The 136851-nt window shown below is 37.6% G+C and overlaps 4 protein-coding genes across 10 annotated transcripts; 1 reads left to right on the top strand and 3 right to left on the bottom strand.

Annotated features, from left to right (window-relative positions):
• Positions 1 to 1289: 1289 nt before the first annotated feature.
• Positions 1290 to 1481, bottom strand: lenep (lens epithelial protein; the record flags this gene model as incomplete). Its single annotated transcript, XM_081389832.1, has 1 exon — positions 1290 to 1481. The coding sequence occupies one exon, from the start codon at positions 1479 to 1481 to the stop codon at positions 1290 to 1292; it is 192 nt and encodes a 63-aa protein (XP_081245958.1).
• A 947-nt stretch (positions 1482 to 2428) lies between these two features.
• On the bottom strand, positions 2429 to 43157 carry shc1 (SHC (Src homology 2 domain containing) transforming protein 1). 4 transcript variants are annotated; one of them, XM_081389829.1, is made up of 14 exons: positions 42653 to 43157; positions 29842 to 29883; positions 20954 to 21118; positions 19223 to 19293; positions 16609 to 16672; positions 15096 to 15215; positions 13422 to 13475; positions 12344 to 12395; positions 11945 to 12071; positions 10943 to 11102; positions 10313 to 10370; positions 9826 to 9948; positions 5372 to 5607; positions 2429 to 5278 (listed from the first exon to the last, which is right to left on the bottom strand). In XM_081389829.1, exons 2-14 carry the CDS (start codon positions 29851 to 29853, stop codon positions 5150 to 5152), a joined length of 1371 nt encoding a protein of 456 aa, XP_081245955.1. In that variant the 5' UTR covers positions 29854 to 29883; positions 42653 to 43157; the 3' UTR covers positions 2429 to 5149. The 4 variants fall into 4 exon arrangements, with proteins under 4 accessions (XP_081245955.1, XP_081245954.1, XP_081245956.1 ...); XM_081389828.1 differs by lacking the exon at positions 29842 to 29883 and having other exon boundaries at positions 20954 to 21713; positions 42653 to 42896; XM_081389830.1 differs by lacking the exon at positions 29842 to 29883 and having other exon boundaries at positions 42653 to 42866.
• An 818-nt stretch (positions 43158 to 43975) lies between these two features.
• flad1 (flavin adenine dinucleotide synthetase 1) lies at positions 43976 to 58233 on the top strand. 4 transcript variants are annotated; one of them, XM_081389247.1, is made up of 8 exons: positions 43976 to 44377; positions 47557 to 47706; positions 50817 to 51576; positions 51732 to 51879; positions 55059 to 55157; positions 55636 to 55825; positions 56593 to 56666; positions 56753 to 58233. In XM_081389247.1, the coding sequence occupies exons 1-8, from the start codon at positions 44075 to 44077 to the stop codon at positions 56886 to 56888; spliced, it is 1860 nt and encodes a 619-aa protein (XP_081245373.1). In that variant the 5' UTR covers positions 43976 to 44074; the 3' UTR covers positions 56889 to 58233. The 4 variants fall into 4 exon arrangements, with proteins under 4 accessions (XP_081245373.1, XP_081245375.1, XP_081245374.1 ...); XM_081389249.1 differs by having other exon boundaries at positions 47483 to 47706; positions 56753 to 58228; XM_081389248.1 differs by lacking the exon at positions 43976 to 44377 and adding an exon at positions 44911 to 45323 and having other exon boundaries at positions 47483 to 47706; positions 56753 to 58226.
• A 14017-nt stretch (positions 58234 to 72250) lies between these two features.
• efna4 (ephrin A4) lies at positions 72251 to 133451 on the bottom strand. Its single transcript, XM_081388343.1, has 5 exons — positions 132839 to 133451; positions 101823 to 102118; positions 89271 to 89339; positions 75203 to 75229; positions 72251 to 74064 (listed from the first exon to the last, which is right to left on the bottom strand). Exons 1-5 carry the CDS (start codon positions 132955 to 132957, stop codon positions 73967 to 73969), a joined length of 609 nt encoding a protein of 202 aa, XP_081244469.1. The 5' UTR covers positions 132958 to 133451; the 3' UTR covers positions 72251 to 73966.
• Between the last annotated feature and the right edge of the window lie 3400 nt (positions 133452 to 136851).

Below are 136851 nucleotides of genomic sequence, written 5' to 3'. Positions count from 1 at the left end.
AAAAAAAAGAGAGACTATAATTAACAAAAAATATATAATAACTTTTTTTTTTTTTTTTTAAGTCTATAGGCCTGGACCTTTGAAAGAGATCTGAGCCATATCTAGGGACCCTAATACCCAGGTTACTTACTTTTTTAAGTTAAACCAACAATATTATTTTACAGTGTACAGACAGATAAGTGACTCTACATTGACCTTGAGTGTAATACCTCAGTTTATTTTATTTATTTTGATAAAGCACTATTCTTTTCACCAACACATTTCATAACCATTTATGTAAAATGTTTAGTATGTATTTTAATGAGCATATTTATGGCATATTGTATTTGTTCAACTTGTATTTGCATATGTATTTTTGTTACATCGGGGACACACACCAGTTTATACACAATCAGTTTTTTATATATTATTTTTATTTATTGCATAATTTAACAATACTGCTTTAAAGCGCATTAATACAGCAGCCTCTGATGCTTGTAAGGCATGTGTGTTTATGCATGTGTGAAGATATCTGGATTCAGGCCAACACATCAACAACACAGCTGTGATGAATCATCCATTGGCTCAAAAACTCTAAAAAAAAAGAAAAAGACATAATAAATAACACTGTAAATCTGCTTTAGATATGATCTGGCAATTAATATACTGGTTTAGTAACATGGTATTTACTAGTATTTAGAATAACACATTCAGTAGATTTTTGGGGTTGCATGGGGCGCCCCCTAACGGTAGCATCAGTAGATTGCACACAATTAAACAAGGCCAAGGCTAAATGTTTGTGAGCCCTCGCTTTGTTTCATTAAATGTTTGAATCATCGATGTAAATGAGCATTAAATATTGCTTAGCATTAATATCTTATAGTTCTTGAAACCTGACATTTAAGTTACTTCCTTTTTTGTAGTCATATTGATATTAAAACAAAAGTTAAAACTATTAAAAACCCCGTTTCCGTAGTTGAAATAAAACAAATGATAAATTTTTGATGAAAAACTTAAACGAAAATTAGAAATGTTGCAACGTGACAACTAACTGAAATGTTAAATTTGATTTGAAGTAGGCCAACTTAAATGACTAAAACTCAAATAAAAAGAAATTAAAGCTAAATAAAAATATACAAAAAACTTCAAACTAAATTGAAATGACTGAAAATATAAAACTGGAAGCCAATTTTAAAATATTTATAAAATTTAATTAGTAGTAGCCTATATAAATACTGAAATACCACTGATTGTATGCTATATGTTGGTAGCCTACATACTCACAATTTTTTTTGTTTTACCTTTCTTTCTCAGTCCAGGATCTCTTTGATGCACCAGCAGCAGAGCAGGAAGTAGAGGCACTCTTTAAGAGACTGGATAGCTCCATACGCCACATTTCCTCCCAGGATGCCTTTGCCACGGCCCATCCCCATGGCTGCATCTCTCAGGTTTCGGCCCAGTGAGGAGGGCATGGCCTGGGGCAGTGGGCGCTCTGGGTGCATCTCTCTCCAACGCTCCACGGCCGACTGGAGTGCGCGAGCAATACTTGAAGGGAGGGACTGGAGGAGAGCGGGCAAGGTCCTTGTTTGCCGCTGCGCGTTGTGGGTCTCCACTTTTTCCTTCAACCGTAACCTCTCTTCTGAAGAAACCCTGAAGTGAACTGCGTTCTGGCTCTATGCTCTGACAGGGATACACGGACCCAGTGCCCCCTGTAAAATGGGTTTTATTCAGCTGTGGAAAATGCCAGCTAACTGTTCACCTGCCATTACACAATGGCCTCACAACATCTCTCATCTACCTATTGTTCATCTCTAATTCCTCTACTGTTCACTGAAAGGCCCTGAATGACTGTCAAAATATTGCTCTAGTGCACACACAAATACAGATAGTCTGTTCTCATGTTATTTATTCAGTAATAATATGATTAATGTCACAAACTATTGGTAACTTTACAATAAGGTCTTATTTGTTAACACGTAAATGCATTAACTAACATAAACTAACAATGAGCGTTATGTTTCAAAGCATTTATTAATCTTTGTTAAAATTACTTGTTCATGTTAATTGCATTAGAAAACCTCATTTTGAAACCTTTATTATTAAGAGTGTAGTAAATGTAGAAGTTACCATTGAATAAGATTAATAAATGTTGTAGAAGTATTGTTCATTGTTAGTTCAAGTTAACTCGCATAGTTAACTCATTTTAACAAATTAAACCTTAATGTAAAGTGTTACTGAATAATGTCATGGCCATTACAGCAATACGAATCTGAGATCTGACACATTTAGGGCCCGTGAACCCCTTGAGCAATAGATTTATGCACATTATTTGAAGCTGTCTGGTATATAAAAGGGATCTAGATTAGAGCCGCTCAAATAAATGTCCGTTTTATCATTTAAAAGGACTTTGTGCAAAACAAGGCAATAGGTAAAAATGAAATGCAGAAAGGTGAATGATATATATGTATTTATACATGTAATCTATCGTTTTATACAGGTGTAAACATTTATGTTTTCCCCAAAGAACAACAACATAAAACGAATTATTAAAATAATCAAAAACATGTATTTTGTTTAAAAAAAAAGAAGCAACAATTATATAGGCAAATAAGAAAAAGATAGCCTTTGGCTTCAAAAATAGCAAACAACCAACCACAACACAAAAGTCACCATTACCACAATAACAGGAAGGGTTTCCATGCAACAAAAGGCCGCTGTGAAATATGAAAATGAGCAAACTGTTGAGTGGTGAGTCAGAGTTGTAATAGCCAGATTATTCCAGACCATTCCAGCCCTATGTATGTACGCATCCACGCACACACAGACTCATAAACACACTTTGTTTAAACTCCATTACCAGAGTGACCAGATCTGTGGTGCCATCAGCACATAAAAACTGACGTCAAATGATTAAAAAAAACATTCAATGCATAAATTTGAATTATAACAGGGTAAAAATCACTTAAGCGTGATGGCTGGTCACATACAGCTGCAGCTGGAATCCATCTGGATTTTATAATGTGGAATGAATGTTGACCAATGACTCAAAATACACAACTTGCATCCACTAAAAAGGCTAAAAATAAAAGTTGCCCATTTCAGATTCATAAAGCATCCAGATAAAGGGCCTTTGTATATCTGACTAAGCAAATCCTTATCATTTACATAGACGTGAGTGATGAACACAATGTGATGGCGTTGTCTTCAGGAGAGCTAGTCAAATCTTACACCTTTGTTTTTTTACCCAGTACAATCCTGCGAGTTTGCAAATTCCCAAGGGATACATTTGACACAGATTCACACAGTAAATTACTGGTTTTAGACATAGCTATTAGCATAAGCAAAGCTTATTTACATGTTGTCTTACAGGGCATCTAATGTTGGTCTCCGAATAAGAGACAGAACAAGGTGTTTATTCACAAACGCAAGTTTAAGCAACATAACGTTATACTAACCGAATGTTCAGCACTAAACTAAGCACAGTAAAAACAGCATAGCAGAATTAACATGCGGAAGAAAATGAAGACTGCTTTCCCAAAATCTGTACTAAGCCTCACTTAACTTGTGTCATTTTTGCAGTTGATTATTTTTTCAGTTGTGTTTTTTCAGAAACGAAAGTGTCATGATTACCCATAGGACCACAAAAGGCGACTGTGTTTTATCGTTGTGTCTGTGTTCGGTGAAAAAGGCACAATCAATTTCAGAGCAAACAAAGATGAAAAAAGTGGTTTCCTGTCTGTGGCTTCAACAAAAAACTGCACTTGTGGCTGCAAAGACACGTTCAGATTTCGTTTGGAGTGCTGTTCCTCTTCCTGGATGGATTGTCCCCTTGCAATATGCATCATTCAAATGCAGAGTAATTATAGTGAACCTTAAAAAAAAGATGCATATTTGACGATACGCATCATATCCTCCCGCTTTCTCTTGTAACAAGGCTCTGAACACACTGAAGCAGCTGAAACTTCCGATACACGTGAAAATTGATAGTCAATGTGTATAGAGGAAAAGACAAAGAAAAATAGAACCTCCATTTCCCAGAATAAAACCAACCGGACGATAATGTCGTCAGCTGATCATTGCAACAAATTCCTGGTTAAAATGACATCATAATTAGGCTTTAAACTGTTTGATATCAAACCGCAGTCCCTCAGTCCTATTCCGGCTTACTCATCCATGTTGACAGATTGCACTTCATTTTTTTTTTCTCTCGTCCCTTTTCTCCCAGGCTGATATATATATGATGTTATGTGGAAAAGGAATGTTCCCTTTTTCCACACACTAGTTCATAATACCTCATAACGAGCAGCGTAAGTTCCTCACAGAGTCTACTTAATTGCATAAGGAAAAATCCACACAGCTTCTTTGCTGCTAAAGCTTTCACATATGTTCAGGGGTGTTCCCAAAAAAGCCAAAATTCCCAATTTTCCTAGGGCATCATGTTCGGATCTGTAAAGGGTTTTGTGAGGGTGAGAATAAGAGGCATTTTGAGTGCTATCCCTTGATGGGAACACTGGAAATTCTGGTAGGAATTGCAAAGGATGTGATTCATTTGATGTGGACGGTGACATCTGTGATTGGAGAATGAGCGCTGTATTCTCTTTAAAGTTTTGCATATTCATCAAACAGTCTTGAGACCACGGCAATGCGAGGATTTACAAATCGACCACAACAAAACGGCTCTCTGAAAATGAACGACCAATATGAAGCTTGAGTCTTTGGATTTCGCTCAATGCCATAGATGTGAATCTTTAGAGTGCTACAAAGGTTCTGTAGTTTTAGTACATTCACATCAACTCTTGACTCTAAAAATGCCTGGGCCTGTTGCCATGGTTACAGGTGCACCCCAGTCTTATTTCAAGACACGATATTGTGTTGGGGAAGTGATGTCATATCCATTACGCTTCAGCTTCTCTTTCAGACGGCTTATCGTTTGGCTTTTTGTAATCGCTTATTTCAAGTAGAATGATTGCATTGCTTCTTAATTTCATGGCCGGTGGTTGATGCGGTACAAAATTCTGTGTTTCTGTGAAGATATGATTAGCTTACACTCCCATTTTGGAAAAAAAGTCTCTCTAAAAGAGTCTGGCAAAAAAAAAAAAAAAAAGGGAGAGGGAAAGGGAGGAGTTTTTTTCCTCTAAAAAGGGTGGTGGAGAAAAATCAACCTTTTTACTCAAGCTCGGCGATCGACTGGCTGCTGCAGACACACCTCGCTTCCTGCTGAGATGATTGGCAGGCGGTTGTCCATGTGATAGCTAATCAAGTGACTGACACTCTCGAAGCGGTGGTCTTTAGTGCGCACCTACAAATTGTGAAAGGAAAGATACAGAAGTTAAATAGTCATTAATGTTATAGAATTATAGAACGTTTTAATAAGGACCACCATCTTACTCACCACTCCCTCTGGATCCACCAGAAGCAAGTGTTTGGGTTGGCTGCCCTGCTGTCCAGTGAGGACGTACTGGCCTGGTGTGGTGCCTGACTCCCGCACCAGGAAGTCTCCATCCTTGGTCAGGAGTCTTTCGGCCTGTCTGCGGCTTAGAGGTCCGTGGAACCAGGGCTCGTTCTGCAGCTGCTCTGCCAGAGGGGGCGCCACTGCTCCCGACACCCCTAAAGCAGCATCAAATGGCTCTAAAAGACCGAAATCTTTGGTGAATTTACTTTCAGTTTTTCTATCTAGCATCTACAACTGTACTACTAAAAAGGTCTTTTACACTTGAAATAGTAACCCTGGGTCATTCTAAACCCCGGGTCAACGGAATCCTGGGTTATCCTGCTTCTTAATTTACCCAGGGTTAACAATTAATTCTGTGTATTCATAAGCTGATGTTTCACATTGCACATTCCTAAACCCTGGGTCTTATTTGCATATTTGCGATGTCAGAGTCATTAATTGGATGAACGCAGCACGCAACCTGTTTACATAAAAGCTCTAGCATTATTGCCGACTGTACTATTGAGTTTATATTGAATGGACATTTCGGAAGTGTCTTCACTCAAAAGGGCTTTTCACACTGTTCTTAACCCCGGGTTATCGTCATTCTAAAACAGCTTTTAACCGAAGGTAAAGGAGAGTTTCACACTTTTAATTTAGAAGCAGGGTCAGCACCGTTTTTATTAACTCCGCATTGTGGTCCCAAACTTTTACAGTGTGAAATGATGCGGTGTTAAAATGTTACAAGAGATGCTTAGCAACCGATAACCAATCGCGTGCCTTATGTTCACACGCTTTGGACAGTCACGGAAACACGATGTATACATACATACATATACATATATATATATATATATATATATATATATATATATATATATATATATATATATATATATATATATTAGGGTGCATCAAAAAACACAATTCTTGAATTTTGATATGGCTGGGTGCTAAAAATGTTCCAATATATGTAGAAACAACACATGCAAAATATTTGTCCAGTACATGATGATTTAGGGGTGCCACCGCACATCTGGTTTCGTTGGATAAAGTGCTTAACAGTGCTCAATGGTCACAATGGAGATCTGAGGTAAACAATACTACAGCTCAAGAAAACTGAGATGATCTTTCTGTTTGAGGTGATCTTTCTGTGTTGGGTATGTATTATTACATAATAACTATCATATCAGTAATTGTGTCTTTGTATACTTATTTATTATAAGTCATTTAAGTCATATTTATAGGTATTTGGTGCTCATTACATCTAGCTAACGTTAGCTAGCAACAGTTTGTTAACCAGTTAGCTATCTATGTTAGCTAAGCTATTAAACTTAACATCAACAGCATTCTAGAGTGGGCACTGTCATATTCAGAGTATACAGTGGGGAGAACAAGTATTTGATACACTGCCGATTTTGCAGGTTTTCCCACTTACAAAGCATGTAGAGGTCTGTAATTTTTATCATAGGTACATTTTAACTGTGAGAGACGGAATCTAAAACAAAAATTCAGAACCTGTATAAAAGACACCCGTCCACACGCTCAATCAAACAGACTCCAACCTCTCCACAATGGCCAAGACCAGAGAGCTGTGTAAGGACATAAGGGATAAAATTGTAGACCTGCACAAGGCTGGATGGGCTACAGGACAATAGGCAAGCAGCTTGGTGAGAAGGCAACAACTGTTGGCGCAATTATTAGAAAATGGAAGAAGTTCAAGATGACGGTCAATCTCCCTCGGTCTGGGGCACCATGCAAGATCTCACCTTGTGGGGCATCAATGATCATGAGGAAGGTGAGGGATCAGCCCAGAACTACACGGCATGACCTGGTCAATGACCTGAAGAGAGCTGGGACCACAGTCTCAAAGAAAACCATTAGTAACACACTACGCCGTCATGGATTAAAATCCTGCAGCGCACGCAAGGTCCTCCTGCTCAAGCCAGCTCATGTCCAGGGCCGTCTGAAGTTTGCCAATGACCATCTGGATGATCCAGAAGAGGAATGGGAGAAGGTCATGTGGTCTGATGAAACAAAAATAGAGCTTTTTGCTCTAAACTTTTTGCTCTAAACTTTTGGAGTACAACTCCAAAAACACCATCCCAACCGTGAAGCATGGAGGTGGAAACATCATTTTTTGGGGATGCTTTTCTGCAAAGGGGACAGGACGACTGCACCGTATTGAGGGAGAATGGATGGGGCCATGTATCGCAAGATCTTGGCCAACAACCTCCTTCCCTCAGTAAGAGCATTGAAGATGGGTCGTGGCTGGGTCTTCCAGCATGACAACGACCCGAAACACACAGCCAGGGCAACTAATGAGTAGCTCCGTAAGAAGCATCTTAAGTTCCTGGAGTGGCCTAGCCAGCCTCCAGACCTGAACCCAATAGAAAATCTTCTGAGGGAGCTGAAAGTCCGTATTGCCCAGCGACAGCCCCGAAACCTGAATGATCTGGAGAAAGGTCTGTATGGAGGAGAGGGCCAGAATTCCTGCAGTGTGTGCAAACCTGGTCAAGAACTACAGGAAACGTATGATCTCTGTAATTGCAAACAAAGGTTTCTGTACCAAAGTTCTGCTTTTCTGATGTATCAAATACTTATGTCATGCAATAAAATGCAAATTAATTACTTAAAAATCATACAATGTGATTTTTTGGATTTCTGCTTTAGATTCTGTCACTCACAGTTTGTAGAGTCAACTTTAGAGATCAAAATTACAGACTTCTACATGCTTTGTAAGTGGGAAAACCTGAAAAATCTGCAGTGTATCAAATACTTGTTCTCCCCACTGTAGATGTCTCATGTGTATTGAGAGTAGCATTGTAGTTGTTACAGTAAATTAACAGGGTAAGGCCACATGAACATGTCCAATTGACCTCCATTCATTTTGTCTATAGGACAAATGAATGGACAATCTTGAAAGTTGAATTCTGAGAAATGCCCAAGTTGCCCAAAGGGTTCAAACAAACAACTTTTACTTTGATAACCCTATAGAACATGTTACTGTATAAAAGTTCACTGTACTCAACATTTCCAGGTCAACCTTTTGGCAATTAGACTAAAAATTGCACATTTTTTGAAATTTCGCCAAAGTTCATGTGTTAGGTGGCACCCCTAAATCTCAAGAATCCCTCAAAACTTTGCAAAAGTCATTTTTATGTTAATTGGAACAAAATGCAATGCCAGCCAAATTGATATTTTGAAATTAAAATTTCCCATTCAAATTTGATGCACCCTAATATATATACATATATATATATATATATATATATATATATATATATATATATATATATATATATATATATATATATATATATATATATATATATATATATATATATATATATATATATATATATATATATAAAAACCAGTCATGATAGGAAAAATGTCAAATGGCGATGTAAAACACGAGAGTAGGAGTGCAGAAGAGACAGTTTCATTCTTACCTTTATAGTTTGAAAAGTTCACTCAGAAAAAACTTGATATTAAAGTCTACAGCGTGTAATATGAGGACGCGCAATGCTTGAGCCTTTATGTAAACAGGTCATGTGCTACGTTTGTCCAGACAGTAACACTGACACTGCAAATAAGGACTTTAACCCAGGGTTTAGGAATGTGCAGTGTGAAACGGCAGTTTATGAATACCCAGGATTAACTTTTAACCTTGGGTATAGTATGAGCAGTGTGATACCTGAAATAAGCAAACAAAAATAACCCAGGATTCTGTTTAGCCGGGGTTTAAAATGATCCACGGTTAACTATTTCAAGTGTTTGACTGTTTACTGAGTTTACTGTTTATATGCAATGCGCTGTGTTTCTATGACTGTCAAAGCACACAAATATGAGTCTCAAATGGTTGTCGGTTGCTAAGCATCTAGCTGTAACATTCTACATCACGTTGTTTTTACACTGTACAAGTTTGGCACTGCAATGTGCGGTTAACAACTGATTTATTTTTGACAAATCAGACTGTACGAAATAATTGAAAACAATGATTCAAGCATTTGTTTGCGTCATCATTTCAAAATAAAAGAGCCTGAGTGGAAGTTGTGATGTATTAAAATGTTTTTATGTACTGCTGTTTATTGCTATGCTTATATTCTTATATTGATGCACACACAAAATAAATAAATAACACATTCTTCCTTGTGTTCAATTAATGAAATAAAATGAAATTGTGGAAAAATTCTTAATATATTTTGCTGTATTTTATTGTTATAGTGATGCATACAAAAAATTGATAAAAAAAAATATATTGTGTTCATTTACTGAAAAGTATGGAGAACATGTTTTGAATGTTTAAAAATTTGCTACGTTTTCTTAAGGCATTCCAGAGCAAATACATACATATCAAACATCATCAAAACGTCTTTTTGATACACTATCATCCAGCAAGTGTTACTCACTCATGTCAAACGCATCTCTGTGAGCATTTCCATTGGCTGCTGCTGCCGCCCCCGCTGGGAGGCGGGGTTTATCCACATTGACGTATGAGGGGTCATCAAACAAGCCTCCCTCCTTAACACCCACTGAAAAGGAGAGAGAAAGAGAGGCTAACAGTGAGGTTAAACTGAGTTAACCTTCAGGTGAGTGTGCTTAAGCGGTGCCATTCTGAGTCCTATTGTCAGCAAGGCCGGCGATCCAGAAGCCACCTCTCAAAGGAGCTGTGTAATAGGTTTGGGCAGCGTCCAACAGAGAGCAATGGACAGTGACAGAAAAAACGCTGACTCACTCTGCACAATGACAGTCTCAGCTGAGAGGAAATTGAAATGTAGGGAAGTGTGACAATATAAGACTGACAAATACTATGTGGCACTATGAAGAAACAGGGCAGGGATTATTAGTGTGAAGCGCGTGTGTGTGTGTGTGTGTGTGTCTGTGTGTAAACCTGACCTGGTAGAGGAGGTAGAGGCTGCTTGTGAATTTCGTTCTGGCTGGGCTGTCCATAGGGCTGTGGAGACATATCGCATTAGAGTGTTGACACACATTTATTCACTAGTCGTGTTTCGGTAATGAATGAGTCTGTGTTTTTGAATAAATATTTAAGTTAATGAAAATCCCTTTTTATACACTAAATCATGTTTATACACTTAATTATAGTTCTTGTTCACTGAAGTCTCTCTCTTTTGAAGACGATGAGCTCTAGTTTGAAATGTGTGACGGCTTTGGTGGCTTTTCAGCCTGTGAAGACTTACTGTACCATCATCTAATAACATTCATTATATTATATTAAATTAATTAAAATTAAATATTAATAATTAATAATTGTATTTTTGTATACGTCATTTGTAATGAAAATGCTTACATGCTGTCATCATTGATTTTTAAATTCACAAAATTTAGATTTGTTTCGAAGAACTTTCTATTCAATGACTCAATGATTCACTCATATAACACATAAAAGACACTCATTTGTTGCAATTTAATGGTCACTGAACAACGCTTTATTTGTGCACAGGTTCAAAAGACCCGAGATCAAATCAAACTAACTGACTAACACATGCTCGTAGAAATGTGTCTCACCAGCGTGGCTCCTGTACTGTGTCCAGGACGGTTTCTCATATCAACCAGGCCTCCAGGGGGAGGCTGTTTACCCGGGAAGTTATTGTAATACGGAACCTCTGGGGGTGGAGCCAAGTCCTCTTCCTCCTCCTCCCAGGCTGACCCATCGAAAGGAGCCATCCTAAGAGAGAGTTACAGTAGTATTATATTATTATATTTACATTGGCATGCTGTTTGAGTGATGTTAAATGATGTATTGCTTTGTTATGAAACCAGCAGCGAACAACAAAAAACACTTTTTTGACATTTCTAGTCAAAATTTCTACAAATCCTTAAAACAACACACATCATTTATTGAGCAGTGTTATTTTAGTATTATATATACCATTACAGTATTCATAATATTTTGAAAGCTTTTTCAATTTTTAGTTCGTTTAAATTTTAGTTTAGGTTTTAGTCATTTTGTTACGTGCTTTTGTCATTTTTGTTTTTTTAATATTTCTATTAAGCATTCATTTAATTGTTTCAGTTTTAGTTTTTAAGTTGAATTTTAGTTCCTCAACTTAAACTTATTTCAGATAGTTGTTAATGCAACATATCATTTTCATTTAAGCTTAAATATTGCACCTAATACTTATAGGCCTGGTTTCACAGACATGGCTTAGATTAAGCCAGGCTTAGGTCATAGTTAAATTAGGACATTTAAGTAGCTTTTATAAACTTGCCTTGAATATAAAGTACATTTGGTATATCTGGCAGATTTTTAGTAGTTTTAACTGGACATAAACTCATTTGTTAGGATGTTTCACAGTGTATGATGTGGGTAAGCAGTGCAAATAGACACAATGGCATAGAGTTTCAGCATACATAGTCAACATGTCTATACCAACATATTTTTCAGGCTCTTAAATGTATTTAAGACTCTTGTTTACATACAGAATTACACACAAAAACATGTAAATACACTGACATAAATATAAATGTTTGCACTATGTGTTTGATCAGGCGCACACACACACTTACCGATCATGAGGGGTAACCAGTTTGGGGGGGTTCTTCAGGTACTGTTTAAAGCGCAGTTCAAAAGCCTGACCTATGGTGCTGATGACCTCCTGAGCCAAGCCCTCTGAGCATTCCAGGATATGACATGCTACAAGGCAGGAAGTGATCATCAAACATCAGATATTGTAAATCAAGACATCATTTAGTCATTCCTTAAAGGTAGAGTTCACCCAAAATTAAACATCATGTCATTCCAAATCTTTTGGGTAAACGATTTCTTTAAGTAAAGCCCTAATAAATACTGCCACATAAAACGTATTAATTCAGTATTTAACATCACTTCAAATAAATTGTACATGAAAGCAGTAATTTACATTTCACTGAAGGATATGACAGAATTCAATGTGAAAGTGTTTTTACCTCTTTGATTGACAGGGTCTTTGGCGACGTAGGCAACATACTCTGCTGTGTCCTGGGGAGAAATGAAAAAAAAAGGGATGGAGAAGAAGAAAAGAATGAACAGGAGGACATTAAGAGAAATTAGAGAATAGACACACAGAACAAAGGGATAAGCAGAAGAAAGTAACCCTTAGTTGAGGCAGTCTATTCACTAAAGGGCAGGAAGAAGAAGAGGAAAAAGAACAGACAGCAAGACAGATGAATAAGACAAATGAGCGAGGGATGACAGAATGAGACTGAAGCTGATAGATCCTTGAACGAGATGAAAATGAGGAAATTAAATGTAGGGATGTATCAGATAACCGACTAAATGATTAGATGTAAATAATTTAAATTAACCATTAAATAATAATTATAATAAAACTACTACTACTATTTAAAATACTAATTAATTTTATTTAATATTAATTTAAATTAAACATTTTATTTAAATCGATAATTAACTTAATTTAAAAAATAATTTTAAATATTTCGATTTTCATTTTATTATTTCGAATTAAATTATAAATTTTCATATAACATTTAATTTCACACACACACATACATACATATATATATATATATATATATATATATATATATATATATATATATATATATATATATATATATATATATATATATTCAAATAACTAAATGTATTCTAAAAAACATATAATACTTTATTATTTCATAAATAAACCAATTGAAAATAATTATAATTACTTATTACTTGTAAAACACACATCCTTCATGCTGTCCTACAATATACATTCAAGGTCTCCGCAGTGAATGCAAGTGTTATTTAAAGAGAAATGCTCGAACAATGACTGCATTGAGACATTTTATTTTTAAAAGCGTGTGTGTGTTGTGGACTCTGGCTTTTCATGGCCATCAGCTCGGCTAATTACTAAACGGATTTGTGCTGCAGTTGATTAAATCAACAGCTGATGAGTTTAATCAATGAAATTAACAACGACGGTCATCGACTACTGATGAACATCCCTAGTAAAGACAGAAAGACAAGTGGAAAGATATCGAGAGACGGGGTCTGACTCACTGGATCTCCTCCTGATGCAAAAGAGATGGACTGCATGTGATGGTTGGCGATAATCTGTAGGGAGAGAGGGACGGAGAAGAGGACAATGTGACAAAAAAAAAGACAAAAAAAGTGTGAAAATGAGATGAAGAATGAGCAAACATTGCCAGCAAAGGATGGACAGAGACAAGGGGAGAAACGATTTGGTGAGACTGCGGTCCAACATAGAGGAGCAGAGCAGTTGTGTGCAGTAATTCTGCATGGTTTAGATTCATTAAGATAAACACATATCAGCAGGGCAATTACTCCAGGCCCTATTCTGGGCTCCAGTCAGCTGCCTGCTGAGCAGCCCGAACGCTGATAAACCTCACTGCGCTAATGCCAAACACACTGGTGTATAACTGAAGCATTATTAGCGAGGAAAAGAAAGTCCTGTGGTGCAGCAGTAAACAAGCCAGAGGATATCTGCTCCTGCCGAATACGCCAACTTTACATAATCTATTGGGCCTCCGGGTACCACACTTATAAACTTTAAATTATTAGTTAAACGTCGACAAATTATGATGATTAGCCCCTTGGAAGCCCTAATGCAGAATACTTCTAACTATTTATTATTTTATTCATATTTTGAATTTGATATTTATAGTTTTTCATTTTCCATTTTAATTTTAGCAGTTTTGAATATTACTATTTACTAGGTTTAATTCATTTTTTATTTCAGTTTTAGTTCTTATTTATTTCCAGTTAGTAATTTTAGTGCTTTAAACTTATTTCAGTCAGTTGCCAAGGCAACATTTTAAAAATCTCATTTAGTCTACATGTTTCATCTAATACTTACATTTAATTTCAATCAACAAAAATGTTTTAACACTTAGTGTTACTTATTGAAAATAACCGAAGGTCAGGCAAGAATAAGTCTGCACGATAAATTTCTAAAAGATTGCGATCTTGATTCAAACACCCACGTGATCTTATCCCTAAACGTCAACGATTCGCCTGTGTCTATTAATCCTTTTATGATCACAGCGAACATTCAGTCCTGTGTTGGCCCTGTTGCTGACCCAGAGAGAGCAGATGTCATGTATAGGTATCAAACAGTTTCAACCACACATTATCATAATTTCTGTAAAAGTTTATAGTTAGGATATAGAGATCAAAATAGACTTATCACCTTTGGAAGCAATTTGATGCCTCAAATAATTATTGCATCAAATACATTGTTATGCCAGTATGTGCCAAAAAGAGACGTCATTGAATCTATCGAGATTCGTTCAAAAATGCTGATTCATCCAGTAATGAAACAAGTGAAGTCTTTATCAAATTTTAGAACCGCTTGTAAATTATGTTTCTTTTTTAGTTGACTACTCAGAATCATGGGAGAATTGCCATCTCTAAACTAGTGTTTACACTTTTCAAGGAAATCAACCTACCTGAACGGCTTGCTTATAGCTATCTCTGCACATACTAGCACAACCAGGATATGAGAAAGTATTTTAACATCGCAAACTTCACTTTTAAGACATACAGAGAAACATTTATTTTTGAAAGAGATAGCATAATTCAATCCAACCCGTCCAGCTGTGAAGAGCGTCTGCATGACGCAGGCCGCTTTTATCATTAGAGGAGGGTAACAATGAATTTCATACAGGAAAGAAGGCACCATATTAATGTCTGTGTGCTTGTGTGACGTCTAACCTGTTTGCAGTCGGCTGCCAGTAGGTTCAGACTGCTGGTCGACACGGTGAGGTTGATTGTCATTCCAGCAAACTGGAGATTACTCTTCCCTAAGATGGAGGAGAGACAACGAGAGGAGGGCTGGAGAGAGACAGAAACAGACTCCATTATTTACACCACACACCAGGTTAAAAAAGTTCAGCTAAAAATTTCATGGCAAAGATGATGAAAACTAAATATTTGATGAAAAGAGATTTTAATGGGAAACAAAGAACATTTTAAATAGTTTGGTCTGTCTAAGGCCTGTTTTACCTCACACAGTTCTTTTAAAGAAATTTTACTTTTTTACTTTTATTCAGCAATGGTGCATTAAATTGATCAAAAGTGACAAAGACATTTATAATGTTTCTATTTCAAATAAATACTTTTCCTTTGAACTTTCTATTTATGAAATAATCCTGAAAAACTAAATATCATTGTTTCCACTGAAATATTAAGCAGCAAAAAAAAGGAAATGGTTTCTTGAGAACCAAATTAGCATATTAGAATAATTTCGGAGGGATCATGTGACACTGAAGACTGGAGAAATGAATGATAATAATGGTAGTTTTACAAATCACAAGAATAAATTGCATTTTAAAACATTAAAATATTTTAAGAGTAATAATATTTCACAATATTACGTTTTTTACTGTATTTTGATGCCTTATATAAATAAATGCAGATAGAAAACGCAATCTTTTGTAATATAGGCTTTACAAATTAAAGAAATGTGAAATACGAGAATTAACTAGTTCAGCATGCAGTAAAAAACACTTACAATTCAGTAAATCTGCCTGAATCCAGAAGATTTAAGACGTTTAAAACTACACTTTGGGGTTTAGTTTCAGTTTTGTGTAAATTAACTACCATTTGGATATGAATACGACCCTCTCCCTCATGTAAATTAAATTTCATGATGATAATGTCTGGTTTAGACTTTGAGTGGCATACAACTGATAACCATTTGAAACGAACAGCTGTTATTAAAGTGAAAAAAAAAAGTGATAACCCATAAATCACTTTATTTTCTGTACAGAGCTGCAGTAGAACACAACACAAGCCGTCTGCTACAGTTACGCAGCTGCTTCGCTTTCACACTATTTACGTATGTTGTGTGAAACAGGCCTGTCTTGATCATTACCCTTGATCACAACCCTTTAACACATAACACTTGATCACAACCCTGTAGGCAAATTGTGGTGTAGCACACAACACCACAGTCTGACCAGCCTAGAGACAACACTTGAGCAAACGTGTGTGTGTGTGTGTGTGTGTGTGTGTGTGTGTGTGTGTGTGTGTGTGTGTGTGTGTGTGTGTGTGTGTGTGTGTGTGTGTGTTGAACATAAAACAGTAGCATTTTTACTGGAAACTGGTTAGAACGTAGAACACTATGAGGTTTGTGAGCTGTGACTGTAACTAACAAAAGTGTGAATATATTGCAAGGCTGAAAGTCTGTGTCTGAGGAAGTAAGATAAGATAAAGTGTTGAATACCTTTCTCCTTCGCTGAGCTCCTTTGGCACCTGGTACTGCCTCACACACCACTGATATTGCCTCCCTGCAATACAAAACATACAGTTATAAACATACACACACACACACACACACACACACACACACACACACACACACACACACTGGCTACATATAGTGAGGATAACATAATCAGATTGTTAGATGAGAGTTTCCATCACACTCCTTTTCATGCATTCCCAAATTTCATATGGCTGAGGGACAATTACATTAGACAAATGGTCCAGTCATTCCACTTCCTGTCATCTCACACATGCAAGCTGGCAGACATGCAAACAAATACACCAATGTTCTTGTTCACTTATTACTAATAATTACTTATTATTAACATTGCTATTGTTAACAAAAACTATAACGTATATGAAAACTATTAGTAGTAAATAAATGAATAGTAAAAACTTAAAAAAAAAAAAATTTAACAAGCAAAATATACGAAAACGAAACTGAAGTTATGAATATTCACTAAAATATGACTAAAAACACAAAATGACAGAATTATTTATAAACAGTCTGATTTAATTACTGCCTGAAGCCTGACCTTAGATCAATGTATCTGTCAAAACAACACCCAAATAAAAAAGTAGCAGCTGTTTAATTGACATTAAAAATAAATAAATGCAACAACCAAACTGTGAGTTTTTTTTTTTTTTTTATGTAGCAGAATAAAAGCAGAATAGGTCACAAGCCTGTCATCTTTAAAACTTGATGATACTTTGACGTTTTGTTCTACAATATAAACGTATACAAATACTCTTCAACGTCTTATTTAAGTTACTTAACGTCCGTTTTAAAAAAGAAACATTAATGCTTCAAATTTTACGTTTTAGGTATGGGTGTGTGTAATTCACTTTGTAGAACAAAACGTTCAAGTATTGACAAGTTATATTTAACAGTTTTTATTTTACTCATAAATTGAAAAACCCCATTATAAAACCCCCATTGGAAAATCCTGAGAGAACCAGTGGCGAATTAGTCTTCTTGGTTTTGATGTCATCCCTGCACCACTCTATGCTGCAGGGCTGCACAAATTGGGGGAAATAAATCTAAATACAACTGTAATATTTCATTGTAAAAATATAACAATAATGATACAACTGTAAAATGACAATTCTAATATTTATGGATGTTTTAATTTCTTTTTTCCCCCAACTATTAAGCCATCAAGCTTTCCTTCTGATGACAACAGCCGGTTTATAAGCGCTTCTTATTAGAAAGTTAGGGAAGACGGTAATGCATTGATAATCCAAATGCATTTTATAATTGTGAACACAGTGCTGTGCTTTACTCTGAAATACGGACGACACATATTTATTTAATTAAATTGCAGCCTTGTGATGACTAAAGTGCAGCATTTAAAATGAATGCTATTAGTTTTTACAGTAAAAAAAAAAATGCCTTTAGAAAAATTTGTATAGATTAATTATAGGGATGCACGATATATATCAGCCACCATATCATTATCGGGCCGATATAAGTTAATTATTAATATTATTGGCCCAATAAGGAAATTTGGCCGATATATTAAAGCTGATAAATAATGGATTATTTCCTTCAGCTGAGACACTTCAGATGTGCACTGTTCGCCATGGTTTTGAATTGCTTGAAATATGATTCAAAAAGGAAAAAGGAAAATACAGTGAAGTGCAAAATGTGCAGCGCAAGTCTGTCATATAGGCTACATAACCACAAATAAAACTACATCTAAGTGAAAATTATAATTAAAATATAAAATACATAAATAAAAATGTGTTACTTCTTCCAAAATACAATAACTCAATACACACCCTATTAATGTTTTTTTCTTGAATGCGTTTCGTCCTCCAGCGAGAATCGAGGATTATGCATGAAAAGTTTATCGAGCATCAATACTGAGAAGCAAATGTGTGTAACATCCATTAACAAACACACACGCCAACACTGAGAAAAGGGAGGAAACCATGAGGGTTCCAGAGGATTCTATTAAAAGACTTTGTGGTTACACAGCAGGGCTGCTGCTATTATAATGCCTCCCTTCTTCCCTGATCTCTTTCTCCCAAACAAAAGCACACAATTTAATTGTAGAATGTGTTGCATGTTGCAAAGTGGACTAGCAAATAATGTGGTTTAATACGGCAAATGTTTTGCAGCCTCATAGTCCTACAGATAACAACTATTAAAAACACTTTCATGACACTCCATATGTGTACCCATACATACAGATTATTCAAAGAAATGTGAGAACGGAAGAAACCGAATTGTTTTGAGAATAAGAAAATGGCTGTGTATGTCATTATTTAGTTTTCATCTCCTGTGTTCTCTTTCTGTCACACTCTTTGAAAGAGGGACATTAATTTTTCATCAGAGGAGGGGCTTTTATCCGGACCAGTGCGAGAGAGTGTATGTTCGTGCACATGTGCATTAGGATATGAGGAGAATGTACCACTAAATCACTCCTGTGGGACGCCGTGGATATACATACACTGGATATTTGAGAGAATATGAGAGGAAGTGCAAGGCGAGAGTTAATGCGTGTGTGTGTGTGTGTGTGTGTATGTGTGTGTGTGTGTGTGTGTGTGCGTGCGTGCGTGTGTGTTACCTGGTAACCTGAGTTCTGGTGTTGAAGTCCAGTGCTCTCATTGACTGCAGCACCTCCACACAGCCCATATACTGCAGCAAAGACAAAGAAGACAAAACCTTCACTAAATGCACTTACTGTGCAATACCTCCAACCACAATTCAAAGCACAGAATGCAGTTGAGTGTTGCCCAGTTGCCTTGTGTCTAGATTATTGACTTGGCAACACATCTGTAGTGCATGTGGTTAAGTGTGTGTGTGTGTGTGTGTGTGTGTGTGTGTGTGTGTGTGTGTGTGTGCGCAGTTTATGAGAACTGATGCTCTAATTATGAAGCACTAATCAAATAAAGAAGTTCTCAATGTAGTTCCTGCCCATAGACTTGGATTCATCTGAAAATGCCACACATTAAAGAAAACAATACATTAAGCATATTAAACAGGCTGTTTCACTGAAAGAATTGAAAAGCAAAAGAACTACAAGCTGTTAACCAACCTTTGTCAAAATTAGGGCTGCATTATTAAAAAAAAAACATTGCTGTTTAGATTAATGTTTTGCCCAAGCTCTTCAAAGATTTTTACATTTCTGTATGATCATTAAAAGAACCAAGTTAGGCTTCTTTCTTTGACCAAAAAGTTAACAATAAGTTAAATGAATAAATTTTTTTTTTTTTTTTTTTTTATTCATTTGTATGATTTTGTATTAATTGATCTCAGTCCACTTTACATTCATATTTGTTTTAATAAATTAATATTGTTGTTATTATTATTAGGAAAAGGAGGAATTGATTTTAACAGTACAATAGTAATAGTATAACAATATGAGAAAATTAGAGCATAAATTAGAGATAAAAAGAAAATATAACCACTGTTTGCCTATGCAAATCTCACCGCCATGATACTAGGATGTTCTGGGCTATGTCCGCAATCGCCCTCTAACACTGACTTTGGTAGCCTGCTTCCATGATTACTTACATATTACTTACTTATGACTTACGTGCTGTGTGCAGTCTTTTTACTGTTCTTTTGTGTGGTTCTGTTCGGGGATATGACCAGCTCACACTTAAATATTAACTTTAATAAAAATTATGCACTTGCAGTGTGAATGTAGCCTCGTCACCTTTCTAAAATAATTGCCTAAGTCATATTTTGACAAAAATGATTTTTTTGCATAAGTCATCTTCTCATGATGCTGGCCACCTCTGGTAAAATCACTCACATCCTCAGTTGAACAGATCATGCATTTCTACCCCTGTAGTATAATGGCCTATGTCAAGAGTGTGACTTAAGCGGTTTTATTTTGCCTAAGTCAAAAGACAATGAGACTTAGGCAATTATACAACTTTTCAAGATGGCAGTTGCATCAAGAAGAGCGAAAATCTACTCTGCCTCTGAAGTTAGTTTCAGTTTTTTGTGTTTTCTGAGAAACCTGAAAAAATGATTTAGGCAATTATTTTACGAAGGTGACGCTATGATATCCTGTACCCCAGATGTGACTCAGGTCTCTTGTTCAGCGCAAGTCTATGAGATTTCTTTGTCCGTTTCATAATCAACCACCTGCGACACTACACCTCTCCTCAAGTTGCTTTTGAGGTAAACATTGTGTCCGTAGCACAAACAGTTTGCTATGAATTATACGGCAAAGATTAATACTTAAGTTTAGGAGTTTGTTCTAGTATAGTATTCACCCCTAATTAAATCAATAGAAAAAGGGAAAAAAGGGAAACCCAACCCAAGACCCATACATGCATCTTACCCTGACAGAGTAAGAGACCCCACTGGTGCTGACCACATTGTCCGAGTGCAGCCAACCTCGGGTGGGCTTGTTGACAAAGGAGCCGTGCCGTGTCCACTCGTCTCCGCCGAGCTGGCCCCCTTCCACACGGGCCCTCCGCGAGGCCCCGCCCAGCCGGTTCATATCCTGTGGGGGACGAGGAGGAGGAGATGGGGCTGTTAGAGAAAGGAGAGGAAGAGGAGGAGGAAGAGAAGAGCTGGCGGCGGAGGTCCTAGTGTCTTCCGGAGACTCTCCCAAACCTCCCTGACCACCTGGCGTGCTCGCCGGCCTGCTGGAGGCCTTCAGGCCTGGGAGCAGAGTGGAAGACACGCCCAGCCGCAGGGCTCCCATCTTGGGGAAGAAGGAGCAGAGGGTGGTGGGGCTGTTTTCAGCCTGCCGTGGAGATGAAGGAGGGAGGATGGGGGTGAGGGAGGACGAGGAGAGAGAAGGAGGGATGCCAGGAGGGGTGAGAGGAGTGAGAGGAGCAGAAGAAGGGAGGGAGGGATTGGATGCCGTCTCGTCTGTTGAGCTGAAGGAGTCGCTCCTGAAGGGCGTGTATTTGGTTTTGGGGACGAGCTCCATGATGTCTCAGCCGTCTCAGTGTCCACTAAACGTCTTTAAATGTCTTCCTACGTTGCTCTATCGCAATCAATAACTTGTCTTCCCTTGATTTTATAGTCCTCTTTTTCTCTGCATCCACGGATTCCTTCATCATCGCACCAGAGAGATGACAGTGTGCTGACTGTTTAGTCCGGAAAGTATCAAAAACAGGATGTGAAAAGACGATTGATGCATAAAGAAAAGTTAGAAGGTTTTGCATCAGATCTCAAGTCTGCATAGAGCTTCTTAGGACACTATGAATCACTAAATCTAGTATGATTGTCATGAAGTAATTGGTATATTTATAAAAGTGTCGTAGACACAATCCATCTCAAAAGATGTTGTGTTTTATATGCATGCAATTGTGTTTATGTGTGTGTTCATTGTCTTTGCATGTGCTGGGCTCCACTTTACACGCTCTTGTCTGACAGAGTCCCATAAAAAGCCTATTAGCTGCAGCTGAGACTTTGAGAGAGGAGGCTTCCGTCAGACAGACCGATCGATAGAGTGAGAGGAAGAGAGCGGGAAGAGATGGATGGAAAATGCTAAAGTACTGATCCAGCGAATGTGGATCATTTAATGATGATTCAAACTGCTTCGATCACTGACGATTAGACCGGCACCGATCAACATAATCCTCTTTGTTTGGTTTAAAGACTTAATTTAGTCCAGGTGTTAAAAAGATGTAGGCTACACCAGGGATCTTCTACAGCAGGTCCGTGACCCCTAGGATGTCCGCTAACTACAGTGTGATTTGAAACAATCCTATTTTAGTGAAAAAAATTCAAATATGCATACAATATTAAGCTAAAGTGCAGTTAAATGTTAAATTTTTCTTTCAACATTAAAATGTATTAAGTAAATCTATAAAGTACTATACAAGTTGATTTACTCTGTACCGTAATAATGATTTTTATGGGTTTCAATAATCAAGGTATATTAATATGAAACTATACACGTTATTATAGGCCAGGCTTAAATTAAACACTTAATTCCATACAATTATAGAGGGCCTAAAAAGTTTGAAGACCCCTGATGTGTGCTATACAGCACCTAGATTACATGAAGGTTTACTTATACCGCAAGTCTAAAACTGCCACCTCACTTTCTGTCACATCTAAGAGCGCTTAGCGCTGACACATACCCATCTTTTCCCGTCACTCCCTTTCCCTCCTCCTCCAGATGATTTTGGGACCTCTGTCGCCTAGCCGAGCTCTATCCTTATCTTTCTCCTCCTCTTCCTCTCGTTTTTTCCAGATCACCTCAGGCTCTGCTTTTGCGCCCTCTGCGCTCGTCTCTTTGAGTCTATCCTCCTCTCTATCCTTCCTCTCCTGGAATCCCTCCCTCAACCTCCACACCGTGTATTCCACAGCGTTCCTCCTCTCCTCCTCCAGCTTCTGCCTCTCCAGCTCTCTCTCCCTCTCCAACACACTCGCTCTCTTCTTCCAGATAATCTCTCTCTCCTCCACGCCCCCTCCCTCGTCTTCTTTCCCGTTCTCCAGGCTGTCCTGCTACTCCTTTTTGCCTTAAAAAAAACCCCTGAGCCTCTTTGTAATCTCGCAATAATTCACTGAATCGACAAACAAATTGTATATTATACACAGATAATTAACCCTGATAAACAACAGTTTGTAGAAATATGATTTAGAAAAGGACAAACTAGACTTGGAAAGCCCTGAAACAGTTAAGTCAAAGATAAATATGGCTATATAGAAGACAACATGGGTTCGAGCACCATTTAGAGAACCACTGATTGTTTGGTGTGATCTGTGAAGAAGTTAAAGTGTGGCAATCCAGCTGCAAGGGAACTATGATGTACCTAAAACAAGCACGTTCCAGCACTGTCAGGGTGATGATAATGAGACCTGATTGGCCAAATCTGAAGTACCGCCTCCAGAGATATGCTCATTAGATGCTAACTGGTAAATCAATCAGTCGCTCATTAGCCTAAATGACACCTCAAAATCAGGCAAACAGTGTTGGATGGAGCAGCTCTTTATAGATCTGTTTCCTGAGTGAAAACCTACCCTCTAAATGTCACTTAGCAAAGTCAAACACCGAATTTAACCAACGCACTTCCCCAGTGTAAAGCACTTTAAAAACCTCTGATAGAGAGGTAACAGTCTTGTAACCTCCTACAGTTCTGAGCTAACATACCAGGGTAACTCTAAATCTCACAAATGATTAGCATTTGTAGACCATTAACAGTTTCTACTGTTGCTAAGAACACCAGTCTGTAGCAAAGTCCAGCCGACTTTGGTCAAATCCAGTCTTGCTCTTTTTACAATGGTTTTCACTGCATACATTTTACATAAGCTTTCACAAAACAATGTGAACTTCTATTGTCGTGGCTTACTTTGTCCGTTCAGGTATTTTAGATTTTTTGTATTTTTAGCACCAGTGTGTGACCACAAAGAAGCCTCAGGGCTGCAAAGGGAAAGCGTGTCTTGCCTCGGATGTGCATGAACAAATGCAAAACTTTTCAAGTTGTTCCAACAGATGTGACTGGCAGTCAAAGACAACAAGGCGGTGCCTATTATCTCAGCTGGAGTACAACAAGACCAGGGGGACCCGGGGGATTTATGTGCACTGCACTGCACTTCATCTACAAAGCATCACGTTAGTGGTGCTATTGGGCCATTCTTGCAGTGAAATTTTTTTTCACAGAGCACCTGTAAAGAGAACCGCTCGGACTCGATTGACAAAGCACAATAAGTTATGGGCCTGTGCTGCAAGTTCGTAAACTGCATCACAACGACATGGCACAGAATCAGTACTTTAGCACTGCAGAGCTCACTGTCTCCAAACAGCGTTGCTCTTTTTTTTTTGTGCACTTACAGAGAAGTGTCCAAGCTGTATTTAAGAGTTGCTCATCGTGTCATGAACTTTATTGACGTCAACACAACATGGCACAGAAGTAGCACAGTGTTTAGGAGAACCTGTACAGAGAAGTAGAAATCAAGCTGACTATATATATAAAAACATTTAAATAATATCAGTAACAGTTTAACACACAATGGTAACCTAGCTTGGGTGTAGCACCTGTCGGTTAGGAATATGGCAAAATCCCTGTTTTGATATGACGAGTTGTTTCAGAATCCAGTAAACATGAGTGAACCGAGTCGCCAAATCAACACTGGCTGAACTGTATCTAAAGGTTGAGAGGTTCCTGTTAATCTGAAGTAAACCAGCCACATAGAGAGACTATTGTCAATCACAGATGTACAGTAGCTAACAGACTAGCTTCTTTGTCTTTAAGACATTGAGATTAGCCATTTTGCTCATATAATCATAAAGGTAAATCGGATGTTGAATTAGTGCAGTTGAGCTCCAGCACACATGGCAAAACCTGAGTTAAACTACACCATTTTCAATTAACATTTTCAAATTATAACATAATAATTCAATGATATTGATGGTCAGTGAAAAAAGCCAATGTTAGATATGGCAAATCTGATTTAGAGATCGACTGAATGAGCAAAACGTTTCAGAGAAAGCACCTTGAACCCTCATTAGGTCCGAAGGTTCGACTCTTTCCTAACACTGACAAGATTGAACTTAAAGTCAGATTTAAAGCGTAACTTGGGACACTGCAACACACTTGCACTGAAGACAAAGCGTGAGAACGTAACATGCCAATGAAACTGTTGCTATGGTACCAGACTGAGGAAAAAGTGTGCGAGACAGAGTCATAAAATAAACCAAACAAAAGCCAACAAGTTTCGCCAACACAAAACCTGTCGACTCTCTCCGTGTCCAATCACGAGAGCTCAGAGCCAGCGAGAATCGATGTTCTGCAGCCAGCGCTGGCACAGGACGGGAAAGTTCAGCTGCTGCCGCCACCAACACGTCACTGGTGATTGGTGTTGACACCAGAACGCAGAATGAACCAGACACACATCCGAACATGCACAGAGCACAGTTGAGGCACCAGTCCAATGAGGAAATCAAATATTACTCAAGAGTACACTCACACTTAAGACTCATGCATGCTTCCGGGCTAAAGACAGCAGAACTAGCAAACACTAAAAAGTCCTCCTGAAATCTATGAAATATCTATCAATATATTCAAAAGCACCTTTTTTTATACACTACAAATAAAGACATCTAAATGTTTTGCATAAAAAAAAACCTGATTTGTGTCTGCATAACTCTTAAAGTAACACCAAAAACATTGGTTCAATAACAGACAGCACTATGTACATTAGAAATATAAGAGTTTGTGAGCTGCCATCCAAAAAAGTCAAAGTGAAAGATTTTAAGGAGCTTTAAAGAGCTTTTTTGTCCTCACGGTTTAGTTGTTGCAGAATGAAAAAGTAATATTTTATCCCCCAAGTCCTTGGATTAAAAAAAGAGAGTGAGAGTGCCACATTTTAGGTAAAACCGAACGACCTCCATGTTCAAATCATAATCACGTTAATATTTAAACAGTGTCACACAATCCACCTCCTTCTCCTCTTTCTCCCTCACTCGCTTTCTGGCTCAGTCCCCTCCCTGAAAGACAAAAACACGCTCTTTTCTCTTATCCGTTTCTTGGGTTCTCTTCAAAATCACAAAGTCACACCAGTTCCCTCGTTTAGAGTGAGTCTCGTCCAGCCTCACTTCTGTGGAACGTCGTGATGAATGGCACAGCGGTCTTCTTTTGTCCTCTCCTTCCCCCACAGTCTCTCATCCTCTCCTCTCTCCACCTCCGTCTGTGTGTGAGGAGCGATGCAGCCGACTGTCCTCTATTCTCCTCTCCTCCCTGTCTGGTCTATCGCTCTCACTCTCTCTCTCACTGATGCTAGCGCTGATTCCCTTTGCACTCCTGCCCCATCCCTCCCCTCCTCTCTCGCTCTCTCTCCTTGGCAGCATCAGTCATCTATGCATTTATGAGAGTGCGCATGCATGCACAAGCAGCCGAGCACCTCTCTCTCTAATGCACACAATTATGATGGGGGCTGAGAGAGAGAGAGAATTCATGGATGGAGGGAAAAAGTCTGCCCTCAACGCTCCTACCATGGTAACTTAAGAGCAGGCGAGTTGTAGGCTACTTCTTGATATTCCATAATCTTCCAAAAAATTACCACTTTTCCCCATCTTCCTGACACTTTAACAGGATTTATCACCCAAAAATCTATCCTCATTATTTACTCACCCTCATGTCTTTCCAAACGTGTATGACTAGCTTTCTTCAGTGGAACACAAAAGAAGGTATTCTGAAGAACTGTTTTTGTCCATACACTGAAAGTCAATGGGGTCCAAAACAAAACAACATTGGGCCCCATTGGCTTTCATTGAGTGAAAAACAAAAATTGAAACATTTTCCAAAATTGATTTGAAATGACATGAGGATGACCATGTTTGTGGGAACCAACCTCAACCACATCAATAAACCAATGCAAAAACAAAATGCAGGTCATATGGTACATCCTCAAGGTTATCTTGGTGTACTCGTTTACACGTTCAGATCAACCATGCAATAAGTGTCTAATCGATGTGTGCAAATAACTCGAGGGTTGATTTGTTATTCATTCAGTCGAGTGACCTGAATTCAGGGTTCTGGGAAAGAGTCAGCTGAACTACAAATCCCAGAGTGCACTGTGTTCGCATTCTTGCTTTCTAAGGACACAGGGGACTGCAAATGCTGCAAAGGTGCATCGATTCATTTTTTTCTGCTGCTTCTTCCCTGTCAGTTCTCTGTGCTGAAATGTCCGTCAGAAACGTCTGGAGGGAGGGAATATTCGAGCTTAAACACGGTTGCATCATGGTCCTTGGCTCCAGGGCATGGGCATGTCTGGCAAGCACACACACTCAGAGCAGACAGGCAGAGGGGGAGGGAGAGAGAGAAAGAGAGAGTATGCAAAACACAAATATAGGAAAGAGACACAGCTAGACAAATCACAAGAAAATAATTAATGCAGACAACAGGGTAATCAAACATGATCACATCAAAAGGACAACAGATTCATTTACATGCATTTAAATTTTAAGACAACAGACAGACAAACATGGCAGGGCTCAATAATAGGGAAGTGTTTTAAGTCAACTAACAGAACTTTCACTTGCAATCTCGAGCCAATACCTATTACGTTTATTGCTGATGTGCATGATGTAAGCTTTGGAAACTGTTCTTGTGCTGATGTATATAGGTCACCAAGGTAAAGTTATTTAGATCATGCCTAACATAGATGAGGAATTGTCTAAATTGCAACAATTATTGGTGAAAGTTAGAGATGAACAATATGTCGATACTATATCTTATGAGCCAATATTACAAATTATTTCTTTATAGGTATCGGTCGACTTTCGTTCATCTTCTAAACACAAATTAAGATATTTTAAATGAAATCTGAGAGCTTTATGTTCCTCCATTGACAGTCCATGCAATTACCACTTTGATAATTAAAAAAAAGTTCATAAAGAGATCCATATGAATCAAACCGTTTAGTCCCAATTTTCTAAGAGTATCAAATGCTTTATATGATCAACAGATTTAATTTAGGCTTTCATTCACAAATAAACATTGATTAGTGGACATAAACAGAAGCTCAAATGAACTTGCTTGATGCGCGAGAACAAACCTCATTGGTTCTTCCGGAAGCTCAAACAAGCTGCGCAACACAAGAATGAACCTCGTTGGATCTCGCACGTTAAGCAAACATGCTTGAGCTTTCGTTTACTATAACAGATGTGCGAGTTGATGAATGTTTTTATGTGAATAAATGCATAAATTAAATCTGTTCATCATATAAAGCGATCGTGTCTCTTCAGAAAATTCATTTTTAATTTAATTTAATTAATTTTACAATCTCTTGACCCTTTATGAACTTTTTGAAGCGTCAAAGTTATCATTGTGCAGCTGTCATTTGAGGAACAGAAATATCTCATATTTCATTACAAATATCTTATCTATTTGTGTACCAAAGATGAACGCAATTTTTTAAGGTTTGGAATGTGATGAGAGTGAGTAAATTTCATTTTTTGGTGAACTAACCCTTTAAAGGTAATTTAGTTTACCTTTGCCATCATTTAATAAATGAGTATTTAAAAACTCTAATTTACTAACAAATGAACTATATCCAAAAAGCTAAAAAATTTCAATCTCTATGTAAAACATTGTTTCCAAATATTTTTTTCCTGACACAAAAAATGTTATATATATATATATATATATATATATATATATATATATATATATATATATATATATATATACATACATGAGGTTTAGTGAGGTAAGCAAAAAAAAAAAAAAAAACTTATTGTTGAGCCCTGTGAGAGCTGCAAATTTTAAATGTGAGAGAAACAAGAACCATACTAAAAAAAAATTCAATATCAAGATTTTTTAATCATAATGCAAGCTTTAAAAAAATATCTAAATATCTCTCCCAAGAAAAACCCAAGATGAACCCAGAGCAGGTAAGAAATACAATAAATCCAAGCTTGAAGAACAAACTCCCGCTTTAATTTACAATTCTAGTGCCATGAACCCAAGATCTCTAACAAATTCTGATATGAAAAAGTAAATTCATGCATCAGAAAGAATAAGAAAGAAAGGAATAGGCGAGAACACGTGTGGGAAAGTGAAGATCCAGACACCCATCCCATCACCTGGTGCATTTTGGGAGTGTATCCCTTGGCATAGAGGCTGATGATTCTCAATAATGACAACATGAAGGCGCTTTACCTCCTAGATACCCACAGAACGGAAGGACAGGAAGTGAGCTAACAAAGAGCAATGTAGAGCCAGGCATTATGGTAAATCTAATGACCTACATTTTCAACTCCCTGCAGAAACATAATGTTGTGTATAAAGCACATTGCGCGTGCATGTGCGGAATGCAGTAAAAGATATTCATAGACGGCACTAGATGTTCTCTTCTGACCTGGCTCACTGTGCTAAAACTTTTAAACTAACTTTTGTTGCCATAACTGCAAAGATCAGACTCCTAGATTAAAATGTCCAACGCCTATTTTAACTACAATTGACTACATGGTACACAGCAAAAGTGCAGCATTATTCAGCACGAGGCTTGTAACTAATTAACAACTAGTAAATCAAGGCACACCCAATAAATTAATGTAATTTCACCTAAATGTTCATTGACAAAACTTCCTGTCGGTTGGGTCTCCGACTAAGTAATAGCATACGGCAAGGTTTATAAGTTAACCCCACTGGCTTCAACACAAACTCAGAAGTGGCCGAAATGTGTCAGGTTTTTCGGTAATGTATGACCAGCCTCCATGCCTCAGGATATGTACGTGCAGGTGTGTTTGGGAACGCTTACCACATACTCCATCGGAAAACACTCTTTTGTGTGCCACTTTTCCTAGGAAGTGCATGTAAACGTATATTAGCATGTTCACACGAAATCACATGACACATCAGCAAAGCCACCAATCACAGCAAGCCTTTGATTAGACTGAGGGGCAAAATCAAACAAAATAAATATTGGCATTAAAACATTCAGTTGTGTCAGGTAAGCGTTTATGCATGATTCAATCGAGGATTATTACAAACAACTTTCTAAATTAGTCGCTCTTCTTTGTAGCACCTGGGAGAAAAACATCACATGGCAGTAAACCGAATTAATTTGAGCCAATTCCCAAGTGCATCTGGCTACAACTGATTTTGTTTGATTGTGCACGCATGCATGTGCGTTCAAGATTAAAATATACTGCCCCAAAAAAGAGAAAAGCACATTAAAGAATGTCTGCGGTCGTGCTCAGACAAACCATGGAATGAAAGGAATGACCAGGCAGGACGGGTAATGGGCATGTATGCTTGTGTCTCCAATACACAGCAGATTGAATCGGTGACAGTGCGCACATGTTCCAGCCTGCTGGGAGTTGGTCAGAGCAGGTAACATTCTTAAAGCAGCCACCCAGAATAGAACTGTTCCTGCGGTAAGTAGTCAATAGCAACTCCTCTGGAACACTTTGTGTTACTTTGGTAACAACGCACTCTTTGCTTATCAACGATACTGCTCTGCAGAGCGCACAAAACTGAAAAAAGCATTGTGGGTGGGGTGCACTTCAAACCCACATTGACACTCTAACAGATGTGAGATGTGGGCAGAGAATGAAAGGTAGCAGACTCATTTGACTACAAAAATTCAAAGTTTTTAATTCGTGTACAGAAGATTGAAAAAAAATATATATATTGGATTGGTACGTAGTTTTTTTTTTTTTTTTTTATGCACATACTGTAATTAGAGCAGGATTAGTATCATAGAGACTTCTGGTTAGAATAGAGGCTAGTTTGGTTCATTTTGCAACTTATTCCAGGAAAGAACCACACACCGCCGCTGGCGAGGGCGGCATGGCACGTCTTGCTGCTTGATCATGTGAATTTGATAAGGCGGCGCGCAACACTGTTTATAGGCAACATTTTCACGCTAGAACGCTTGTTTTTCAGTGGGAATGCAAATTAGATTAGCACTTAACCATGACCACAAAAGCCACACCACACAAATGGCTTTTAATTGGTTTATTTCGTAAGCAAACATGTCACTATAATTGTTAAGTTCTTTCCATCGATCAATTTCTTACTTTAACATTTAAAAGATTCCATGAGGTTAACTTATACCCTACTTGGTCAGTCTACACAAATAACGATCGACATGCTTGTTTGCTTTGCGGCCATTTAAATAAAGTTTAAAAAAAGATCAAGCATTCGATCTACGTCAGAGCATCAGAGCGTCCACGAATCTTTCTACGGCGTCGTTGGCAGGGTGGCGAGAGCGAATTTTGCCGCTCTTGCCGGCGGCGGTGTGAACGCACATGACTAATATGTGAAGCGACTGATCATGGTTTTATTTTTTTTACGTTAAGTTTACACTGATCCTAAACGGGTGTGATGGGACAAGTTTCCAGTAACCAATTATCATTAACAAAAATACAATGAAAACAAAAACTGCGAGTGAACGAGTGAAGTGTGAACTGAAAACAACTATTAATTGGAAAAACTGAAACCAAACTAAAATACATTTTCTTGACTTAAAATCTAAGTAGAATAAAAATGGCCACAAATTAATTTTAGTTTTTGTTGTTTGAAACGAAATATAGTTTAGGTTTCAAATGTCATGACTTGCTTTAATTAAAGCTGCAGTTCTAAATGAACTAAAAAGGTATATTACTGACAATGGTAATTCATTACGGTAAACTAATAATAATGATTTATAATTTGAGCTGTTGGTTTGGATTTCACAGCAAATGTCAGTTTGATGTCAATTGTTTTTGTATGCTTTTTGTTAACTTGTTTTTTTTTTATTGTAGTCAGGGAGTCAAAAACAGTGGAAGCCAGTTACAGATATTTGTGCAGTATTTTTTATGCTTTTTCTTTTCTTTTGAAAGGGGGTGAGTTTTGCAAGTTTGGTGATATTTGCACTAAAAAAAAATCATGTCCTGTAAGCACATGTACAGTACACCATCACACTGTAAACCATCATATTTATTTGCGAAGAAGATCTGAACCGAAGTCCAATAGTCAAATAATCACCAAAACAATGTTCCTCCGCAAGAAACTTGTAGTTTATCGCCTCAAATCGCTATAGAGCCAAATCCAATGAGCCAAATTTAATGATACACTTAAATTGCATCAATCAAAATAAACTGAAAAACACAAAGAAATCTAATCTAAAACATATTACTAACTAACCAAAACTTTGCTATTTGAAAAGGACAAACTAAACCTTAAAATACAAGAGAAATTCTAAATTTAAAACTATAATAACCCTGCAGTGACAAGCAACTTGTCTTACCAGTCCCACAGGTACACAGTTCTGCATCAGCCCGAGGTGGACTGTTGATTTAAGGGGAAGGTGTTCGTGTTTGCATTTCTCTTTCTGGGAGTGGACAGAGGCCCAACATAGCCTGAGTTTTTTCTTCGCAGTACATAATAACAGGGTTGACCGGAGGACTGAGCTGAAGTACACTGAAGCTCAATGTTTCAGACTTAGCAGCCCATACATGTCCCTGAAACCGCATGTCTTAGTCATTAAAGATTAGGTAAAGACCTGGAGATGCAAGTAATGGCACTTTCTGTCTGACTCACAGCCATATATACATACAGACCGAACCCGAGTCCTCTGACCCAAGTGTGACCTCTGCGGGATCATGGGAAGACTGGGAATCTAATGCAAATCATGACAGGAGAAAAATTCTCAACTAAAAAAAAAAAAAAACAGAGTTTTCAAGTGAAACAGGAAACCAACATAAAAAGCCCCAGTGAACTTTTACATGTGGTTTCATATTGGTCTTATGATATCTTTGATTCTCTCAGGCATGCATACTATATGAAAAGCCCATCTTTCTCACACTCACACACAAATAGTTATCAAATTATTTTTTTACTTTGTTTATATAGTTTTTCTTTTTAACCCAACAAACATAACGATACTGATAAACACAAGACACATGCATTTTTACTTCTTGCGTACTCAATCTATGGCAAATTTTTGTGAAGGAAGACAAGCATGTGAAGTTTGTCTGGTTTCAAACTGAAGCGAAACACTGTCTGAAGTTTTCCTGAAGAACTGAAAAGCTCTTAAACCTATTGTTGCGCCGGTGCCAATAAAGTCATTCAGATAGCAGATTTGAACAAAAAAAATCAAGTGCAAATACAAATACAAAAATTAGATTGAAGGAAACAGGGTTTTAATTATCAACCTTTATTAAATATATGAACACAGAAACCCCCTGTAAATAGGTTAATGTCACGTTTCCCATTTCATGACTAGTAAAATAATAGCAATTTACTCTGTAAAATGGAGTAATCCGCAGGGTGATGGGCACGGAGATGGGTAAAAAGTTTGATGACTACACATTCTGCCGCGTCGCGTGTAGGACAACTCGAGGAATCGCACACCAGAAGCTCACTTTCTCAGTTTATGGCCAGCAATATTCTTATGTTTAAGGACATTATGAAATTAAGACAATGTCTGTACTATGATATGATTGTACTGTACAATTAAATACAATAGCCTAGTTGCTGAGTCTGTGATCTGAACACTTTACCTCAGAGCATCCGTTAACTGAATGAATTGAGAATATCACCTGAAAATCCGATAAAATCAATAATTTTCATTCAAGCAGCTGATTTTTCGGGTGTGGACAAAGTGTTTCACTCTAACTGCGCGGGCGCGGGCGCGGGCGAGCGCTGCGTCGTCTTCTTAGGTGTCCTCGGGTGCAATACAGACACCTGATAGGTGAACCAGGTTCTGGCGCTGGAGTATTTACATGTCATGTTATCAAGAGAGTCCTATTCATTTTAAACATTGTGGTTATCGCCAATACCGGTATATTGTCACACTCTAAATGAACACAACACAATGTCGAGATTTCATGCTTTGAATATCACGATTATCGTCAACACCGGTCCGGTATATTGCGACACCCCTACTGCGAAGACAGCAAAAATGACATGAAATACTACTTTAACAACATACCAGAACTATTAGCAATCCCAGAAAACACACAATAGTCCCATGGTTCTCGCTGTCACACACTGACACAATTACCAAGATAAATACTGTACATCTATCAATGCACAGCTATGTGACGGCATAAATAAGTCTACAAGATTAAAGCCATTATGGCATGAATTGTGGGAATCTGTCAATGGCTTTTCTGAGTGGACATTAGATTAGCATTCACTCAGGCTTCTAGACTACAGAAGTGTGAGCCATCTATTTTAGGACTCTCTCCCTTCTTCTCTCTTTTCCAAGTACTACTGCAGTCTGTCTTGCTTAAATACACAGTGCTGACGCTTCCTCGAACACCAACTTCCACTCTCTTTCAGCAGAAAATAGATCTAAAAAAAAACTTACTGTTCTGTTTAGCCAATCTTAAAGAACTGTTAGGTCACACAATACATCTTGTTTTTTTTCACTTTTGTTAAAGAAACCGCTGTGATCAAACACAAGGACAAAACAGTTTCCATAATATACTATGGAGCCCGCAAGTGACATTTGCAGAAAAAAATTCACAAGAAACTTTTGTATGTGAACAGGAAAACTAGATGTATCAGAAATGGCAACATGTAAGCACACAAACTTCTCATTCATATTATTGATTCTAAAAACTAACAGCTGGTTATCAGCCCATTTACTCACCTTAGTTATTGCCTCAATTCATCAGCTGACCTCTACAATGTACACTACACAATATACCATGCAAAAGTTTGGGTCAGCAATAAGTCTCTTAAGCTTAACAAGGCTGCATTTATTTGATCAAAAATACAGAAAAAAAACAGTAATATTGTGAAATATTACAATTCAAAACAACTGTTTTCTACATATTTAAAAATGTAATTTATTCCTGTGATGGCAAAGCTGAATTTTCAGCATTATTACTCCAGTCTTCAGTGTCACATGATCCTTCAAAAATCATTCTAATATGATGATTTGCTGCTCAACAAACATTTCTTAATTATTATTCATGTTGAAAACAGTTGTGCTGCTTAATATTTTTGTGTAAATCTGAATTTTTTGGGATTCTTTGATTAATACAAAGCTCAAAAGAACAGCATTTATTTTAAACAGAAATATTTTGTCCTTCCTGAAAAAAATTATAATATCTTTAAAAAAAAAAAAGATCTTACTGAAACCAAACTTTTGAATATAGTATATTTGTAGTTTTCCCATGCACATAAGAAAGTTTTTATCTGTGCATGCGCAAAAGTCTCAGGCTTTCTTTCTGCAACTCTTCACCTTTCAGTAAAATGTATGTAAACCCTGAGTGACCAATACAATGTGTACACAGTTAAAAAGAATAAGTACCAAAGTATGTTTTAATAATATGCTACTTTAAACCTACAAGCACAAATATTGTGGCACTATAACAGATCAAAAGTGGGATTGACAAAATACATGATTTCAAGTAGGGCAAAAATCTCACAAAAAAACTCAATCATCCCTGGATCTTTGTCAAAATCTCAATTAGGAAAAACATTTGCAAGCTCACATTACCAAATGCCTAAGCATCAGCGACACAAGTGCAGGATTTGAGAAACAGCTTGTGTGTCTCTCGCAGTGGGTATGCCACGTGTGGGTTTACTCAGAGCGAAACCATTTGGACAAAAGGCCATCGCATCCTGGGGTGGTGGGGGTGGGGGGGTGGTGTTATGTTAAAAACCATAAGAACCACAAACAGCTCATGAGGTCTGAGCAGGATATCGGTGATATCAGAGAAAGTCCCACCACTGGAAGTAGTCAAGGGTGGTCATTGTAACACTCCTCACACACCCAAACTTTTAGAGAGAATTTTAAAGGGAGGTTCAGGTGAAAATGAACATCGTCCTCATTTATTCACCCTTATGTCCTTCTGAGCTGGTATTATTTTCTTTCTTTAATAAAATGTTTGAGCACTGTGTCAGACTGGAAGATTATCAGTGAATGAATAACAGCTTGAATATGAGTCTGTTCCTATCACAATGCAATTATAGGGCTTCAGAAGATATTATATGAACTTTTCAGAGCTTTGAAAGTGTGACTAACTATCCACAATAAAGGGCTGGAATGACATTGGGGTGTGTAAATGATAACAAATTTGTAATTTTGGGGTAAAACATTCTTGAATTAGGGATGCTAATGCTTAATCGTCGATCAGTTAATTGTCGATAATAATTTAATCGAAAGGTCATCGTTAGAGTGCGTAGTTTTGAGGTGCGTCTGGCTCATGAGCAAAACATGTGCAGCAGACACACATGGAAAAATGAAACATGTGTGCCGTAGTTACCTGGTATGCCGTCTGCTCTCGCGGTGCTTTGATGTCATATACTGATTGGTCTGCACAGTGCCACTTCAAGCCGAACACACCTAATGTCTTCAAGCCATGCAATGGATTAGGTAGGCTAGCCATTCATTTCAAAATATAATTAACCAAGGGTCCAAAAAAACCTACAAACAAGTGATTTTACTGAACATCAGAACTACTTGTGTAAACGCCACAGTAAAAGTACATAGACTAAACAACATGTAATACGATCCTGGTTGATGTTTCAGATGTGCACTCCTATTCTAAGGCTCAAGGTAAATCAAGACCTGTCAATCTGAGCAATCAAACCAATCCAATCGCGCTCCAGCTGTAAAACAGTGTCTCTACCAAGCCCCCAATGTTTCGGAAAACATTGAAGCTTCCCTGGGCGCCGCCATTGGCTAGCAGACCATCACCTGCTGTTAGCATCCCATTGACTCCCATTCATTTTGGCGTCACTTTGACAGTGAATAACTTTACATCTGAGGCGTTTAAAGACTCCATTTGTCCATTATTTATTTCTAAAGAAACACGAAAATGTACAAAAGGCTCCATTACCTTATATCTTACGTTATGGCCCCGTAGATGCAGTTTTTGTAAAAATAGGCTAACGATTGCGTCATACCCACATAAAGAATTACCGTATGGACAGGAGGAGAAGCTCACGCGCAATCGGGGGGACGTGGAGGCAAAGTGACAAAGTAATTAATCAAAATACTTAGCAAAAGTTACTCCTGCTCCTAGCTCATGGACACCTTCTACTCACACTCTCCGTCTCTGCAAGATTCGGAAGGGAATGATTGAGATTTCGCTTGGCACAGCTGCTAGAAGACAGACGGGTTGCTCACGTCACATCTACGTCGTCAAGCTCAGTTCGAGTCTGCGCAGTACGCTTGACCATCAGGAAGTTAGTGCTTCTAATTGACTTCATTTGTCTCCGTTGAATCCAATGGGGTCGCTGTGTCCAGTTTATATACTGTCTATGGTCTCTACCCACTACAGCCAAACAACATACCCAAGATCCAGTTTACATTAGTTGAACTTTCAAATTAGGTTGGAATACACTACGCATTGGCTTATGTTGTGTTTGGGTTCATTCAAGACCACCTGCTCTAAATAAAGATATGCAATCTACTATGGTCAACTAATGTTTAGTTGAAAGTCTATATGTTATGCACAATGATTTTACAGATCACATTTTCATGTAAAGCAGTTATTTTTTCAAGCCATGAAAATAGAGCACTTCTAATGACAGCAAATTTAAAAGCACTTGTTAAGTGAGGGTCGTATTCCCTATATTTTCTGTAAAGCCAAGCTTCTAAGCCTTAAAACGACACCTATTTTCTGTTGGTTAAGTAACATGATGACTAGTAGTGGTTAAGAGGTTGATTAATGATTATTCATCATTACTTTAAACAGTGGCGGCTGGTGCTAAAAAAATTTGGGGGGGCACAACAAACTGAATTTTTAATTCAGGACTGAATGTAGGCTTATTGTTAAATAACAATTTAACAGTGATAATAATGTAGCTATCATTAGCCTAAAGTTTAGCTAAAACTTCAGCCGGTAGGGTAGCCAATTGCCAAATAAATCTGAATTTTTGGGCTAAATGGCGATGTATGGTATAATCTGAGTATTTAATTATTATTTCTCTATTTGAATAAAAAAAAACCTGTATTTAATTAAAAAAATATATATATATCCTGATCGATATTGTCCTACAAACAATGTTCATATTGAGGTTATAAAAACAAACATAGTGTTGCTGTCTATCTGCAGTCTATCCAAAAAGGGGTCAAATCACATTACATTCTAACATTGCAACATTACAATCTAAAAACAAAATAATGCTTTTTAAAGTAGTTAAATTTACTAAACCAAAAAAAAAAAAAAAAAGCTAATATCATAAAAATACACATGTAGGTTTGAAATTCTCTAGCACAATTATGTTCACCAACAACAACAAATATTCAACAACAAATTTTTTAGCTAAATATATTTATAATTTAGTGCTAATGTATATTTTAGTCAGAATAATTGCGCTCCTATTGTTCCTGCTCCTGTTCGGCGCGCATGCACGCGGGGGCGCTCGTTCACGGAAGTATAGCTTGCAGAAAGCTCGCCCACTCATGACAGCAAACTGGACTTTCTAACATTTACAGATGGAGAATATGTCCGTGAAATGTAAGTTATGCACTGAGGAAATTATTGGATGTCACTTCAGCTTATGGCTAAATACTATTAGAGGTACATTTGTTTCCACCAATCGCTGCACAAGTTAAGGTTACGTATGATGACGAAAGCACGTTAGTGCGAGCCCTCCCGGAACCCATAGAGAATGCATTGCAGTGCCTGCAGTTCGAAAAAAAAAATCTTTGAATGTAAGTCTATGGGAAGACTCTGGGCGATTCTCAGCCAGAGTGAAATCGCCCAAAAAGAGGCGGTACTCCACAGAACGTGACTCGGCGCTGATTGGACTATATCCAGAGGCAGAACAACAGTGAGTGACTGCTAACCATATTAGACATTCTCTGCTGCTAGCGTAACTCTGTGGTTGAATGAGATAGTGATAGAAAGTCCCTTTCACACTTTAGTGGTGCGTCGCCCGATCGCCCTAATGAAGAAACCGCCGCTGACTTTAAACAATGATCGCTTATGGGAATTTATGTAAACTGACATAAATACAAGGAATTTAGAGGCCTACCTGTAAGATGAGATTCAGTTGATCTTCACTTTCTGGAGTGAAATTTCAAAAACCTGACAATATTGTCACTACCCCCACGACAAAACATGTCAAATAAGAGAGAGACAGGGTGTGACTGCAAGGAGACAAGGTGGTCAGTGAAGAGACAGGCTGACTAATGTGCCAGACATGAAGAGAGACAGACAGACTGGAAAGAACCTTTGGTCTATTTTATGACCTGCATGTGGATCATAAAGAGCCAGATAACTCTCGCTTATAAACGAAGAATGTGGTTGTATCTGTATTGTGTCAGTAGATGAGTGGGTCACATATTTGGGTCACAAATGGAATATTTTGAATATTTTCATAAAAAATAGAATATCGAATCAAAAATGCTAGATGAAAACAAGAAATATAAAACCAGTTAGTTAAATTTCAAAATGTATAAAAAATAAAATAAAAAAATGTATATGCTTTGAGGTGGATGAATTCTGTCCATGAACTACAATAAAAAAACATTTACCGAAAAAATTCCTAGATGTGCATCAGAAAATTATGAATTATGAAAATTATATCCGTATTGGATTTTAATTGTATATGCTCATTTCCATTTAGATTACCTTTGCCCTCATCTAATGCTCAATTAAAGCTATTTTTTAAAAAGGCACTAATAATAATCATTTAAGAACACTGGTAGGCCTAAATGTAATCTTTAGCAGATATCAAAATTAATATCAATACAGTATATTGAACATTATAGCCTGAATTTACTTTTATCATTTAAAATGACTGTTTTTATTTTTAAACAACTGATTTCAGAATTTTTTTTTTTTACTTGTTTAGACAAAATGGTATACAGTAGCATTGTAATATCTACTATTTATGGGTTATCGGCCACAACGTAAAAATAATTATCATAAATTAAGTTTACAACTTGGATGGAAACATAGCTTGTGTGTGTGTGTGTGTGTGTGTGTGTGTGTGTGTGTGTGTGTGTGTGTGTGTGTGTGTGTGTGTGTGTGTGTGTGTGTGTGTGTGTGTGTGTGTGTGTGTTGAAGGCAATAGAGAACATGGTAAGAATTGAACAGGAAATGCCCCCTCCCCACTTTTACGACAACCAATCAAGTGGTGAGAAAGATAAGAAACAAAAGACAATGCATGCTGCTTGACATTTCAACTACACACCACATGTAGAGAATTATCGATGTCTATCGTCCATGTGGCTTCAGTACCTGACCATGTTCCTCTATGTGCAGCTGAACTACTCGCTTTGTTGTAAACCAAACCAACATCCTGTTGACTCAAGTGTTGACCACCTACACATCACTGCCGCTGTTGTTCTTCTAGGTCTGGCCAAAGTTCTCACCAACCATCTGCACACTGTGCACAAAAGTATTTTCAAAAAGAAACCTTCAAGATCACAACACTGAAGCCTTATGATAGGAGACGGAGGGCAGGCTGGGACAAAGCCATTGCCTTCAGCAGTCTCTAAAAATGGTGAATACTCCTTCAGATATGCCACAGATGAATCTGAAACCCATGGAAAAACCCATTTGACATCCTGCCCAGGGTAAAGGACTAGATCTGGGAACAACTGCACATGTTTAAGCAGTCAACTTGACCAGACAATCTATAATTCTCTGTTGTCTAGCAAACACATGCGTCATCTGGGCCATCGAAAACATAAACTACTCAGTGGGACATTGTGATAGCACAGGAACATGATATCCTGTCGCGTGCTCCTCAGAGAATAGATGGGAAGTTTGGGACAGTGGCTCAAAGTGCCGTATTTCTAAACTTGATATAAATTAGAGGAAGCCAGACAGTGGAAAACATCAATAACATCACAAAAACCAAACACGTATTGGGCCTTAGTTATGAAATACAAACAGAATGAATTGTTCATTAATACATTCTTACATAAAATGTCCCATTTAATCTGGCCTGCTGCCCTGCTCTCACTTCATCAATGCAATTCACTGGCCAAACATCATTCAGTACGTAATTATTTATTGCAGAAGCACATTTCTAATGTGTTTGGCTCCATCTTTTAGAAGACTTTCCACAGTTCACAAATTTACAAAGAAGAAGAAGTCTGGAGGAGGCCTCAAAAGGGACAACATAAGAGTTTACTGTGTTTTGATAGATCGGCTCAGAGACACATTATACTCCTCAGAAACAAAAATTACTCTTTTCCGAGCATAGGGTTTTTTATCTGAGATTGAGCAGGTGTGTGTTGATATCAGGCCGTCTCAATGAGTCAATTTAGCAGTAATAATATTCATCCTGATTCTAATCAGGTGAAATTGTGAGTTATCTAGTGCTTCATTCACCAGTAAGTGTCATCTATAGGCAATCTGATAACATATCTACTTAGAAGACTAGAGAAAAAGAGAGAGTTACAAAGAAAGCCTGTCAGTTCATCATAAATCCTGTATGGGTCTGTCACGACACCACCGTCATTCATCCCGCTACAAATATCCCGCTCTAGGGGAAAACAAAATCAACTGGTTCTGATTTTGAAGAAATTAACCTTCCGATTACTACAAGTTAATAAATAATCAGAACCTTAACTGTCCCACAGCTTCTCTCACTGAACCCCAAAACAGTCCGTAATATAAAAGTAAAACAAAGGCTCAAAGAGCTCCTCCTAAGTTATGCACATGGACATGAAGCAAAATATGACAGAATGAGGCCAGCTGGCCTGTCGATACTGATGTAAGATGAAATAGAGGAGGCCTTCAAGAAAGACTCATCTAGAATACTATTCCATCAGTGACAAAACCACTGACTCAGTTTCCTGAGACTGACATCACAGGCATTGTTTCATAAATGACTGCACAATCTAGATCTCGTATACAGTGCTCAGTCTAACGTCACAGTCAGACATCTGAAACTGATAGGAATACATAGGATGGTCCGTTGTGTTGGACTGAATCATTATTCAGTTGGTCCAAATGTCTGCGACAGCTGCTCATGCAGCAGATAAGAGCTCATGCTGGTGTAGGATTCGCAGCTGGTCAGATCTGTCCATGACAAACGGCCCTAATGTTGAGGACAACTGCTTTTCACAACAAGAGATTATTTATATTAGTGTCTGTCACTGTAACAATACAACATAACAGAGGTAGACAGGCAATCGGTTTGATTAATATTTTAGATTAACTTTTCTTCTTTTTATTTCGTGTCTAATGATGCCATTTGCTGCTTAATACATGGTTTAGCTTAAGTAAAATGAACCTTTACCTAACTTGCATTCATTTTTAAGATAAGCGTAGCATTTTACTTGACTAGACAGTCCAAAACAATATGCATAAAAGCCTAAATTAAGTAGCCTACTGATCGCATTTTGTTTCAACTTACTCTGCCTTGAAAGAAATTGCAACGGATCGATTCTTGAATAGTTCTCATGTGGTCTTACAGTAAGCACGCTGGGTAATAATGAGACAAAATTATCCTCAATAGAACGGGCGATAAGTAGAAAGTTAAAACAAAAGTAAAGCGTCAAGTCTGACTCAAAACCTTAAGACGCTGTAACAAGTTGAAACTTCTTGATTTCACGAGACACGAGCATTCGAGCTCGTTCCAGTACGGAGCAGTATGGATTCCTGTCCCGCATAAAACAGTCACGATTGTGGTCAACTTTTGCCTGAACTTACCCGCTCGCTTCCTTTCGGCCGCTCGATTCCGGTCCTGCGCTCCGAAGCACTTTTCAGATCAACTCCTGAAAATATCACATTTGAGGAACAAAGTCAGTCCAGATAAAGGGATAAGAACGGGTCTCGCCAGGCTCATTTACACGAATAATGTCATGAAACTTTTCTTTTCGGCTCTGCCTTCCTTTCCTCACCCAGGCTACCCCCCTTTTTCCACGGACCAAAAAAAGTCGCACTTCCGCGATCTGGTGGCTGCTTGTATCATGTGGTTTGTCGTCCACGAGAGCGCCCGCACCTGGTTCTCTCAGCGCGCGCCCTTGACCTGTTTTCTACGTTCAGAGACGGCGATTGACAGTTGAAAAATAATTAAAATGTCTCTAAACAGGGATATGAACTCATTCATGGACTTTCCCGGGCGTTTATGGTCATTAACTGGACATTTATTGACAAGGAAACTAGCTGTAATTAAATTACGTAGGACATTAAATAAAACAAATAGGCCTACGTCGATACTGATGTTTTATTCGCCGTTTACAAAACACGAAGCGAGTGTGACAACAGTTTAAATGTCTTCAGTTTTATTAAAAAGAAAATAGTATTAGATCTCATCATGTCAATTTAATGTGCAATCTCGAGTATTTTTTAGTAGTCTAATAATGAGATTGTTTAACCAAAAATGAAAGTTCTATATTATTCCATCAACTTTCCCAATCAATATGACTTATCTTCTGCGAAAGAAAAAGGTAAAAAATGTGATTAATGGCCTCAAAATGCAGTGACAATGAATGGTGACTAAAGAGGGCGAGCTTCAAAAAGGATAAATCGCTGTATATAAAAAAGTAGCCCAGAAAAGTGGCCAATAGGATCATTCGCTATATGGAAAGTCATGCCAGCATTTTAGTGATGGCTGTGAAGGAGCATTGTTTAATCTACTGAAGGAATGGACACAGTGTGTACTTTGTGAACCACATTTGCAGCAGCACTAACTTTTTTTTGTTTGTTTTTTTGAGAACTGAAACTGAATAAACTAGGTCAGGGGTCTTCAGCCGGGGGAATCAATCAATCATGCCCTGCATTTGACAAGATTAAAACATACATTTATAAACAAAAATTAAATAGTTGGTGTGAATAATTCAAAGACTAATTTACGTCAAATGAGTCACTCTCGTCTCGTGTCGCCACCTACTGATGAAACATGCAGAAAGCGCTACTGAATAAATCAGACAATGAATCTTTGTGTTGAACCGATTCAAAAGATTCGAATTACTAAAATGATTTAAAATCCCCACCGCTAGAGGGAGCCCATTGTTTGAAACTGCTATTTCTGTTCTGGGGTTGAGGACTACAAACTGAACAGCTCTTTCACAACACAGAAGAAAGAGCACACAAACTTTATTGGTTGCCCGTGGCGGTGGATTTTTCAAAATGGTGCGCGTGTGTGCTTTTCCTGGATGCTTCAATCAAGAGAAATCCCTGAGACTCCGCCAGTGGGCATCGATGCAGGAGGAAAGTTTGACTTTTCACACATTGCCCCTAAATGATGTAAAGAGATTGAATCGGTGGCTACTCGCTCTTCGTCGAGATAGTGGATCACCCATTCAGTCTGTCCGCGGATTGAGAGTGTGCAGCGAACATTTTTCACCAAACGATTTCAGTGTAGCCAAAGGAAATAAAAGACGACTGAAATCTACAGCTGTACCTAAGCATTTCGTACGACAACGAACTAAGGTATGTGTGGGCATAAAGATTTAGCATAATCATATGCGTTTCCATGACGACGGGGGAGCATCTCAAGTGGGTTCAACTAACGTTTATGTTTAAAAAATATGTAATTAGTTTATAGAGCTTTAAATTTACCTGGTGCAATGGGTGCTACATCATAAATTCCTAGCAGCAATGCAGTGCATTTAGTATATAGTGTGCGGTATGCGTAGGCTGCCCATATAAGCATGTTACACATATTGTACTATTAGAATGACAGAAATCAAACAAATGTAACCGCCAGACACATTTTTGTGTCAAAGCTGCTTTTAGTTGGACATATGATTAACTGCAGACGAAAATTGTATTTTCACCAAAAAACAAGTTTAGTCTTCTGTTTTCAAAGGAACACTTAGCCGCATGTACAACATACAATCAACGATTCGATTTTATAAAGAATATCTGCAGATAGTCTGCTTTCGCTTCTCGAGGAAGTTCCCGCCCTCTTTGCGCTGAATGGTCTGTTTATTAAGGAAGTAACGCAGCGCCTCGTTCCAATTGGCTAACAAGCATCACGTGACAGAAGGAGCGCAACCAAGTTTTGTTTGCTTACTGAGATATGTAACTCGCGTGGTTAGGGTGAGTTCTCGTTCGATAGTATTTACAAATAAGCAACTTTTTAAAAGCAGAATCACGATTCAGAATTATATTTGCACGGTTTATTAGCTAGTGTCCTTAGCTGGTATCAATGTTTACGGCTGACTTGCTGCTGGTAGCCTTCACGGGACGAACCTGCGGAGCACTTAGGACTTTTCTCACATGACCGTGACAGAGGAGACTGTAACTTCATTTTGGCCAACTGTAATGTTATCACTGATTTTGACACAGTCTTGAATAAGATAAGTGGTTCCTTGAATAGCATTTAGGTGACCACGCAATCCGGACTAACGGCAGAATCCCGTATGCATTACAGGTAAGGAGTAAGTTAAACCATTTTGCTAATAAACGTTTGTTTCTCTGCATAGGATAAAGTAGATATTTCTATAATATCCAGCTGCTGTGTCAGACCGTGGGATAACCGTGGGACTCTTAATCGTTAACAATTTATTGTCTTTCTTCATTAGTAGGGTGGTCCTTATTTTTAAAGTATCCAATTGTCAATGCTCTTAACCCTTCAAATTGTTCCTTTATATAAGAAAATACAGCATGCCAGCTTTTATGGCAGTAACATAATAATTACTGGTTGCTCAATAGCTTTAAACTTTCTGAGACTTTGATGATTTTCGTAAAAACAGATAATTTGATTTGGTATTGTACCTGGCTAGTCAAATTCCCCAAAAAATCTCCATAAAAGTATCTAATGCATCATATATTCCTAAATATGTATTTTAGATACATATCTCAGTGTACTTATTGTAGAAACTAAATCCAAATTAATCCATCCATGACCCGGTTTAGCAGATTTACCTTTCCTGATGGAATCAATACATATTTCTATTGATGATCACCTTGGTTATTGTTTGGGTTTAGAGCACATTTTTTGGTTTAAAAAATTACATTACGTTCCTTGAAATTGACCCGGAACTTTGGCCGAATCAAGCAGATTATCAGGAGGCACAGGCAACCATGCAATGAAAGTAGTCAATGGTCACGCCGAGAGAGGAGTGACTCTGATTCAAGAATACAGTGGCTATCTCACACACTCTGAAGAAAAATTGCAGTTTCTCCTTAATGTGGTGGAAGATCACCGACGGATCTATCCAGACTGCAAAAAGTCAACACTGGCTGCTGAGCATCAGAAATGAGGGATTGTTGAAAACTTTGTGCTTTTTTGAGATTGTTGTCGTCATTGTCATGTCAGTGTTGCTCTGATTTCAATAAAATGTAGGTCATTTGCAGCAACTTTTAATAATACTTGCATATCACAATAACGCCGCACAGCTTAACATAGGCAATCTTCCACATGATTGAGCTACCTCTAAATATAATTTTTTGTCAACATTTTTGCATATTTCTAATTTTGAAGTTAAAAGGAACAGTTTAAAAGGTTAAGACACTAACATTTTGCAAAAAATAAAAAATAAATGGACTTGATAAGGACCACCCTATTCATTAGGCATGAGAAGTAATTCTATAGTCATGGAATGCTTGTCAATACAGACAGTGTTTGCAGAAATAGAGCAAGATATAGTTTAACTAAAAGCATAGTAGTGAAGTAACATTGGCAGTGACAGCTGTTTCTGCTTTAGACAGATGTTGATGTAGTAGCAGAATTACAGCAGTTATGAGGTGTAAATTGTGTAAAGGTAGGGCTGCTCAATTTGCACAAATTTTTTGATAAAATTGCAGTTTGCAAATAAAAATGCAGTTTAAAGACCCAGGTTTCCTGTGCATGTTTGTAGGACTGCGGAATTTGGCCAATACATGTTTAATTTATATATCAATATAATTAATGATCGAAATATTTAGCAAAACAACAATGGTATTGTAATATTTCACTGTAAAATAGGCAAATTGAGCATTTAAGAAAAATATTACAATAATAATTTTCTATATAGTACAACTGTAAAATTACAATCCTAATATTCATGACTTTTTAAATTTATCTTCTTTTTGTAACTTTAAACCATCAATCTTTTCAATCTTTGATAGAAAACTCTCTTTTGTTGACAACAGCCGGTTTGTAAGCGTTTCTCATTACAGCTTTGTGAAGGTGGTTGGTGCATGTTAGGTTTCCAAATTTACGGTATAAAAGCGAACTAAACTCAGAGCACTTGCAGATAGGAGATTGTGTGGAGCGTCAATTACTGCGACTTGAGATGCTCTGACGCTGAAAACGTTGGATCATGAGCTGCTTGCGTGTAAATGAACACAGTGCCGTGCTTCACTCTGAAACATTCAGAGCATATTTATTTAAATGACATTTATTTAAGATATGTTGTGACTTTGGTTTATTTCGATTACTCATGCAGCCCTAAGTTTAAAGAAAATCTTTTTTTTTTTTTTTTTACTCTCGGTATCTCTCGGTTTAATGTTTTCCTGAGGTCAAACACTGTAATTTGTGGATTCAGAAGAGCAGAAGAGTCAGAAGAGTAGTATTATTGCTCAGACCTTTGTGCTTGTTCCCAACAGACCATCTCCTTCTGTCTCTTCCTTTTTCTTTCACTTCCTTTCTCCTGTCATCATTTTCGGCTTAAATGCTGCAGGCATTGCCTAAGATTAGGAGAGCAGTTAAGAGGGTTCAGCAAATCGGAGCCCAAATCATCCCAATGGCTCAGAACTGCAATGCATCCTCTGCGCAGAAAGATGGCGCTGTAACAGCAGCTATTCTCATCATAGGAGATGAGATCCTCAAGGTAAATTACCATTTATTTTTTATAATGGTCACAATTAACCCTTTGTCCTGTATGTACTGTTATTTGTACGGCTTTTATATTAGCTCTATATGGATTTTGCTTAACTGTTTTCTGACTAGGGCTGTCACTTTTGTGAAAAAATCCTGTTTGATTTTTGAGACATACAGTGAGGAAAATAAGTATTTGAACACCCTGCTATTAGGGCTGTCACTTTTGTGAAAAATCCTGTTCGATTTTTGAGACATAAGTGTTCATTGAATCGATTGTAAAATCGATTTTCCATGTCTAAAGACGTTTCCATTTTAAACGCCAAATATGGGCAAATTCACGGACAACTAACAGGCATTAGGACGAACGTAAAGAGGGTGCTTGAGACGCGCACAAGTTAGCAATATTTCTGATGATTTATTGGCGTGAAGTTTCGTGCACAATGACAAACAGGAGTGCAACATTCTCGAAAAACAATAAGCAGAGTGGACTGCCATAGCATAAATGAAAAACATTACCTCAGTCTTCAACATGGCTGTGTTTACGATTAGAAATGTCAAACAAATTTCGCCTCCGTAGGCGATTGAAGACCGTAGCCCGAATCTGTATCTGTACGCATGAGATTGTCTGCATACCAGCAGAATTCTCAGTTTTGTTGTAAAAAGAGATACAATATGCAGAAGTATAATTTGCTGTTATGCGTGTTTACAGAGCCTGCAGTTGCTGTGTGACACGCGTTCGCTGCGGGCGTATCGTGACGAGCTGGACGCGCTCCGAGACCGTTAAAATCGATTCCCTATTTTCGTTTTCGAGTTCTCCCACTTGGAAATCATGGAGGGGTCTGAAATTGTCATCGTAGGTGCATGTCCACTGTGAGAGACATAATCTAAAAAAAAAAATCCAGAAATCACAATATATGATTTTTTAACTATTTATTTGTATTATACAGCTGCAAATAAGTATTTGAACGCCTGTCTATCAGCTAGAATTCTGACCCTCAAAGACCTGTTAGTCTGCCTTTAAAATGTCCACCTCCACTCCATTTATTATCCTAAATTAGATGCACCTGTTTGAGGTCGTTAGCTGCATAAAGACACCTGTCCACCCCATACAATCAGTAAGAATCCAACTACTAACATGGCCAAGACCAAAGAGCTGTCCAAAGACACTAGAGACAAAATTGTACACCTCCACAAGGCTGGAAAGGGCTACGGGGAAATTGCCAAGCAGCTTGGTGAAAAAAGGTCCATTGTTGGAGCAATCATTAGAAAATGGAAGAAGCTAAACATGACTGTCAATCTCCCTCGGACTGGGGCTCCATGCAAGATCTCACCTCGTGGGGTCTCAATGATCCTAAGAAAGGTGAGAAATCAGCCCAGAACTACACGGGAGGAGCTGGTCAATGACCTGAAAAGAGCTGGGACCACCGTTTCCAAGGTTACTGTTGATAATACACTAAGACATCATGGTTTGAAATCGTGCATGGCACGGAAGGTTCCCCTGCTTAAACCAGCACATGTCAAGGCCCGTCTTAAGTTTGCCAATGACCATTTGGATGATCCAGAGGAGTCATGGGAGAAAGTCATGTGGTCAGATGAGACCAAAATAGAACTTTTTGGTCATAATTCCACTAAACGTGTTTGGAGGAAGAAGAATGATGAGTACCATCCCAAGAACACCATCCCTACTGTGAAGCATGGGGGTGGTAGCATCATGCTTTGGGGGTGTTTTTCTGCACATGGGACAGGGCGACTGCACTGTATTAAGGAGAGGATGACCGGGGCCATGTATTGCGAGATTTTGGGGAACAACCTCCTTCCCTCAGTTAGAGCATTGAAGATGGGTCGAGGCTGGGTCTTCCAACATGACAATGACCCAAAGCACACAGCCAGGATAACCAAGGAGTGGCTCTGTAAGATGCACATCAAGGTTCTGGCGTGGCCTAGCCAGTCTCCAGACCTAAACCCAATAGAGAATCTTTGGAGGGAGCTCAAACTCCGTGTTTCTCAGCGACAGCCCAGAAACCTGACTGATCTAGAGAAGATCTGTGTGGAGGAGTGGGCCAAAATCCCTCCTGCAGTGTGTGCAAACCTGGTGAAAAACTACAGGAAACGTTTGACCTCTGTAATTGCAAACAAAGGCTACTGTACCAAATATTAACATTGATTTTCTCAGGTGTTCAAATACTTATTTGCAGCTGTATCATACAAATAAATAGTTAAAAAATCATACATTGTGATTTCTGGATTTTTTTTTTAGATTATGTCTCTCACAGTGGACATGCACCTACGATGACAATTTCAGACCCCTCCATGATTTCTAAGTGGGAGAACTTGCAAAATAGCAGGGTGTTCAAATACTTATTTTCCTCACTGTAAGTGTTCATTGAATCGATTGTAAAATCGATTTTCCATGTCTAAAGACGTTTCCATTTTCAACGGCAAATATAGGCCAATCCACGGACAACTAACACACAGGCATTAGGACGAACGTAAAGAGGGCGCTTGAGACGCACAAGTCTACAAGTCTATATTTCTGATGGTTTATTGGCGTAAAGTTTCGTGCACAATGACAAACAGGAGTGCAACATTCTCGAAAAACAATAAGCAGAGTGGACTGCCATAACATCAATGAAAAACATTACTGCAGGCTTCAACATGGCTGTGTTCACGATTAGAAATGTCAAACAAATTTTACCTACGTAGGCGACTGTAGCCTGTAGCTGCATCTGTATGCCTGAGACTGTCTGAATACTGGCAGAATTCACACTATTGTTGTAAAAAGAGACATATTATGCAGAAGTAGTCTATAATTTGCTGTTATGCGTGTTTGTCAGAACCTGCAGTTGCTGTGTGATGCGCGTTCGCTGCGGGCGTATCGTGACGAGCTGGATGCGCTCCGAGAGAAGGCCGTTAAATCGATTCCCTATTTTCGTTTTCGAAACTTGTGTTGGTTGGTCCAATCGATTGTGCAATCGATTTTCGAACGTAAAGTGACAGCACTATTTCTGACCATTTACAGATACAGGAAGGTTTCCACGTTTTAAGCAGAAATGAAACTCTTTTAGAATTGCTTAAAAAGCAATATGTTAAAAACTTTTGGTTTATATGCTTACGTTGCAGGGTCACACTGTCGACACTAACAGTGCCTTCCTGTGCCGTGGACTTCGCAAGCTTGGTGTCACCATAGAGCGCATCACTGTGGTACCTGACGTCCAGGAAGTCATCGCTAAAGAAGTGGCCCAGCTTTCGTCCTCCGTTACTCACCTCATCACATCCGGTGGCATCGGTCCCACTCATGACGATGTCACTTTTGAAAGTGTTGCTATGGCATTTGGCGAAGGTCTACATGCCCACCCTGAACTGACAAAGCTAGTGGAGGGATTCTTTGGCACGGTCACTCCTGACAGCGCCCCCATGAAACTTGCCATGGTCCCCATTTCTGCCAAACTCAATTTTGGCGTAGACCCTCTGACAGGCCAGCGAAATCGCTTCCCTCTAGTCAGTGTCCGCAACGTATACATATTTCCCGGCATCCCCTCTTTGCTGGAACGGTCGTTCAATGGACTTACCCATCTGTTTTCAGGTTCTGGTATCACCTTTCACACCCGTGAGGTGTTTGTGGATGCGGATGAGACCGAGATCGCCCCGAGTCTCACAAAACTGCAGGCTGGTTGGGGGAAGCGTGTCTCTCTGGGCTCTTACCCAGACTGGCTTAGTAATTATCACCGTGTCCGACTGGTTCTGGACTCGGACAGTGCGGAGGAGGTGGAACGGGCACGAACTCAACTGATAGAAGAGCTACCTAAAGGATCTGTGGTTCCTCTCATCACTGACTCGGTGTCAGTCGCAACTGAAGAGGTGTACTCGCTCTCAAAAAGTGGTAAGCTTCTTTCTAACCATATCAAGGAGCTGTTGTTGGTCCGTTACATGTGTTTGATCTTGACCAGTTTACGTTTCCTAAATCAGTTGAGAATAACCTTGTTAAACGTGTGAAATTAGCTGTAAGAGAATATTGTATCGTTAAATATCTGACAGAGACACTGCTGGGGAAGAAAGTAGCTGCAGCATTGGGGACCATTGAGATGGCGCTGGATAAATACTCTGCTGATGAGCTCTGTGTTGGCTTCAACGGTGGCAAGGACTGCACAGCTCTACTGCATTTATATTATGCTGCTCTAAAACGGTAAGAGAGGCTAAATTAAAGACAATGGGTTACCAAAAAGAAGCTTGTGGGCTGAATTAAATTACGGTTGGCAAAATAAATGTATTTGAGACAAAAATATTACAGACAGCTGTACAAGCCTCTACTATGAGCTTTCATGCTTGCGGGTGCCAGATTTGACAGGCTTAAAATCCCCCAATCAGAGCTTTTCTCTTAAAGGAGAACTCCGGTCAATTTTAACATTGAGCTACTTTTTTTTTATAAATTTGGAGTGCTGTCAATACAGAGAACAATGACAAAAATCGGTGTTGCCTACACCATGTTATCCTCTTTTTAAAATTTGCACTCTGTTGACTTCAATGGGGCAAGTTTTAAACCAGCTTTTAGCCTCTTAACATCCTTGATGTGTCATTACAAGTGCACAGCTAATGTGAGTGATTCCTTCAGTGACCACCGGTGAATCTGACTGCAGTAGATGTGAAAGATATTAATAAAAATGTTATTTCAGCCAGCGCACATACCTGTATTTTATTCCTGTTTTCGGTCGAAGTCCATAGTAATCGATTGTCGAGTTCACGCGCGTGATCATAGGTAACTAAACCTATGCGTGTGAACTCGACAATCGATTACTATGGGCTTCGACCGAAAACAGGAATAAAATACAGGTATGTGCGCTGGCTGAAATAACATTTTTATTAATATCTTTCACATCTACTGCAGTCAGATTCACCCGTGTTCACTCTGAAGGAATCACTCACATTAGCTGTGCACTTGTAATGACACATCAAGGATGTTAAGAGGCTAAAAGCTGGTTTAAAACTTGCCCCATTGAAGTCAACAGGGTGCAAATTTTAAAAAGAGGATAACATGGTGTAGGCAACACCGATTTCTGTCATTGTTCTCTGTACTGACAGCACTCCAAATTTACAAAAAAATGAGCTCAATGTTAAAATTGACCAGAGTTCTCCTTTAAAAGGATACATTTCTGCCAGGTGTTTCACTTAATCTTTGCAATCTGGCAGCCATGCACATGCGCTCTCTCTACGAAAGCGCTGTGATGTGAAAACATAGACAAACAAGTAAGCTGGAGTTCAGCGATCTTCATGGAGATATTTTGCTTAAATGAGTGTCGTTCAGTCAGTCTGTGTTCCTTCACAAGCCGCTTGCACTGTTTGCTGCAACTAAATCTGCAATCAAACCTTCTCAGTGATGAACTGTAATAAATCCAAACATGGATCTTGACTATATTTCCGATTGTTGATGCTGAATAAATGCACTTATGCAATGTCTATGTGACAATACAGTCTTGTATGCTATTGTTTTAAAGGTAAAACATTAATGTAATTTGGAATTATTTAATTACTATTAGGAATTTTGCTAATTTAGGTGCATTTAAATTTTTGAGAGAAGTTTCTTGTTTTGCCTGTTTTCATAATGTAGAGTGTGTTTAATTTAAATGATAATTAGTCTGTAATGAATCAGGAAACTAGATGAGGTTAAATAAACTATTAGTATGAGTTGACATTCTCTTGATTTGTGCTTGCGTGAAAGAATGCAATAATCTGATTAAATGTAAAAAATAAATTTCTCAAATGACAACAATCATTGCGATTTAAAATTTTGAGCAAGATATTCTGGATTATCAATTTAAACAATTATGCAGCAAGACGAAAGTTTTTACTGACTAAAACTAAAAGGGCTGGACATTTAGTCGTCTAAAACTTGAAAAAAACATGACAAGGTTGACTAAATATGATTAAAAAAACTAAAGACTTAAAAAAGACTAGAACTCAATTAAAAAATAGCTGACAAAATTAACTAATTAACAAATTTGTACAACTTATTTGTACACTTCAAGTACAGTTGATGTTAAAATGTCATTAATAAACAATACATATATATTAGCTTTTTTTAAATAAATAATAAAATATCAAACCAATTGGCATTGGTTTTAAAGTGATAATTTAAACATTTTATTTAATTTACTTTGTTGTTACAAACCTATATGACTTTCCTTTTTCTGTTGAACTGAAAAGATATAATAAAGATATATTTCCTCTTTATTAAAAGTCAATGGGGTCCAGAACAACAAATAGACATTTTTCAAAATAAATGCTTTTGTGTTCCACATGTTTGGAATGACATGAGGCTGAGTAAATTGATTTTCATTTTGGGGTGAACTATTTCTTAAGATAAGCATACCTTCCAAAAAATGTTACATAAATAAATATACTTTTTGAAATTAAGACGGGTATAGAGTAGTGCAGGTATGTTCCCTTGAGATTTTCCTATGGGTTTTTATATTGATGAGAAAAATAGAGTCTGACTCTGTGGTAAAGATAACTTGGACATTTTATCCTACAGTGTAAATTATACACCCATACTGAATGTTAATCAGCACATTTTATGTTCATTTTTGAAAATTATGTTTTCATTAAGTAACTAGATAAGACAGTGTGAGTGTGTGCAGTTTATGGTTTAGAGCAAAGCATCAAAATATCATCAAGTTATCTTTACCACCATAAATTGAAAAACCCCATATGAAAATCTTGAAAGAAGCAGCGGCAAATCAGCCTTCTGGGTTCTGACGTCATACCTGCACCACACTATTTGGAAACTTTCTGGTTGTCGAACATTAGCAATTATCACCACATCCATAGTTAATGTGATGAATTATACCTGCAGTTATTCTGCTGAGACACCTGTGTGAATTTGAGGAGAACTGACTTCATACATCCACTAATAATCACCTTAAAACCCAAATGCATAATAATGGCTCAGAATAATAATCAATGACCAAAGGCCTAGCATCAATTGTTTGCAGATTTCATGTGTTTTGATATTTGTATGTATGCATGCTGTGAATTCAGTGTAGCTTAAGGGAAGGAAAAATACTTTTTAGGGCACCATATGTATTTATAAATGCTGTGTTGGATTTTAAGTCCAAGCATAATTAGCAAGTGTCTTTTTTAAAGAAACAGCATGGACTTGCTGAAGTTTCACAGATATCCAAAGCTCACGCTGAGCTAATTTCAGTGTTTACTGGCACTTTCACCAGACTCGCACTAGGACACAGCAGGCTGTGCTCATGCCTTGGTTACATGAGCTTTACTATATCACATGGACGCGTCAGTACATTAGTTTGAAGAATTCAGATGATATGATTTAACTTTTTTTTTTTCTCTCTCTCTCTTTCTCAGGCGGTATCCAGATGGTAAAGACAGGTTGAAAGCTCTGTACATTCGAATTGTCTCTCCTTTTCCAGAAATGGAGAGGTTTTTGCAAGATACAATTAAAAGGTAAGACAAGGTGCCTTTCGAAAATAAAATAAAATGGGTACTGCAATGATTTAAAGGAGAAAATAGAAATCTGGAATGGTTTTCTTTCCTCCTGAGTAGGTAAATCACAGACTGGTGCCTCTGGCATCTCTCCCGGAATCTTTTCTGACAAAATTTCTGAATTGTGAAGTTTTCCAAACAGGCTTTGAGCACTTATATGTGTTACTGATGTTAGAATCACTAGCTTGTTTATCCACATGTATAAAATGGGATCTGGCACCAGTCAGTCTCAAGTTCAATTCACTTGTGAGAGAGACATTAAAAGCGAGAAGTGCCATCTGCAAACCGTAACAGTCTCTGTGCTGCCGCTGACAAACCAGCTGCGGTCTGTTACTTAACCACGATGAGTTGAACATGGATCCAGCCTCATTAATTCATCAGTGTCAATCAAAGCTCCAGGTGTAATTATCTGGCACATCTCTTCCTCTCTCTTCTGTAGATATGACCTGGAGCTGATCTCGGTGGAGGGCAATATTCGGCAGGCTCTGAATGAGGTCCAGGAAAGGAGGCCGGATTTACGGGCCGTCCTGATGGGAACAAGACGGACCGACCCTTATTCGCAGACGCTGACACCCCTATGTCCCACAGACCCGGGCTGGCCTGATTACATGAGGGTCAACCCACTGCTGGTGAGGGGGTGGAGGGGATATACACTCACACACTACCGTTCAAATGTTTGGGGTTGATAAGATTTTTAAAATGTTTTTGAAAGAAGTCACTTGTACTCATTAAGGCTGCATTTATTTGATCAAAATAGTTAAACCAGTAATATTGTGAAATGTTATTACAATTTAAAATAAATGTTTTCTGTTGTGAAATATATTGTGATGGCAAAGCTGAATTTTCAGCAGCTATTACTCTAGACTTCAGTGTAACATGGAGCTTAAGAAACATTTATTATTAACAATGTGGAAAATGGTTGTGCTGCTTAATTTTTTTTTTTGTTTAATTTCTTTCAAAAAATCAAACTGATACCAAACTTTTGAACAGTAGTGTATAGATTTTTTTTATATATAATATAATAATCACTTAAAAAGGTATAATACACATGTATACCACACAGAGACAAACAGACAAAAAGAAAGCTGAAAGGTTTTAACCCATCTTCCCTCCTGTCCTGTCGTCTCTAAACTGACTCCACAGTCAGTAAATCACTGTCATGTCTTCCACTCACTCTCATGTAAGCTGGCAGCAGAAACAGCCAAGAAATAGTAAATGATGATGAACGAGGCTCTCCAAGATCATTACGCAGCGGCTCCATCATCCTAATCAGCGGTGCTTATGTAAAAGACACGGCAGTACAGCATGTTCTTAGAATTACAAATGACCCCGGATCTGTGTAACTTGTTACATTTAGATGTTTGCGTCATATCCACCATCTCTTCTCGTTCTGTAGGAATGGACGTATCATGACATCTGGGAGTTCCTGAGAACCCTGTTTGTGCCCTACTGTATTCTGTACGACAAAGGGTGAGATGCTTCTATTCACAGTCTTCACTCTTCAAATGAGATTATCTTCCTGGTTTTGCTAATGCCCTTATCTCTCTTCCTCATAGATACACTTCTTTAGGCAGTATGGATAACTCGTGCAGGAATCCATCTCTTAAAGTGGTGGACGATAAAGGTGTGACCCGCTACAAACCGGCCTACAAGCTGGAAAATGAGGAGGAGGAACGCAACTCCAGGGCATGACTGACTTTTCTAAACAAACTCATCTTTATATTTTAAGAAGACACAATGTACGACTGAAGACATTTTGAAGAAGGAACAGAATCTGAAATTCTTTCAGATACAGACTTCTTGAAAAACCTGTAGTTTGTGTATGGAGTGTCTGTCCACTGATGTAGGTGTAGGAAAGCGATGTCACTATGCTGTATTTAAGATTGATTAAAACAGTAACAAAGTGTCTTGTTGTTTTCTTTTCTTTAAAAAAAAAATAATAATTTCAGGTATTATCAGTGGACACCATCATGATTTGTGTTTTGTAACTTACCTTTGAGAAAAGAGAGTAACCGCCCGACCGGCCTGACGCAGCCCGAGTTAATGAAATGCAATGGCGGTTTCCGGCCTCACGGGTGCGATATAGTCACGTTTTACATTTAAAATGGTGATTACAATAAAACGATATCCAGGCCAGATTTAATCTAAGACTATTGATTTCCTCCCCCACCTGGAAATAAGTCAGCGGTCTGGCAACGTGAATCGATGCTCGTTTACGGACGCGCGGCCTGTTACACATCTGATTACCAGCAGCAAAACCTTCATCATCTTTATGTCCATGCGCTACTTGTTACAGATATATAAAGATGATGATGATGGTGCTGCTGCTGCTGCTGGTAATAATCAGATGTGTAAACTACCTTTAAGCTTTTTTATTTTTGGACTGTTCACTTAGTTAAATCTTTATTTGTTCTATAAACAAACATTTAATTGAAAAAGACTGGCTGCTAGTTTAATGTTCGACTCAATATGAACATAAATCAGTCGTTTTCATATCAGAGGACAGATGAGGTGGAGCTGCTTGCCTGCTTCAGAACAGAGAGGGTGAGACAGGAAGAAGCAGTAGCAGATCACAGGTAACGTTAGGTTATGTGCGGGCCAGGTGATTTTGTTTTGTTGGTGATAAAACGGAAGAAGTGTAGCCTACATGATAAATAGTGAATACAGTTTGAATATTATCAAATAAAATGTTCTTCTTGTAGGAGCCAAAGTATGTTTAGATGTTTAGAATATTTTGTTGACATGGTCACATCATCACTTGGGTGTGGTTTCATATTAATAACCTGCTCATTTGTATGGTGGGAGAGAAACAAGTGTCTAAATTATTTCCTGGATTTTGTATCACCATAGTCTCTAAATATAGGCTATGTATGCAGGAAATGGGATTCAAATCGAAATAGTTTTCACTAGTATACTTTTTGATTTCTTTTAAAAGGTGAAGTAAAAAAAAAAAACATTTATTTTATATTCTATTTTTCATGAAACTTTATGTAAAAAACTAAATAAATATGTGTCCCGCATTTTCATGTCACTACCTATCTCTCATAGCCTCTCTTTCATTATAGATAGGTACCATCATTTTGAGGTAAATGTTCAAAATTCTGAAAATCTGTGTGTAACTTTAAGGAACGTCACTACCAAACACCCTTTTTCTGCAATTAAGTAAACTTTTGTGGATGTTATTCCATAAAATTTAGTTTTTATATGTGTACAACTATTCAGAACTTTGCTAGGTAACCATGTGCTGGTTATCATCTTTGAACTAGGTTCAAAAATATCTTAAATTGTCACTACCGAAACAGTCACTACTGAAACATGTGGTGAAGTTTCTGTTGTGACATGTTTTTTTTTAGTGTTATTTGATAAAATTTAGTTTTAGTGTGTGTACAACTGTTCAGAACTGTGATAACCATTAGCATCTTTGAGTTAGACTCAAAAGTATCTAAAATTGTCACTACCGAAACAGTCATGACCGAATTTTATTTTCCCCATTTATTGGGAAATAAACAAAATTTTAGTACAGTTATGCAAATCATTAGTATTGTAAGCCTGCTAAATCGGTCCAATCAATGGACTACTTGCACAACTACTTCTGCGTTCTAGTTAGTACATATCGGGAGTTTCCGGTGTTGTACCGAAACATTCAGCGCACCTATACAGTACATACATGAGAATGCAGATTATCACTATGTTTTATGGCTGCCATTTGATTAAAACAATGAAAAATGATCTCTGTATTAATTATCTTGAGCCTGCTGAAATGTTCCTATAAATATGTTTTCTTTCCAACTGTGCATTCTGAATAATAAATAGGCTAAATATATTTATCCACTAAGCTGCAGCAGTCCTATAGCCTATGCTCGTCTTCTCATTAACAGTTTTTTTTTTCTCTTTCTGACATTTCATACCTGTTGGGTTTACATTTTTAAATGAAATTGACTTTGAAAAGGATAAGTCCGATAATTTTGGAAAATTCTGCACATATAACATCAGAATATACCTTCTTCTGTCAATAAAAACTGCCAACTTTTTAAATCTTATTGCGGACACTCATTTTAGGTGACGTTTGTTCAACTCCACAGTAGCCTACATTGAAAATAAACATAACCGGAAATAAGTGAGACGTACTATTTCCAAACGGAATTGCATCACGAAGCTCAGTGCAAGTGGTCCATGGCGGTTTCCAATAGAACGGGTGAAGGTCTGCGCATTACTGTCTTTCTGCGTGGCAAAGTAATTTAATTCTATTCAAGCTTTTATCTGACTCTATTTTATAAAGACCTTGAATTTAGGTTAGATTGCCTATTGGTCAATTATATAATAGGTTAGCAATACATTTGATTGTTCTATTTAACTCTTTACTTTATATTTTACTCGTTCATTAGGAAGCTATGTCGCTCAGAGAGTCTCACGCCGGCCGTTTACGCGGATCTCACAATCACAAACAAGCCAGTCTGATAGATAACCAGGTTAAGGCAGTTCAACAATGCCGCGCATACACGCTTGCTATTGTTAAAGAGTACCCATGTAGCCCCCTACAGACGCCCATATAACAACTTGGTTAAAGGAGAACTCCGGTAAATTTTAACATTGAGCTCATTTTTTTGTACATTTGGAGTGCTGTCAATACAGAGAACAACGACAAAAATCGGTGTTGCCTACACCGAGTTATTCTATTTTTAAAATTTGCACCCTGTTGACTTCAATGGGGCAAGTACTAAACCTGCAATCGACTACTTTGGACTTCAACCGAAAACAGGATGTAAACACAGGTATTTGCGCTGGCTTAAATAACATCATTTTTATACATATCTTTCACATCTACTGCAGTCAGATTAACTTGTGTTCACTCAGAAGGAATCACTCACATTTTCTGTGCACTTGTAATGACACATCAAGGATGTTAAGAGGCTAAAAGCAGGTTTAGTACTTGCCCCATTGAAGTCAACAGGGTGCAAATTTTAAAAATAGAATAACTCGGTGTAGGCAACACCGATTTTTGTCGTTGTTCTCTGTATTGACAGCACTCCAAATGTACAAAAAAATGAGCTCAATGTTAAAATTGACCGGAGTTCTCCTTTAAAGCCCGAACAATAACCAGAGGTTATGACTAGTACATTGATAATGCTGCTTTAACACTTGCTATTACCTTTATAGTATTTTTATCTAGCCCCCTATTTGCGACTGCATAGCAACTTAGTGAAAATCACGCAGTTAGTCATGTGCCTCACGCTCCATCTAAACTGGAATCTAGTATGTACTTAACCCTGGACGCAGATTTGCGGAAACATAAGTCTTCACTTAATCTACTTGAGAAAATAATTTCAGAGTAATTCAGAATAAAATCAAATGTAACAATTTATTATGTCAGGTAAATGTATCATGCCAATTTCATAATCAATTCAAATATAATCAATACAATAACATCAAATGCTCAGAGAAAAAGAGTAAAAGATGTACCTGAAGAAATACATGATGTTGATACAGACACTCAGCTTAATAGGCCAATCTCATTCCAAGTCGCCCTGAGGCTCTTGTTGCATTTCTTTATATAGACAGAAACTTCTTTCTCAAACATTTGCTAACAATGGGAATTTCCATTTAGAGTTGACACCTTTTGGGAGCAGGATGCTATTTGCCTGGAAGACACACCCTACTCTGTGTGCAAGTTATCTCTAAACTCTTAATAACTTTATTATCTTTTGGTTTACTTCTTTGGGAATGAGACATTTCAAATGATACCAAACATTTATAATACTGTATGATAATTATTCACATTAAACCATATAGATTTTTGGGTGAATATCTGTTGATCTCAGTGTGAGAGAGAGACAACATGGGGGAGGTGATTGATTCGGGGATGCTAGTTTCTGAGAGTCAAATGTTAATTTCGAGAAAGGTCCTTTGTCTTCTCGGGGAGTGGTCGTTCCTCAACCAGACTGCCCGGCATTTTCTAATTTCTCAATTCTTAAACTACCTTAGTATTTTTTAGTAGTGTTTTAGTATGCGAGTTAAAATTCTGTAATGTGATGTGGTCGCTACCAAAACATTACTGTCATTACCGTCACGACCGAAACATGCATGTTTTGTCTAAAATAAAGTATATTGAATTATCAACTAAGATGTTATTATAGTGTTTGGTTCAATGTATATTCAAACTAATGGATCCTTAACTTTGAGATCAGTATGATTAACTTAATGCCTTTTACAAAAGAAAATTGGATTCAAAATACAACAAATCTTATAGATTACACTTGACATTGTTAAAATTGTAATTGTTATTGATTTACCTGTGACAACTTTTTTTTTTAAAATAGCAATTTAAAAAAATATATATATATATTTACAAGGTAGATGAAAACAAAATATTAGTAGGTCAATATAAGCCTTCTTATTAAATTATTTATTATTGTGTTTCGGTAGTGACAAATTTGGGGAGAGGAAAAATGTGCCAAATATTTCTGAAAATACAATATGATAATTAACTGCACAATTACTAGAAATTGGATATTATACATACATACGAAAAATTTTCAAGACGTTTCCAACTCTGACTTTGAATCAATTCTGTAGAATGGCACAAATAGAGTTGAATGTTGAATGAGTTAGTTAATGAAGTCAATGTTAATAATGCATTGCTCTTATTCTGACATTCATACAACAACAACAACAACAACATTTATTTATAAAGCACATTTAAACACAATATAGATTGATCCAAAGTGCTGTACATAGTACAAAGCAGGTCTACACTATCAAAAAGCAACAAAAAACAAAAACACAACAACAACAATAATAACAGGTTTCCAAAAGCTAAAGAATAAAAATGTGTTTTAAGCATCCATAAGTCCATTCATTACATTAAAAAATCCAACACATTCTCTCTATCAATCTCTTTGTCTTAATTACTGAAATGAGTGGAACATATCTATTATTGAATGTGTATTGTGTCCACACATTCAAACCATGATGCAGAATTTCAAAGCGTCACACCTTTTCCCTTTATCAAGATCACATGTTCAGAATGACTCATGTAACTTTCATCAAGGAGTGTCAGCAGATACTCAAAGAAATATTAAAAGGTGGATGAGAATGAAAAATCACTGACTCTTGACAACAACTAACATCGTACAACATCATACTTCAAAAAATAATCTTGAGTTTCTCACAACCTCCAAACATCAAAAAGGTGAGTTTGATAATGTTTTATATTGTGTTTATTTATAGACTCATAGAGATGATATAGAATATCTAGAATTTGTTTGATAATTGAGGTAAAATTGAAAACCGTACCCATACTGTTAAAATTGGTTTAAAATTCTCTGTACTTCCTATGCTTCAATTATTAAAAGATTAGTTTTATTAATTTTATGGTCTCAAATGGGAACACAGCGCATTAGACATTATAGTGCTGAAATGAACTGTTTATTGTGAACTTTTAATATCAAGTTTTACTGCAGTGAGTTTAAAAAAAAAATTCTATTCATCTATAACAGTTGACTGGTGAGAATGCCTGGGAAAAAAACTTTTTTTTGACAAATTTTGCCATATCAAACACCCATGAAAAAAATAACCAAATACTTACTAAACAATTTCTTCAAGAAATGCATTTAAAATGAAAAAAATGCTGAACATGATTATGTGGTTGGAAATTATATTTCAGATGAAATACTATGAGAAATGCTTCAATTTGGTATATGTAAATTTAACAAAGAAATGTCATTTTCTTTTTTGATTTTTTTTTCATCTAGAGATTATGGCCGGATCTTTGAAACTTATCACATGGAACACTTGTGGAATCAGAGACACTGCTGATGTCCAACAGAAAAAAGAAATGATTGGTCAGTGGCTGAATGAACAACAAGCATCTGTTGCATTTCTTCAAGAGACACATATAGGTATCAATAATATTGGACATGTTGAAGACATTCGCGGTTGGAAGGCTTTTTACAGTGTTCATCATCCACGCAGCAAAGGCGTTGCGATATTGATAAAAAATGATGTGCCTTTTAAGTATATAAAACATGATGTGGACCCCACAGGCAGCTACATTGTACTTATCTGCAAATTATACGATAAATGCTTCACTCTAGTTAATGTATATAACCATGCAAAAGAACACAAGGTCTTGCCGTGTCTTTCTGAATATCTTTGTCAGACTGCCAAAGGCATCTTGATAGTTGCAGGAGATTTCAATACTGTTCTAAACACAGATCTTGACCGGGAGTTTCCAACTGGACATACAGAGCCCCTTAGACCTTATCTTGAGGAATTCATCTCATCTTTAATGCTTGTAGACGTCTGGGGACAAAACAATCCTTATGAGCAAGATTCATTCACTCGTTTTCCATGGAAAACATCCAAACACCAAATCAAAAAAACATCAGGTCAGAAGAAAACGAAGAAGAAGAAGGGTGCATCAAGACTAGACATGGTCTTCATGCCACGGAATGATGTGTGGCTTGCTGAGAGTTGTGAAATCTCAAAGGTTCAAAGGCATTATATTTCAGATCACCAACCTGTAGTTCTGAGTCTGTGTTTGCCAGAACCAGCTAACTCTGCAACGGTTCTCTCAAATGACCCGACAGCATGTTCTAGTGGCCCAAAGAGTACGCTCACTACAAAGAGGCCTTATGAGAGGAGACCAGGTGAAATTTGTGAAGCTGAAGTTTTGAAAGCGTTAATGTCGCTTGTAGAATATGAAACCCCACTTGGAGAAAATGTGCAAACATTAAAGATTAACAAAGAGCAAACATCTCAAGAACTTAAAGAGCGTTTTAACCAAATGATTAGAGAAGGAATTCCAAAGGGCTTCACTGACAGTGTGAAAGAAAACGGAAGGTACCACTTTAGAGCAGAGTATATGATACTTGCCACAATACTTCTTAGGAGAGTGGAAAAATTTCTTCAGCCCTCATTCAAAAGCAAAGCAATGAAAATGAGTAGCAAACTCTTCATCATTGTTAGCTTTCGCAGCATTCCCAAACAAATCAACAGGGATTTTTTAACACAAGCTTTGAAATCTCTGAAGTCCATCCATCCATCACCCCCACGTGATTTCAAGATTGTGGAAAAGCTGCTTCCAAGCACAGGCCAGTATAAAGAGCTCAGAGAAGGCTGCCCACTTACACCAACTCTTCTGACAATGGCTCTGAAACATCTAGCCTGTGTCCTAAAGAAAGATTTGAAAGAATCTGTGGTTGATGTATGCCATCATAGAAAATGCATTACTATCTACATAAATGAAAACCAGAATCCCATTCTTAAACAAAACATTAACACATTTAAAATGCAATCAGGGATTTCTCTTTTACCAAAAGTTTGGAAAAGGAGAAAGCATTCAAACTCATAAAAGGTTATATCTGTGAGTAACGTTGTGCATTAAACATGCATGACAATTTAATGTTATATAATCTTCCAGAACAGGAATGAAGAGAGATGAAATATGGGATTAAGATTAAGGTTATTGAATGAGAAATGTATTACATTATGAACACACTTTAGTAACTTATAATGTAATCACAGTTCATGAGATAATATCAGCACATAAGTGAATCAATGTATTCAATCAATCTTTCAGTGTGATAAATGTGAGCACAAAATGCAATAATAGATTTATGTAAAATAAGCTATTACATTAAGGCCTGGCTTCACAGACAGGACTTATATTAAAGGTATAGCGGAGGATTTTCTTTTTCCGGGTGGGTAGTGTAAACTATTGGTCCACCTAAGTGTCAATCATTCTGGTGATATGTTTACGTAAGGCCGTCGTACGTGCTCGTCCCTTAGTTTTCGCTTTCTGCGCATGCGCACTTTCAGGTGTTTATGTGTGGTGAGCTAGAGCTCAGCCATTCATTGAAGCTCGCCGTTTCACCGGGTCCTTTGAAAATGTCAGAGGGTCGCAAGAGAAAAAGTTTGTACGAAGTGTATGAGAAGAAGAGAAAGGCCTCAGAAGAGAGAAACAAGATCAGAGTGTTTTTGGGAGATTGTTTCACACGATGGCGTGCGCTGAAAACACAGGTTGGGCTTCCCACTGATGCCTCAGTCGCGAAGTTTCTACTCGACAGGTAAAGTTTGGCATGCTATTTGGAGAAAAAGTGCAAATCTTCTTTTGGAAAGTAATCTTGTATGAGTGATGCCGACAGCAACTTGTAAACAGAGCGTGCACGAGGAGAACCTCGCACACGTTTAATAGATCCTTTTACAGTTGGTAAACATGGTGACGTATTTGTGTGGGCGGGGCTTAGCTGGAGGCAGAAAGAACCCTCTGGCTGCTTCACTAACGCTAGTTTGCAAGTTTTGTTAGCTTGTTTTTTAACAGTGAAGAAAATACGATTTTTTCTTAATGTGCAAGGTCACTCACTGTCCAGGACCGCGATTGTTATTTGCAAAAGTTAATTTTAACGGACGGAACCAGATGACCGTACACGCTCAGTCAATGGACGAACTAACAGGATTAACGTTAAAGGGTAACTAAACCCCTGGTCAGAGCCTGACTCCACCCACTGGCAATATTTGAAAAATGCTAGAAAAGTGGGCAGACCCCAGCGGAGATAGAGGCAAGTGGGGCTCGATGCAGAGCCAAGTGGGAGGAGCTAGAGCTCCAGCCCCTCCCCTCGCTGGAGCTCCAGCCCCTCCCCTCGCTGGATTTAGTGGGCGGGGCCGCGCATGCGCAGGTAAACTTTCTCGCTATCAAAGAGTTACGTCACGATCTTTTCCCGCAGCGTTGCATTCCGGGAAGGCGCCGCCATTTTAGGTGGTAACTCTATCAGTTGATCAGTTGCCATGGTTACTTCTACAGTGAGGCCAAGATAAATAGCAAAAGAGAGAGAAAAGATCAGTTTGATATGCGTTTGCATTTTAGCGATATTCCACAGTTTCTTGGGAAGATATGGAGAAGGAAAAAGCTTAAATAAACGGCCTATCACGTTAATGACGTAGCCTACGACATTGCCAGAATGTACGATCTGTCCGCACACGGCAGGTCCAAAATGCACATCCAATATCAGATTTATTTCCACATATAAATAAAACAAATAAAGGCCCTATTTTTAAATATATTTTATATAGTCCTATAATGTTTTTTATATAGGCTAATATATTAAAATGTATATTTGTTAATAGGCTATCTTCATAATTAAACAAAAACACATCTAACATAACATAACCTGAGTTGTTCATTTTTTTCAATATGTTCTTATTTATTTCATTAACGAAATATCAATCTTCGTCTTTATACCAGAAGATAGCCTACAAAAATCTTCAAGATAGCCTACAGTATAACGGATTATCACCTTATAAACAGTCCTTTGTGGAATAAGGCCTGCTATATAGAAATAGCATAGCCTTTTATAGCATCTTAATTTAAACTTTATTTTGTTATTAGGTTAATAAAATGCTAACTCGTCTAATGTAATGTAAAGAGCTGGATACTAATACTTAAATAGGCTTTATGTCATTAGATAAGGCCATCTAATTTGATTAGAGTTGATAGACTAAATATTTTTAACGTTAGTCATTCATTTAGCCTAAGCAATTACTATATCGCATTAATCCATCCTGGGTGCAGTTCAAGCAAGCACCGGCAAAAGTAGGCTAATGATAATAAATGTGTCTGAAAAAAATAACGAAGCATTTTCATTATGTATTAATAGGCTGTGTACAGTAGGCTATCATAACACTGAACAATTCAACATAAATCTGGGGTAGCCTAGTGTCTCAACTCTCCCCCACTGGCCACCCCGCACATTTCTTTTGCATTTACCTTGCATGACACAATACCATGAAATATTTTTTAATAAGTTTTTAGAGCACAGAATAGCCTAATGTTTGATGCATCCGTTGTTCAAATTGCAGGGGACACAATATGTAGGCTATGCACAGTAAAAATTTAACATGAATGTCCATTGGGGGCTATTGCTTGAACGTAGAAGTTGCCTATGATAAAGACATGATAGCCTATAGGCCTACTAGCATATAGGATCGAGCTGTAGCCTATGATGCATTTGCACAATGATAACATAAAAACAGTTACCAATAGGATACTCTGCTCATTTCGTTATTTCAGGTTAGAAGCCAACAGGAAGAATTTCCATCGGAGTAACCCCGGCGACAGCTGACAGCCCCAGACCCAGACCCAGACCAGACCCCTCCCCAACACACACACACACACACACACACACACACTCACTCACCCTCACACACACTCACCCTCACCTGTACAATTGTTCAGTTAAAATAAAATCTTTGGTCCTTACAATTTCTCACTTGTCTTCTATGGCTGTTTTCTTTTGGTAAAAAAAGTAAAAAACCATAAAAGTCCCATAAACGTTCCGAAAGGCCGCTGTTGGTCATGTGAACGTCCTTTTGAACGTCCGGAGGAGGACGGGGACGTTCGGGGGGACGTTCGCACAGGCCATTTAGGGGACGTTCTGGGGACCTTTTTTTGTTAGCTGGGTAGCACCTCCATCCCCAGCATCAGCAGCACCACCTCCATCCAGGCGCGCTGGAAGCTGTTTCATGCGAACGGGGCTGAGGGCTGGGTTGGAAAATATGTGACGTCATTATGTTGTGGCTGACAAGGTCACGTAAATGCGGTGGACAAAAAATAAATAGGGGTGCACTATCTAAGCTTTTACATTGCCTTTTAAGTCTAGTAATTTACATAATCAAGCAGACGCTTTTGTCCAAAGCAGCTTTAAAAGTGAGGAAAACAACGAAACCGTTATAAAGATAAAATAATAAATAGATACAAAGTTTCAACCGTTTTTAGAAACAAACACAAACACACACACACACAGTGTGAGTAATGTTCTTATTAGGTGTTTACGCGTTTGTCACAGAAACGATAAATATTTAATCATAATCACGACAAATATTAGAGAAAAATACAATATGATGTATGCCAGCATCTTGCGCATCAAAACAAACTTGTCCTTCCATCACGGTTGAACTCGCACTAGATCCAGCAAGGGTGAGCTAGACCTCTAGCTGCAGCGAATCCCCGCTCACTAAATCCAGCGAGGGGAGGGGCTGGAGCTCCAGCGAGGGGAGGGGCTGGAGCTCTAGCTCCTCCCATTTGGCTCTGCATCGAGCACCATCTCGATAGAGGGGACGAACCGTGAGCGGGGGGGGCGTGCACCTGAGACCTGCTGTCAGACTGTCTAAAATGGAGAGTTTGCTCACAGGGTCACAAAACGACGTAAATATGCATCTGATGAGTTTTATCGAGTTGATGTCAAAAGCGCGCGCTCTCTGTAGGCATATTCATATTTTGCCGCTTAGTGAAAAAATCCAGCAAAATGCGCCGACGCGTTTGTCGACCCCTGAGGATTAACTTTAGCCTAACCATAAATTGTGATTAAAATATATATGATCACTCACATCAAGACGCCGCTGCGGTGGTGGAGTCCATGCAGGAGTAGCAGCGTTTGGCACTGCGTCGCTTTTCAGTGCGAGCTGTGTGGAGAAGCCCATTTCCACCTCTATTGTGTTGGAAAAGCAATTCCGCGTAAAATGCAGGTTTTACACTCACGGTCTTCCAGGCCAAGTGCATTCAATCACTGGCACCTAATTTCCAAGTCTGCTGGAAAGCTATGCAGTCCAGCAGTGCTGTTGCCACTAGCAACACTACACCTACCACTGTACTAAATACAGATAAATCTACGCTAGCTCATCCAAGGGCGTGGTGAGCTCGTACCAAGGGAGGGCGTGGTGAGCTGGAACCAGCCTACGTCACGCAGTACCGCTTACGTCACGCAGTACCGCAACATCCAATAGGAAAATTCAACTGCAGTAGCCACCGTTCAACCTGAAGAGGGCAGCACTCAGACGTTTTTACACCATATATTGTAGAATTAAAACACTTTATACCCAAATGTCAAAAAAGTTACTCGAATCAATGAACAGCACTAATAAAGCCCCATTCTTACAGATCATTAACTAAAAAAAGTTGGTTAAGGGTTTAGTTACCCTTTAATGCTACCCCCGGTTGAGTGGCCTGACTTCTACAACACCTACCCGATATAGAAACCGAGGGTAAAGAGAAACTGAGGACATATAAATATATTTAGATGCCTATAACTATGTGCTGAATGGTCATGTAAAGACGATCCGCAGTTCTCCCTAGCCAGCGCCAAGAAGACAACAATGTAAAGAGTGACAGTACGGTGCAATTTTAATGATATGAAAATTTTCTAGAAATAAAAATTCCAGATACAGCATACTCATTTTTCATCGATTCTTGCACCCAACAACACAACAAGATGACATTTAATAATAAAAATACTAATTTTAGCTCCTTATTATGTAGCCGAATCTGTGCTGGTTTGTATTGGCCGCCTCCAGTTTTCCGTTTGTTTTGCCTCCAGTTAGCGCCGTGACGTAACTGTGACGTCGGCGCAAAAGCGAGCAGGTAGTGTGTTGCGCATGTGCATTTTTTCAAAAAGTGGAGAGGGCGGTTCTTATCTAAAATTCGGAAAGATCCTCCGCTATACCTTTAAGCAAGGATTAGTTCAATCCTAATGGTGTGCATTTTGAGACAAAACAATGGCACTGATATATTTATGTCAGCAAGTTGCTTTCAGTTAAAACAGCTCAAACATGCATTTTAGTCTGGGACTAGCTTAAGCCCCGTCTGTGAAACCAGGGGGTTAGTGATTTAAATGTCTTAAAAACTTGTTTATATTCTACAAACATGTATTAGTGGCATTGCATTCATCGTAATTTCACATTAAAGGTGCAAAAGGTCTGATTTGATATATTTTTCTATCTTTTTTACATCACAAAACCAAACTGTTTTAACAGGGGTGTGTACTTTATATCCACTGTATATGATGTATAAGTTGTTGTACTGTATATTGTACATTGTGCATTCAGGCTTTATTTTGCTTTAACTTGTATTAAAGTGAAGACATTTATGCATACGGTGTTTGTATTTAATACTGTTTTTCATTTAACAGCATATACCTTAAGTGTATAAGTAGTAGTAATACTGCCAATAATTGTGGTCAACAAGTTTTGGAGGGAAAAAAAATCATAATGTCATTTTCTCCCTACTTTCAATTCTTTTACTTCAATGAAAGGTTAGATTTTTGCGATAAAAAAAAAGAAAGATCAAAAGGATAAACAACGCAGATTTATTTTTATAGACGTGCATATTTGATCGTTATTTGGTCCCAATAATTCTGCCCACAACTGTATAGAAAGGAGCCACAGAAATCAGGATACTTCTAAAAACCATTGCTCACCAAGAAAAACACAAGATCGTCACATGTTTGCCAAGAAACACGTTATCTGTCCATAAACTAACATTTTGGTTGCATTTATTGTCTTAATGTGTATAGGGATTGTGAACAGGATCTAATGACATTTAGCATAAAAATCACTGTCATAACACTGCATTCATATTAGGGTCAGTACTGTAAACCAAAAGTTTCATAGAACTTTTTTTTATTTAATTATTTTTATTATGAAACTAAATTTAATATGAAAATTACATTTCTAGAGCTTGTTTTTAAAAGATTTCTCATTTTTACCATCATTGACCCATAACCACACACAACCAATGTTTAAAACAATTGTTGTAAAGTGATTGAACAATTAAAAAGTTTTAAATATAAGTGCAGAAATCCTGTTCTATATTTGTTGCATGATCTCTTTGATAAAATATAGTTTACTATAATATATAGTTTGTTTCAAAATTACTTAATCAAAAAGCCATATTCAATGTGAAGTCAATCATAGTAACAAGTCATTAAGAAGCATGGAGTTCTATATAATTACGTACACTGTACACTAAATAATAGTCTTTCTTATTTTCTTGCTAAAACTAATAATTCTGTTAAAAGTCTAGTAAATAAAACATCTTAAAAAAAACCTCCCCCTAAAAAACTGATACAAATATATTTAAACAAAAATTCAACAATCAATGCATTATTTTTCATTATTCATTTGTCTGAACAAATAGCAGACATGCTGTGACAGTACTTATTTACATATGAAATAACATATTTGAAATGAATGTGCTCATGAAATTAATAAGCATGGAGATCTATATAATTACACGTACAATGTAGTAGCCTACATATATATATATATTTTACAACAGTTTAACACTACATTGTAAAATAATTTATGAGTTTATAAGTTATACTTTAACGCATCAAAATAAGTTAAGCAATTTTCAACTTTTTTTAATAAGTTTCAAGATTCAACTCATTTTTGAAGTCAGTTTAATTTAAGATGAAATTAGTTAAACATCCAAGTTTACTGTACCTAATTTAAGACAGCAACTTTTTTTTTTTTTTTTTTACAGTGTATTCATAAAAGAAAGGTTTAGTAATAATAAAGATGTGGGGACAAAAAGCTCCAAAAAGGGGTGTTAGGTAGTTTGGGTGGAATGAGGTCCTGAGACACAAAAAGCCAAATGTATGCCTTTAGAGATCACATGAAGCAACACTGAAGAATTTATTTATACTTCTAATTTTTAAAGTTTAACAGTTTGCTTCCATGATGATGATGATGATAGTCACACTATTTTTTACCTTTTACTTAAATATATCTAATTGCATATTACGACTGGGTAAAACACAGCCTCTGGTCTTGAGAGTGTTTTTGTGTTCCGGTGGATCTTGTGAGAATGATTCATGGTGACTCATAACACCACACACCTTCTCTTCTCTGTGACTATCCATAAACAGTTTCATAAACAGAGTTTCTGTGTCTCAGTGAGGAACAGATGCCATCTAGAGGAGACAAACAGACCTGAATGTCAACATTTTTTTAAATTGTAAAATAATTAAATTGATCCATTTTTCATTTTTTTCAGGTATAAATATATAAGGTTAATCGCTGAAATGAATCAAAGAATAAAAATAACAATTTCATTCTTACTTAAATGATTAGAATTATTTAAATTCCTAAAACATGCAAATATACATTGCTACACATAATTATTATATTTGTTTTTTAATAAACAGTAGCTGAGTTTCCTAAACTAGTTCTCACATAACTGGCTCCAGATCATCTTCAAATAACTGGAATGTACACTGTTTGAAAGGCATTATTATTTATTTCTGTAGCTCATTTTTCTGTAGAAAAATAGCTGACAAAAGTTCTTCACAGAAGAAGCTGACCACTTCACAAAAATGTGAAACATTCAAATTACAAATAAACAACATACCTACATACCATGTAAAACAAAGAAACAAACAAAAAAAAAAATTGTAAACTGATTGTTCTGTTTTGGCAATCTGTATTTGCATCTGAAAATCTAAAATGAACAGAAAACATCAGAAATGAGAGAGAGAAACAGAAACAAAACATTTCTCATTCACACAGAATATGGATTTAGATTCTGGAACTTAAAAAGGGGGCAAAATTGCTTCACTATTAGAACTGAATTACAAGTTAAAAATATTAATTTTAAACAATTATTTAAAAAACAATGTAACAAATAAACTAAAAAAAAATATGCATTTGAAATATTTAAATAGAAACATTTTCTGTTTTTCTTATTTGGGCTATTTTTCTTGATCTCTTTAAATACCAATTTTTTTTTTATCCTGAATACAAGCATCTAAAGAATAATCTTTCTTAATTTTCTGCTAAAACTAATAATTCACTGTTCAAATTAAAAGTCTAGTAAAAAAATATCTTAAAAAACCCTCTCCCCCCTAAAAAACTGATACAAATATTAAAACAAAAATTAAACAATACTCAGCATACTGTTTTCTCTATAATCAATGCATTATTTCAGACTAACTAAAAAAAAAAATAAAAAATAAATAAAGTTTGCATATTCCCTCATTCAGTTTAAAATGAACACTTTCATTATACATATTTCACATACCCACAAAGTAATTATGTGAGTGGGGGAAAGGAAGAAGGAAAGTGATTTGATTAAGTGCCAAATGAAACATCCAACAGCTTTCACACTTACAGAGAGTTAAGAAACATGCAGACCAATCAGAAGAGTCCATAGTTGGAGGTGATTTACCATACACATCCCACAAAAGATGAACAGGAAGTAGTTCTTTAGTTTCCGGTTTTCCACGTGTCACTTAGTCAGCATATACAGATGTGAGAATGAATCGGACACGATTCCGAACATAAATTCAAGATACAAAAAAATCCAGGATATTCCAGGCAATTCCAAAGTTCTGCCAGGATGCATAAAGGCAATACAGCAAAATATTTTTCAATGCTGTGGTCTGGCTTTGGCTTCAAGGTTTTTTTTTTTTTTTTTCTCCAGCTATTGATCACTGGATCTGTTAGTGATCGCACATATGAATGGTCACTCTGTCCCTGATCTTTCAGTCAGTAGTACAAACAGCAGGACCGGGGAGCTTCATCCTCCTCCTCGTCTTTGGCTCAGTTTGTTGTACAGTAGGACAGAGGAGAGGGGGAGAGCAGAGGCTTGTAAAGGAATGTCTGACTCTTAAAGACAGATGGATTAAAAGAAAATGAACAGTAAGATAAGCTCTTTGAAGGTAGATTAGTGTCGCTCTGTTCCAAAGTGAACTTTTATTAGAGCGGACAGCGGTAAGAACCACTGTGAGGGGACGGAGAGACTGCCAGAAAGGAAACGGAGGGATGGAGATTAATAGCGTGACAAAAATGACAGAGCAAAGGAGTATGAGAAAGAGAGAGAGAGAGAGTCTGTGTGTGTGTGTGTAATCCACAGATGTAGAACACGCATTTACTGTTATGGTGGAAAATATGCCGCAACAGAGCATTTGTTTTTAGGTTTTATGCTTTTAGAAGAGATATTAGAGAAAATAAGGCAAGAAGAGGGGGATGAGGAGGAGAGAAAGTCGTCCGATTGTCACAGGATGGACAGCACTGCTGCGTGATGGTTTCTCTGTGTCTAAAATAATCAAAAAAGTAAACAGACAAACACATATATAAATACATAGATAAATAAACCAACATACATATGTTTGCATAAATATTTGGGATGCATGGTATATCAGCACCAAATCCCCCATTTAAGATTTTGTAAACCTATCTGTATGTTGGATTTTTAATAGTTTTTGCCTATTTTAGCATCCACATCATCATCTTGCACAGGGGTGAGGAACATCTGGTCCCTTTTATGGCTCCTAACACCATTCAATGGAGTTTTAAAAAACAGTGATGATTCGGTTTATGGTTATAAAAACCGAATAAATATTTAAAATAATATAAACACAAAAAATACAATTAAATTTTACAAATTATAATTAGGTATTTTTTTTCCTGGCGTGACATGACCACAAAAAGCTGTTAATACATCTCACAATTTGAAATTCCAAGAAAGAAATGGAGGATGAGTTTTTCAAAATCAAACTTGAAATGACCTGAAAACATACTGTATGTTTTTATTTTTGTGGCTTTTTATTTAGTGAGCAATCACAATCAGCTTGGTGAAATTAAATGTACATCTTCGTGTCTGTCATCAGTGTTTACCGAGCTTCATAACTGATGAAAATGAGTTGATAAGCTGAACAACAGCTCACAAATAAAATACATTGTTTAAATTGTTACTGCCTTCAGTTATTGATGTATGTACAGTACCAGTCAAAAGTTTGGAAAAACGTTACTATTTTTAATGTTTTTGAAAGAAGTCTCTTATGATCATCAAGCCTGCAGTTAAAAAAAAAAACAGTAATATTATGAAATATTATTACAATTTAAAATAATGGTTCTCTTTTTTAATATACTTTAAAATGTAATTTATTTTTGTGATGCAAAGCTGAATTTTCATCAGCAAGTACTCCAGTCTTTGGTGTCTTATGATCCTTATATATATAATAAATCTTACTTTATATATAAATCTATACGTTTTGAATACATAGTTTTTATTTAGCCTATAAAATTCTAAGTATTATATATTACTAAAAATGTCAAATATATTACAAAAATAAATAAATTATATAGAATATTTATTTTTAAAGTGTAATTTAATATTACACAATGAACCAAGGGACTTGAGAAGTAAGGTGTGTATGGCAATAAACACGAACCTTCTTGTCTTGATGATCCAGCTGTTGCTAGAGGATAAAAAGAGAGGGAGAGAGAAAGAGAGAGAGAGAGAGAGACATGTGAGGTGTTAGTGCTTTCTAATTATTATTATTATTTATTTTTTGAAGAAGAAGAACTACAACTTGGAACATCGTTCTTGAAAACAAATGAGGAGAAAACCGAACATAGAGACACATTCACCATTACTCAGGCAGAAACATACTGAAAAATTACTAACGGCTGCGCAACCCAAAATACATCCTCAATGCAAATTCTCTTTAAAGGTCGCACACAGAAAGATAGTGGAAAAAAATGAAGGTGGAAGGAGATGAAAGATTCTGCAAGAAACAAAAAAGTGGACTGGAAGGATGAACAAGAGAAAGAACCGTGAAAAGGGAAAGATTTAGAGGGGGGAAAGGAGCAAGAGATACAAGACTGAACAGAGAAGGGCCACAAAAGCAACAAAGATAGAGTGATGGAGCGAAACACAGGAGAAGACAGAGAAGAGAAAAGACGAGAGGAGGAAGTGTGAGAAAAGCAGAGGGAGAACGCACAGGCAAGGCGAGAGCCTGAAAGAAGGTCAGACGGCAAAAGGAAAGAGACGAAAGTGGGAAGGAGGGAGGGAGTGAGTTTGTGTCTGAGTGTCACTCTCTCAACAGGGGGTCAGACTGAGAAACATAATGGAGAAAAGATGGAGAGAGGGAGAGAGAGAGAGAGATAGAGAGAGAGAGAGAGAGATGGATAGATGGATAGAGCAGATGTGGAGGAAAGTAGGAACAGAAATGTGGAACAGAAATGTGTTGGCTAAAACTATAGAACAAGTAGAAAGTAGTAGACATAATATTAACTTTTTTTTCAGTTAATCTGGTCATACAAACTGCATGTATAACAACATAAAACAAAATCAAGGAAACACACATTTAAGTTATTTTAACTTTACCCCTCAACACTTGACCAAACAGAGAGATAAAATCCTAATGAAAGACTTCATTTGAATATATCTTCCTCTGATAATGACATCCATGAAATTAGACAAAAGATTAATTAACATCAAAACAATAGAGACACAAGTCACAGTAAATTATAAGTAATTTTTTTTTTTTACAATATTTATAAACATAATGCATGTACAATGAAACACTAATTAAACATTGTTTGGCTTCATCATGTATACATCATGTAACATCATGTTCTTTGTGTACAATTTTTCCACATGAATCTTTCCACGTCAAATTTTAGAAAACTGGAAAGCATGAAAAAGAATTTTCAAATTGAGTTTAGGATTCATCACTAATTGTTTTGACAAGTATTATTATTTTTTTTACAAAAACACATTAAACAGTGCAAATTGATTTAGAAAAACCAAGTGGGATCTCAATTAAACCATATATGACAACATGCAAACATAATGATAATAAACTTATTTAATGAAATCTAATAAAACATATGTATATCATAAGTATGATAAATAAAAAATAATGGTAAATTTATGAATACAATTAAACAAGACCTTAATCAGGCATTAAATAAAACTAGGATAAATAAAATGAATGAATAAGAAATTATATTATTATGAACATTTTCTTATGTTTTATAATTACCATTATAAGGAATATAAGTGTACATAAAATAGCTTTATGCCAGTATGCGTGTCATTTTAAATAGAAGAGGAACCTAACATTTAAACTAAAAAGAGAAAAAAAGAAGAAAAGATAATTATAGTGAAAAATTTCAAACTATTTAGTCGTCTCTCTTACTGAAATTAAAATGTTTGCTTCAACAAAATGGCAGTTTTTTGTTTTCAAGCACAAAATGGCTGCAGTTTCGCTTTCCTTGCATAAAACATGGATGCCATGACATGATGCAGAGAACGACCATGCAGGAAAAGGATGCGAGAGATGGAAAACAGACGAGAGGGAGAAAAGGAAGAAAAAGAAGGCTTCCCTGCTTCATTCCTTTCTTCAATTTTACATGTTCTGGCAAAACGGAAAAATACGGCTAACATTCCGAAAATGTAACCGCATTTTTTCTTGTTTATATTTTCCGAACAAGCGGTCACTGCAGGGACAAACTACACTTGTGTAAAGGCACCGAATTAAAGTGTTTTTTTCCTCTTCGCGCTTTGGAAAAACGCTCTGGTGAATGACAAAACTAACAAGGCGAGAGAGGTGAATAAAAGGGGGAGGACGAGGTATCCACTGAGGTGGGCAGTGCAAAACGGACAGAGTTTCAGCTTTTTAAAACAATTAAAAAGATTGAGAAACGGACAGAAACTGGAAAGGGAAATGGTGTGCTCACAGCAGGAACGAGTGAGTTAAGAAGTTTCGAAAAAGACAGGGATCAATTAGAGAGAAAGTAGAACTGACTGAAATGGTTTTTCACAGCGGGGGACAGAAGGACTGAGTAAGACGCTGAATGAGGGAAAGGAAGGGAAAAAAAACAACAGAAGAATTAATGTTTTGACAAGTTGCCCCGAGTAAGAGCAAGGAACGGAGCAAAGTGAACAGGATGAAAGACGAGGGCATCCAGGAGCTGTTTTCCACCAGACGCCGCTCCATAAAGACAGAATATTGGCGAGTTTGTTGTTTTGGTTGCACTTTTATGATTTCAGTGCTGTGTCTTGCTACTAAAATCCAGGCTTAAACATCATAAGCTGTATTTTATGAGTATTGATATTCGAGTGAGGGGATGGATTTAACTGCGACACAGTGGCAGCTATTGGGGATCCTTCGAGCATGAGACTGCGTTGCTGCTGTTCTGGGGGAAACATTTCACTGTTACACTCTATGAACAGCAGAATCAGTCATGGTCTATAATGAGCGCTACATTCAGTTGTCTCTATATATTAATAATTTACATACATTTCAATACATTGCAAGCTTATTTTTCAGAGTTAAGCAACCTTCCAAAAGGCAGCACGTTGCATCTGTAGTTTTGACACGACTCTCTCTGGTATTACTGATCTCTGTGCTGTTCTTAGCTTGTTCTGTTTCCCCATGAGCCTGGTCATTAAGGCTCAAATGACCTAGCGAAACGAGCTCTACTTAATGGAACTTTAAATACAGCTTGCTGCTGGTGGATAGTGACTGAGGTTTAGCTCCGGCTGCGGATGTAGTGTTGTTTTCACGGCTCTGGTTCTGAGGCTAACGCTCCTGGGTCTGACAGGACCCTCTGTCGAACAAGGACTGTCAGATAAAAGACCTGCCACAGGAAGGAACCAAAGTCGGTTCGTGGCACTACCTGGAGGAACAAACACCAGCTGTGCAAAACATGCCCTGGTGCAAAGTCCCGTCAAACACTTCTCCTTTCATTCGTCTTTACATACAAATGATCAGAGGAAAACAGTGCAGGGGAAAATGTTGTAAAGGTGCGCAAGAAGGTATGCGGAAAAGACGGAGGGGCTGAAAGTGAAAAAGCGGTGGAGAGTGCGAGGATAATAAATGCAGTTATTCATTTTAAAGGTTAATTTGGTAACACTTTAAAATAAGGTTCATTAGTTAACATTAATGTATTAACTAACATGAACTACTAACCATAAGCAATCCATTTGTAACTGTATTTGTTAATGTTAGTTAATAAAAATACAGCTGTTCATTGGGTTACACTTTATTTTAAGGTGTCATTGTTACAGTGTAATTATATATTTAAGTACTGAGTAATATTAAGCAACTACATGCACTTACTATAGGGTTAGGGTAGGATTAGTATTTGGTTGAGGGTTAATTGCATGTAATTATGCATAATTTACTGTTATTACTACGGTAAGTACATGTATGCAATAAGGACACTAAAATAAAGTGTTACCGTTCATTGTTAGTTCACACTGCATTAACTAATGTTAACAAGATTTTATTAGTATTAGTAAATGTTGAAATTAACATTAACGGACTTCCCGGTAAGATGGCGGACGAGACAGACGCATAGTAAATAGCTCTCCGAAGTCGGTGAACTAGAACTCCACAAAAACCAAAAAACTCGATACAGAAAAGCTGGAGAACATAGCATGAGTGGAACAGGATCACGGAAAGGCCTGAGAAGACAAAAAGAAACGACCGGAGTCCCTGAAAACCCAAGAAGTGTCCGCGAAGGGACAGAGGAGATTATGAGCGAGGCTGATCCAGACCATGCTAAGCTAATGTTAGAGGGGCTAGCTAAGCTTAGCAGCGAGATTCAAGACTTCAAAACGACTATGAGATGCGAACTAACCTCGTTCAAAACCGAGCTTAAAGAAGACATAACATCACTTCGTCAAGATATGGAGCGGAAATTCAGAGAAAGCAGTAGTGTGCTGGAAGATCAAAAGGCTGGACTGGCGGAGGCCCAAGCTCGCATCGCGGAACTAGAGGAATGGAATACGGAGGCTAATGTTTCGCTTCAGAGTATGCTAACTCATACACGAAGCATGCAAGACAAGATAACAGATCTTGAAGCAAGGTCAAGGAGAAATAATATCAGAATATTTGGTCTATTGGAAGAAAGTGAAAAGGAGTCTGTGATGACGTATTTGGACCAGCTTTTTAAAAGGGAGCTGAATCTACCGGAAGACACCGAGCTGCATATGCAACGAGCACACAGAACCCCTCCCTTTAAGCCAAAGCCAGGAGAACGGCCCAGGGCAATTGTGGTCAACTTTTTGGAGTTTGAAACCAAAGAGATGATTCTGAAGAAAGCTTGGGAGAAGAAGATACGAGTTGCAGACAGGCCGATTCAGTTTGACCACGATTACCCCACGGAAATAGTGCAAAAACGGCGCGCTTATACGGGCATTAAAAAAGTGCTGAAGGAACGAGGCATCCGCTTCCAGACCCCCTATACTAAGATGCGGATTTTCTGGAACGAAGGCACCAAAAGTTACAACAACGCCACGGATGCAGTATTGGATCTAAGAGCCAGGGGATACGAAGTGAATCTACCAGAGGAGAGTGGCGGAAGGAACAACGGCATCAATGCAGCTACAGGATGGGAGCGAGTCGGTCGCGGTGGAGCTACGTTGAAGGAACGCACACGGGACAAGCTGCGGGAATATCAGAGACTCCAACAAGACCAAAGACAGAAACAATGAGGTAACGGTTCCGTTAGGGGACCCGGTATAATGCGGAGTAAATTGGGCTAATGTATTATTTTAATAACTCGACCTGATACAAGAGCCCAGGGCTTTTCAAATTTGACACGCGTATACATAAATGCCGACAGAGGGGAGCTATAAATAGTATGTTGGACATTGCTAGACCAGGGAATCCACAAGGATGTTCTAAAGTGTCTAGGAGCAGGCCCTCACTTGCAGTGAGGTTTTCCTGCCCACCCACCAACAGGGGGAATGGGAGAGGTCTTGAGACATCCCTTTATTGGAAGTCACTTGTTCAGTGTTGTTTAATTTCTCAATTATTGTTGTTTTGTTATTGTTTGGCTGGGTACACAATTACATATCTAAATATAATATGATGCATATTTTAAATATTTTGTCACTGAATGTGAATGGTCTAACTACCCCAAGAAAAAGAGGGAAGGTAATACAAAAATTACGAAAAGAAAAGGTACAATTCGCGTTACTACAAGAGACACATCTGCATGATGAGGAACATGAGAAACTAAAAAAAATGGGATTTAGAAATACATATTACAGTTCATTTAAACAGGGTCGTAAAAGAGGAGTGGCAATTTTGGTATCTAATTCTACAAAGTTTAACTTGGAAAAGGAGATTAAAGAAAAGGAAGGCCGATATGTTATAGTAAAAGGAAGGTTGGCAGATGAGATGGTCACAATCGTGAATGTTTACGCTCCTCCTGAAAGCGACAAGCATTTTTTTAAATCAATGTTTAATACCATCGCAACTGAAGCCGAAGGAACCCTAATTTGTGGAGGGGACTTTAACATAATCTTAAACCACAAATTGGACACAACGAGTGTTAAGAAAAATAAAAATTATTTGACCAGATTTGTAAAATTGTCAATGGAAGAATTAGGATTGACAGATATTTGGAGGAATCTAAATCCTTTTAAAAAAGATTATACCCACTACTCCTCCAGTCACAATGTACATTCGAGGATAGATTATTTTTTTGTTAATAAATCCGATAGATATAAAGTGGATGAATGTAAAATTGGCTGTGCAGATGTATCAGATCATAATGCTTTATATTTAAAAATTAACATTACAAGTAGGAAAAAACAAACTCTGTGGAGATTAAACACAGGTATTTTGAACAATGTGAAAATAGTTCAGGAAATTAAAAAAGAAATCAAACAATATATTGAACAAAACGATAATGGCGAAGTGAACCCGACAGTTGTGTGGGATGCCCTTAAAGCGGTAGTACGAGGGAAGTTGATATCCAGAACAGCTTGGCTGAAAAAAATAAAAATAAAATCATATGAGGATTGTTGTGAAAAGCTCAAAGAATTGGAACAGAAATTCCTGAAAACGAAAACATCAGAAATTCATCAGCAGATTTTAGAAACCAAAAGACGCATCGGTAACATACTAGAGGAAGAAGTGGAAAAAAAACACATTTATTTTAGACAGCGTTACTATGAGACGGGACCAAGATCCGTAAAACTCTTAGCCAAAAGATTAAGGAAGCAAAAAGAACTAAGCTCAATCTATAAAATTAAAGATCCACACACTAACACAGTAACTCATAAGCCAGAAGAAATTGAGAATATCTTTAAAACCTTTTATGAGAAACTTTATACACAACCTCCCTCTGCAAGCGAAGAAGAGATGAGAAACTTTCTCCAATCGCTAGATCTCCCTTCAATTGGAGTGAGCCAAAATAATGCATTAACAGCTGAGATAACACAAGAGGAGATACTTAAAGCTATAAATACATTAAAAAATAGCAAGGCACCAGGAAGCGACGGTTTCCCAGCCGAATGGTACAAAATGTTTAAGAATGATTTAATAACAATTCTACATAAATCTTTGAATTGGACTCTAAGAGAAAATTCAATGCCTTTGTCGTGGTCAGAAGCAGTAATATCAGTTATTCCCAAACCAGGTAAAAACAGGGAATGCTGCGCTAATTATAGACCAATTTCAATACTAAATATTGACTATAAAATATATACATCAATAATTTCTAGAAGAATAAATACCTTTGTATCAGAACTAATTGATGAAGATCAGACGGGGTTTATACGTGGGCGCCAGACACATGATAACATCCGAAAAACTTTACATATCACAGAGAAGGCACAGAGGGAAAAAAGGAGTACAGTTATACTCAGTATAGATGCGGAAAAGGCATTTGACTGCGTTAATTGGAACTTTTTATATCAAGTCTTGGGAAAAATGGGGTTTAATGATAATTCAGTGGGAATAGTTACACTGTACAGTCAGCCAACTGCCAGAATTAAAATAAATGGAAACCTTACAGACAAAATTAATTTACAAAGATCCACTAGGCAGGGGTGTGGGCTTTCGCCTACGCTCTTCTCAATTTGTATCGAACCTCTGGCACAAGCAGTACGACAAAGTCAAGAAATCAAAGGAGTTATGATAAATGGGGTAGAGCACAAAATCGGGCTTTTTGCAGATGATGTGATAGCATTCCTAGAGGAACCAAACACATCATTGCCTAAATTGATGAATCTCTTGGAATCCTTTGGATATTTATCTGGATATAAAATAAATATTTCAAAAACCCAAATTCTGAGATTTAATTATATACCTTCTAAAAACATAAAAAAATCATACAAATTTAATTGGAAAATGGAATCAATCAGATACCTTGGAGTAGAAATAACACAAGACTTTTCAGATATCAACAATAAAAATTATAAGCAAGTTCAAGACAATATACTAAAGGATATAGAGAAATGGACCACTTTACCATTGGATTTTAGTTCCAGGATTGAAATAGTAAAAATGAATATTTTACCCAGATATTTATACTTATTCCAAGCACTCCCAGTAGAGGTTACTCAAATACAATTTACAACTTGGGATAGAATAATATCCAGATTTATTTGGGAAAGTAAGAGGCCTCGGGTGAAGTATGGAACCCTTCAGTTACCCAAAGAGGAAGGAGGGATGGCATTACCAAGGTTAAGAGACTATTATTATGCGGCACAATTGAAATATGTACATGGGTGGTGTAACCCAAATTTTGAAGGTAAATGGAAAGCGATTGAAATGGGGACATTGAAACAGCCAATTCAAAACTTCCTCGGAGATAAAGACACATATGAACAAAACAAAAGCCGCCTAGATGCAATAACTAAACATACATTTAGTGTCTGGTATAGAATAATTAAGAGGTATAAACTCCAAAAACATGTAGCAAAATTAAAATGGATAGCATACGATAATAAATTTATGCCGGCTAAATTAGATCATAGTTATAAATACTGGATAACCAAGGGAGTCACAGCCTGGTGTGTTTTGGAGAACAATGGGAAATTGGAGAGTTTCCAAAGTCTGACACAGAAATACTTATTTGGCAAACAGGATTTTTATCGTTATCTTCAAATGAGAGACTATTATAGAAGAGAGATTCGGGTGGATCCCTCCATAGAAGAGAGCGGTGTTGTTCAAATAATGGCAAAAGCTTACAAAGACAGTAGTATTAGGATCATTTCTGCATTATATAAAGCCTTAATAAACAAAGATAAACACACAACTCAAAAAGTTAAACTAAAATGGGAAAAAGAATTTAACATAGAAATTGATGATATGGATTGGCTAGACATGTGGAAATTACACCATACAACGACCGGCTCGCGGATATGGAGGGAGTTCGCCTGGAAAAATCTGATAAGATTTTTTATCACACCCAAATTAAAAAGTAAACAATTACAGAGGCAACAGAAATGTTGGAGAGAATGTGGGGAGACAGATGTTGACCATTCACACATTTTTTGGAATTGTCCGGAACTTCTAGAGTTTTGGGAAAATACTTGTACTACCATGTGTCAAGTCTTGGGATATACAATTCCTTTGAAACCTGAGGTTTTATATTTGTGTAATTTTTGTGATGGTACTATTCATAAATGTGATGAATATTTGGTTAAAATAATGTTGATAGCAGCAAAAAAATCTATCACGAGGAAATGGGGAAAAGCTACAGTGCCATCAAAGGAACAATGGATAACTACAATTGAGGACATATTCCTAATGGAGAAATTGACATACAGACTGAGACTACAAGAACCACAATTGGAAAGCAAATGGGAAAAATGGTCTCAGTACAAGCAAAGTAATTTATAAGGATGTAAACCCAGTCATGTTAATATTGTTATTGTTCTGTGTTAAAAAAGTTCAATAAAATGTAAGTTAAAAAAAAAAAAAAAAAAAAAAAAAAAAAAAAAAAGAAATTAACATTAACAAAGATTAATAAATGCTGTTTACATGCAGTTCATTATTAGTTCATGCTAACTAATGTAGTGAACTAATGTTAACTAACCTTATTGTAAAGTGTAACCGTTAATTTTAGGCTTACAGAAAAGAAAGATTAAATACATTCCAGCTGATGCCAGGAAGGGTTGACCAAAAAAAGGCAAATAACATATACACACAAAATTGCTGAATTTAAAACACTTATTTTAGACAACAGATAAAATGGCCGATGCAGATAAGCAGAAATTATACATTGTTAAAAAAATAAATAAATAAAAAAAATCACTAAAACAAGTAGTTTGTATACAAGTGAATACAGGTATGAAATACAGTATGCTGTAGGATAAAAAGCAAACTGCTTATAATAATAAGAGCAACCCAAAATCGATTTATGCAGAAACGATCACATATATATTTTAAAAATATTATAGAAAATTATATTTTATTATACAATATACCACATATCCCTATGGAACATACTCAAAATCACTCAAAAACGGAAAATGAGCATTTTCCACTGACACAAGAATGAATACGTATGTTAATTGGCCAATCAATCACAGTTAATAAACAAAATGCTTATAAGAATTGTTGAATATATTTGTATATAAATAGAAGTGTCTATAATTATTCAGGAACATGATGCAAGGGACAGATGGAATAGAAGATGAGCAGAATTCCAGAAATGGACAGGGTTTGAAGAGAGACGAAACTCAGTGAATGTGTAGTGGATAAGACTCTGATTAGTTTTGCTCTGGTAACGACAGATCATAAAAATGAGGGAGAGGAGGAAAAGACTAAAAGAAACAGAGTGGGGAAGATTAGTGCCACTCCAGGAAAGGCTACACACTAGGAGGAGAAAGAGAAAAGGAGGGAGGGAGAAGCAGGGATGCTACAGTTTAGTCTGGATTAGTTTCGGTCAGAGAACAGAAAAAGAGGGAAATAGATAGAGAGAAAGGGAAAGAGAGAGGGATAAAAGAGATGGAGCATCTGAAGCGGGAGCATGAGAAGAGGAAAATTTGCAAAGACGAGGAAGAAAAGTTGTCATTCCACGCATTCATTAGAGCATCTTCCATGGGTAAAGTAAATGTTAGTCATTTTTTAGTCAAATATTTTGCCGCCTCAAAACAACAAAAAACTCCATTATCTCTTATCAAATATTTGCGCCTTAAATAAACCACACATGCACCTCAGATCATTCTCTGCAACAGATATTTCTCATACAAACTTTTCAAATCAATTGCACAAGCATTTTCTGCCCCAACTGCAAACTAGATATTTCTCATTGAAGGTTATACAACACTCAGAATTTAGCAAAGCATCTCCTTAACCCTCAGGCTTCTTCATAATTGGGTCACACTTAGCTTCTCCTCCGCCCGAAAACGGGCGAAGCCTTAAAATTGTACTTAACTTTGTCCTAGGATAACCAATCAAATATTGTTTTGTTCTATAATGTTTTCTGATTATTATATAGAATTTGTAGAATTTTTTATGATACTTTGCATTAAATATGTAATTTTTATGAGCTATTTTTTTCCATTAGAATTAATATATATATTTTTATTTTATTTATTTTATTTTATTTTTCAATAAATGCAACATTTCACATCAAATTAGAGTGCAGGCCTAAAAAAAAAAATATTTCAAGTGAGAAGAGCGCCACCTAGTGGCTTCAAAATGTATTAATTTGTGTCATGTCCTATAACCGCCCATAGACGGCCCTATAGCTTTTTTATTTATTTATTTGATTTATTCCCATTCGGAAAGAAAACAATTTATTACTAATCAACCACTGAATGGAACAACACAAATTATATATCATTTTAAAGCTTAAATCTCAGCTTTTTAATGCATCTAATTAAATGTATTAATTCCTAACGAGTGCTGCTGAGTAATCCCTCTAAAACCAAGTGTACCAGCCAGCAGGCGCCACCTAGCTGCGAAAATATTTATTACCATATTTTTCAAAAATCTTGCCTTGATAAACACAAAGTTGATGTCATTTGAAAGCTTAGAGTCTGAACTTTACAGTGAATGTATCCCACTTTGAAAAACTCTTAAGTATTGCTGAGTTATTTGCTGATACATAGAATTTCTCTTTTTTTCATAATCTATAAAATAATGTACTGCAATGTGTCAAAAACATCATACAGCTCATGAAACATTCTCAGATAATTGAAAATGGCACTTCATTTTTTACAGCATATTATTACAATTAAAATGAGCCCAAAGTTAACATAATCTATTGCTTTTATGACAAGATATTCTTCATTGAGAAAAAATTGCCCATGAGGGGGTGTGAAAGACTGTACAAAAAGGCTATCTCTTTTCAAAATGCTGTAATTTTTGATTCCTTTATCCTAATTTTTTTTTTTTTTTATCCAGATGCAGCTAACATGTAGGGGGACTTCACTAAAAAAGAATTTTCCTCCTACCTTATTTCCTTCCTGAGTTATTACATGAGAAATATGAAAGATATGCAAAATCATAATAAAAATTATATATATATATTGTCTTTTATCCACCGTTTCTTGGCGGGACAATGTCCAAATGTAATGTAATTTATATTTTCAAAAAATTTAAAAAGAGTTCTTTCAAACGATACCTACCTTTTGACTCTCCTTGCTATAGTTTTGGAGTTATTATGATTATATCATTTTTATATAGTTTGGGGCAAAATTTGCTGTTTCAGTCTTACCAGTTCATTTCTCTCTGTGTGTGTGTGTGTGTGTGTGGTGTGTGTTTGTGTGTGTGGGTTGTGTGTGTGGGGGGGGGAGGGTGTCTTATTTGCACTCTTGATGTTCTAGAGTGTCACCCCTTCATTGCTGTACACTTTTTTTTCAGCACAGTGGCTGATCTGTAGCTTGTACCACCAAAAGTTTCTCTGAGTTTTCCTATTTTTTCGTATTTCCCATTCATTTCCTATGTCGCCCGTTTTCGGGCGGGAGGAAGCTAAGTGTGACTTTTTTTTTTACGACCCTTTAACATATCAGAATCATCTCCTTGATTTTTTTGTGTGTTCATATAGGTAATAAAAGAAAAGTCACCAAGTTTCACCCCCATCCGATGAAGCAAAAAAATTAAACAATTCGAAATGTTCAAGTTTTCGCCCGTTTTCGGGCGAAGAAGCCCAGAGGGTTAAAGACTTCAAGAATTTGATTTCACAACAGAGTTTCTGTTTGATTTACTTTTTGTGGAACAAATGCAATGGTTACCCACTTAACTGAGCAACTGAGAAATTTAAATACAGTGCCATTGATCTCCAGTCAAACTAACCTGTAAGAAACATACAACATTTTTCACAGCTGAATTGGACAAATAGTTCCATGAAAAGTTCGAGAAACTGCGAGAAGCCAGAAGGCAGGTTTGGGGCCAGGGCAGGACTTGGATATTGGGTTAGACAGCTTCTGAGTGTGTGTGCGCATGCATGTGCATGTGTGTGAAGCAGAAGGTGGAATTGGGTCGGACGGCTTACGGACTGGACTGCCATTCCCACTCTTACTGGGCGACATTCCCTGCTGATCCCGCATCAGCCAAGCCGAGCGGAAGGTCAACATTACTGCAGGGGTCTGAGAGCCAGCCTTGCTCCACGCACACACACAGTAACACGCACATAAGCTTTCATACAAAATGTTATAACAAACAGAAATTATATTATATTATATTATATTATATTATATTATATTATATTATATTATATTATATTATATTATATTATATTATATATTTCCTTTTTCCTTGATGTGTGTGTGTATATGTATATATGCACACACATATATTAGTCACGTATATGTGTGTGTGTATATATATTATATAAATCATTTAGTAGTCTCTGTGTATACACTACACACACACAATATATGTATATAGAATATACAGTATATGACCAGTATATATACACAGGCACGCACACACCGCTATTAATCGTTTTGACACCACTAATATATTAGACCGTTTAATAAAATGTCAAATGAAATTTATAATGAATTTTAGAATTACATTTTAAATAGAGTTTGTTGCAGTATTTATTCTTTTAATCTACAAAAATATACATACAAATTCCTATTTAATTTTTTTTAATCATTTATATATATTTATATAAACACACAACACACACTGTATATATAAACATTTAACATGCATATTTGAATTTAAATTATAATAATTTAAATTATAATAAATATTTTCAAAAATGCTTTGAAACTTGAGATAAACAATACTGCAACAAAATCAAATTAACGTTTATTATAAACGGTCTGTGTTGTCTATATGTATATATAAAATTCAATAATTTACAAAAAGTCACATGTATTTATTATCTACAAAATATTCGAATTTCAAAAACGTTTTGTTTTATTAAATTAAATGCTTACTATAATTTAAATTTGTTATTATTGTTTATTATTACTATTACTACATATAGTATGATTTTTGCACATAGCTATATATATATATATATATATATATATATATATATATATATATATATATACACTATTTTATTCTGCACTTAAAACATTGTGGCTGAGAAAGAAAGAATAAAATGACGGAAAACATTGGAATGATGAGCCAGGGAAAGGAGGGAAAGCGAGAGAGCGGTTGCGTGCAGAGAGAGTGGCATGTCTGATTGCGTGAGAGGGTGTGTGTGGGGGGGTGACATGCTTTTTTTTTTCCAAGGAAAAAAAGTGTGGACAAAAAAACAACTAGGGGGTCAAGAGAGGACTGTACTTACTTGGTGGACAGCACACAGTGACTCGTAGTTTCATACAGGGGAGGGGGGGTCCATCGTCTGAGGATAGTGCTGGAAGGAAAGAGAGACAGAGTAAAACAGGAGACTGATGTCTTTGACACTGGGAAAGAGAAATCTAAATTTGTTGCCATCAAATCGATGCTTTAGACTGCTCGCACAAAACACAAATAACACACATAACCCTGGGCCATAAAAAGACTGCTTGACTCCGATGGAATGGCTAATCCATTAGCGCAAGCAGGAGCTGTAACGGGCTTGTTAATGCTGAGCTCGGCAGGACCGAATGTGAGCCGTTCCACAAATGATGGACACTCTGATGCAGTCAGATGGGCTCAGTGCAAACATTCACACTTCATAAACTTACATGATTACACCGTTACAACATTATTTACACACCTGGAGGTCATATTTGCTTTCAGCTCATCTCGTAAGTGTGATCCAAGCATGACTGCATTTATTCGTTTTGAGCAAAATTCCACAACATTGTTGCATCAAACCGCTCAAACGCAGGCTAACATTTCCTCAGTGGAAAAAAAAAGAAAAAAAGTTACTGTTCTGAATATGAAACATTCTGGATGTTGTTGATAATGTGTGTGTAATTTACATCACGCTACACTTTTACTTTGTTCTTGACTGCAAATTAAAGGTTCCCTGAGTCTGTTTTTAAAGCCTTTTAGGAAGTCGGTTTCTAGCATATAATGATGTTAATTTACGGCAATCGCAAAACTGTAACTTGTCAAGCTATTCATTTAAAGTAGTTCAACTGCAGTCAAAGAAGCTTTTTGAAAAAGTAGTTCAAAATGCAGTGCGCGCCAGCGCTGAATCTGAAAAAAGGCCTCAAAGTTTTAAGATTGAATTTTGATGTCATTTGATGTCATTTTTTTCATCAAGTTGAGCTGAACCTGTCTGACAGATCATAAGAGACCTAATTTTAGTCGTAACACAATTTTGACAAAATGTGTAGTTACTGCATTTTGACTATTTAAGATATTATTTCATTATCTTTTTTCAAACAGAAGTATGAATCTGACAAAAAATATTCAGGATTCCAATTAGGGCGGCAGCATTTCATCGCATTTAAACAGATCAGTTTGCTCTAAATATCAGCAACAACTCAACAAAAACTATAATAATCACCATATTTATACTTGAAAACATAGTGTTTAATAAAAGGCCTTATTTTTTTGTAAACTTAGTGTATAATATTATATAATGTGTAAAATTAGTTTATAATATTATATATTGTCTAATATATAACATATCAGCCACCACAGGACGACCATATCCATGTCAAATAAAACAGCTTTTATTGGGCTACTGGTGAGCTTTTATCTCATGAGTGCATATCATATTAATAGAACCAATTTTTACCAAAAAGGAAGAAAAGATAACGCACTGCAGCTTTAAAACGATAACTCTTACTGCTAGAGCATGTTCTGGTGTTTTAGCATGTTATGTAAATGAAGAAGGGCAAGTCTAACTTGTACACAAACATAATTTATGTACATGAACGTGTACACATACACACAAATGAAACACAGCGTGTGTACTATAATGTCATGCATACCTCATTAGCATCAGGCCATGTTATAACAGCTATAAAGCTATGAATCTCTTCCCAGAATCTGAGCAGCAAGTCTGAGGTAGACACTTAAATTCAGGCTTGAGTGGGTCTGCCGTTTTAAAGAGCGTCTCTGGCTCCACATTTAATCATAACCATAAATCTATAACAGCCATTTCAGTAACACACACCACAGCAGCGGCCATTTTCATCTCGTAGAAAGGCTTTTAACTGAACGTCTAACAACAGCAGATACATCCATTTAGCATGCGCAGTAATTTCACATTGACGATAATGAGAACGGCTGACTCCAGCGGGGCTGTATGAGTGTGTGGTGTGTGTTTTGGTTTTCTGAACCCCATGCATTTGTGCCGTATCTTACGGGTATGTGTTCATGGCATTAGAACTCTGGATTTCAAAGCAAAAGTCTGAGACCATTAGCGAAAGGGCTACTCTTTTTCTTATTTAAGCTATTTTTATTCCTTCTAAAATTATAAATCACCAGCATAGAAATTTAAGTGGCAAGTTTAATTGTAAAATGTCTTAGTATTTGCTATAGGGTCAATGATATAGGAGTGTCCACGATAAACAATAGAAAAATCTAGTTTAAAACACATGTGCCAAGTTCTTAGAAAATGTTTGTGTTTATGTTGGTTTCGTACGGTTTTGAAAATCCTTTATATCATTTTCAAGAAAAGTATACATTTAATTATTCTAATGCGTGCGTAATTGTCAAGAAAAAAACTGCAAATATAGTTTCCTTAGACCTTAAAAAATATTATTAGGCTAATTTATAAATATCAAGTTTTTGGAGAGGCACATCACATGATATTTCAGAATTTGTACAATATGCCTCAACAATCATAAGGTTTCCTGTTTTTTTTCTGCCATTGATTTAGCAGACAACATTTTTTAAACAGTTTCGTTAAAATAATATTTGGTCACACTGTAGATTAGGGTACAATTCTCACAATTATCAAAATATTAACTATGACTTTTGGCTCAAACTCCAAATTACTGCTTATTAATAGTTAGTATGGGTCGTTGTTAAGTTTAGGTATTGGGTATGATTAAGGGATGTAGAATATGGTCATGCAGAATAATGCATTAATGTGTGCTTTATAATAAACAGCCAATATCCTATTAATATGCATGCTAATAAGCAACTTGTTAATAGTGAGAATTGGACCTAAACTAAAGTGTTACAATATTTTATATATTTATAAAATATTTTTTTTAAGAAATAATAAAAGATTATTTGTTAAAAGTTACATTAATTTAAATCCAGAAAGCAAAACATGCTCATTACAGAAGCAGAATCTTTAAAGGTCCCATGACATGCTACTTTTTGTAGGCTTTAATATAGGCCTTAGTGGTCCCTACTAGTACTGTATCTGAAATCTCTTTCCAAAAATTCAGTCTCAGTGCAGAATTATAGCCACTATAAGCCAGTCCCAGAATGAGCTTCCTTCAGACGGGCCGTTTCGGTGTCTGTAGCTTTAAATGTTAATGAGGAGGAGAAAGGCGGCGTAAGGTGGAGGGTGGGTGTGGCCTTGACCATCTGCGGCAACGGTAGACCATGCATGTTTACATTGGATATATTGCAATGGCACGGAGACACGCAGTCGTTCAAGCATTTCAGTTTGACCCAGAATCTGATCCAGATGGAGAAGCAACGGATGAAGAAGTTGCAACTCAGCGGCTCCAGCAGGACGTTTCCGAATGGTTAGTTTAAAATATTATGTCTTTAAACTAATACTTTATTCGGATGGTTTAGTTATTATCATGTAGCTAACGCTAACCTACTGTTGCCTTTTCACGGGAGATCTGTAACGTCTGTATTTATCTTATTACAATTACATCAAGCTCTGCGATCTTGAAATGCGGATATCGCGCGCGCCGTATAACCAACAGGAAAACGCTATCCAAATAACAAAGAAGTGTACAACACTCGCGTTACAGTGTGTGTATTCACACACATACTTGATGCTGTCTACCTTTACATTAGCGCAAGTAACTGCATAGCTAATGTTACAGCCACATTCTACGTGTAACAAGCTAGGTAACCATAAACAGTAAAGCAACAACTTGTATCATTAGTTGACTTACTTGTCCGAGTTGTGTAACATTAGCTGAGCCAAAGAGAGTTGGTACTGATCCAGACTTTAGTTTCAGACGTTCAGCAAGCCCAGCTCTGTATTAACCCCTCGGTGTTCATTTGTACATCCAATTATTGAGCATTTGTTATGCTTCGCTCGCTCAAAAGCCATTATATCTCTCGTGGACAAACTAAAATCGCGCGCGCGCGCGTTCCTACTTCCTAGCTCATTTTCTCATGGGCGGAAAATATTCTCTGGGCGGGCAAAGCAGAGACAGGGGAGGTAACATTCCTCCTTATAACGTCATAAGGAGGAGATTCAAGATCAGCGCGGTTGAGCGTCCATTTTCTCAAAGGCAGAGAAAGATAGCAAAAGCTCGATTTACACCGATTAAAATTTCTAGAAACTTGGGGACCATATACAGGCTAGGGGAACTCATATTAATGTTAAAAAACCTCAGAAAGTGAAAATTTCATGTCATGGGACCTTTAAGCCAATGTATTAATTTTATGTATTTTAAATAAATAAATAAATACAAATCATGTCATTGACCCATGTCCTGTTGATTTAATGACAGTCACACTCAAGCTGCAAAAACTTCACAAGTTTGTGCAAAACTTGAGCCATGTTGTCAATCTAAAAGGAAACCAGCCAATGAGAGGGTCAGTGTTAAAGGTACTTCCTGTACTAAAGTCTAGTTTGTTTTAAAAGCACAACTCTTTAGTAGTTATCTCTTCTGTTTCTTCACCCTCAAATGCTCTTGTATGCACACACACAACGACTCAAACTACAACTTGAATTTAGATCGGACACACTGATCCCTTGTTTTCAGCTACAGGATCGAGCTTAAACAATTAAAAAGACAGACACATTGTTAAGCTTTCTTTGAAGTGAACAATAGACAAACACACACACACTCACACACACCATATCAGGGTAGGGGTGGGTTCGTGAAGTTTGACACAAAGGCTCTGTGCTGTGTATACACTCTCATGCTTGAACAATGCTCTATTGTCCTGGTCAGCAATGCTGTAATTTATGTAAAGATACTTTCCCCCCTTTCTGTCTCTTCCTCTTTTTCCCACCCTCTCTTAGGCCTTTGTTGTCCCACTCTTTCTTTCAAGGAGACTCCTTCCTCTTCTTCTACTCTCTCCCTTTTGACTACTATACTTCAACTTATAAGACTCCATCATGCCACGCTTTTGTGTTCTTACTTGAGTGGCTTTCGCACCGGGTAGTTAAAGGAACTCAGTTATAGGAACTAGCCACCAGAGCGGTCCCTGAGAACTTTTTTCCCATAGGGCCATTTTTCTGGTTGCGTTCATGCCAGTAGAGACTCTGAAGTGACGTAAGCTGGCCAGTGAAGTCATTTAAGTGAGGCATTCAATAACTGGAAGTTAGAGGACGCCGTGATTGGCTGTGAAGTGGCTGGACCTCGGCGTCGGCCCATCTACGTCCAAAATTTAGTTCGTCCCTCGTGAGGGTATCGGACAGTTGAAGCAGAGCTACGAACCGATTACCCTAAACTCAGTGTTTTTTCCTTCACCGCACCTGTGCGAAAACAGAAGTTAAACCATTTCATATTTAATGCAGCAAGAAAGAAAATGAAAAGTGGGATATCAATACGTTCTGTAGCTATCAAACTCCCTGTAATTTACTGTTGCTTACCTCCATATTACTCACGTCTTCCAAGCCACCATCACCTCTTTTTTTAATTTACTTGATCATTAATTTAGTCTACTAGTTTCACTTTTCACATTATTTACGAATTTATTTAATATTTACTTAATTTTATTCTCACTGGAAAGGTGAACATTTGCAGTTTGCAACTGGTGATAGGCTAAAGAAAAATGTCACGTTGCAATATTGGAATTTTTTTTCAGTGGATGTCACAAAAGCAATGTGCAAACTTTGCGTGAGAGTTATTCTGGTGAAGAAGTCTCAAACCCCAGTCAATTATTCACTATACAGAAAGGAAAAGTAAAAAAGGAGTTTTCGGCATCTGACGCTGCATTAATGGTGCATATTCTCTCAGAGACAACTAGAGATAAATCTACTTCAACATATGCTTTGAATGGTATATAAGTGTTCAAACGTATTACAGCTTATATATTATATGTTAATAATTTTAATAGATGTATAATAGATGTATAATAGATGTATAATAGATGTATAATAGATGTACATGCACACGCACATACATACACACACATATACATACATATATATACATATATATACATAACCGACACACTGTGAGGATAACAAAAGATTAGATTATCTTACTACTCCATTGATAAAAAAAAAACATTTTATATATATATATATATATATATATATATATATATATATATATATATATATATATATATATATATATATATATATACTGTATATATATATAAATATATTATATATATACACACACACACATACATATACATATATATATATATATATATATATATATATATATATATATATATATATATATATATATATATATATATATATATATATATATATATATATATTTTTTTTTTTTTTTTTTTTTTTTAAATCAATGGAGTAGTAAGATAATCTAATCTTTTATTATCCTCACAGTGTGTCGGTTATGTGGTAGTGAGCTATTACATTATTGTGGGGCAAATTAATTGTAATATGAATTTGATAAAAGTACGCCTACCCTAATAATAATAATGATAATGATAATGAAAATCATTTACATTAATTGGAAATTCTAATCCTCTTGATATCAATAGCTGATGCTTTTGACAATATCTCGAAATACACGATATCATGGTCTATCGGCGCAACCCGGCATGGGGGTTTATCGCGCATATTTCACACTTATAGCGTGAGCAGTCAAGTCGCAGCTTGACGGTACTAATACGGACCGTATTGTGTAAGCACATAAATCATGAGCTTTGGCTTTATATTGCATGCTATCTACTCATACAGTGTGAGTTGGTAACCTTTCTAAAATCGCACAGTGTATGCCTGCCTTTAGTTTGTGGTTGACAAGTGTGTTGACACGCCTTTTTAAAAATGGCGGGTGCCGGAGTTTCGTATGGCATGCGTTCAGCCAATCAACGTACGTCACTGGTAGTTCTGTGCTGGGTTAGACCCTCCTTTGAAGTAAGGGATAATTTAGTCCCCCGTGACGGTCACGGATTGACCGCACATTTGACGTGGACTTGAGTTAATAAATGCACTCACACACACAGAGACTGTTTACTGACATCAGAGTTTATTATGATTATCGATCAAAATGAGTGAATGAAAGACCTGTTGATTTTATGCAGTATTGTTTGTCCCATAATTTTAGAGGTCCGACGGGGAAATGGTGGCGGGAATCTTTGGTTCCGCTAAGGATTGGAATCTACCACTTATTAATTGAGCATGGGTGTTTCAGGGACAACGCGGTCGAGTTGCTTCTGTTATTTCCTGTCCAATGTTTTGTAAATTATATCAACTGTTGCATAAGAGAGTAGAGTTCTATTTTGAACAGTATGTGTAAAGTGTTGTATGTGAGTTTGTCCCTCCCCATGGGGTAATGGTGCTGGCCGTCCAGTAAATGTGCTCGTCTGTGTTTAATGGAGTTAGTCTGTGTTGGTTGCTGCAGTGGAGAGTGTGGCCTGAGTGCTGCATGCATTTTGTACTTTGTTGATTTGTCTTTTTAGGTGTTACTTTTGAGGAAGTTATTTTTTTGGGAAAATGTGCATTTGGTATTATTGCTTTTGAATCTAATTTGGATGTTTTTGGATAAGATTTTTCCCTTTTTTGTTTAATTTTTCCATGAATGTTATGTATTTGGGTTAGGATTTTTCATGATTTTGCACGTTTGAATAAATATTCATGTATACTTCAAACTTTTTGTATTAACTCTGCCTCTGTTTGATTGAGCCACACATTTTTGGTGCCCATTACTGGGTTCCTATTACACACCCCAAAAGATGTTTCTTTAACTAAAATTGTTCCTGTGGTGCGAACACGACCAAAAAAGCGGGCACTTCCGACAACAGTTATAGGAACCATATGAAAACGAAAGCCCCTTTGGTATTCCTAAATTGACTCTCTTTCCATTATTGGCTGGATCATGCTATTTATTTAGAATAGCATTTCTGATTGTGGCACATTTATTGAATATGGTAAATTCCCAAAGTAACTTTTTTAAAAGCAACAGATGTAAAATAAATAAATAAATAAATAAACATTGTAAAAACAATTAGTTTTGTTAGATAAACTATCTAACATAAAATTAATTTAGTATTAAATACAGCTAGTTCTAAATGCATCAAATGTCTGTATCCCCCTTATACCCTCATTGTGAATTTGGTCTTGACCTTCTGGATTGCATTCCAACAATTAAAATAATACATTGTAATTTTGATTTAAATTATAATAATATCATAAGAACTATGTGTATGTTTATTTAAATCAACTGTAAAGAATAACTATTTAATTTCCAAATCCCTGATAATTTAGACTGGATTTTGTGCACAGCCTTTTTATTGCATCACAAAAAATAACACTGCTTACAACTGTAACAGTGTAGCAACACTTGCAAATCTCATGTAAAATGAATAGGAAAAAAAAAACAGCCCCTATATTTAGTTTGACCTCCTGAGGTTAACGTCAACATTTTCTAAAGGTTAAGCACATCCTTTCACTGACCACTGGTAAAAAATAAATAAATAAAACTAAAGATAAATTTATATTATTAATTTTTCACTTCAATTCTAGAGTTTCAGGCTTTTTTTGCAACATACTCATTAAAAATGCCTTGTGTGACTTCCTACCCAGAGAGAGAGAGAGAGAGAGAGAGAGAGAGAGGAGGGAATTGAAGAGCTTTTGGCCTGAAACCAAAGCTGTAAAAAACAGGAAAACTGTCATGTAATTTTATGGCCACAGACCATCTTTCCTTCCTTTTTGGGCTTCATGTAGAAGAGGCGTGAAGGATGAGGGCGGAGCCAAAGGCAAGAAAAGGAACATTTTCACTTACAGTGCCCTCCACAATTAATGGCACCCCTGGTAAATATGATAAAACTGGCTGTAAAAAATAAATCTGCATCGTTTATCCTTTTGATCTTTCATTAAAAAAATTAGCAAAATTCTAACCTTTCATTTAAGTAAAAGAATTGAATGTGTGTGTGTGTGTGTGTGTGTGTGTGTGTGTGTGTGTGTGTGTGTGTGTGTGTGTGTGTGTGTGTGTGTGTGTGTGTGTGTGTGTGTGTGTGTGTGTATACACAGTGAGGAAAATAAGTATTTGAACACCATGCTATTTTGCAAGTTCTCCCACTTGGAAATCATGGAGGGGTCTGAAATTGTCATCGTAGGTGCATGTCCACTGTGAGAGACATAATCTAAAAAAAAAAAATCCAGAAATCACAATATGATTTTTTAACTATTTATTTGTATGATACAGCTGCAAATAAGTATTTGAACACCTGTCTATCAGCTAAAATTCTGACCCTCAAAGACCTGTTAGTCTGCCTTTAAAATGTCCACCTCCACTCCATTTATTATCCTAAATTAGATGCACCTGTTTGAGGTCGTTAGCTGCATAAAGACACCTGTCCACCCCATACAATCAGTAAGAATCCAACTACTAATGGTGCGTTCACACCGGACGCGAACAGCGCGTCAGGTGCGAGTGATTTCAATGTTAAGTCAATGCAAAGACGCGTTACGCGCGTAAAAAATTCCTGCGGCGCGAATGAGGCGTTTAGCGCGGCGCGGTAGACGCGAATTCGCCTCGTTCGCGCGAATGCGCGAATTGAGCGTCTGGTGCGTTAAGCGCGTTACGCGCGAATGATTTTATTAGTGCTTTTTGTGCATTCACGCGTTTGACGCGAATTCGCGTCTGCCGCCCGAGTTGAAAAATCTGAACTTCTGCGTCAATTCGCGCCGCGTTAACCAATCAGGAGCCTGCTTGCTGCATCACGTGGTGAACTGACAGTTTATAATGTTATTTTATGTTTGGCCTCAATACATTATTTTGTAATATGACTAAAATGCACAAAAAAGCAAATCTTTCACATAAAAACTCAATTTCAATATGAGAAATACTCATTTTTTATTGAATGCTATTTATTCCATGTCTATTCTAGATTATATGAAAATTTATTAATCTAATGTAAAGACAACAATCACAATTTAGTGTATAAAAACTAAAAAAAAAAAAAAATCACAGGACAGGTTTCACTTTTGGAGGCTGGCTCCATTTATTATCAAAACAAAAATAAATGACAGATTAGGTGGGTGCGGGCGAGGGTGAACCTCGCGCCGGGCTGTACAGTGCGGGCTCGTCAGGCAGCGACCACCACTCGAGGCCGAGGCTTATACGGCCTATGCTGTCCTCGTCGTTAGGTCCACCAAACCTACCTCCTGGAGCAAATTGTGAAACTCCTGAAACCCTCCGGAGGGTTTGGTGGACCCGAGTACAGCCACGATGTCCCCTACGCTGCTGTTTCTGCTCTCCAGAGCATATACGAGCGGTGACTCTCTCGATTAATGCTAATGCTAATGCTCGATAAACATCTAAAAAAAGATGGCCGCCAACAGGTTTCGAAACTTTCGCCTCTGACGCGCGTAAATTTCGATTCAAACTTTTGATTTTACGCGCGTCAATTTCGCTCTTGACACGCGAATGCACACAAAGTGGTCAAGCGTATAGCTAGATGCGGCAGGCGCGAATTTGACGCGCTGTTCGCGTTCGGTGTGAACGCACAGTAACATGGCCAAGACCAAAGAGCTGTCCAAAGACACTAGAGACAAAATTGTACACCTCCACAAGGCTGGAAAGGGCTACGGGGAAATTGCCAAGCAGCTTGGTGAAAAAAGGTCCACTGTTGGAGCAATCATTAGAAAATGGAAGAAGCTAAACATGACTGTCAATCTCCCTCGGACTGGGGCTCCATGCAAGATCTCACCTCGTGGGGTCTCAATGATCCTAAGAAAGGTGAGAAATCAGCCCAGAACTACACGGGAGGAGATGGTCAATGACCTGAAAAGAGCTGGGACCACCGTTTCCAAGGTTACTGTTGGTAATACACTAAGACGTCATGGTTTGAAATCATGCATGGCACAGAAGGTTCCCCTGCTTAAACCAACACATGTCAAGGCCCGTCTTAAGTTTGCCAATGACCATTTGGATGATCCAGAGGAGTCATGGGAGAAAGTCATGTGGTCAGATGAGACCAAAATATAACTTTTTGGTCATAATTCCACTAAACGTGTTTGGAGGAAGAAGAATGATGAGTACCATCCCAAGAACACCATCCCTACTGTGAAGCATGGGGGTGGTAGCATCATGCTTTGGGGGTGTTTTTCTGCACATGGGACAGGGCGACTGCACTGTATTAAGGAGAGGATGACCGGGGCCATGTATTGCGAGATTTTGGGGAACAACCTTCCCTCAGTTAGAGCATTGAAGATGGGTCGAGGCTGGGTCTTCCAACATGACAATGACCCGAAGCACACAGCCAGGATAACCAAGGAGTGGCTCTGTAAGATGCATATCAAGGTTCTGGCGTGGCCTAGCCAGTCTCCAGACCTAAACCCAATAGAGAATCTTTGGAGGGAGCTCAAACTCCGTGTTTCTCAGCGACAGCCCAGAAACCTGACTGATCTAGAGAAGATCTGTGTGGAGAATTGGGCCAAAATCCCTCCTGCAGTGTGTGCAAACCTGGTGAAAAACTACAGGAAACGTTTGACCTCTGTAATTGCAAACAAAGGCTACTGTACCAAATATTAACATTGATTTTCTCAGGTGTTTAAATACTTATTTTCAGCTGTATCATACATATAAATAGTTAAAAAATCATATATTGTGATTTCTGGATTTTTTTTTTAGATTATGTCTCTCACAGTGGACATGCACCTACGATGACAATTTCAGACCCCTCCATGATTTTTAAGTGGGAGAACTTGCAAAATAGCAGGGTGTTTAAATACTTATTTTCCTCACTGTATATATATATAAATAAATATTTTGCTACAAAAGTGATTTTCTATTTGTCTTTTGTTGTTTTATTAATATTGATGACACAAAGTGACAGCAGCCTATAAATACCTGTAAATACCATGCACGGCTCCAATATAATGATATGCATCTGTTTCTTTCTCAATTGCTTACGTTCACTTAAGACATAACAGACTGTTTACGAGGATACTCGCCAACACTGGTATTTTGACATAATATTGCATGTATGTTGCAATGAAAATTGTGCGTGAGTGTCGAATTGAGTCTTTCGTGTCTTCTTGCGCTTGAATGGTTTAAAATGGCTTGTATGTTTAAATTGACAGGACTTAACACATGCAAACTTTCACAATATGATGGTTAAACTTAGCAATTTAATCCACGAATCACATGCGCTCCGAACCGTGGGGCTATAGTCTGTATGGATCAACTACGATCCATTTCTCCCCTAAAAACTGTATCAAGGTTCCCACTAAAATATTAAGCTGTTATCAACACTGATAATAAGAAATGCTTCTTGAGCAGCAAATCAGCATTTAGAATGATTTCTGAAGGATCATGTGACACTGAAGACTGAAGTAATGACTTCTGAAATTTTAGCTTTGCCATCACAAGAATAAATTACATTTTAAAAATGTATTAAAATAGAAAACAGTTGTTTTAAATAGTAATAATATTTCACAATATAAAGGGTTTATAACTGTATTTTTTATCAAATAAATTTAGCCTTGATGATCTTCACAGACTTCTTTCAAAAACATTAAAAGTCTTACCAACCGCTACATTTTAGAATGGTAAGATGTATTTAGTGTAAATGTATATATTCACTGTTATGTTGTCACCCTGATTGACATTTCTGTGTATGCTCTCCAACACTGCAGCTCACTTACAGCTATAGTAGTAATGGTGTCCAGGCAGGAATTCAAAGCCCAAGGAGAAGGGTGTGAAGCGCTGGATCTTTTCAGAGAATCTGACAGGGCCATAGGGAGCGTACGGCTGGTTACACTCCCATCTCTTAATGGCCTCTTTAGTCTCCACGCAGCCCTTGAACTGGCGATCAGCCACCAGGTAGAGAGCCAGACTCTCCACAGGTCCACTCGACTGGTGGTCAGCAGGGTAGTGGGGACACAGTATATCCAGATAATCACTCAGATTGACCTGGACAGAGTAATCATCTCCTGTTAACCTGAGGGCAAGAGAGAGAGGGGGGGGGGGGGGACTATTAGAGGGTGTATTTCTATCATGAGAGAAATTCATGGCCACAATCACTAAAAATGGCATTCTTCCAAGTCCACAGAACAGATTTCAGACGTGTCAGCAAGATCTTCACTGAATCATGCTTGGATTGGCGCTCGCTTGGCCGCTTCGTGGAATATTATTAAGAGTTAGCAGTCAGTCACTGCTGAGAAAGAAATATTTTAACATGACAAAGATTTTGTTAGTACCTGATGATACAGATAGAAGGATGCAGCAAAAATGTGAATTGTAAAATAAAGATTAATGGTAGGCAAGCTAAATTAAGCAAGTTTTATGTTACTCGAGTGATACTGCAGTAACACTGAAAGGAAAGAGAAACCCTGAGGATTTCAGCAGGTCAAAACATTCACACAGCACCAGATACGGACCGTGGCTCTCAATAACAGCTTCATGCTAATTAGTGAGAGTTTCATTCTTCTTCCACACACACACACAAAGTCAAAAGTCAAGTTGCACTAATAGGGGAAGAATTAGCATAGAATGGCCCTAAGGGACTTGGTAAAAAAATAAATCACTTTCCCATTTGTTTACACACTGTTGACTTTAAAAGGAAGTGTGTACAAGACACCATCGGAAGGAAGGAAGGAAGGAAGGAAGGAAGGAAGGAAGGAAGGAAGGAAGGAAGGAAGGAAGGAAGGAAGGAAGGAACGAAGGAAGGGAGGAAGGAAGGAAGGAAGGAAGGAACGAAGGAACGATGGAAGGGAGGAAGGAAGGAAGGAAGGAAGGAAGGAAGGAAGGAAGGAAGGAAGGAAGGAAGGAAGGAAGGAAGGAAGGAAGGAAGGAAGGAAGGAAGGATTTCTCAAGTTCACCTTTATTATTACTAAAGACTTGTAATTACAAATGATTTACATAAACAAAAAACATTCATTGTCATACAGTGTACATCATACTTCATTTATTCCCCATAATTCTTTACATTTTGGCAGAGATTCCACCAACTTGTAGTACAAATCCTAAAAACATAGGCACAATGCTTATTGCCCCAAAGAAAGAAAGAAAGAAAGAAAGAAAGAAAGAAAGAAAGAAAGAAAGAAAGAAAGAAAGAAAGAAAGAAAGAAAGAAAGAAAGAAAGAAAGAAAGAAAGAAAGAAAGAAAGAAAGTTTATAGTTCACAGGTACTGAAGAAGTGAGGGTGAGAACCAGAGCAAAGGAGCAGCGGAGATGAAGTGAGACAGGAAGTGAGGTGAGGGGCTCAGAGAGAGAAGGGTTACAGAGAGGAGAGACAGACACATGGAGGGAGGTAAAGAAAGGGTTCTATTTTAATTAGTGGCCCTAGAGAGAGTTTGGCGGGAGACAGCAAGAAGACAAGATGGATTTTAATTGGTCTTTCTTCACTGCAAATGTGCGTGTGTGCCAGAGAATGAACCGAGCGAGGGATGAGAAGAGGCCACGGAGGAGAAGAAGAGGAGACAGGATGTGAGAGCAAGGCGGCCGGTCCAGGTCTGTCACCGGGAGTCTTTTGTGAAGAAGTGACAGAGCGAAGGAGGCAGAGGAAGTATGAGAAGGAAAGAAGGGAGGAGGAGAACACACATGGGCAGAAGAATGAGGAGGGGGGTTATCCTGAGTTAAGTGGGTGGACAGAGAGACGACGAAAAAAGGCTAATGAAAGACTCCAGACCAGAGACATAAAGAGCAAGGGAGCCAAACAGATTGAGGCAGATGGAGTGCAGAGGGAGACACTGAGAAAGTTAGAGAGTAAACTAGGTATCCGTCCCACAGTCTATGCCCTAGTTAAGAAATTACCTCAATACCTGTGGTGTAAACTCGCTACAGAAACCAGAAAATGCAAGACGTGGTGTGGCTGAGGTCATCTTTCCATGAGCTTTCATATCGAGCCATCAACAGTGATTCAAGATAAAGATCATCTCTTCATTCAAGATCTGACAGCACATGTCACATTTACAAATACTGCAAGCTTGGCCAGTGACGAGACATCTATAAGTTGCTAATTAGCTGTCAAGCTAATGTAATTTTCATCAATTAGGCCCATTTGAAGGGACCATCATCATGTTGTGACCGTTTATGGTGTCACAGTTGAATAAATGAACACTGGACCAGAACAAATGGAGTTTGTGTGACCTTTCCTCTTGTTTTTCACAGGATAATACATTCAGAATCTAATCTGAGGATCAGTTTTTATGTTTAATTGCATTAAAGAGTGGCATTGGATATTACTTAATCATAAATTTACCGATTAATACAATTTGGCTGGCTATGCTGTTCGTTCCCTTTTGCCAAAAATGTCAACACCCATAATGAACTTTGATGTTTTTGTCTGAAAGAAACAATTACTTTTATTCAGCAAGGATGCCCTCTGGGCTTCTTCGCCCGAAAACGGGCGAAAACTTGAACGTTTCGAATTGTTTAATTTTTTTGCTTCATCGGATGGGGGTGAAACTTGGTGACTTTTCTTTTATTACCTATATGAACACACAAAAAAATCAAGGAGATGATTCTGATATGTTAAAGGGTCGTAAAAAAAAAAGTCACACTTAGCTTCCTCCCGCCCGAAAACGGGCGACATAGGAAATGAATGGGAAATACGAAAAAATAGGAAAACTCAGAGAAACTTTTGGTGGTACAAGCTACAGATCAGCCACTGTGCTGAAAAAAAGTGTACAGCAATGAAGGGGTGACACTCTAGAACATCAAGAGTGCAAAAAAGACACCCTCCCCCCCACACACACACACCCACACACACAAACACACACACACACACAGAGAAATGAACTGGTAAGACTGAAACAGCAAATTTTGCCCCAAACTATATAAAAATGATATAATCATAATAACTCCAAAACTATAGCAAGGAGAGTCAAAAGGTAGGTATCGTTTGAAAGAACTCTTTTTAAATTTTTTGAAAATATAAATTACATTACATTTGGACATTGTCCCGCCAAGAAACGGTGGATAAAAGACAATATATATATATAATTTTTATTATGATTTTGCATATCTTTCATATTTGTCATGGAATAACTCAGTAAGGAAATAAGGTAGGAGGAAAATTCTTTTTTAGTGAAGTCCCCCTACATGTTAGCTGCATCTGGATAAAAAAATAATAATTTTTGGATAAAGGAATCAAAAATTACAGCATTTTGAAAAGAGACAGCCTTTTTGTACAGTCTTTCACACCCCCTCATGGGCAATTTTTTCTCCATGAAGAATATCTTGTCATAAAAGCAATAGATTATGTTAATTTTGGGCTCATTTTAATTGTAATAATATGCTGTAAAAAATGAAGTGTCATTTTCAATTATCTGAGAATGTTTCATGAGCTGTATGATGTTTTTGACACATTGCAGTACATTATTTTATAGATTATGAAAAAAAGAGAAATTCTATGTATCAGCAAATAACTCAGCAATACTTAAGAGTTTTTCAAAGTGGATACATTCACTGTAAAGTTCAGACTCTAAGCTTTCAAATGACATCAACTTTGTGTTTATCAAGGCAAGATTTTTGAAAAATATGGTAATAAATTTTTTTGCAGCTAGGTGGCGCCTGCTGGCGGTACACTTGGTTTTTGAGGGATTACTCAGCATTTGTTAGGAATTAATACATTTAATTAGATGCATTAAAAAGCTGAGATTCTAAGCTTTAAAATGATATATAATTTGTGTTGTTCCATTCAGTGGTTGATTAGTAATAAATTGTTTTCTTTCCGAATGGGAATAAATCAAATAAATAAATAAAAAAGCTATAGGCCGCCTATGGGCGGTTATAGGACATGACACAAATTAATAAATTTTGAAGCCACTAGGTGGCGCTCTTCTCACTTGAAATATTTTTTTTTTTTAGGCCTGCACTCTAATTTGATGTGAAATGTTGCATTTATTGAAAAATAAAATAAAATAAATAAAATAAAAATATATATATTAATTCTAATGGAAAAAATAGCTCATAAAAATTACATAATTAATGCAAAGTATCATAAAAAATTCTAAAAATTCTATATAATAATCAGAAAACATTATAGAACAAAACAATATTTGAATGGTTATCCTAGGACAAAGTTAAGTACAATTTTAAGGCTTCGCCCGTTTTCGGGCGGGAGGAAGCTAAGTGTGACCCAATTATGAAGAAGCCCAGAGGGTTAAAGCAACACTTAAGAACTTTTCCACTTCGGTCGCCCTACAGGTTGGAAGCGGAATTGTCCATTACCGCTGTCGTAAATAATTTAGCCTACCGCAGCCTACTGTCGCACGCACGCTCGCTGCTTATCCAGCACCGGCTTTGGAATGAACGATCTCCACAGACAAGGTAGAGTATGTTGCATGATTTTATGAAAGTATGATGTATTGCAACATCAGAAACGAAGAAAAACTAAATAATTACTATTATAACACTTGCCGTAAAGCAAGTCAAATTTGTAGTTTCTTATGTCTCATTCGAACTACAGATACGCTACCCGATCTAGCAAACTTGCATAGTGCGGTTATAGCAGATAAAGGGCCGCAAAGCAAATGCAGAAGTGCCTTTTACCCTGTTACAAAAGTTTTACCCTGTTACGAAAACTGAAAGAAATATGGATCACAGTTTCAACAAAAATATGAAGCAGCTGTTTTCAATATTGATAACAATAAGAATAAGGTTTCTTGCGAACCAAATCAGCACATTCAAATAATTTCTGAAGGATCATGTGACACTGAAGACTGGAATAATGACTGTTCAAAATTCAGCATGATAAATATACAAAAAAAGAAGAAAATCGTATTAATTAAAATATTTAACATCTCAGTTATACGGGTGTTCAGTAAGTTTGAACTACAAGTGTAACCCAACTCACAGGAAACCTTAATGTTACAATGTGGCGATTTCATATGAATTTGTACAACGAGAATCATACAAAAACATACGATTGTTAGAGAAAAAACTAAGCATGAATGTCCAGCCCTAAACATACACATCACTGGGGCGTAAGCAGATCAAACAAAAACGTGCGAATGAGATCGTACGAATTCATGCATTAGCCACCAATTCACCAAAACGTAAATGGTTACAAATTTCCATGAGATTGCATTGGTCTAACCAGACAAATGACGAGATCAATTCAAACCAATTTCGAAAAGACAGTTTTCAAATCAAGGAGTAATGCACTGTAATTACTCAAATGTACAAGTTGTTATGATGAAGCTGCTGTAAAACCACAGTCTGCATGCGGAATTGAACCCTTAGATGTTTAAACCTTCTGGAGAAATAGGTTAGCAAGACTAAATCGTGTAATTACTGCATTTTGGAAATGCGAGTGCTGGAGCTGAACTCTGACAGTATCAGACAGCATTATACCGTAGTTATAATATTCAAACCGCTATAATTTGCAGACAACGATAATTATGAGTAGCTGAGGTTCCAATCTCAGCATGCGTCTCTTTTGCAGTGTGGCGAAGATGAAAGTGCAATAAAGAGGTGAAGGAAATGTGTTTACTGCTCCCTCTCCTCCTCCACACGTGCAGCGACTCGAGCGGCGAGCTGATCAATAGCTGTGACTGAGTATTGGTGATCAATCTCCATGACAGGCCCAATCGATCAGGAGTCAGTCAAACGTAACTCAGACAAGGCCTTCTGATCAATTTTGCGCTGTGTTCAACACCCCCGAGCTGCATAACACATCTCAATTAACGCACCCACATACTCACAAATACATGTACACAAGTAAATAAAAGCTTTAGTTGAATTGACAACTAAAGTTGAGAACAATGCCTTCACTTTACACACATTACTAAAAGCTGGCAAATGGACTCATACATTTACATTTTACTTTACAGAGGGTTACTGAGAGTGAAAAGGTGAGGGAGAGAGAGAGAGAGAGAGAGAGAGAGAGAGAGAGAGAGAGAGAGAGAGAGAGAGAGAGAGAGAGAGAGAGAGAGAGAGAGAGAGAGAGAGAGAGAGAGAGAGAGAGAGAGAGAGAGAGAGAGAGAGAGAGAGAAGAGACAGAGGACATAAAGCAATCAGCAGAGAGAGGTTAAAGTGTCTGGCTCTGTCAGGTAGTCTGAAAAATGAAAATGCCCTGTGTAAGAGAGAACAAGTGCGGGGATCTGTAAACTATGTGGTAATCATGGTCATATTCAGCAGGATGATAATGCGGCTGCATCTCTCGAACGGAGATCTGTCATGGACTTGGGCTTGACACACTTCAATGAATGCATTAATGCAATAATAATGAAGAAGAATTCACAGTTTACTGAAGAAGAATGCTAGATACTTCATAGATTTATTCACTGGGGTTGTCAATTTAATGTGTTAATTCTGTGTGATTAATTACAAGTTAATATGGGAAAGGCGGAATAAAAAGAATGCATCTTGTGCAAACAGGCCGAAATCTACCTCGGACAGACTGACAAACTAGTTAGTTACCATCACGATTAATCGCATCCAAAATAAAAGTTTGAGTTTACATAATATATATGCGTGTACTGTGTATAATTATGTTGTAGCCTATATATAAATACACACACATGCATCTATATATTTAAGAAAAATGTGTTATTTATATCTAAAATGTTTATATTTATAATGTAATATAAATTATGTATAAATATATACAGTATTATATACAGTATATATATGCATATATTTCTTTCTTCTGTGAACAAAGTAAGGCGATCTGAAAAATGTCTCAGTGTTTTTCATCCATGCAATGGAAGTCAATTCAACATTAAACAAATCAGCATTCTTTAAAGAAAATCACCTTTTGTGTTCCATATAAGTCATGCATGTTTGGAACAACATAAGGGTGAGTAAATTATGACAATTTTTATTTCTGGGTGAACCATCCCTTTAACAAAGAAAATATAAATTTTTCCTTTTTTTACACAAACCTGCTGTGCATGAACAACTACTAAAGAGGCATGAGATCTTAAATGATTAAATCATTAGGTGATTAAACACAGACACAGTAAATTATCCTACAAAATCCATATAATAGCTACAACATATATTGTGTCTGATTAAATCCTGCAGTGCTAGAGCCAAACTGGAGTCATTATACCATTACAGCAGGCGCTTCACGGTTTTAATAATAGAACATATTCATAGTAAAACTAAAAAAAAAAAAGTCTGTGTGGGAGTACACGCCGGAGCGCGAACATGAATGAAAATAGGGGCCGACCCTGCCAGCAGCACCTTTGATCCCTTTATAAAAGAGAATAATTAAAACATGAACAATTTCACAACCACGGCGGAGGAATACAGAGCAGTCTCGACAAGGCGCGCATACCAAATGAGCTACGCAATCTCGCTTCAGTCTTACTGTACGCCGCAACATAATTGCTAAATGGACCCGATAATTGATCAACAATGCTAGGCTATCCACAGAAGAACACAAAAACATGCTGGGAAAGAAGAGGGAGCTGCGAGGGGTCGGAGTAGGTGAGCTGATTGGCTCCTTGAGCTTCATGACTGGTGAAGGGAAAAGTTGGGGGTCCTGATGGACTCAGCAGTGAGGGAACTTTGTAAGAACTCTAAAGCCAGCCAGTGAAGAAAAGGGCATATTTCTATGGAGCTGCCCTGGGAGCAGTAGGGTTATCTGAGGAGCTTTGATAAGAGAATGGCAAAAATACATGAAGACAGGGACTTGGAAAGTTTTGAGAAGACAATATGTAGCGAAGATACAGGAACTGAGAGGGAGAGAGAGAGAGAAAGTTGTAGTGTTATTTGAATGTTGGAGGATTTGGTTGAGGGGTGAGGTGGGCTGGCACGCTCGGCCAAGCCGAACTCTTCCAAGGGAGACACCAGCATGGGAACGAGGGATGTGGAGCAATGGAAAGAGTAAAAAAAAAAAATGGTTAGAGACCTTGGCAACAGGCGAGGCATCCAACGGGAGTCGAGGGGGCTAGAGGGGTGAGATAGAGAATGAGTGAGAGAGAACAAAAGAAAAAGAGAGCGTACTCATTCCCTAAAGGGGATCCAACGCTCCAATGCACTTTCAGTCAATGGTTCTTCCCTCCATCACACAGAGTAACGGGAGGAAGAGCAAATGAGGTGATTTCAGTCAAAAACCGAAATATTTTATTTCGGAAAAGAATATCCCTTTTCTGATCATTTTAGATGGCGCTCTTTCATCACTCCATTTTTCTTCGGCTGCCATCCCCTTTTCCACTCAGGAATATATCATGTGACGTGCATATGACCTGTATCAAAGTCATCCTCATATACACCATTAACCCTCTACCTTGCATGTTCTATCTTTCGCCTTCTCTCCGCCAATCTCTCGCTCTCTTTCTCTCCCTCTCATCAGGTCACGTTAGTCTCTGGGGTTTGACAGCCACGCTGCAGATGCAGCCCTGTTAGAGCCTGTTTGAAACAGGACTTCAAAACCAAAAGTGAAGAACTCAGAAATCACAAACTGTGGAACGTTACAACAATGAAGGGTTTACGCAGCCACACCTTTCACCAGAGCAGGTTCTTATCACGCAGAATTTTTCTAAAGGTCACGGACATTAGCCAAATTGCCAAATGCAAATGAAATATGCAACTAGCGACATATTCATTCATAGTTCAAATAAATATGTTTTTAAGGAGGAGAAAATGCTTTGTTGATGATGCCAAAAACCATGCGCCCAATCGAACTCACATAAAAAAAAAATGGATGTGTCAATGTGGGAGCTGAGCTACTCAAAATATGGAGTTTCCAACACGGACAGAATGCGTGACATGCACTTACTCTTCAAAAGCTTGAACAAAACTAGGCAATAAATGAAATATGATGCAGATTACATGAATATGTGGTACATGGTTTTTGACAACCGCAATGAGTTTTGTGCAGTGAATTATTGGCTGCCGAAAGCATGAAACCATTGAAATTCAATTTTGTATAATGAACAATTTTGGTGTTGTGGTGGGTTGCCAAATGATGTCCAATAAAAATTCTGGTCCTGAAGCAAAACCAGTCGAGCACCACTGCACCACAAGATTCAAGACCAGCAGAGTCACAGATGCTCTCATGTACGGAACAATTTAAATGCTATGATTTATCAGGCACACACACGCACATACACGTGAAGTATTACAATTTAAAATAACTATATTCTATTTTAATATATTTTATTTTGTATATTTATTATATACATTTTGAAATGTAATTTAATTCTGCGATGGCAAAGCTGATATTTCAGCATCATTACTCCAGTTTTCAGTGTCACATGATCCTTCAGAAATCATTCTAATATGATGATTTGTTGATCAAGAAACATGTCTTATTATCAATGTTGAAAACAGTTGTGCTGTTTAATTTTTTTGAAAACTGATTCATTTTTCAGGACTATTTGATGAATATGCTAAAAAATAAAAAACAGCATTTATTTGAAATGTTTTTGTAACAAAAGCATTCACTGCCACTTTTGATCAATTTTACTGAATAAAAGTACAATTATATTTAAAGAAATTAATAGTAAACCCAACATTTTCAAAAGCAGTGTATATAGGTATATAGTGTATAATCTGTACATTATTTAAGTATTTGAAGATGCACGTCTGTCACATAGAACAAGAAAAAGAATCAACAAAGAAACAATCTGACTGGCAAGTTCATGAGGCACAATGACAAGTAACCACTAATTCCTAGAATAGTGAATAATAAATCTTTTTCTATAATGTGATTTAACAATGAAAATTGAGAATTGTAAAAGCTTGGTAAACAAACATGTAAAAAAAACAAAAAAAAACCAACTTAAACCAAATTATTCATGGTGCATTTGGTCTTTTTGGATTAGTAAACACTAAATACAAAGTAGTAGTTATGCAGAGAAAAGCAGGAACACTCTCTGCCAGGGACTGTCGGCCAGACGAAGGCAGCCGCGCACAGCTTCCATAACCATCACAAATCCAAAAACACATTCAAACCGCCTCACTATATAAAAAAAAACGGCTCTCTGCCACAAATATGTCCTTCCCCTTTGCCCCCTCCTGCGATAAACCCACCTAAGCTCCAGCATGTGGCGCATCCCCAAACCCCATGTTAGCCTCAGCGCTAGCCCAACAGGCGCTAAGCTCCTCACGCGGCTCCGATGTGTTCAACCGTTTCAGACCGTGTGTGTTTGTGTGTTTGTTCATTCAGCCATGTTGTGTCAAACCTGACTATTAAGGCTCTTCAGACAAACACCTACTTGGGCTCCCACTTTGGCCATCTGGTACCCCCTGTTTGCTCCTTAATCTCATTCTTTCTTTGACCATTTCCTGTGCGTTACTCTATATGACGCTCTTGAATCGGTCATTTTGGTCTCCTTTAGGTCTCGTTCCCTCCCTCTCTTTCCTAAAAGTGTTGGGAAGCAGGATCCAAACCCTTTGTTAATGGATGTTATTCCAAAGTGTAGCAGAGGAAACGCGCACACACGCAAAAACAAACAGGACTCCTGACCTTAAGCTTCCTTTTTGGTGCCAACATTTTGCGTGGCTCTTTCTATCTCTCCAAAGGCGCCAGGTGTGGGGCCACATGTGGTTAGGGGCTTAGTTTGTTTCCTGTGAGGTGCTGGCTTTCCGCACACACTAAACAACCTCACGCTAGGAATGTATTATTCACTGTAGTGCACAAAAGTTTGCGAGTGAGATAAGGCAGGTTCATTTGGAGCTACGGACCGTTTAAGTTTCAGTTGACAGAACAGCACCAACCCGTAGTTACCTTTGCGAGGACAGAACAAGGTTGTTCTGCAGGTGCAGCAATTCGAGATATTGATTTCAACATTTTTCAGGACAAGGCTTTTGTGGCATGGGAAGCTGTAACTACACCCCAGAAAATTAATTTCTTTCGTTATGCGGAGGAGAACTTGACTAAGATTAACGCTACTGACTGAGCTAAGCTGTATTTGTTCGTCTGTGGCATTTCATAAAAACTAACGCATGGGAATTTCTTTTGGTCAGTGAAATGATGCTGGAAATGCCATATTTCTGCTTCCTAATGAACGTGTTTGTAAATGCGAGCTTGGGTCTGTTAAAAGATCAGTGCTCATCTAAATAAATCATAATTATATACAAGAATTCAAATAAATATAGAATAAAAAGATAATATTTACTAAAAAACATAAGATATACAAGATATAACAAGATATAACAAATATGAATAAACAATTGCAGGTTGCTGGAAGTCAAATTTAGAATATATATAAAATAAAATAAAAGATTTTACAATGCATTTTTAGATCTGTCAAAGTTACTGTTTTAACTTAAGAATCACAATTATTTTGAGACCAAATCCAAATATTTTATTCTGTAGCAGCCCAAGTAAGCACAAACAATCTGCATATTTGCAAAAGTACATATTTACAATATTTTCCATATAATATTTGAATTGCTTTTGCATTTATTTTGTCATTGTGCTGACACAATAATTTCAGGAAAATCAAACAGGAATTGGTTCGTTTTTTTTTGTGTGTGTGTACATTTTGAATAATTTCTGAAATTATTTAAATTTAGAAATGTTTACAAGCTTGATTGAATCATAATTTCTGCATGAAAACGTTCTTACACAGGTTTCACGCTCAAATACACGCGTATGGTTGGCAAATGAGACCCTTTGTTCCTTAATTCAATTCATTAATTCATTCATTAGGCTTGTTCGTTCATCCATTCAAGCTAATACATTACGAGCAGATGCTTAAGAGTGACCTACATGCTCCTGTAATCACCATGCAGCGGTGTAACGTGTGTGAAAAGCCGTTTCTGTGCTCAGAGAAGCTCAGGCTCGCTTGGGGCACAGAGGTTGGCTGCTCTTCAGCAGAGCTGCTGGAGATAGGTTTGTGAAGGCGTCTAAAAAAGAATTCACCGTGTGTATGTGCATGAATGAGGGGGGTGTTTAGCATTTAGCTAGGCACTGGAAGACTTTGTGTGCCCCCTGTTTTCAAATGCGTTTATCACTGGGCAACGGTGCGGCCCGGGGCTCTTGAGGCCGGAGCTCAAACAGAGAGCCGGGTCTATTTTCTGCCTGTTAGCACAGCGCCCCTTTCACCAAGAGTCAGCAGGACCCACAGTACTACAAAGAACAGGAGGGGATGACTTTAGCATGGTGTGTGTGTGTGTGTGTGTGTGTGTGTGCGTGCACGGGTATGTGCGTGCATAAGTCAGGATCTGAAAGAGGAAGATTAGCAATGGCCTTCTCAGCCTCGGTGCGAACCTCGGTGCTGATGCTCTACTATTGAAGTGGACACTGGCTGGTTTTCTTGCTGAATACAGATAAAGTTAATACCTACATAAAATAATAGCTTTTCAGTGAATAACCTAAAGCATTTAAAGGCTCCTTTATAGGCTTTTTTTTATTTTTCAATTTAATACCATGAAAGAAACTTAGTACCTACTTTAGGCTGTTAAAGAAACCCCAAGAGCAAAAAAATAAAAAATACATTTTTTTTTTCCATTTTGTTCATTATAAACCAATAAAACACCACCGTAGCACAACAGAGCCATAATTAGAGAGTATCATTTGGGAAAGTGCACAAATTATATCGATAGTTCACCTAAAAATGACAATCCTGTCATCATTTACTCACCTTCATGTCACGTCAAACCTGCACGACTAACTTTCTTCTGTGGAACAATATCATATTTTGAACTGTTTTTGGTTACACAAGGAAAGTAAATGGGGTCCCAGTCCCGTGTAGCTAGATTTTTGCCAGATGACATGGGGTCTGGGCTCTTTAGCCGCTGCAATTGGCTAAGGTCCGCCCACTTAGTCAGGAAGAGGCTGTTTGACTGACATGTAAAGTGACCATTCACAACTTTATGTAGTGCCAAATTCTGTGCCACTTATGCCAGATGTATGCTTTGTCTGCATCCCAGAAACCATAGGGCCCTAAATGTACAGTATTTCTTATAATGGGCACATGAACATATGTGAATCTGTGCATATGGGTGTCAGGGGGTATGTAAGGCCAGACCAGAGGTGCAGCGGTCTGGGAGTCAGCCAATCTGGAACCGGGAGCTCCGCCAGGACCTCTGCACCCCACCCTTTCCTCCATCACCACTTCCAAACCTCACACTAATGATGGTTCTGACTGTTTTAAAAACCTTTTTGCCTTCGCTTTAAATACAACTTCCTCCTTTAGATACCGTTCAACCGGCAGTGCCTTTGCTACGTGGAGAGGGGGGTTCTTTAAAAGGTCTGGAAAGATGAGGAAAGGAATGAAGAAAGGAAAGCACACAATGGAAATTGCATTCAGAGACAGGTGTCTGCTGTAGTGGTCTGCGGTGCACGAGCCCCTCTCTGGTCTGCAGGCCCAGCTGTCGTGTCGCCGGTAAGTGGGTTAGGGCAAGCAGCCACCGGAGTTTACATGCTCCAGTGTTCAACCTCGCTCCGCGCTGAAAAGGGCGCCTGCTAAGCAAATAAGCAATAACGATAAATCTGAGCTGGCTTTGGGCATCCATCATTGCGAAAGTGGGTCACAGTTTTGATAGGCTAGGAACTCTTGCCTCTTTCTGCCTCTCTTTCCCACAGACGTCCCTCTCTCTTGCGCTCTCCCTCTTTTTTACCGCTGCATGTTGTCTCTTTCACTTGCTGGTCCATTTTCTCACTAGCAGTCCACCTGTGAAGCAACAACTTACTTTTCCAGCTCTTTATTCCTCTTCTTCATAACTGCTGGGTTTGGCAAGCACTAAAACATTCCCTAATCTGACATTGATGGAGGGAGTGGAGTCATATGTAGGGACCAGATTAACAAGGAACTTGATGGGTAACTTGCCAGTAACTAACAACTCAGCAATTATCCTATCGGGACCCTAGCAACCTCTCAAAACACATTAGCAACCACATTAGCAACCACCACTGGCAAATAGCTTAGCTTCATGGCTCTTGCACAATAAGCAGCACTCATATTTCCCTTAGAAACTGTACAAATTGAGTCCTGCAATCTTTCTCATTGTGTGCACACTTGTATACAAGAACAATGAGCTCTGTCTCTGGGTACTATTGTCTTTCCTGTTTCAGATGAATTTTGAAAGTCTCAGTGGTTGTTAGTGGGTGGATTTATGGTATATCGTACTTTGTCAAACTATTAATTACGTTTAACTTAAAAGACTGTAACTTGTGGATCAGTTGAAATTTAATAAACAGTCTCAGTCTCCCTGAACAGCAGTGCATCACATAAATGAACCGAAACTAGGCGCATAGTGGGAAATAGGCATATATTCCACTCCCATTATATACAAGTAATTAAATTAATATAAACATGCGATTAGTCGACTAATGGCTTAATGAATGACTACTAGTTGACTAGAATAGGCATTATCATCCTGAAGTGGAGGAGGGATCAGTCTCCATTGGTCCTCTCTCTCACTAATTCTCTTATTTGTGGAATTTGTAGCTTTTTAATAAAGTTCTGTCGTCCCTCTTTTCACCCTCCACTTCCCTCCCCCACTCACTAGACTCATTTCCTTGTCAACAATTTTCTGTCTTCCTTCCCCTCCCTCCCTCTCGCTCGTCTCCATTTCCCAATGCCAGTCTCTCCTCCTCTGGCTCTTCCTCTCTCACACACTGTTTATTTAAGCACTTTCACGGTCACTGCATTGTAATCTCATGGGACAAAACTGCCCTTTCTCTTTTACACTCCTTTTCTCTCTCTCTCCCCCTCACTCGCTGCTCCTTCCCTCTCATCCTATTCTCTCCTGGTAACCTTCTCTATCTCTCCCTCAGCCCCTACTCTCCATCTTTCTCTGTCAAAACGTTTCAAATTCAAATTCAGATTGGTTTTTCGTGAGCTGAAAGGGCATGAAAGAGTGCTGGTGCTTGGCAGCCTTGAGCTTTGTGGTGCGGTGGCCAGGCGGAGAGCCCGAGGAGAGCCAAGCACCTCTGAACATGATCAGGTCACAAAGGCCTCAGCCGCACAAAGAGCAGAACTCGCTCCATACAAAAAGCAGCATCCACAGCCTGCATTAGGCACACATGGTACAAAAGGCTCAAAAACGCCCCACACAAAACCCAATAACCCAAACCACACATTACTCTTCTGTAACACAGAGGAGAAACCAAAAACAATTAACAAAAAAGGCAAAGCGTTACCTTAAGATCTGATAAAAGGTTTAAAATAAGCAGAACAATAAACTGAATTTAAATGACAATAATAAAATAAATAATAAATTAAACAACGATAAACTAAAATAAATTAAATACAAATAAATTTAAAAAGTAATAAATAAAAAATATATATAAAAAGCATAATTCAAAAATATTAATAATAATACAATTATAAATAATAAAATCACAATAAAATGAAAATAATAAAACAAAAAATAAAAATATAAAAAGTGTAATGAAAAATAATGAATCAAATATTAAACATTAAAACTAAAATAAACAAAATTATAAATTAATTTCAAATAACCCACCTTATTTTTTATCATAAAAGCGAAGTTTTCAGTGTCATCGCTTCCAGTTATTTTAGATATTTACAAAAACAGTTTGTTAAGCTGCTATATATACACACACACACACTATATATATATATATATATATATATATATATATATATATATATATATATATATATATATCTTTACTTTAGAAAAACTCAAACTCATCCAGAATCAGTTGGCTGAAGTGAAGCACCAAGCCCACCATTAGCTGTCTGTAAACAGGAGGACGCACTTCAAGTACAAAACTCTTTTAAACAGCCCACACAATACTGAACAACAGCCGAGCCGTGGGGGAGGCAGGGCGAGGGTGGGTTCAAGGAGAACACATGTTGTGTAGCCATGGCTTCTCCCATGCCCCATGCAGAGAGCAAATTATCCACTTAATTTAGGATTACAGACAAGCAGCTACTGCTAGAACAATGAGAGAGTCTGATGCCGTCTTTTCAGATAACATTACAAAACTCATCCGAAGGGGCATCTTCAATACAGCTGCCACCTCATACTTACAAGCAGGGGCGTAAGAAGGATTCAAATCGTGTGACACATTGATGCATGGGAATTGATAGTTTTCTATTAATAGTGTGGTGGGATGAATATACTTGTAAATATAATGCTATGCCCCATCTTACAAGCATCATAACAATTTGCAAAAAGAATTTGCAGATTACATTAATTCATTCTTCCAAAACTGCCTGCTTATAGAAAATTTGAATAAACTCCAATCTCAGGATGGCTGGTAGTGGTAGTATATTCCAGTAAAGTCTCAGATACATGTCTATAAATTAAATTTCAGGGGAAAAAAAGCACATTTGACCCCACAGTCTGCACAATAATGATGGCAAAGCTGCCAACCATATGAGAAACGGTACGGGGGGCTCTGCAGGAAATCTGTTCAGTGTGTTCCAGACACTAACCGCCAGACCCGCCTTGATGAATTGGACCCAGTTATCATCAGCACTGGTTGTTTTGATTGTGCTCTGCTTCAACACACAGAGGACAAATCTGTTTAATAACCGGAGAATCGTGAGCTGCCGGTTTGAGGAACTGAAACGGTTATCAAAACACTTCTATCAGAAGAACACACCCAGAACAGTACGTGCACACATGGCGTCGCCACAGCGAACATTAGAGTAATGCGCAAGAAACCAGCATTCCATGCATGCCACTCTAGACATTTGTACAGGTATCTCCTAAACTCCTACTGCACTCAAAATCAGAGAAAGAATAGACACCCCACACACACCCCAATATATAAAGAACATATTACAAGTCATCCTCCCACATGTATAATCAAACAATAACAAACATTCCAACACACAAAGTTCACACCTACATACAGTGAAGAGATTCATATATACAGCAAGTACAAATTAATTTCTCAAATAAATTGGAATGTCATTACAATTTTTAAATTGATCAACACACACACACACCACGGAGTCATCTATTAGATGTGTTTAATCTGAAAGATGTATTTTTAAGATTGTTCGCTCATCTGCAATACATCTTTTGTACCGTAGTACGTCATTCCTATCAGATGTTATACAGACATTTAGAAAATGTTAAGATGTTTATGATTTAGAATGTATGTAAAACTGCTTTTTTAAAGATGTTTATCAAATGTTTGTACACAACAGATGTTTTCCAGATGAAGCGCTCTCTAAGGGTGTGTTCACACTTGTAGTTCAGTTCTCTAGGTTCGTTTGAGCCAAAAAATAAAATTAAAATAAATGTAGTCCTGGTCCGCTTAGGGTTCATATTGGCATTTTTTTTTTACACTGAACCTAAAGGCATATGGATATGTTCATAACCTGATTGGTCTGCTTTTATGGAGTATATTTCACGACTGAACTTACCGAACATCCAAAACAATGCTGTGTTCTGGGCTAAATGACCCCGTTGTTTGTGCGTATAGCCTACATGTGGTGGTATTTTGACCAGCTGAGAACTCGTGAAGAGCTTATAAAATGTGTGGAGGAGTCAAAACAGCGACAGGAATCCCTCCATCACACACACAAACGATCTGATGCGAGAAAATGCGGTTCTGATGCCTGTACCGAACTGTGATGGGCAACATCGCGACTATGACGAGAAAAAACAGGTATTCGTGAGCATTCTGTCCTTTTAGGGTCGCATCTTGTGACATCATGTACCATTTTTGGTTTGTTAACATGTCTTTGGTCCGTGTTGCGTTCATATTTAATTCGAACCGCACCAGAGTTCGCTTGGAAGCGGACCGAGACCCATCTTTTTAGTGGCCTAGTTTGGTGAGCACCAGGGTTCGGATGGCAGCGTTCACACTTATTCAAATGAACCGCACTAACAGAACAATCGCACCAGGGATCGTTTTAATCTAACCAAACATGCCAAGTGTGAACACCCCCTAAAAGACATCTTGGAGACGTATGTGTGCCATCTACAATATATGCATAAATATATACTAGATCTAAAAATTACAACAATAATTTACCTACAACGAACCAAACCCGCTCACATTTACACCTATTTACTGAAAAAGAAAGAAAATATTAGAAATGTACACACAAATCTTACAAACTCACAATATAGTAATTTTATGATAGGCCTACACACTATTCCCGAAATGTCCTCCCTTTAGGGTAAGCAGCATGACGAGTGTGTTTCTTTCCACGACTGCACAGTGACAGTGATAGTAATACCTGCTGACATCTCTTCCTCCCTGCCTTCCTCTCTCCCTCTCCTCCTCACCCCTTCTTCCCCAGAGGGGCTCCCCAACCGATGCAGGCACTGAAAACTGTTGATTCTCTCCCTGACATCCCTACATAATGTGCTTGCCTTCTTTCTGCTCATTCAGAATGGACATCAATGTTTTTTTCCTTCTCAGCAGAGAGTGAAAGACAGATCGAAATGATGCAGGGAAGGGTGGATTAGCAGGATGTTCAGTGTGTGGACTAGGGATGGGACGATTACCGGTTTCACTATAAACCACGATAAAATGTACTGACGGTTAGTATTATCGTTTAAAAGTGTTTGATTATCGCAATTTTAATAACTCACTGTAAATCCTGTCCAGCCAGCAACAGTGATCGTGCTCGGGAGATTTTTCAGCCTTTTAAGAGGACCAAATCTGAGGTGTGGTCATATTTTGGCTTTTAGAAAAGTCCTGAGTGAAACTTAATCGAGGATGGTCACCCTGTCTGCAGAACATGCACAAAAAAAAGTCGCTACAATGGGGGGAAACACTTCAATATGCCGAGTCGTCTTGTATGACCATCACCCACTGTTTATAGCGAATGCAAGGCAAGTTAACTTTGACCTCAATACCAAAACTACGTCCGGGAAATAATTGGGCACAAAATGTTGTTTTGAGTTGAAATATTTGATCTCACTCACATGAAATAAACGTGAAGCTTCCGCAAAGAAAAGTTCGCAGCAAGTGGCTTTGAGCCAAAGACGAATGAACAAGTTCAAACAAGACTATTTAGAGTGACATTTAAGGGATAATAATGTGTATCCATTGTGCACTAATTACAACGATTTTTTTTGTACAGTGTTCAAAACAATCGCCCAGACAAGATGATCACAACAATATTATCAAACTCTGTAAACAACAAATCAACTCTGATTTCATTTTCAATATATTCAAAAACGGAGACGCAAGACTGCAAGTTGAATTTGAATGAAACGAGAGAGCGCGTCCGTTGTGATACATGGATGTGCGCTGTGTTATAATGCGTTGCTATTGACGACGGTCATTATAATGAAGGAAATGCCACAGAATAGAATCTTGCTTAAAAAAAATTGCATAGAGCTGCATTTTATTTGTTGTTTGTTGATTTTCAAATATAAAACTGTTTTCAGAGTGAGCATCAGTTCTTTTTGAACACTTTCATATCGTTTTAACAAAACCGTGATAATATTGATAATCACGATAATTGTGGTCACTATAATCGTGATATGAAATTTTCATACCGTCCCATCCCTAGTGTGGACTATAAAAAGGAGGAGGAATGATGAATTGTAGAATAAAATGGGAGTCAACAATGTACCCATGTATGTTTCAAGCCAACATGAAATGTTGTCCCATCTTTCTTTTGTAATGTCTGACAGTATTCAACAAGATTGAAATTAGGGTGAGACTTTATCCATCGGGAATTGATTGGATCTAAGGCCTCAGTGAAATCAGCAAGGAAAGTAGTTTCAGAGGAAGAACATGATTATGAAGACAAGTTTGTTTTTTTGTTTGGAAGAACATGCACTGATGAATCATTCACAATAAGACCAAAAACATGCATTAATTAAGAAAACAGGGTCAATTTTGATTTCATGTTGACTTTAAAGGGGTGATGCAGGAATCAGATAAACAAATGGCTACTTTTCAAGTTGCAAGATAAAGCATGGAGGAAATCAAACACTATGATAAGAATGAAGAAGTGGTTTGACAGGAAGATAAGAGTCTGAACAACAAATCAACACGCATGCCCACTTTACACACACTGCTACCCTTTATTCAACCACAAATGTTAATGTGTTCACTGATACACAAATCGCTCTTCATAAACTATATGCACGCGAGGTCACAACACAAAGCCAAAAAAAAAAAACCCAAACATGATAGCTAGAGATCCACTAGGTTTGTTCACAAACAAAAGATTGAATCAATTGGGTTAGGACACACTGTCCTATTCTTCAATCATACCTACGTTTAACAGCCTACTCCGGTATATTGTGACAGAATAACAGCTAATAAAATAGTGATATGTTTTGCTTTCTGGTAATGAGTAACTAAGGCTAATTAAAAAGGCTTGGCTATTGGTTGGTATATGATTAACTTTTTCTATTGCTCACAGGCTATTTTATGGAAACTTCTCGTGAACAATCATTAGCCCTTTAGTTTTCACAAAGAAAACAACAAACAAACAATTTTTTTCTTATAAAATGGAAATTCACAGAAGAAAATGCACATAATACACATTATTCCTTTGTTTTATCAATTCATCTGTATTTAAAGCACAACCTGATATATAAATGTACATATTTTCACATTTATTGCCTTCTCTTTCAGAATATAGAGTATGAATATTACCAAAAAAAAAAAGAATATACAAAATACACTACAGTTCAAAAGTTCGGAGTCAGTAAGACTTAATATTTCAGAACGAAGTCTCTTAAAAAAAAACATAATAATGTGAACTATTGAAATGTTATTTATTCCTGTGATGGCAAAGCTGAATTTTCAGCAGCCATTACTTTGGTCTTCAGTGTCACATGATCCTTCAGAAATCATTCTAATATGCTGATTTGTTGCTCAAGTAACATTTCTTATTATTATCATCAAGTCTGAAAAGACTTGATATTTTTGTGGAAATTATAAATAGAAAGTTCAAAAGGACAGCATTTGTTTGTAACAATGTACAAGTCTTTACAATCACTTTTTATAATTTTAATGCATCCTTTCTGAATAAAAGTATAACTTAAAAAACTATTTTTACTCACCTCAAACTTTTGAACGATGATGTATAATTGAAATATGCTCATGTCGATACAAGTAAAACAACACAAAGAAAATGAACATGGGAAATGAGTAAATGATGGTCATGGAATGGTAGGAATTTCGCAGACAGACATCACAAGCCATCAGAGGTCTATAAGGTGTAGCTTAAACAGTATATCAGGCACTTCTCTCCCTGTCACTCAGATAATACATGTCCATTAGCAGCAAAAAGGGGACACCACACAAGTCTCAAAGAGACAGAGCATCCTTCACATCCTACACAGGAAAGAAGCTGTGTGTGTGTGTGTGTGTGTGTGCGTGTGTGCGTGCGTGTGTTACCCTAGAGAAAGTAGCTTTTCCTTTAAACAATTCTGCATGTGTAATATTGAAAGCCAAAACAATAAGATTTCCGGTCCACATTTGATGCCTCACAACAGGCAGTGCTAGAAACGCAATATCTCCCAGCCAGGCTAATACAATTGCACAAACACAGTAAAACCCACATATCCCGCAATAATTCAGTTTGCCTGCTGAAGTGTCGGCGCAGGTACTGAGTTGGAGGTATTTTCAAGAGGGCACCCTGAGGTTAAGTTCCGTGAAAAAAGAAGAAAACACTGTTCTCAGTTATGAATCCTCAACCATGGCCATATCCACCCCTGCATTCCTCATCAAACACTAATCGGAGTGAACAACTCCCCAACAATATGACTACAAAAACCTGTCCTAGTGAAAATATGCATGCATTGCAATCACCACATGATGTGTCTTTACGCTTCAATAGCATTAGGGAGGTGAATCATTTGAGCTGCTTACTGTGCATAATAAAATATACTTTATATATAGGCCTATAAAAGCAAGGAGACTGCTTTTGTCAGGGCTTTTGTCAAATGCAACCAATTTTTTTTTTAGCATTTAAAACCCTTTGTGACTCATATCATCTCCAGTGTGTTTCCTGTACGCAACAATGAACAGCGGGATTCGCAAACAAATGACTGTTATGAACTAGTTTCCAAACAAATTTGAATGAGTCTCACTCAATTAGTGAATCCCTCAGAGCCATCACCATGTTCACAACTGAAGCATGATTTTCTATATCTAAAAAAAAAAATATATAAATATATATATATATATATAGAGAGAAACTTACAAAAAACTTACTGTGCTGTTACATTTTAGCACAGTAAGGACATGTTAGAACCATCAAGTCAGAAATAGTTTTACAAAACAATAAGGATCACAAGAGTGACATCATCAAATTGGAAAAAGTACACTATACAACTACAAAAATTTTTTAAGTTAAATCATCATAGTCTAGTCTTTATATTACAGTGTCCCTTCATCACAACATTTAACAGTGACTATTGTTAGAAGATACAATAAGAAGCACTCAATGACCTGAAGAGTTTCTGAACCACCAACAAGTATTTCAAAAGCAATTCTATAATTTGGCAACTAAAAAGTAATTTAGCTCCTAAATGTTTCATTTATGGAGCAAGTGGCTGTTTTTTCATGGCACAAGAACACAATTTGCTTGCAAGTCGGCAAAATACTCTGTGTGGCTCCAAAAATCCTTTAACAAATATTAACCCTTCAGACACCAGGAATTTGAATTTACACATTAAACTTAAAACTTAATTTTATCTTCCAAAAGACACATTCAGGCCACTGGCTGGCATACAGACTGGCAACATATTCGGCCTCTAATAACGGAACGGAGCATGCATGCGCATACATGTGTGCACAAAACCAGGCATGTAAAGGATAGGGAACTGGTGAGTGATACTGATGTGGTCACGCTGAGAGAAGCGCTATTGGCCAATGTGGAGGTGTGAGATAATGGAGTGTATTTGCTGATAACATCTGTACGGTGGGTATTAGCCAAATATCCAGGCAAGGCAGAAAATATTGATACTCTCTATTCGCTGTGTGCAGCGGGACGGCTGGGAAGCCGGTCCTGCGTAATCACACAGAGAAATCTGAAACTCATATAATCACTAAATTACAATATTAAACAGATGACAGAATATGACTTTCTCCCAGGTAGACTGAAAGGTTATCCCTACCAGGTCTGGCCAAATTCCACCGCTCAAGACCCGTTTTATAAGATTATATCCGTTTCATTCTCAGTCCATCAACTTCTATCGGCTGGGACTTCTTCAAAGAAGCCGATTGGACCTCAGCGAATCGGGAACAAGCCATAGGACAGAGTCTGTGTGTAAAGTCCCTCTATGAAGCTCCAAAATCTCTTCATACCCACTGGGCCAGGTGGCCTTTACAGTACAGGCTGATAGGAGACCACTGAAGAAAAAGGAACATCTCCTGAAAGATGCACAGTTCCAAATTTAGCAATTTCAAAAGTAAGTTTTCAGTCACATATGTAAGCCAAGTAAAATATTGCGATACAAAGAGAGAAAAATGTGCCATGGAAAAAAAGTTACATGTGAATTAAAAAGCTGAGGCTATATCTAGCAGTGCGAGGGTATGTTTCTCGGAACATATTTCATAATTACACAGCAGGGAAAAATGCGATAAGCACATAGTTGAGGCTGTCGAGTACAAGGTTGAGGAATATTTCCTGTTTTCGCAACATTTTCTTTTGATTTATGCAACCTAACTATTTCTTAGGTCATCTACATTATCGGGAAATGCCTGTTCATGACAATGCGTTGCAGATTGCTGAAGGTTACGGGCAGACGCCGGGCAGGACAGACGAAAACAAACAGGCAGTAAATATAGTTCCACTCATATGGATAATTATATAATCCACTATGATGCATTAAGCTATACAGTCAAACCACATAATAACCAGCGAGCGAGCAAAAGCAGCAGGGAGTTCACTTTCTTACTTCCTTCTGAATGCGAGCCTGAGTGTGATTATTTCTGAGTAGGTTTGTTGATTACAGTTCACAGGTTCTCGTAGCTAATGATTTATAGAAGTAGTAGGGAGATTATCCGAAAACTGTGGAAGTCCTCGCCAAGCACGAGACGTGCTTAGGGGTCCAATCACGGCAGCCCTGATTGAGCAAAATTACAGTTGATCTTCAAGCTTTAATTTAAATTTGCATGCGCATGGGTGCGTCCGCCCCCGTGCTGCCTGAGAGGTCCGATCCCGCCTCTCGCTGTTGAAACAAGGAGAAAACGTACTATGTTGTATTTGGGATGTGTGTATGGGGGGTTGATGTGCGCTTGTACGCATGAATTAACACTCATGCAAACACACAATCCTTCATTATGCACAAACGCGTTTGAAATTATTCAAAGTTCCTTGGGTATTAATTGATGGTTTATTTCAAGATGAGCAATTGAAATAAATACAGGTTTTTGCAGTAAAACACATAGCCATGAGAGATAAAAGGGAGGTGTTGAGAACTTGACACTTGGTATTTCGAGAGTATTAGAAATGTGCTCGAACTTGTTGAGTAAGTGACTCACACACACAAAAGATGAATACACTAACATAACAGATATAAAAGGTAAGTTGAATTTGTACAATGCATCGGTTTAATATCACTGATGTATGAAGGTTCTGTCGTCATTTACTCTAAACTCTGCCTGACTTTCTTCTCTTGAGATATTCTGAAGAATGCACCGGTCACACTTTTCCATACAGTTGAATGGAAAAAGAAGCTTTCAGGTTTCAAAAATGCAGCAAAAGCGTCACAAAAGTGGGCCATACTAGGCTATATTCCCAATCTTCTGAAGATAAAATAATAAAACATAGACTTATTCACTGAAAATCTCATCAGTGCTGCAATTCATGAAGAAATCTTTCCTTGGAGTTGGATCTTTTCAACGAATTACAGTAGCTGATCCAGTTCACGAAACAGGTCTGAAAGATTCGTTCAGTCCGTGTGTTCTGTTCACTGACTGTATGATTGAGTCACAGTGATTAACAGCCCATTAGAGGGGAAGATCATCAAAGAATCAGTGCTATTTTTAGTAATATTTATATACTATTACAGCATTTATTAATATTTAGAAGTTAGTGTTAGCGTTTCAGTTAGTGGCCAAGGCAACATTTCTTATTTTTAAGGTTTATTCATTTTAATAATAATTTTATATATAACCTACATAACAACAAAACTGTGATTAATAAATAATAAAGTATCTCTCACAGACTTAGAATAGTGCATGAGTCATCTTAAATACTTTATGATGCATTTTTGATGTTTGAACACTTCAGTCATTCAATACAATTGTATGGAAAAGAGGGACCAGAACAGTCTTCAGAATATCCAACCCGATCTCACGGCAATTCGTACAAATTTCACGATATGGCTAATTCGTACGAATTCATACGAATGACCTACACCTGACCCCGCCCCTAAACCTACCCATCACGTGGGTTTAGACAAATCGTACGAGTGAGGTCATACGAATTTGCGCGAATTAGCCACCTTTTACTCGCTCGTACGAATTTGTACAAATTGGTCGTGTGATAGCGTTGGAATATCTCTTTTTGTTTTTTTCAGAAAAGAAAAAAATGAGTGGGTGGAAAATAAATAAATAATAAAAAATAAATCTGCATTGTTTATCCTTTTGATCTTTCATTCAAAAAATCCGTAAAAATCTAACCTTTCACTGAAGTAAAAGAATTGAAATGGGGTAAATCACATTATAAAATAAATGCTTTTCTCCAAAGCTTTTCGCCATAATTATTGGCTCCCTGTTATTAAATACTTTTTGCAACCTCCTTTTGCCAAGATAACAGATCTGAGTTTTATTCTACAATGCCTGATGAGTTTGGAGAATAACTGACAAGAGATCAGAGACCATTCCTCTTTACAGAATCTCTCCAGATCCTTCAGATTTACTAGTTTATGTTGGTGGTGCTTCTGTTCAGTTCACCCCACTCATTTTCTATAGGGTTCAGTTTAGGGGAATGGGACGGTCATGGCAGAAGCTTCATTTTGTGCTCAGTTACCCATGTTTGTGTTGATTTTGATGTTGGTTTTGGACCGTTGTCCTGATGGAAGATCCAACCACGGCCCATTATAAGATTTCTAGAAGAGGCAGACAGGTTTTGATTTTTTATCTGTTGGTATTTGCTAGAATCCATAATACCATGTATCTGAACAAGATATCCAGGACCTCCAGCAAAAAAAATAGGCCCACAACATATAAGATCCAGCAGTATATTTAAAGCTGCAGTCAGCAAGTCTGGCAGATTGGGTCGACTTAGCCAAAATGTTGAATGTTTACAACTCTCATGCCCCTCCCCCACTACCAGCGAGCACCCTCCCATTGAGGTGCTCGTCAGTGCATGTGTACCTGATTTTCTGTGAACGCGTCCGTCTCTTCAGCATCGATCAGCACCATGGACTCGGAGGTAGGCTGCCCTGGCTAATCTATCCATAGATAGCAATAACCGAGGAATTGGAAGCTTGTTAGTAGATTTTCTCTCCGCCATCACGCTCCGTGCAATCTTTAGGCGAACTTTAGGCGTGTCGTGTGCATGTGATATTGTAACGTGCACGTCACAGGGGGGATCTGTGGCGTGTGCACGACCTGTGATTGACAGTCAGATCTCACACCCCCCTGCGCTGATTGGACACGATGGTCCGGGAGTGGTGGATTTTTGCAAAACAAATAACACGCTCCAGGTGGAGTTAGAAGCTCGTTTTTTTTTTCTAAAACCACCTTATTTATGTTGTTCTGTCGGATTATAGTGTCGATTTCACTGAATATGATCAAAACATTTTTGCAGACGGCAGCTTTAACCGTAGGCATGGGGTACTTTTTATCCCTGTTTGCACCAAACACAAAATCTTTCTTTTTAGTAAACTCTGTGTACACAAACAATGTTCTCAATGCTCGAGTTCATGTGAAGAGCCCCTGGTGATACTTCAAACAAAGTTGCATGTTGTGTCGAGCCTTCTTAGTGTTTTAAAAATAGTGATTTTTGATGCTATCATAGAAGTGCCCAAAGCACTCCCATTCAAAAGGCAATTTGACCAAAATACGGTCAAACTTAAAAGTGTCATTCCATTCTAATTATGCTTTTAAACTAAAGTTTGCCTCGGGTAGATTAACAAAAAGACCCTAGGTTTCATTTTGGTGAGAGTTGCCCTTTAAGTCATTGCATCAGGTTTCAAACTTTTTGGTTAAGATCATAAGAAAACATGAGGAAATAAAAGGGCGAGCAGAGAGAGCGTGACAGATAAGAGCAAAGCACAAGTTATAAGCTTTATCCACCTGGCTGGCAGGCCATCTAAAACGTCAACTGATAAACGAAAGGCAACATGTTTCTTAGCAGTTCACAGCTCAGTTACAACTGAAAGGCAGAAGTGGAGATCAAGGAGGAGGAAAAATATAAAAAAATATATATTTATCACACATACACACCAAACCAACAGCTAGACAAACCCAAAAGTCTTTAGTTTCTCCCACTCTTTCTAGTATTGATGTGATGAAAAATTACATGACTACCTTGCAGCGCTCATGTGTCCAAAACCGAGCCTCATTAATCTGGTTATATTGCACTATTTGGTGTAAACAGCAAATCAATGTCTGTGCAATGTGTTCATTGTTTGAAGCGCTGGAGAACCTTGAAGCAAAGGAGTTGATGTTTAGTCTGCAGATGCCTTTACCTAAATCTGTGTTAATAAACCACATCACTGCGTAACAAGACTAAACACGACTACACACCAACCTTGACTGCAAGTGTACGTCAGTGAGCCCACAAGCTAAAAGAAAATGAATAAAAAATGTATAAAAAATGTAACAAAAAAAAAGTTAACTCTTTCTGATGAGAAATTAATGAGCTATGACAAAGAAACCAGATTCAAGTTTAACTATTTGCGTGTCACTACATGAGGCCTGTCGCTGAAAAACATGTCCATATGGACAGCTTCCCATGTCCGAGTTGTTCCGAGAGGGGTGGAGCACAGCTGTCCCTCCAGGCTGTCCTAAACTCACACAGCCAATCCAGACCGAGATAACACCTGGAGTGGCAGGTGAGCGTGCCATCAGTCTAACAAATGACACCAATTAAACTATTATAGAGCAAGACAGAGGACAGATATGTGGCACAACAGGAAGAGAGCTGATTAGCACACATCATTAACATTGATTTATTTAATTAGTGCTACGTTCAGCACTAATTGATCAAACCTAGAGAAATTGTTCACCAGACTGTAAGGAGCCGGAGGGCATTGGATTTTACAGCATATAGCTGAGATACAAAAGCTCTGACCCTTGATCCCAATTAATGAAATTGGAACACAGATACACAAGATAATTACAAACTGCTGCCGCTTCACACCAAGGCTGTTTGTTTATCTTTTGTTTTGATCCTCTTTGTTTGTTTTCCCCAGTCTCATTCTACTAACATCCATATAAAAGACATTCCCAGATTCAATCTAATTTTCAGAGTCCGAAATCGCCAGTTAATTTAGTATTATTTACTATTCTACTGTTTTTGAATTAGTCTTTATTTTTATATTTTCCATTTTAGTACGTTTTAGTAATTTTATAATGTGCTTTTGTATTTTTTTCTATTTAGTTTTAATATAATAAACTCATGTTATTTCAGTTAGTTGCCAAGACAATATTTCACATTTTCTTTTTAGTTATTAAACTTTATGTTTCTCATCTAATATTTGTATTTTATTTCAGCTTTATTTCAATTAAAAAAAAACTATTTTTATTAGTTTTAGTTAATAAAACCACTGGATATTGCACACTGTGAGAGTACTCTGCATTTGATGAAGAACTTCTTTGACCATTTTAAAACTAAAAGTATGTTTTATACAGTAAGTATGCATGAAGTAGCCTATGAATACAATATGGACATCCGTCTCTTCCATGGCCTCATTTAGGATAGAAATTGTCCAATGGATGAGCATTTGCATACCGATTTATAAATATTGTGAATTCAAAACTACTTATCATTTGACGTACATTTGACAACCATATAGTACGGAAGTAGGCATATTCAGATGTGGGGAACAGTTACCACACTTAAAGGTGCAGTAAGTGATTTCTGAAAAACGCTGTTGAAAGTGGATTAGACCGAGCACCACAACAAACTTGTAGCCAAACAGCAATAGGGGGCGTGTCCACTCATGATGGGAGAGGAGAGAGAGTGAGTGAGAGGGAGATTTGAAGAAAGACTGTTGAAAAAGAGATGGCTGAGAGACATAAAAGAGAAAAGGTCAGAGGAATATCAGTGGAAAAAGAAGGGTTATGATCAGGCAAGAGCTTTAAGACATTAATATTAGAAAAGCTTTCCAGCGCAATAAAGGGAGGGGTGTGTTTTTTGGGGTTGATTTAAGGGGCTATTTACATGACACCGTTTTCAACTAAAAACATAAAATATTGTATGCGTTTTGGCCGTTCATTTACACGACAAAATGCAAACCTTTAAAAAAACGGGTTTCAAAGTGTACGTTTTTGAAAAACGGTGTCTGTGTAAACAACAAAAGCGTTTTTAGTCATTTTTGCGGATCTGTTTGAATGGGGATTGTTTTTTGACAATGGTGTCATCTGTACGCGGGAAAACACATGAAAAACGTCTCCGTTTTAAAGGGGTGGTATAATGCCCTTTTCACAAGATGTAAAATAAGTCTCTGATGTCCCCAGAGTGTGTGTGTGAAGTTTTATTTTTTCAAAATACCCCACAGATATTTGTATATAGCTTGTTAAAATTGTCACTTATTGAGGGTAAGGAAAAATGCACCGTTTTTGTGCCTGTCCCTTTAAATGCAAATGAGCTGCTGCTCCCAGCACAGAGGGTGGAGCTCCAACTATTTGCTCTCACACAGACATGAGCTGAAACTTTCAAAAACTTTTATGTTCAAACCGGATTCAGACAAAGATGGAGAGACTCAAGAAGAAGTGACAACATGTAGAATGCAACAGGACATTTCTGAATGGTTAGTTGATGAATAGTTTATGTTTAGTTATCTTCTAGTCATTGATTAGCGTATTCTGTCATGATAATCTATAAATCACGTTCCCGGGGGCGGGGTTTATGTAAATTATTGGGTTGGTGACGTCACTAACCCTGGAGGAATGTCATGTAGTCCCTACCAGCCATTTGTTGTAGTCCTTAAAAAGCAATTTCTTTAAAAGCAAATAACTCCCTTTGCTTTGAACTTTGAGCGTCGTAACTTTGCAGATGTTGCACACTTTTGTTGCACACAGACATTACACACTAACTAAAGTTAGAAAAGTGAAATCAAAATCAACCACTCCTTTAAGCATATCGTTGTTGTGTAAAGGTACCCTTAAATATCAACAGTGTTCAACAATGATTCTCAGAAATCGCTTACTGTGCCTTTAATGCTGCAACATTTATTAACTGAGGCTTTGTAAATTGACTGAAAAGCACATACATTAAACATATATTATTAATAGTTATAATCAAAACTTCCATGGTCATGTGATTTAAAAATGGCAGCACCCATTTAGTGGCAACCTGCCCCATGTTTTCTTAATCTGCTCATCTCATGTGATTGTACATAATTTGCGTTAATTTATAAAAAAGCTGTTCATTTCTTTCTTTGTGCATAAAACTTTAATTAGAAAAAAAATACCCAGTGTACCTTTAAGGATTAATACATCAAAGTTTGGTTGGTGGAAACAGTGAGGCATGGGACGACACGTTACCACATTTAAACCCTTTAATAAGTGCAGGTGTGTTTTAGGCTGCAGACATGAAGCAACACAAATCTGTGAGCGTTTTTGGGCTTAGTCACCTCACATTTACTGGGCTGAGCTCCCGAAGAGCATCGCGCGCTGAATTACGCACAGGGAACGCAACCGCAATCCTGCGTAATGAGGTTCATTGGAAACAGTCAACGCGATGAGTATGAATTAAAGGTAATTGTGAACTTACCGTGTGTTTGTACTGTTCCAGTATACAACGTGTCTCTTTGCTGTCGTTGACAAAACGTGTATAACCAGCGCCAGAAGTCTCATCATAGCGCAAACTCCAGAGCACCTTGGCACGTTCATGACTGAAATCGTCCAAGCCCTTGTGGGCCGCTTATGAAACGAGTTTAAACTGAGGTGAGATTCAGTTCTGAGTAAAACCCAGCAGAAGAACTTTTACTGGGCTAGAAGAGAAACAGAATTCCCAAGTTGTTAGGAACTCTGAACGCTTTTACAAGAGAGACATGCTCTGTTTATTAAATGCAACAAGAAGTTGCACGGTTTAGTTTATAAAGTCACAAAACATATGTTGACAAGTTCATAAAGAAACATTCTTGCGATTCCTTGTGAGGTTTAGTATTTCCTTGTGAAGATTTGATAAGTAGTCATTCCACTTTACGCTGACATAAAAATAACTTCTTTTTCTTCAAGTGTAAATCCAGTGTTGGTTTATAAGGTCCAAGTTTGACAGCAACTCCAAACTTCTCATGAAAAGAGGAGACAATTGTTTGTAGACGCGGGACGCTCTCAATCACGGCCGTTGATAGTTGACAGTGATTAGGAGTGACTGGAGTGCGTTTCTGGGCAGGGCGGAGGACACGGGTGCGTGAGCGTTGAAACTTTGAGCCAATCAATGATCTAAGGGGCGGAGCCAACATTCCATAGCTTTTGAAGGTGTGCTGCACACACAGTGCCCTGACAGCTCCACTTTCGCTGCATATGGGTCAAAAGTCTTTCAAGTAAGTTTCTTCCTCGTGAACCATTTTTTTTTTTTTTTTTTTTTTTTTTTAATTAAACATCTTACAGGGGTAACATGGGGGAAGATGCAACCCTTAAAGTGGTGGTTGATTATGATTTCACTTTTTTAACTTTAGTTTGTGTGTAATATTACTGTTTGAGCATAAAAACATCTACAAAGTTACAACGCTCAAAGTTCAAAGCAAGAGATATTTTCTTTCAAAGAAATTGCTTTTTAAGGACTAGCTACAACAAATGGTTTGTAGGGACTACACGACATTCCTCATGGGGTCTAAGACATGGGGTCATCTTACCCCTAGGGTCTAAATTTATCTTTTTACTTCAAAATAAAAACTTTTACTCCACAAATCTAAAAACATTAATGTGTCCAGATCCCTCATTTACAAATAGACACAACAAACGTATTCAAAATAATACAATGTCATAGATCACTATTTTTGCAGAGACACAAAATTAGATCAATTAACCTCAAAATTGTTTCGGCTGACTAAATCTCACAAATGTTGATATTCAGATGAAATGACAAATTGAAAATATCATATAGCCATTCATCAAAAGAACTGAAAATTAAGGTGGGGTTATCTTACCCCGGGGGGCATCTTTCCCCATGTGACCCTACTGTTGTTGTTACAGTAAAAAGTTTGAAAAATTGTGGTGACGAGATATCATTCTGCCTAAAATTACCTTTGTATACTGAAAAAGTCATAATAGATTTTAACTGTATATAGGCTAACTGTGTTCCAAATGCAGCAGTGATTCATTATGGGCCTTTAGATTGTAAAATATATATTATATATAAATTCTATATTTATTTTAAGAAATTGATGGTTTTATTCCACAAGGATTCATTCCACAAAATTTACAGTAAATACTTTTACATTATTACAAAAGTTTTCAATTTCAAACAAATGCTATTCTTTTAAACATTCTATTAATTATGAAAAAAATGTATCAGAGTTTCCACAAAAATATTAAGCAGCATAACTGTTTTCAACATTGATAATAACAAGAAATGTTTCTTGAGTAGCAAATCGGCATATTAGAATGAATTACGAGGTAGGAAGTCGGCTGTGTTCAGTCACGTTCATAAGATGGTGGTGTACTTTCTCTTAATTAGAAAATGAAGAACAAAGAATGTGCATTAAGTGTGTCTTGCTTTTTTGTTTTTAACTATTTTATGAAGCCACTGTAAACTTTATCGTTACATATTATGTTGATATATTACAATGCTTTCATATTTTGTGCAGGCAGTTAGCTTCTTTGCAAATAGAAAACCCTGATAATGTCATTGCAAAATACATTTAAGTATTCCGCCATGTTTCACTGAAACACCCTCGTATATAGGTAAACAACTCGTAAAGATTCCGAGCTTCCCACTCATATTTACGACATTGTGCTGACGTTCTTGCGATTTCTGAAGGATCATGTGACACTGAAGACTGGAGTAATGGTGCCAAAAAGTGATGACTTTTTAAAGTATATTAAAATGTAAAATAGTTATATTTGAAATGGTGTGTGTGTGTGTGTGTGTGTGTGTGTGTGTGTGTGTGTGTGTGTGTGTGTGTGTGTGTGTGTGTGTGTGTGTGTGTGTGTGTGTGTGTGTGTGTGTGTGTGTGTGTGTGTGTGTGTGTGTGTGTGTGTGTGTGTGTGTGTGTGTGTGTGTGTGTGTGTGTGTGTGTGTGTGTGTGTGTGTGTGTGTGTGAGTGTGTGTGTGTGTGTGTATTTGAAAAATTATCTGCTTTTTCACTTTAATAATCCTGTTTTTGTTTAGATATTGTCACCAAATAATGGGCTGTTTGATAAACCAGAACAACTAGCTCAGTAAAAACACTTCAGCAGATCCATTTAAAACCCACTGAACATAAAGGACATTTTGTTTGGCAGAGAAATCTCCACAGTTATTACACACCCTAATTCTCCTCCTCAAACTGGTTATTCATGAAAAGGGCTGTTTTCACCATTGGGGATTGAATTAAGCATGTTTGCAGCATTAGCCATAAGACTTCTAGGAAAGAGCTTCTACTCTGTCTTTTGTCCAGCTCAATGTGTTGTTTCCGCATACTTTTTTTGTATGTGTTTGTTCATTTGTTCTTTTTTTTTGCTTTCTTTTCATTCAAGTTTCATTCTGACATTATTCCATTCATTAGTAGTGCATGAGGATGTATCCTTGAAGTTGTTTTGAAGTACACAATAGCTTCTGGAGACTTTGGCTCTAGTTCTGCTAATCTCTGTGGGAGTCTACATGTTTTGTGTTTGTATGTGTGAATGTGTTGATAGGTAAGGGAGAAGCAGAATTAATTCACCTTGCTGACGACAGAGATCCCGGGAGAGTACGTGTTCAGGCAGTAATAACCGTGGCCACCATGTGCGGCAACAGTTGGTGGTCCCTTGTTATTATCTGTGCGTGTTAAATTACTGGCTCAAGATGTGAGTAATGCGAGGCAGGTACGACCAACGGTGCGGCAGGCCCATCACTCTTAGCGGCAGGTGGAGAATATTCACCAATGACGTTGGGAAGCGCAGCGGTGGGTATATTCGGTGGCTAATTCTTCCAAGTCTTCCCCTCGCTATGGCACAACCTATTAATTCCCCTGTCCTCTTCTCATTAATATCGCATGATTGTGCGCCGGCGTCTTCCCCTGTGTGATTTGTCCCTCTGGAGGATTCAGTCCCCCGACAACAAAGCAGAATTTCCTCGTTCCCTCGCTCTCACGAAACGTGGGATAATTACACAAAAGGTCTCACCCACTGAGGCCCGAATTGGTCTCCTCAGTTATTATCTAATTAATAAAGCAGTGTGATAATGGGCAGCACATACACCAGAGATAGATATTCATATATGCATGCCTGGACCTTCATATCTGACTCTGTGTCGCTTCCTGACCGCAGATTTGTCCTGTCTCGGGATTAACAGGATATATTCAGGTCTTTGTGGCGGTGTAGTGCAGCTTAGAGCCCTTGTGGAGGTCATATCTGCAGCACAGCAGAGCTTTGATTTATATAATGAAGATCTGGGTGCCAGTGGTCCACGTGGGCCGGGTCTGGGCTATTGTGTGGGAGTCTCAGCAGTGCTGTGGTAATTAAGAATTGTGGCTAAACGGGGAACAGTCACCTTGTGCTCCTCCAGGAGCCGCTCTAAAGTGTGTTTCCTGCTCCTGCAATCAGGTGTTGTTCCAAAACTTGCGTCCCCAGCTGACCCTGCTCCTGTTTTATGTAGTT

The sequence above is a fragment of the Scardinius erythrophthalmus genome (genome assembly GCF_964197995.2).
Source record: "Scardinius erythrophthalmus genome assembly, chromosome: 16".
NCBI classification, from domain to species: Eukaryota; Metazoa; Chordata; class Actinopteri; order Cypriniformes; family Leuciscidae; genus Scardinius; species Scardinius erythrophthalmus.
Note: the sequence above shows the minus strand (reverse complement) of the source record. Positions and strands in the feature narration are given on the sequence as shown.

Excerpts from the sequence above, each read along its gene's own strand:
- efna4 (XM_081388343.1), bottom strand. The coding sequence starts at position 132,957 with ATGAACGTGCCAAGGTGCTCTGGAGTTTGCGCTATGATGAGACTTCTG. Across the intron at positions 89,340-101,822 it reads ACACCATTACTACTATAGCT|CACTATCCTCAGACGATGGA; the intron begins GTAAGTGAGCTG and ends CTTTCCTTCCAG. Across the intron at positions 74,065-75,202 it reads TGGATCATCAAGACAAGAAG|ACACAGAGAAACCATCACGC; the intron begins GTTCGTGTTTAT and ends TGATTATTTTAG.
- flad1 (XM_081389247.1), top strand. The coding sequence starts at position 44,075 with ATGGTGCGCGTGTGTGCTTTTCCTGGATGCTTCAATCAAGAGAAATCC. Across the intron at positions 51,880-55,058 it reads TATTATGCTGCTCTAAAACG|GCGGTATCCAGATGGTAAAG; the intron begins GTAAGAGAGGCT and ends TCTCTTTCTCAG. Across the intron at positions 56,667-56,752 it reads TGTATTCTGTACGACAAAGG|ATACACTTCTTTAGGCAGTA; the intron begins GTGAGATGCTTC and ends TCTTCCTCATAG.
- shc1 (XM_081389828.1), bottom strand. The coding sequence starts at position 21,553 with ATGGAGCTCGTCCCCAAAACCAAATACACGCCCTTCAGGAGCGACTCC. Across the intron at positions 19,294-20,953 it reads GGGTCTCTTACTCTGTCAGG|TATATGGGCTGTGTGGAGGT; the intron begins GTAAGATGCATG and ends TCTTTGCTGCAG. Across the intron at positions 10,371-10,942 it reads ACAGTACAGGAGCCACGCTG|CCCTATGGACAGCCCAGCCA; the intron begins GTGAGACACATT and ends ATGTCTCCACAG.